The 139,026-nt window shown below is 29.8% G+C and overlaps 2 protein-coding genes across 6 annotated transcripts; both read left to right on the top strand.

The window, feature by feature from the left end:
- The first annotated feature begins 17,710 nt into the window (after positions 1 to 17,710).
- On the top strand, positions 17,711 to 51,844 carry LOC142330514 (uncharacterized). 3 transcript variants are annotated; one of them, XR_012757792.1, is made up of 7 exons: positions 17,711 to 18,182; positions 22,435 to 22,569; positions 23,805 to 24,033; positions 27,800 to 28,436; positions 31,064 to 31,156; positions 43,399 to 44,075; positions 49,514 to 51,844. XR_012757792.1 is itself a non-coding variant. In XM_075375836.1 (6 exons), the coding sequence occupies exons 1-6, from the start codon at positions 18,060 to 18,062 to the stop codon at positions 43,982 to 43,984; spliced, it is 1,803 nt and encodes a 600-aa protein (XP_075231951.1). In that variant the 5' UTR covers positions 17,711 to 18,059; the 3' UTR covers positions 43,985 to 44,225. The 3 variants fall into 3 exon arrangements, 1 of the variants encoding a protein (XP_075231951.1); XR_012757793.1 differs by lacking the exon at positions 49,514 to 51,844 and adding an exon at positions 46,703 to 46,917; XM_075375836.1 differs by lacking the exon at positions 49,514 to 51,844 and having other exon boundaries at positions 43,399 to 44,225.
- A 4,876-nt stretch (positions 51,845 to 56,720) lies between these two features.
- Positions 56,721 to 92,948, top strand: LOC142330513 (uncharacterized). 3 transcript variants are annotated; one of them, XM_075375835.1, is made up of 7 exons: positions 56,721 to 57,165; positions 61,464 to 61,598; positions 69,454 to 69,685; positions 76,507 to 77,101; positions 84,137 to 84,232; positions 88,159 to 88,836; positions 91,966 to 92,948. In XM_075375835.1, the coding sequence occupies exons 1-7, from the start codon at positions 57,043 to 57,045 to the stop codon at positions 92,900 to 92,902; spliced, it is 2,796 nt and encodes a 931-aa protein (XP_075231950.1). In that variant the 5' UTR covers positions 56,721 to 57,042; the 3' UTR covers positions 92,903 to 92,948. The 3 variants fall into 3 exon arrangements, with proteins under 3 accessions (XP_075231950.1, XP_075231949.1, XP_075231948.1); XM_075375834.1 differs by having other exon boundaries at positions 69,454 to 69,691; positions 91,969 to 92,948; XM_075375833.1 differs by having other exon boundaries at positions 69,454 to 69,691.
- The last annotated feature ends 46,078 nt before the right edge of the window (positions 92,949 to 139,026 follow it).

The raw sequence follows: 139,026 nt of genomic DNA, 5'->3' as shown, positions 1-139,026 counted from the left end.
CAATTTGTTTTTATTGTACTTGACTCTATCATTCAATTTAATGTAATTTGTTAATCACAGAGATTAATTATTTTCTACTTATGAACTGAATTCATATTACTTCTCTTAAATTAATCTAAAGAAAATAACTCCTGATGTGAAGTTACGTTTTTGGACTTCTTTATAATTTTATATTTTCAAGAAAGCTTGTTTACTAAAATGAACTCTATTTATATGTTTACTTATTTCAATTTGATTATTGTAATTAACTCTTTTCTTATACTGGAAGATTATCGTGGCTTCTTTTTCTACAATAAACTAGAATTGCTAGTTTTAACTATTTAATGATAAGTATGATGATGTTCATAATTCAGAAATGGCCAGTGCCAATAATAAGAATTGTTTTAGTTCATTTTTCTAAGTTAATGAAATTTGTTCATTGCTAATTTTCATTATTACAGAATATGTCAGTAATTGAAACAGTTTTTCCAGTTACACTATTTTTATTGATGTTATGTTTATAAGTATCTAATTGTAAATAAGGTGTTTTATGTTCTCTTGTTTTCAGGTTTTGTTAAATTGTAGATTTTCAAAATGTGTATTTGAAAAATGTATATTCATGTATTTTCTCATTTAATATCATTATTCATATGTTGATTCAGCTGATATTTCTTATATAGAATTAAGTTATATTTATTTCATAATTTCTTTTAATTTTTTAAGGTTATGATTTAGCATAAGTTCAGTTGTTTTCTTTCTAATTAAAGTCCAATTTCTTTTGGCAAATACGAGCTGTGTGTTCTTTTATTTTTGTTAACTTTACCCAACAAGAGGATTAAGCTGGGGAAATATTTGTTGAAATTGTTGGCCAAGTACATCTTCTAATTTTAAAATTTCTAACTTTAGGTTATGATCACATGCTTTTTATCATTTTTATTCTGTTTTACAAGTTAATTCATACTTTCCACCCATATCATTACCATCTGGTGTTCTGCCTGAGAACACCACTATTCTCCCATATATCTCTCTTCCAAACCTTCTCCTTCATCACATCCGTTGATTACAAAATTCTGTAACTTATATCGTTCGGACTGTATATACACAGTTTCCTTACATCATTATCTTCTTTCCAGTCTCTTGTGTATCTTTTATCTTACTACTGTTCCCAAAAAACATAGTCAGCCGCTTGCAATCTAGATCTATGAAGTTGTCAGCATGCATGTCCCGCTGGCAAAAAGACAATTAGAATTTTGGATAACTTAATTAAATTTCAAGAGTATCCTTTCAAACTTTATTTTAAGGATCTTTTGAAAGTTCTGTTTAGTCTATTAAATCTCTGTATCTTCTTATGAACAGATATTTGTGAACCGTAAATCATATTTTGAAGAAACATATGTTTCTTTTAAATTGATTTATTAGAACCGAGAAACTGTAAACAATTTACTCATTTCACAACCTTATTTTCCATATCTATTTTATATTTCACTGGCCAAGATCCCTTAAAAACCTTAACTTTGTCTTCTCAGGAGATGTAGTAAGATTAAACATTTTGGTAACCCTTGCAAGTTCAAGAAGTGAACCCGTCATTTATATCTAATACGATAACTTGAACATCTTGAAACAAGTATTGTTAATTTGTCTGGTTTCTGCATATATATGCAGATGAAGTTGTAAGATAACAAAGGTTCTTCTGTTTTGTTTGATATCAAACAAAACGATAGAAATATTACATCTCGTAATAATTTATGGTCCACATCTTGATTTTTTTTCTGTTTTCAGCTCTACAAATCTTTGTTTCCTTATATAGGTTTTTACTCGCGTTGTAAGCACCTAATCTTCTGTAGAACCTATTTGAAATAGCTAAACATCTTACGTTTGATGCGACAGAAGAAATCTAGTAAAATTATTGTTTTATGCAATTCATCCTTTCAAACTGATTTTCCTATACTTTCTTCTTTTTTAGCTTTACAATTATTTTCCCCAATAATGTCTTGTAATGTCATAACTTACTGGCCCATAGGTGTCAGACCTACCTGTAGGCCAGCTGCCCTTTCAGGGATTTTTTTTTTTTGCTAAAATTCATCTGAGAAAACTAAAAAAATTCTATTTCTTATTTAGGTTGTAGTTTCAAATTGTGACGTACAGATGGTATATGAACTGAGAAAATTTCATAAAGGCGACTTTTTTCATATACTGTTATTCGGTTCATTCTTTTAATATAAAATATAATGAATACTACATAAAACAAGTTATATAGTAGCTCTTTTAATGTAATTTTTGTTTTTTTAAATGATTTAACATTAAAAAAAAATTAAGCTTCATTCAAGAGAAAAAGATACACCGAGTTATCAATATGATGTAACTAACATAATAGATTAGATTAATTATTCCACGATTTATATAATACCATTATTTTATATATGTATTTTATTTAACATGTACAAACTACAACCTACCTCCTGTGTATGAATAATTTTAAAAAAAGGCAAAAATGATTTTCTTGTGTGACATTAATTTTAGGTGAAATATTATTTCCTTTTTCATTCGTTATTATATTATTGATTGTGGAACGTATAAATAATTTGATTATTGCAAATTGTAGTATTATTTTTATATTGTTTTGTTAATCTGTTCGTGAATTATTTATTATTTTTAGAATTTAATTTTATTAATAAGTTTTTTGTGATCGGTGAAGTAAATAAAGCTAACCGAAATAATTTTAATATTATTTTAGTAACGTAAATACATTGTATTATTTTTAATGGAAATTATGAATAAATATTATAATATATACATACATTTATAAGCGCTCAAGTTAGTAACTTAAATATGCTTAAAATTATTTAATTTTTATTATTAAGTGTTTGTGATTTGTAAAACAGAAGATTCTTTATACGTATTTAAGGTATGGCTAATTTTAAGATGAAAAAAGTTATTTTATTATCAGAGAAGTATCAAAAAAACTTTAATAAAACAGGATAAAAATGAAATGCATTTCTCAAATGATAATGCAGGTACAAAGAATACAAAATGTCTGTTAGATTTACTTGCCCGTATAATTCTAATCTTTTTTCTATTTTTGAAACTATCATCTCTTATTAATTTAAAAGAAAAGAAAAATTTTTTTAATTCGAGGCTGATTTAAATCGTATAAAACAAGCACGATACATATTACTGACTTCTTAAAAATGGGTGTCACTAGCGCCTATGAGAAAGAGGTGATACCTGATAAGCATGATGCTACGAAAAAATTTATTAACCTCATGCAAACCCTCTCTTCCAGTTTTCCTTACTTTTGTGTTATAATTCACTAATAATAAATTCTGATACAATCATATTCTTTTTTTAAAAAAAAAAAAAAAAAAAGCTTTCTCTGGTCCTCTTCAAGTCATTTGACTCTTGAGGCTTAACAAGCCTCACTTATATTTTAACTCGGCTCCATAATTCTGTTACCCGGTTAAAATTTTATTGTTATTCTAATTAACGGCAATTAATGACCTTAAAATTAAGAAAATACAGCAAACTACATTTACTGCACAGATAAGGGACACAGATGTCTGAACTGCAATTCAACAAGGCTACAAAAGATGTCAGGAAATTTTTGCTATATCATATCAAGACTATTTTGTTAATCTTCCTTCCTTCTTATCAAACTTAATTAACTTTTTGAAATAGTATTACTTTCCGATAGCGATTTCAGAATTCAGTTGTAAGTTATTTTTAAGTTAAAAACTCAGTAGCTGTAAACGCCAACATTAAAAGGTTTTCTTACTTTTGTAATAATTTTTTATTTATTTCCTTATTGCTTTATACTGTACATGTTATAAAGAAGTGGGATTTACAGTTAATCAGATCTGCAATTTACAATACTGTGAATTTTTATTAATAGTTGTAAATAACCCTTCTATCACGATTACCGTGTTATCTTATAAAAGCAGAATAGAATTAAATGAAAAATCTGCATTTGTCAGTGTCAAATTTGAAAAACAATGTGATAATTTATTTATCACAGGATGACTGTTTTCTATTAAAACAATATTTAATTATTTTTTACATAAAAAATCTTTCGCTTTGTTTTTTTTTTGTGTGTTCCATGCTAGAAAAGCATATCTTTATTGTACATTAGCAGGTATATATATGATCACCACACAGTTTTCATCTGATTGCTGATCATGTATCACCTGTTCATAGGAATAGTAAATATTATTCCCTCACAAAAACTTATTAGCTAGTAGTTTTATTATTCACTGGAGTTTTGATTTGGTCAAAATTAAGAAAAAATGTTTTCTAATGTTACGTTCTTTATTTTCCCCATTGAAATTTTCTAAATTCTGAGCCAGAAATCAGTAAAACAATTGTTTTAATAAATCGAAGGATGTAAATTATATTTTTGTGTTGTTATTGTGGTTTTATTTTTTTATCTTTTGTTTCGATAATTCTAAAAAAAAATTTAATTAAAAAAAAATTGTTATGAGAGAATTGCTTACTGTATAACCTTCAAAAGTAAAATTCATTAAAATCAGTATTGATGATGTTATACGATGAGGAATTTTCCTTATCATTACTGAAATAATTCATATAAACTACTTACAAGGGCCTATTTAAATAGACTTTTTTTTAACGTTAAGCCATGAATAATCGTATTGTAAGAACATGTAAACTTGTATTTATTTTATATGTAAATTTTTATAATCGATCGGGAAGCCAAGGAGAGCTCAAGTTGAAATGTTTTGAGTTTTTTCATATCCATAAAAAATAATGTTTCTTCAAAATCTGTACGCTAATTTGTCATGAAATTTGAATATTTCAGAATTTAAATTTTTTAAAGAGGCTAAGGGACTTAGGTACCTTATTCCCTAAAAAACTTTGATTGCTACATAATTTATCGCATTTGAATTTTTTACCTGCCCATGAAGGTAAATCAAAACATTTAAATTTAGTAATTTATTTATTGCTATTTGAGCTTACTAAGGGCCTTGAAACTTTTGACACTGTTATGCGTCTTGTTTATACTTCTAAATGATACTTGTTTTGAAAAACCATACATTCAAATCATTAATCGCAATATTTATTTTAAGTGAAAAGTGAGGTAGCAAGTACTGTTATCTAGGAGGCAATTTTGATTTTTGTTAATTCAGGAGATAGTAGATCTGAGGAATGATTTTAAAATACCTTATCGGAATATTTTTTACTTTTCATTAAAAGTAGAACGCTATTTGAAAAGCCAAATAATTTCAGTTTTTTTAGTTCGCAATAGGTAGATTGCGTTTTGAAAAAGTAAGGTTTGGATATTTTTGTTATAAACAAGGAGTGTTAGTAATAACTTTTTATGCTAGATGTCGCTACATAAGCTTGAAACTTATGTATGGGATATGGAAAATGGAATTTTGTAGCATATGAAAAATGCCATGCCTGACCGGGATTCGAACCCGAAACCTCCAGATGAAAAGCTAAGATGCTACCGCTCCATCACAGAGACCAGAGTTGTTTTCAAAATTTTATAACACTATATGTTCTACTCTGCTTACTGAAAATAAAATGTTTTAAAAAATTTCATTTGAAATTTTTGTTAATCGGGGGCTAGCTCCCAAAAAATATTGCAATATTTCATTCAGTATTTGTCGAGGGGCTACAGCAATTTACTAAAGAAGGATAGGTCTTTAAACTTTCTGATAGTATTTTTTAATTTTTTCCTTAAAAGAAACAGCAGGATTTGAAATAGAATAGTCTGAATATCAAAATATTTAATTTTCAATCGTTAATGGGAGTCAGTAGGGCTAAAGCACAGATGAGGGAGACGTAAACTGTGAAGTGCTTACTTACCTGCCCGTGAAGAGTAATTAGTATTCGTTACTCTTGAATAAATAGTTTGAATATTTCATTTTTATATATTAAGGGGACTGTGGACTACACAGACCAGGAAAACTAAATTTTTTAACATTAAACTTCCATTTTTTTACTTCAGGGCAGAGTGCAATATGCGCAAGAACAGTTTAAATAATTATATTTTATTTTCAATTTTAGGGTTCTAAGAGAGTTCGCTAAACTTGGGCGGTATTAAGTTTCTTGCATGATCCAGAAAATAGATGCGTATCATAAAAGAGAGAACAGCATGAACCGAATGTAATTTTAAATTTTGGTCAGTTAGAGCAACCAAGGAGCGCTATTAATTAGAACATTCCAGATATTATTAATTTTCACGCTTTCCTCTGAAAGTAGAATGCATTTAAAAAATAAATTACTCGAATATATAAATTATTTAATAATTAAACGCCACCACATGGGTTAGGATATCTGGAAGTAAAGGAGTTCTAAATCTATTCGTTGTACTTAAGTTTTTTGGCTCCTTGAACCATAACATTTTTTTCCTCGTAATAATCTAAATTTTACCGGTATTACATTTTTAATCGAGGGGAACAGCGTGCCTAACATTTTTTGAAAGTTTCTTCTTTGGAAATCATTTAAAAAAAAGAGCGCTTCAAATACTACAATATGTCATTTTTTCCCAATATTTATTGTGCAGAGTGGTTTTGGGAGAGAGGGTTCAAGGGCTTTCAGACACCATATCGGTCGATGATCTGCTTCTGGAGAACTCAACATTTTTGTGATAAACAGGTTTAGTAGATTTTGAGATTATCTTAGACAAACATACTAACTCTGCCTTTGTATAACAGGGGGCATATATTAAATACCTTTATCAAAGTTCATGTTTTTTATTACACTAATATTGTACGGAGATATTTAACACTCTTAGCGCCATGTGTATCAATCTGATACATTTTTATCAATGTCAAAACGGCCACATGTATAATTTTGATGCACACGTCTTGTGGTCTTGTTTGATAAATAAAAAATGTCTGGCCTGGGGTGAAGTTTTACTGATTTAGGCGTGACCCACTAACCCACCGGGTTGGTCTAGTGGTTAACGCGTCTTCCCAAATCAGCTGATTTGGAAGTCGAAAGTTACAGCGTTCAAGTCCTAGTAAAGCCAGATATTTTTACATGGATTTGAATACTAGATCGTGGATACCGGTGTTCTTTGGTGGTTGGGTTTCAATTAACCACACATCTCAGGAATGGTCGAACTGAGAATGTACAAGACTAACACTTCATTTACACTCATACATATCATCCTCATTCATCCTCTGAAGAATTATCTAAACGGTAGTTACCGGAGGCTAAACAGGAAAAAGAAGAAGAAGAAGAAGGCATGACCCACTAAGTTGGTCTAATGGTTAACGCGTTTTCCCAAATCAGCTGATTTGGAAGTCGAGAGTTACAGCATTCAAGTCCTAGTAAAGCCAGTTATTTTTACACGGATTTGAATACTAGATCGTGGATACCGGTGTTCTTTGGTGGTTGGGTTTCAATTAACCACACATCTCAGGAATGGTCGAACTGAGAATTTACAAGACTACACTTCATTTACACTCATACATATCATCCTCATTCATCTTCTGAAGAATTATCTAAATGATAGTTACCAGAGGCTAAACAAGAAAGAAAGAAAGGCGTGGCGCTAAGAGTGTTAACATAATTGTAAACTGTGTATACAAACACGAATAAGCGGCCGACTTTATTTTTGTTTTATATACTTATACACCCCTGTGGGGTGTTTTATCTGTACAGTTGATAGTGAAAATTGTATAAAACTATCAATTTTTAACAGCAAATTGATCAAAATTATTTCAGAATAGTCTATTCAAAAGCAGCAATCAAATATTCTTTTAAACTTTACTTCTGTTTAAAAGTCGTGAAGAAAAATAGATATTGTATTTAGTTAGTTAGAAATACGATGCTAACGGTTACTGTTACCAAAAGGCTTCAAAATTTTTTTTAAGTAGAAAAATTATTAAAATAAACACAAAATTACTTTAAATATCATTGAAACTAATGAAAATGTAAAGTAAAGTATTATTATGTCTTTATAAAATTTTTTTCTGATCTGTGAACAAGTCATCCCGTTTTAACATCCAGATTTATCACTGCTTTTAACTTTTTCATCATAAATCCACTGTATTTTTATTGAGAATATCAACTCTCATTTCTTACCTGAAAAAAATTGATTGTTCATTTAAACAACAATTTTACAAAATGATCCTTTATAATACGCTAACACCTATAGATAAAACAAAAAGTAACAAATTGTTAGAAAACCTTGCACAATGGAATTTAAATAATGTTTTTCCCATTTTCAGTACCAAAAATCTATTGAAATCGTTAGATAGATTCCAGACAATTTTATCATCAGCAGACCTGCGTATCGGATCATAATTTTTCTTCTTGTATATTCATTTTAGATATAATATAAATAGTAGTTGGCGACGGAATTTCAAGAGGAAATGCTGGGAAGCAGGAAAATTTTCATTTCCCTCTAGGAAAAATAAAACTCCTTGATGACAATTTTTAAAAATATTATATTAAATATGGTATGTAGTATTTGTTAAAATAATTTTTAATATTATTTTTAATATCGTTCATTTATTCTACTTTATGCCATCTTTTGCAGTTTTTACAATACTTTTTTCTTCTTATTTATCCATTACACGTGTAATATAATAGTAAAAGTGCCCTCAAGAATGAGGTGGGTAGGTCGGGATGGTGGGCAATAGTGAAGCAGCCAATATACATCTCCCGTGAAAGAATCTTGTGTAACATTTTACCATAAACGAAAGTATATTTTATATTAATCGTATATTTAAGTCTTTCATTTATTCTACCCTTGTGAATCTTCTAGTATTTTGATCGCATTATTTTTTCTTTCTTCAACTCGGCTATACGATGTAACAAGGTCAGGTCACAAGAAGACAATTAAGTGTCATCTTCAATAATAGTGGCATTTAGTATTGTATTATGAGATGACCCCATAAGTTATTATATGAGTGCACATTAACATAACACACGCACATTAAATTCTACATCTGATTACAGAGTAAATAAAAATTACTTTCCTTAACCTCAAAATCAGAATATTATTTAACAAAAATATACTTTCAAAATATGGAAAACAAACAACTACAATATTCATTTACGCCACCTAAATTTTCAGCTGTTTGAAGCATAATAATTAAAACTATTCAACACACCGTTGATACTTGAAGATCATGTATAACAGAACATAATAAATACCTAGATTCCCAAACGCTATTCGTTCTGATTGACTCGCTTCTGTCCCAAATAAATTAAATAACCGTATCGTAACTAAAAAGTACTTCACGCTAATAAACATTTAAAAACCGAGAAAAAAGTGGCTCATAAATTTAGAAAATATAGCTGCAATGAAATCTTGAGAACAAAACTTAAAGCGGTCATTCATAATACTATAATAGAATAAATCCAATAACTCTTTAAGTATACGAAATTAAACTGTAATGACTACTCCGTTTTCTAAGATTGTAACTTAACCTAGTTAATATAAAACGATTTCAATCTAATAGATTTTATTAATGTAATCTAAATATAAGTCGTCTTAATTTCATTAAACCAGGCCATCAACAGCGACTGAAAGTATTAATAAATTTTGTTCGTTTGTTAGTAAATGTAATAAAATATTACATATTTAAAAATTATATTTGCGTAATGTAATTTGCACATTTTTATAGCCGATAAGGTGTATTTAAAACTTTGGATCTAAAATTACTAAAAATATACATATATGTATGCATATATATAAATAAAATTTTGTATGATATTAAATATAGCAATTTTATTAATAGGTTGTAAGTACTGTTATTCATTATTATGAAACACGCTATTAAAATGATAATGTAATGCTCTGAACAAATTTGAATTTGTGAATTCATCACAAATTAAACTAATTTTTGATAAAAGTGTGTAAAGTTGTACTGAATGTAAAATGTAATAATTCTATTTATTGTGCTTAAAATTAAAAAAAATATTTACTGTTTACGTATACGTTAACTCAGATTACTAAGCGAAAAACATTAACCTTTTTTGATACTTTCTCTGAATTATACGTAATTTAATTTTAGCCGATGAAAATATTTTTTCAATGCCTGTTAATTACTTTTATAAACCAGTATTAAGTGCAGTAATTGATAATATAAAATTGATATTACAATTATTATTTAAAATTATTGTTACAAGTAGTCATAAAAGTTATTAATAATGTGATTTGTGTTCTTAATATTATGTAATAATTTTATCCATTCTTGTATCAAAAGTAATTAAAAGTGTGTCAACTTAAAAAATGCAGTTACTTTAAATGCAATAATGCTAATTGTCGTTATTGCTTTTTCTTACTTCCATAAATGTTAAATTAGGCAATTTTTTTATTTGTTTAAGAAATGTATTGTTTAATTTGTGTAAATATATTTTCATAATTGTCAAACTTAACGATAATATTCAAGCTCTCATTCACAGTTTCATAATCTGATCCATTATTACAGTCACATCAGTCGTTCCATGAAGTTTGCACATTGATAAAATTAATTTTAATAACCTTTTCTTTTTCCTGTTTAGCCTCCGGTTATTACCGTTAAGTATTATTTCAGAGGATTAGACTATATGTAAATAATAAAATCATTTTGTGAGAAAAAAATCATTATTATAAAATTTATACCTAGATTTATAAGTACACATGTAAAGAGACAGTTACATTTGTTTTTCATTTAAAAGTTTCTCCATACATGTGTTAGAAACACACAAAAAAGCAAATTATTCTTAAGTAATGAGAGGATGGCAAAAGGGATTAATATTTTTAATGCCTCTGCGACTAAATTTCCATATTCACTTCAGCGAGCAAGCCAAAGATGTATCTAAAGATCTTCAGATATCAATTGTTATCATAACATTTTATCCGGCACACATTTTGATGAGCTGATTGTGAATCTCAACCGGTAACTTAGCCGCAGCAACAATGTTTTCACTAAATGGATTCAGTACCCGTCTCTTCAAGAAAACATTTTCATCTTTCACAAAATTATTTCCTGAATTTCAGAAAATATTTCCTGAAAACTCCCACAAATGCATGTTCATGCTATCCAAACTGCGGTGGATAGTCTTTCTTATTCATCCAGACATTGAAATGAAATCAGAAGTGATTGGAAACATATCAGAATTTTTACTTTGAAGGTAAATAATCCGATATCAAACTTCTTAATGAAAGCGTGAACTTTGTCATTAATAAAATGTTTTTATCATCATATCCTTGTAAATTCACATTCAAGTTGTTTAAATGTGAAAATACATCATCTAAGTACGCCAACTCATTATTCTTTAAAAGCAATGAGAATGGCATTTGTTATCTTGAAAAAATATCGTCTTGCTTGTAATTCCAATAACCGGTTAATAATTTTACCCGCGATAACAATCTGATTTCTGTACGGAAGAAAACTTTTCTTTTCACCCGTTTCATCACGTAGTTTAGCAAACAGCATATTCCGCGCTTGTTGATTTTTAATAAAATTAACCGTTTATGTAGTTTTACAAAGAATTTGAGATTTTCCGGCATAATTTTTGCGGTAAGAGCATGTCTGTGAAGGAAGCAGTGCAACCATTCTGCCCTTGGTGTAAGATGATCTTTAATTTTTTCTGAAATCCACTGATCTCTCTTGTTATCGATTTCGCACCGTCTCTACAAACCGCAATACATTTGGTTTAGTCTATGTTACGGTTTTTAGCAGCTTCATAAATAACGACAAAAAACATTGTACTGTTGCACGACCAGATATTGATTTGCAAAACAACATATTTTCTTTAAAATATGAAATGTCTCTTGTCCCCTATATGTGTTGTAATTTATAAACAATATGTATAGGTATTTTAGGTCGTACGTAATATACTACCTACAACATATAGGTTGTTATAAATGAAATATATCTTGTCCCTATGTCGATGACATAGTGACAAGATTGATTAGTCCCTATCGCTTTCATATCTCACAAAACATACGAACCGGGAAATTTTTGCCGCATTTGTAAATTCATCAAACCGGATACTAAAAAATTCACTTTGTGAAGAATTATCTAATCGCAAACATCGGCAGGAATGGCATCGATTCACCTTGATTCGGAGTCATTAGAAGCAGATTTTTTTGCTTTTTGTACGCCTATCTTCAAGCCTTACATCACCTTATAAGGGAAAAATCACACGTGCATGTAATTCAGAAAAGTCAAAACAAGAAGAAACTGAAAAGAACTGTTATAGATCATATCATAACAGTGTCGGCCTTAAATGAGGAAAATAAGTTTATAAAAGTAAATGAAAAAAAATTTTTTTACATAAAGAATTTTCATAAACATAAAAATGGTATTTTGTTGAATGTTTTTATTAGAAAATTTCAAAAGGTATATACAGAGACGGTCGATTTTTTTTTCTTGAATCACCCGTCATTTCAAAATCCATCGCCGCTCAGTAATCTAGCCTTTTTGATATTCCAGCACTGTTAGTTCCACGAAGCAAATATTATTACACTATTTTATGTGAAAAATTTCAACAAGATTTTATTTTTCTGTTTCCTAGAACATTCGGTAAAAAATTACAGTACTCAAAAAGGCACGAACAAAATTATGTAAAAAAAAAATTTACATAGGCTATAAAATTCACAATACAAATCTATAAAATACTACTTTCTCGATTATTTAAATTTTGATTTTTTGAAGATGTGAAAAAATATTATTTTCTTATCGTTTAACAAATTTTAAAATATTTACAGGTGAAAAACTTGTCTTGATATAAAGGTAATTTATTGTGCGTTAAAAGATGTATATATAAACATGTCTATCACTAAGTATGAGCTAAAGCATAATTTAATGAAGAAATATTGTATTTCTGCATTCCACGCGGTCAAAGCTTTCCAAATTTTCTCATTAAAAGATAAATCCAATATCTATATAATTATTATTTTTATTTAAAAAATCTATCGCTTAAGTTACACGGCAAGACTTATGACAGCGAATAAACTGTATTATTTTGAATAATGTATTTATAAGGCCATCAAAAAAAAGGTCGTAGAGTTTGAAAGTGAAACCGATATGTTCTATTAAAGTAACTACATGTATAAAATAAAAATTGAATCGATGAAATCTGTCCGTATATTAGGGTGAATCTGATTTAAATGGTAGTTTTACTATTCTACGCAGCAAACAGTTCTGAGCTGGATGACAATTAAGCACCGGCAAAAGTGTAGAAAACTAAAGTCGTGGTTGACACCCAAGGACAAGTCTCACAACCAATGCATCCTTGCTGTTTGAGTTATCAAACGTGATCGCTGGTTCACTGTTGAAGAAATCGCATCAGAAGTGAAGTTGAACACGCAAAGTTTGTTTACGTCTCACGGGCAACAATAGATTATAAATATTAATACTTAATATAAATCGACTGTTCATATAACCTTATGTTTAACTTTACACTGTTGCCACTTTGGCTGCCAAAAAAACTAGTCTCGTTACTTTATTTACAGACCTTGTATATACCTACATATACAAATCGTATCACAAAGTTCACTGGGGACTTTGATAACCTATTCTACTCGTGAAAATAACAGAAAAAAATAATATAAATGTATTTCCTAAATTCCTTTGTGATTTAAAGCTAGTGAAAGATTTCAGCTACCCTGGTACGGTCGAATTGAAATCTTTATGACGTTAATTAAGGAATAGAATATGCGATTTCTTATGGTTCCTGACTAAAAAAATCAAATAAAATGGGTCCCAGAACCGCATTTGTAGTATTTTCTGAGAAATTTGGGGTGAAAATCAATAAATTGTGGTAAAAAATCTATTTTCTTTACGTACAATAACTTTGTTAAACAGATAATTTACAGATAAAACTTGTAGAGAATTTAATTTTGAACTGAGTGTATAAGTTCAAAAAAATAACAAAAAATTTGAATTTTATTTAGAAACTGTACATTACTACATCTTGTCAGAAAAATATTTATTTAATGTAAACAAAAACCAAATTCTTTTTTGGTAACGTTAAAAATTTGTAAAAACAAAATTTACTGTTAAAAATTTTTTAAAACTGGAAATTACACGATCGTAAAATAAAAATTACTTTGATAATAATTTTTTTTATTAATAACAGAAATACATTAACTATTTGAAAAATTATTATTTCAATGTTAGCAATAGAATAATAACAGCCGATCAACAACGCACAATATTGTTAGTGTTTAAATAATTCTGTAAGATACATTAAGTATATCTGCTACTGTGCTGTCGTTAGCAAAGTATTTTGTAAATTTTAGTTTGAATGCGATCGGTTTGCCGTTGAAGTAATGTACTTCAACTGTCAATAAGTACTAACCGTACTTATTATCAACAGGGGAATATGATGTTCCTTTTGGGCGTGTGTAACAGTAATGCTACAGCTTCTGCAACAGAATAATGAAATACCCTTTCCGAATCTCAGGATTCCAGATTCCAAAACAATTAGCGCGACTTTTCTCACTCTTCAGGATTTACTACATTTTTTTTTTTTGTTTTCAGTCATTTGACTGGTTTGATGCAGCTCTAGTCTGCAAGACTAGATTCCCTATCTAATGCTAGTCGTTTCATTTCAGTATACACCCTACATCCTACATCCCTAACAATTTGTTTTACATATTCCAAACTTGGCCTGCCTACACAATTTTTTCCATCTACCTGTCCCTCCAATATTAAAGCGACTATTCCAGGGTGCCTTAATATGTGACATATAAGTCTGTCTCTTCTTTTAACTATATTTTTCCTAACACTTCTTTCTTCATCTATTTGCCACAATACCTGTTCATTTGTCACTTCATCCTCCCATCTGATTTTTAACATTCTCGTATTGCACCGCATTTCAAAAGCTTCTAATCTTTTCTTCTCCGATTGTCCAAACATATACTTTCAAAAATTTTTTCCTGACATTTAAATTAATTTTTGATGTAAACAAATTATATTTCTGACTGAAGGCTCGTTTCGCTTGTGCTATTCGACATTTTATATCGCTCCTGCTTCATCCAACTTTAGTAATTCTACTTCCCAAATAACAAAATTCTTCTACCTCCATAATCTTTTCTCTACCTATTTCACATTCAGTGGTCCATCTTTGTTATTTCTACTACATTTCATTACTTTCGTTTTTTTCTTGTTTATTTTCATGCGATAGTTCGTGCGTAGGACTTAATCTATGCCATTCATTGTTTCTTCTAAATCCTCTTTACTCTCGGCTAGAATTACTATATCATCAGCAAATCGTAGCATTTTTATCTTTTCACCTTGTACTGTTACTCCGAATCTAAATTGTTCTTCCTAGTTATTGTTCTTGAATTCTAGTTAAGATTTTTGATGCATGACTAGTTAAACTAATTGTTCTGTATTCTTTAGATTCATTAGATTATAATGTAAAATTATTTATCTAGGATAACAAATATCATTTTAGAAACACCTTAAATAAATAATTATATAATACAATTTAATGGAAAATTGTTTACATATCGGTCTTACGTAAAAGATATAAAAATTCCTCAAATAAAAATTTTTTAAATATTAGGCATAGAGAATTTCGATTGTCAAAATATCTCTGCTACAAAACGGTCTAATTCTTACTTCCTTGTACGAAGTAAAAGAAGTATTGTAATCGCGAAAAGTGTCGGTTTTCAGATTTCAACGGAAATATCCATTTTCATCATCCCTGATTTCATTTTGACTAGTTTCGGTGTGACGTCTGTACATACGTACGTATGAATGTATCTCGCGTAACTCAAAAACGATTAGGCGTAGGATGTTGAAATTTTGGGTTTAGAACAGTTGTAACATCTAATTGTGCACCTCTCGTTTTGATTGCAATCAAGCGGACCAAAAATGTACAAAACAGCCCAAAATCCAATTTTTGTTTGGATTTTTTAGGTTTCTTAACTGCAGTAATAAGTCCTCATCGAGAGATTTTCAACGATATATCATAAGCGGTATTTATTTTCATCGGTTCCACAGTTATAGCGAAATCAAATTTTAATTAATGAAATATTTGGATCTTACAAAGGTAAGGCACATCGGTTCAAATCTGATTTCATATACATATTTATTTATTTATTTATTCAAATATATTGATTTATTAATAATTATTAACCTTTGATTGTAATAATAGTTTTACAATAAATAATAATTCAATAATAACAAAAAAAAATATATATATATATATATATATATATATATATATATGAAAAAAATCGAAATCGGAAGTTATTAATGAAGTAAGATTTTATGTAATTTCATTTTTAAAAAATATGTATATGTTAGGCGTACAAAGAAGTTATGTGGTGTCCACATCAGATATTTCCTGTATGACACAAGTACATCAGGGAGGTTTCATGGACAAAATCTGAAATTTTTAATCGAAAGAGTACCATAACTTAGAAGAATACAAAAAAACTACTTTCAAGTTTAAAAAAAAAATAATTAAACCTCTGAACGGGTGGGGTGTGGGTTTCGAAGTAAGTAATACGGGATTTTTTCTTTACCTTATCTTCACTTCTTCACTAAGGATCACGTTTCCAAAATTTTGATTTCTTTTGCTTTCCCAATTGTTAAATTTCTTCTGTCCATCTGTTGGGGGTTTATACCTTCTTTTTTCTTTTTCACTGGAAACTTAGTTTTACATATTCCAAATGTTGTCTGCACAATTTTTCCCTTCTACCTGTCCTTCCAATATCAAAGTGATTATTCCAGGATGCCTTAATATATGACCTATTAGTCTCTCTTTTCTTTTAACCATATTTTTCAAAATGCTTCTTTCTTCATCAGTTTGCCACAACACCTCTTCATTTGTCTCTTAATCCACCCATCTGATTTTTAACATTCTCCTATAGCACCACATTTTCTAATCTTTTCTTCTCAGGTACTCCGATCGTCCAAGTTTCACTTGCATATATACGCTCCAAATATATATTTTCAAAAATTTTAACCTGACGTTTAAATTAATTTTTGATGTAAGCATTCTGACTGAAAGCTAATTTTGCCTGTGCTATTCGGCATTACATATAGCTCTTGCTTCGTCCAATACCACGTTCTCAGGAAGAAGCTAAATTTTTGCAAATATATTTTTTCGGTAAAGTTGAAAAAGAATTTAAACTTATTTGTTCTAACTATCCAGAAGTCAGATGAGGATTGGTGAAACGGTTGCAAGATCTGCTCCATAAAGAAAATAAGAGACTTGAAAACTACCACGGAGAAAGTACATAAATTATCACTGGGTGTGCCAAAGGAGAATCGGCGCTCATTCTTCGCATACCAATGATACTATCGTTTGAATTTAAGAAAATGCAGTTTCCTGTTAAAGTAAGTTTTGCAATGACAATAAATAGACTGTTCTTCACACGGGCAATTTTATGTGGCATGCTCTATAATCAGCAACCCTTCAGGTTTATTTATTTTGGCGTCGGAAGGGAAAACATCCAGTGTAGTTTACAAAGAAGTTCTAGAATAATTTTAATAAAGATAGGTTTATCATATTCACAGTTTAATTCAATAGTAAATTCATTAGGTTTGTATTCTTTAAATAAGACTTATTATATTACGTTGAATGTTATCTAAAAATGTAATTAAATCGTATTTGTTAAGAGATAAATTTTTATAGTAGAATAATATACTGTGGAGGCCATATAGGTTAGAATTGTTTGATAATTTTGTACATCGAAAATTCATCATTCTTTTGCTCTCTGATTTTTTTCATATTAAAAATTAATATGATTTTGCGATTAAGCGTTATGGTACTGTATTGTTGGCAATGCTGTCATTTGATTAATCTTAACGTTTTTTCTGTTGTAGTGTAAGTTTAAAGGTTATGATTACGACTAATCTTACACTTTTTCTCGTTAAAAAAAAAAAACAAGCTTAGAGCTCAGATGTAATTTCATTCCGATTAAAAATAATTAATATGTAAAATTAAAAGCTTAAGAAACCAGTAATGATTCGATGAAAATGAATTGTCATAGTCAACTGTTTGGTTTAAACGGTCTGTAAATGCGGGGATTTAGCTGTCGTAAAAAAGCAAATAATACTCAGTTTTTGTGGTATAAATTTTTCCTGTGGTTTAATTTGTTGTTTGCTGTTTCTGTTAAATTTGTTCAGGATTAATACCGAAGTGTCATAATGCGACGAAGTGATTATTGCAGGTTATGTACTAAATTGAGTTCTTCTAACGTTCACATTTTTGAAGAACGAGGACATAAACTAATGTTGCATTTAAAAATACTCAAACATTCCGGTATTGTTGTAAGTATATTCATTATGTACATAATAGAAATGTTTACTAATTTCACTAAATGTTTTTGCGAAAGGCATAAATATGTAGCCATGTTTTAACTTTTAATTATAATTTCTAGCCCTTTAATTTAGTAGAACAGTTTTTCCTGTTTTAAAAAGTGAGCAGTTGCAGAATTAAAATGGATTTCAGATCTGTGTGTAAATATATTTTTACATATCATCTTCATTTTATGTTTTGTGAATTCATATTTTAGAATAAAAATTACATTTTTTTGTTGTGTGTTAGGAAGTGGGTGAATGAAGAAATCCAAATTTGGAGTTAAGAAATAACTCATCCATCCATTTTGCCCTTCATGGAAACATTTATTTATTCCCTGAAATAACTACTGATCAATCTTTAGTTATGGTTGCTATATTTTATTTGTGGTGATATTTTTAATGATGACAGATATCAAGCTTGCCTACAATTTAAACATAAAATCTTCAAGTTAAGGCAAAGGCCTCTCCGGCTGACCACTCCATCACAGGTTGGCAAGATAAATTACTTTTTCATTTAACCATAATATATTGTTTTACCTTTTTTTTAATTCAACCTTTTTTTAATTTCTCAAACATGGTACGCTGATGTGATAAATAAACAAGTTAACAATTAATATAATCCACCTTACCAGCATGTTGATATGCTCTCTAGATCTTTCGGCTTAATTGGAAACCGTCATCAGAAGTTAAAATTAATGCCTTTAAGTCAAAGTTTAAACAGTCATAGTTAAAATTTAAAAACAGGCATGACTGTCCCATTCCTATTGGTATACTGAAGGAATATATGTATACACTCTGGTGGATTAAAATAAATTCAAATGGAACCATTTTATCAAAGAGATAATTATTAAATTATTACTTATTTATATTTAGTATGTTTTTAAATTATATATAGTCTTTAAAAAATTGTTCATTAATTAAATTTTTATTATTACAGTATATATAATAATTTTCCAAATTAGAAGTATTCTAATACTTGTAAGAAATATATAAAATTTTCAGAAATTATTATGATTGTCTGTATGACCGACCATATTCTATTATATGTTTGGCAAAGTTAGAGTTTTTTGGTTTATTATTTTTAATGCTATTTATATGCTTTTTAGCATGTGTGGAAAATTTGCAATAGGTCATACCTATGTATATAAAGTCGCAATCATCACAAACAATACTGTATACTCCCTGTTTACCAAATTTGGAATCATCATATAATTTTTTTATTAAAATTATTATTTATATATTTAATTAATTTGTTGTTAGTAATAATTTTTTGACCAAAAGATGAAAAAAGATTTTATCTTTTTTATCAGGTAATAATTTTGTATAGTTATTTATATTAATTTTGTTATATAATTTATTTATAGTACTGTCATAACCGTTAGCAACAGCATTGTTTTTAATTATTTCTATTTCTTTATGTAAGGAAATTTTATCATGTTGAGGTATTTTATGGCACTAAGTAACAATGAATTAAAACACCCATCTTTTGGGACCGTGATTGAAATGAATGGTAATTAATTATTGTGTTATTTAATGTGTCTTTACAATATAATTCTAATTTTATTTTGTTATGTATTTTTATATCCAAAAAGAGTTCAAGCAATTATTATTTTCTATTCCCATGGTAAACTTTTTGTGTTTATCAATATTATTTGATTCATTTTGAACATTTTCATTACATATAATTATAGTGTCACCTACATAATGTTTATATATGGTAGATTATGTTTAGTCAGAATTTTATTGATAGAAGAATCTTCAAAAAATTGCAACCATATCTTTGCCAAAGTTGCCGACAACAGTTCACCCATAGCCAAGCCAAATGGTTGTATATAATATTGATTGTTGAAAGTAAATATGATTCACATCATATTAAGTAATTTATTTATATAATGTTTATTTATTTCATTATTGTTGTTCAAATTATTTTTTGATGACAGTTAAAATCTTATTTAAGTCTATATTAGAGTACATATTACAAATATCTAAAGATACGCATTTTGTGTTTTTTTTTTTATTTTAATATTATGTAAAATATCTATATTATAAAAATTTTTTAAATTGTTAGTGTTATTTAATTAAATCCTTTAATATATTAGCTAAAAGTTTGCTTAAAAAATATGTTTGTGGATTTGTAAAAAATATTATTGGTCTTATCGTGTGTTATTTTTATGTATTTTTGGTAAAGCCTTCATGTACGGCGTGTAATTATTAGTATTTTTTAAAATGTATTTTTTGTTTTATCAGCCGAGATTTAGACTTAGTTTTGATTTATTTATGTGTTTGTAGGTTTTTTGTGTAGAAAAATTATTATTATCTATAAATTCATTAGTTTTATCTATATAATTTTCTATATACATGATAACCTGTTTTATCAGCTTTTACTATATGTGCTTTATTATTAATTAATTTTGTTTTAATATTTTTTGTGTGTTCTTTAGAATTTATTTTATTTATATCAACCTTTATGAATTTATCCTTTATTTTGTTATGATTATTATTTATTAAAATAATTATATTGTTTCTAATATTATCTCTTATTTCTTTGTTGTGAATCTTATAAATGTTATTCTCAGTATCAGTTATTGTTTGTTTTTTCATATTTTATATTATGTTGTTTAATATTATATTTATATGCATAGGTTATCATATTAAGTTCCTCTTCAGTTAAATCAATCTGTGTCACATTGACAACACTATCTCCAAATTTATGATAAGAATTTAACTACTTGTTTTATTATTTATAATATTATTAAAATTGATATTTTTACTTTTAATATGTATATCTATTAATTTATTTATTCTAAAATAAATAAATTAATTTATTTATTCTAATAAATTTAATTTATTTTTAATTCATTGTTATATAGAGCCATAAAATACCTGAAACATGATAAAACTTACTTAAATAAAGAAATAGAAATAAATTAAAACATTGCTGTTGCTAATGGTTATAATGTTGATACTATAAACAAATTATGTAATAAAATAAATACAAAATTAATGTAAATAACAATACAAAATTATTACATGATAAAATACATAAAAAATGAATATACACCTTTTAGAAAAAAAATTGAAAAAAAAAGTATATATAAAAAAAGTGGCTTAACAACCTTCATGTGCTACTAATAACAACAATTAATTAAATATATTAATAATAATTTTAATAAAAATGATATAATAATGATTCCAGATTTGATAAACAGGGATATGCAGTCTTGTTTGTGATGATTGCGACTTGATATACGTGGGTATGACCAATTGCAGATTTTCCACATGTGCTAAAGAGCATATAAATAGCATTAAAAATCATAAACCAGAAAACTCTCAATTTTTGCCAAACATTTAATAGAATACGATCATATATACAATCATAATAATTTTATGAAATCTTAGGTATCTGCTACAAATATTGTAATACTTCTAATTTTGAAAAATATCATATATACTGTAATAATAAAAGTTTAATTAATTAACAACAATTTTTTAAAGACGATATATAATTTAAAAACATACTAAATATAAATAAGTAATAACATGGTTATTACATGGTTAATGTGATAAAATGGATCCGTTTGATTTCATTTTAATCCACCAGAGTATTACTTCAGCATACTAGTAGGATCAGGAGAGTCATGACTGTTTTTAAATTTTAACTATGATTTTAAAAATTTTGACTTTAGTTCATTAATTTTAACTCCTAATTATGGCTTCCAAGTAAGCCGAACGATCTAGAGAACATATCCATGTACTGGTAAGGTGGATTATATTAATTGTTAATTTATTCATCCATTATTATTCTTTAAACTTAAAATAATTTATTATAAATATTATAATAATTTATTTATCTTGTAAAAACAACTTTAATATAATTAGTGTTTGATTTCCGAAACAGTTCTGTTTTGATTTTAAAGATTTGGTAAAAGTAATTTAATTTGGTAATAAACAGAAGAGTAGTACCGGATTGTTTTATTGATCCTTATACAAACTGTAAATGAACATCAGTTCAGATTGGAACAACGTTCATTTATAAGTGAACATAGAACAAATTAGATGAATTACAGAAGTTATAATGTCTGAAATTCTTTTCATTGTGCAATCATAAAATTAGTTCACCCAGTTGGTTTTTCTCTTAAGTTAATTTTAAGCTGTATAAAAATATTTTAGCCAAATGAACTACTGTCATGAATTTAATATTATTTACGTTATTTAACTACAGGTTACTGAACATGATCCATTACCAAAATATGTATGTGTAGTTTGTGTTGGAAAGTTGGATTTTGTTGAAAAATTCTTCACAGACTGCCAAAATGCTCAGGTGTTCTTCAGAAGAGACCAGTCTTGGAAATTAAATTAAGTGAATTTGTTATAAGGTAATTTTCATGTGTTTGTTATATTTCTGTATTCTCTGAAAATCATGTTATAGAATTTTTTCATAAGTTCTTAAAATTTCTTTATTTTTTGTTAGTCTTTGCAGTTCTATTGGGAGGTACCAATCTAGTATTTTTTGGTATTCACTACCAAAAAGTACTATAAATGTTCTCCTGTGGAAATTTTACAGTTGTAATTATTAGCAATCTTTGAACATTTGGGATTAATTTATGTTAAGGATTACTTTCTTATGTGTAAACAAAAGCTACCAAAGCATTGCATGATTTTACTGCAAAGTTTTTTTTTTAATAAGAAAAACAAAGTTAGAGCCAAAAAAAAATATGTCGTTTTTAGAGGTGGGGAATAAATCTTAAGAAAGATGTTTCAAAAATATTCATATATAGGTTAAGTTTAACAAATTTGATTCAGTAAAGTTTTCTTTAAATCATGTAACATCTCATTGATAAAGGCTAAAATAAGAAAAAGAAAATCTTCAAAAAACTTTTCTGCATTTTCGGTCTGGGGTCTAATTAAAAAATATTCTGGACATATCTTTATATCTATAGCTTCAAAATAATTTTGAAATATTTAAACTGAGTGGAGATAGAGCAAAAGAACAAAAAACATATTTCAATTTTAAGAGGTGGGTTATTAAACTCCATCTTCACCTTATTGTGCCAAATTTTCTTTTATCATTCTATTGATTTCACAAAAACTTCCTCCTTCACAATTAAAAGCTGTCATCACCAGATGAAGTGAGACTTCCTCAAAATCTACCAGAACATTTATCATTTATTCGTGATAAAATAAAATTGATTCCAATACAGAAACTTGTTTATAACACATTTAATTCGTAAGTGATGCAGCATTGATTTGCCTTGAGAAAAGCCTATTACCTATTTATATGCAAAATATTTTATTATTAAATTCTACCAAATTTATAATTAAAAATTGCTGATAATGTTATGTGAAAGAGAAATATGTACAACTATTATAATCTCTTACTGTGTGTCAAAAAGTGTTCAAAAAGAGACTTTAAATACTTGTTATATATTTGAGTTTTTATAATATAATATAAATGTATGTGTGTATTCAGGTTATGTAATTGTTATTAATAAAAAAATTAAGTTACTCTATTTCTAATCTGCTTTTTATTCTTCTACTGATTTGTCTTATGTTAATTTTTAATACTTTATATTGGGTTTTACTATTTTTTAGGTGCCAAGTGGTTCAATTGGTGCAGATTGTTTTCTGCAAAATACTGATCATAAAAATGATTCGGTTTCAGCTGTAGATGATGATGATAAAGCTGATATAAATGTGAGAGATCCTTTTGATATAAGTGTTGTAAAAATATTACCTCATGAATTTGATGAGGACTGTAAAATAACTGAAGTTAGTGTTGAAAATATAATTTCAAATAATTTTGAATTACAGAAAAGTGATGGTAATATTTTTAATATGTTATATTTTATTTTTTGTTTTGTTTTTCTCCTTCAGCATTACTGGATTACTGTATGAATTTTGACACAAGATAAATTGTTTTCAATACCTATATGTCAGACAGTGCTTGTTAAATATTTTATTTGCTTTATTTTAATTATAGAAGAAAAATCGATTACAGTCATCTATTCATCAGAAAACTGTATTTTCTTGGTATTATGATTTGTTGGCTCTCATGCCAACAAAATCATAATTTTTTTGCTCTGTGAAATTACTCATGATTCTCTAGAAACCTTGGGTTCCCAAGAGACTCCCAGGGCTCCTACAAACCTTAATATACATATAGTGATTAATAATCGAGATTAATTGGAATTAATGATGGCCAGATGGTCAAAATGAATATAGTTTAGTGAAATTGAAATTGGTAAAACTTGTTTTTTTTTTTTTTTGTCTTCAGTCATTTGACCGGTTTGATGCCAAACATGTTGCCAATTTTTTCTTTTGTCAGAAGAATTTATAAAATGTTTATATGGATATTTTGGAATTGAAATTTTGAATCTGCATTTTTTTTGTCATTTTATAAATCTTAAATGACATTTATATACATATTAAAACTTCTTCGTAATGATCTTGATTAATATAAAATTTTTTGGGTGAAGCTAGATACATTTTCTCAGATAATGCAATTTAGAAATATTTGCAGTTCATGGTTCTGTAAGTAATGACTATTCAGTATAACTAAATGATGATATGTAGGGAAATTCTGAATTGCACTATAACCATATTTGGATGCTGATTTGGAATGTTAGCAAAACGTTTTGTTTATACATATATTCAGAAATGCTTTTTTTTTTGTGGTACAGCTGTTGAAATATTCCCCCCCCCAGATTAAAGTTGAAAGTTTAAAACGAGGCCTATATTAAAATTCTTTGGACCAATTGAAGGGGAAAATTAATCAGCTTTATATGTATTTTACCTGTATAACGATTAATAATTGGTAGTAGTTGGAATTAATGACGGCAAGAATGAGTAAAGTTTATTAAGTCTCATTAACTAATAATAAAATGTAAACTAATATTAAATTGTAGTTGTGAAAATGAAATTGGTAAAATGTGCTATGATTCCAATTTTTTAATGTCAGAAGAATTTATAAAACATTTATATTATATTTCAAAATTGAAATTCTGAATTAGCTTTTTTTGTGTAATTTTATAAATTTTAAATAGCATTTATATACTTATTAAAACTTGATCTTAATTAATATAACATTTTTTGGGTCAAGATTTACGTCTCGGATAAAACAATTCATTTCTTGTGTATAATGAATAAAAATTTACCAATAAATTAATAAAAGACAATATAGAAATATTTACAGTTCATGGTTCTGTAAGTAATGACTAGTATAACTGAATGATTATTATATAGGGAAATTCAGAATTGCACTATAATATTTGGGTGCTGATTTGGAATATTAGCAAAACTTTTTGTATATATATATATATATATTCAGAAATACTTTGTTTCTTTGTGTTACAGCTACTCAAATATTTTGCTCTGCCCCAATTAAAATTGAAAGTTCAAAACGAGACCTATATTAAAATGCTTTGGACCAAATGGAAGAGGAAACTTTATCGGGTTTATATGTTTTTTACCTGAAAAATTGAATATATCAGGTACTAGAACTGTGTGTACTGAGTTTCTGATAGAAATTAGTTCAAAATCCAGAAAATGGGATTTGAAAAAAATGTTTTAGGTATCCCCTATGTTGGTTGTATTAAGTAAACTGTAAATGAAGTGTTGGTTGGTTTGAATTAATATTTATTATTTGATACACTTAATGATACTATAAAAGTAAGATTAAATGTACAAGATTGGTGACTCAGCCGTATTGTATGGATACATGTCGTGCACTAACTATAAAACTACTGATGTCTAATATCACATTACAGAGCAGCAGTGCTGCCTCAACACCATAAATTAACTTTGTTAAAATGCCAGTAAAGAAATAAATAATTCTAGCAAAATTTGTAGAAACTTTAATTCTGAGAAAATTGATTGAAATATAGTCAATAAAAAATAAATTCGTTTCAGAAAATTGACCAAAATTTATTTCAAACCAAAATTCAGGGGAAGAATGTTTGTTCTGTTTAAAATTGTAATGCTTTCCTGCTACATTTTGGTCAGTTCTTTTTTTTCTAAATGCGCAGTTTCTTAAAATGTACTTGACCTAGATATGTTTTTTTCTGAAAATCCAGTACTACCTTTATTGTGGTAATAGTAGTTTATAATATAATCCTTTAATAATTTTGTTGTGAAATTGAATTTTATAAATTACATGCATTCTACATTAGTTCATGGGTTACTGAAGCTCTAAGGGTCAGAATTTTTGCTATCAAGCTATAATGTAGAACTTTCCCACTCCGATTCATTGTTCAGACATTTTTAACCGAAATTACAAAAAGTATAACAAAATATGTCTGTTTCAAAGGACATTCTTTTGTTTCAAATTTTAAAGAAAATGATAACTTTCATACCATTCAATAATTATATGTGACATGCTAAACAGATGAAAAATTATCTACTTTTTCCATTCTCATTCTTACTATACATCTGAAAATTGATAGAGAAATCATATCTTTTGAAAAATGCGAAATAAACAAGCTAAAATTATACAGGGTGATTCAAAGAAACGGGAAATTTTGAAAGTTGTGTTGGCAACCGTGGGCGATTGGTACCACTTGATAAGTGGCGCCAGCCTCTCTAACCTAACCTGCCATTTAGTTGTCATGGATCCTTGGAGTGGTGCGCAACGTGCATTTGCTATCAAAGTGTTTTACAAAAACAATGACAGTGTGGAGGGAGCACGTAGAGAATTTTGCCGTCATTTTAATCTGGGACGGCACGACAGTGTTCCATCAGCACATGCAATTAAAACATGGATATCTAATTTTGAGCAAACTGGTTCGGCAATGAAAGAGAAACCTCCAGGCCGTGAGCGAACCGTCCGTATGCTATAAAATGTTCAAGCTTCACAAGATGCTGTCACACGAAGTCCACATCGGTCAATCCGTTGTCTCTCAGCATCTTTACAATTGCATAGTTCAAGTGTTCGAAGAATGTTAGTGAAGGACTTGCAATACCATCCATACAAGTTGCAGATCGTCCAGGAACTGCAACCGAACAATGCAGTTGTGCGAGCAATATTCTGTAATGTAATGCTTCAGAAGATAACTACTTCAGATACTGGGCACAAGAAAATCCTACGCAGCTACACTACAAAAGGACTACAAAGGAACTTTGTGCAGTCTGTGGAGTAAGGCTGTTTACTGCCTTGTAAAATAATTTCCATGAAAATCCTATGCTGTGTTAGTTTGACCTCGATTCATTGAGTAAAATGTTCGTTAGTTATGAGTAAAGTTTTTTAAATTCATTTAAAAAGTTCTAAATTCTGAGAATGTTTATCATGAACTTTTTGAATAGATTTATCTGTCATGATTACACACTTGTTTCATCGATATTAGTTTTGCTGGCACTGAATAGATGGGAATGCAGATTATAGATCAATTGTGACCATTGTATTTCTAGTAGTGCTATGTTGCTAATGAAACAAGTATTCTGATTTATTGCATTATATTCAGGTATTCGATTTTGGAATAGCCTTGTTATTTTGTGAGAAAAAATTCTTTATTTAAATTGTATATTTAAGTTACAATCTTTAGAGTTATAGAATTGTGATTTTTCTGGAGTATATAATTAAAATTTCCTTTTAGGTAAAGTCTCTTTCATATCAAATTGTGATGAATTTAACAACGGAACTTTGAATGCCAAAAATGCAGAAACAAATTTGGAAAACTGTCTGATTGATGATAATGTGATTGTTATAGATGATGATTTAAGTAATAAAACTCATTGCGCTACTGAAAGTGATGAACATAATAATTTTAGTGTTTTTAAAAGTAATGCTGTTTTAGAAAAAGTTGTCACTGTTGATGTACCAAGTCAGTCAAATTCGGTTATCGATGAATGCACTCCTGATAGAGGTACTAGTGTTTTAAAAATATCAGAAAATTTATTTAATGAGAAGAAGAAGTTTTTAGGCAGCACTGTACTTCATGATAACAGATTAGATTCTAGTAGTACTGTTGACAGAAGTAGTGTTTGTTGTATCAAAGATCAAGAAAAATTTGATAATCAGGAATGTAGTCATAGTCCAGATGTAAATGAAAAGGCCGATAGTGATGACGAAGTTTCTTGTATACAAGAAGAGTTTGAAGATGATCCAGAAAATTCTAATGAGAATAGTTGTTCCAGTAATAATGGTGATAGTCTGCTAAATGTAGTTAACAAATTAGAGGCTGTTTATGTTGATAATGCAGCTGTAACTTCCAATATTGATCTGTATATGAAGTAAGTTTTTTACGTATACATTTTGTTTTATTTGATAGTTTTTCTTTTTTATTAATTCTCTTTCCTAAAATAAAATTTTGAACAAATTATCACTAAAATTCAAAACTGGTAAAATTTCTGCATAAGTTAATGTTTTTTTTTATCTATATATGGGAATCTAAAGTAAAGACCGCTGAGAAATTTCTTTCCTTGAGGTCGCCAACCTTAAGGAAAGAAATGTGCAATGAACGACACAGATTCTTAAATCTGTGTCGTTCATGGCCATGTTAGTAATGTACACATTGTATTTTTGTCTGTAAGTTGTTGCGTTATATCTTTGATTACGTGTGAGTTATTGCATTATAAAAGGAATAGGAAAAAGTGTTGGTGTAATTTCTCCATAGCAAACATTTTGTTAGTACAGGACCTGAAACTTTGCTTGATCTGAAGAATATGTGGGTTTCAAAATAGTTAGCCTCCATCTTAAAAATAGTTGATATAGCTGGTTGCTTACCTGTCCTTTGTATGGGTAAAAATATATTTATCCCAGTTCTTAGTGTTATCTGATAAACACCACTAGGAGGTGACCGTACTTCGTTTCTTATTATTTTTTTTATTTTATATTTTTTAGTCAAGTAACTGGATGCAGGTGTAGCCAGTTGTGCTGCGCTTAGTAACAGTGGCAGTGGCTGTGTTGGTTGAGACGCTGCTCCATACACGGTTGAACTCCTTAAAAAATAAAAATTCAAAGACCCAAAATTGGTTTCTATTTAATTATCTGAAGAGAATGCAAGCTAACATAAAGTGAATATATCATTTATTATAGTCAAATGGGAAAAATTGCAATCAGTGTTCGAAATGTTTTTAACTTTTTTCACCCCATTCAAGAATGAATTTTGATAAATGTAGAAATTTGTTTTTAGATATTCACATGAAGATTACACACACCAAAAATCAAGTTGATATCGCATTTGTTACTGAGAAATTAAAAAAATAGCCAGGATTAAAAAAAAATTTTAAAATCCATTTTAATTCTATAAACTAAATTTAAAAAATCTAGAAATTGGTTTTTAGATATTCACATCTAGATTATATTCTCCAAAAATAAGTTGTCATATTCATTTATTACAAAGAAATTAAAAAATCAGTAAACTTCATTGTTACTCCATTTTAATGCAGTTTTTACTTCCATTTAACTCTCTAAGATTATGTATTTGGATTTAGGTACATTAAATTTATCTAAATCCAAATACATTATCTTCCAGTTAAAGGGTGAGAAAACTAGCAACTCGAATGTTAGATATCATAATCTCACTTGCTCTAGAATAGTGGCGTGTAGTTGCAGTAGTATTGATCAAGTCGATAGTATGTGAAATATCTAGGAGAAACTATTGATTGTAATCTTTCATGGGGAAAAACATATTCCTAGTCTAAAGAATGAAATATGTTACGTGAGAAAGTTTTATTATCTTCGGGATTTCTGCCCGATCGGTGTTCTAAAAAATGCTTTACTTGGCTTTGGTTGAATCTCATTTAAGATATGGAATTTAGTGTTGGGGTGGTGCATATTTTAATAAAATTCTACCTATAGTGGTAGGCTAGAAACATGTTGTATGTATAATATGTAGAATACTTGCTAGGACACATTCATTCTGGTTTTTTTTGTTACTTGAACTTGCTCCCTTTGAGGCATTTACACTTACATAAGGTAGTAAATTTTTCTTTCTTAGAGTGGAGATAAGGCTCTTAAATATAGACTAATTGACCGAGATATGCGACATAAGGGTAATTTTGTACTTCCTAGACCCCTGAATGAGTGTTTTCGTAGATTTTTCACTTATGTGGCACCAAAGGTTTATAATTTTTTGCAAAATTGTGTGATAGGTAGTCTAGGTTTAAATTTGTTCAGAATTTCTCTTGAGCGCTGGCTCATTCAGTATGAAAATGTTGAGTTCTTTTTTGATTCAATTATGACTAAAATTGACAAGTCCTAGGGAAGCATTAAAGCTTATGGCTTTCTTGAATCACCTTTTGACTTCTAATGACAAACTGAATGTTTTTCCCCTCTCTTTAATATTTCTATAATTTTTAGTAATTCTTAAATATCTATTCAGCTACTTTTCTCTTCATTTACGTATCTTTAATATTGTTCAATGTTTTAATCATTAATCGATGGTAATTCCTAAAGCAGAACTCGTGTCCTCAAGGAGTACCTAATTTTCCAAACTATTATTAAATCACAAAAAATAATATTTTATCATAAATTATTGCATCGGTTTTAAATTAGAAAACTATAGTTACTCTTGTGAGCCTGTTGTAGTCCAATTAGAACCTAAGGGAACAAGCTGTTTTTAGGTCAACAGAAGTATTTATATAATTCAAACGCTATGCCTAATTTGTATCTATTGTATATTGTAAATGATATTGTATTGTTTGTCTTAAAAAGTGTATTCTTAGTTAGGAAAATAAATTATTATTATTTTAAACTGAATCTGAAAAAATCTTTTCTTAGTGTGCACTTATATCGTAAGAACTTTACACAAATTTTTATCAGTATATCTTCATAACATGTCATTTTATATACACATAAAAAAAATTATAGAATGAAAACAATTATATTGTTTTTATGATTTATTTTATTGTTCCAGCGATAATGATGAGAATCCACTAAATGTAATTAACAAGTTAGAGGTTGTTGATAATAATAAAGATGTAACTTCCAATATTGATCTGTATATGTGGTAAGTTTTCTTATACATTCATTTTTTTTTTGTTTAGATTTTTATACTTTTAGTCTGTTTCTAATTTTATTCCCTAAAATAAAAGCTCACAAAAATTTCAAACTGGTAAATTTTTTCTTAAGGTAATATTTCTCTTTTATAAATTAATTAGCATACCCGTTGTGACTTCACCCGTGCTGTATGGTTACTTGATTTTCCTGTCATGGTCAGCTTTTTATTAATCTGTTTTTTAGTCAAGTAATTGGAGATAGGTGCAGCCAGTTGCATTGCACATACAGTAAAGTGGTAGTGGCTGTGTTGACTGAGCCCCACTACGCCATACACAGTCACACTCCTTAAAAGATAAAATTTCAAAAAAACTCAAAAATGGATTTTAGATATTTATTTGAAGAGTATTTAACTTGCACACAAGGATTCATTTTAACACACTTAAAAAGTCAAGTTTATATCTTCATTTGTTACTGAGAAATTAAAAAAAAAAATACTAAATTTCATAGTTAAACCATTTTAACCCTTTAAACACTGACTTTAAAGAGATCCTTTCTTAGTGTGCACTTGCGTGTAAGAAAAACATGTTCACAAATTTTCATCAATTCATCTTCAATATTTTTTGCTGGGCGTTGATGAATGAGTCAGTCAGTCAGTCAGTACAAATTGCTTTTTTGGTACAGAAAATTTATATATATAAAAGAATAATTGCAACAATTAGGAGGAGAACAGTTTTAAAAAATCTACTCTCAGAATTGATGCTGGAATACATGTACAGGTTCCCATGAAGAAACAAAGAAATTTTCAGAACCTGTTCTACTGGTAAAAATAATGAAAAATATAAACATACGTCTGGAAACGCTTTGTTTTCAAGTTACTGATAGTGAAAATTTTGCTCGTATTTCAGCTTTTCTAATAAAAAGAAGCCCTACTATTATTTTTGGTACCCAAATTAAGAAATAAAGTTGGTAGTTTCTTATGTAATTTGAGCTGGGAAATAGGATAAAATAGGTCCCAGAACTATAGCTGCAATAGTTTTTAAGATATCAGACGTAAAACACAAAATTCTGTGTTTTGTTTTTTCACTAAATGAACACACACAATAGTGGACTGTATAACATTTTTATTGTAATGAATACTAAGACATTGTAATACTATGTAACATTTGAATATTTAAGATATTAACATTTAACACTATGAATGCTTAAGACAACACACACATCCGTCTTTCACAAAAATCTCACCACGCACTGAAACTACGCACCAAAGAATCCCCACTACCTAACACTCACACATCAACATACATCAGCACGCAACAAACACGCGAACGATACCAAACATACCCCCCACCTTGAAGGGCCACCTTCAAAATGAACAAAAAAATGTAACGAACATACATGCAAGTTACATATTCCTACTTAAATGATAACAAAATACATATTAACCAAACTAAACCAAGAATACAAGAGAATTATACTAAAAAATGCATACAAAAGTTGTAAATTCATCAATAACAAGTCAATTAACATATGGTACAATTCAAAAAATCTGTACTCTAAACATGATGTTAAATTATTGTCTGTAGTAAACACAATAAAACCAGTCTGATTCTAAATCTGTAAAAATAATAAACCATAATACACATGAAAAACAAATTACACAATTATTCACTTAATTAAACTGTTACACAATAGTCATTCAATTATATTAAATGCCCATACACAATAAATGACATAAAAAAACAGAGAAAACTGAATAAATCACACAAGTAAAGGCATACGAACACAGAAAAAAAAAGAAGAAAAATATTTATGTAAATTTGTATGGTAGTCTATTCTTGAAGTGGTAATTGACAGTCTAGTAATAGCTCTTTTAAGAACACCATTTGCAGTTCTAACCGTTGCAACCCTGACACATCCATCCTTCCCTGGATGAAGTTGGAGTATGCGTCCCATGTTCCATCTAAGTGGCGGTAAGTTATTCTCCTTAATTATGACCAGATCACCAACTAACAATTTTTTAGATGGAGATTGCCACTTTACTCTCTGCTGAAGGCCAGTGATATATTCTTTTGACCATCTGGACCAAAAGTGTTGAAGATTCTGCTGCACCACCTGCCATTTGGTAAGTCGATTCATTGATGTTGATTATTGATCTGGCTTTACGGGAGAAGTTATTACATCACCAATTAAGAAGTGTTCAGGAGTTAATGGAAGTAAATCATTTGGATCACTGGATAAAGGAGAAATAGGATGGGAGTTTAAACATGCTTCTATCATTGTTAGTATAATGTACATTTCTTTATTTTTGGAAAGCCAAGTTGCTACCACCACCACATTACTACACCACCTTACTACACATTACCACGTTACTACATTACTACACCACATTACTACATCAGCAATTTTGCCTGGGCTTAGCCCTCTTGAAACATAATCTGCTGGATTATCTTCACTTCTCACATGTCTCCATTCACAATGACCGGTTAATTCACTGATTTGAGCCACTCTAACTGCTACGAAGGTTTTCCACTGCTTAGATGAAGATTTTATCCATGTTAAAGCCACTGTCGAGTCTGACCAGAGAAAACACTTAGGTGTTTGAGTGAAACACTTAGGTGTTTAAGTCAATTTGAGTGCTGAGCAGTTGAGATAACCCTTGTGACCAGTTGAGATAACAGGACTGCTCCACACAATTCCAGTCGTGGTAAGGACAATTGTCTTATAGGTGCCACAGGTGATTTTGCACAAATTAATTCAGTGGAGATAGTGCCATCAGCTAACTCACATCGCAAATAAATGTATGCACCGTAAGCCACAGTAGAGGCGTCACAAAACCCACGAATCTGTATGTTTGTCGCATTTCCTACACAAACCTTACGAGGTATACGCAACAATTCGAGTAATGATAATTCGGATACAAAATTGTTCCAAGATAATTGCAGTTGATCTGATAGTGGATCATCCCATCCAACCTTCAGCTCCCAAAGTCGCTGCATGAAAACCTTTGCTTTCACTATTACTGGTGCTAACAGCCCCAATGGATCAAACAACGAAGCTATTCTTCCAAGCACATTTCTTTTGGTAATTAATGGCTGCACATTTACCTTAGTCATAAACATGAAATTGTCACCTTTTGCATCCCACATGACACCTAACATCTTAATAGGCTGAGATTCATCTGCCCACAGACCAATGCAATGCTGTTGTTTATGCTTCTCGGGTATATTATCTAACAGTTGTGGATGATTTCCACACCGTTTCCTTAAATGAAATCCTGCACCTTGTAGCATTGTGATAAGTTCATCTTGAATCCTTCTTGCCTCTTCTATTGAATCCGCACCTGAGAGCAGATCATCCACATAAAAATCAGATTAAAGCACTTGTGATGCCCTTGGATATTTTCTCTTTTCAATTGTTGCCAATTGTTGTGAGCACCTGGTTGCCAAATATGGAGCTGCTGCTCCCTTGGATATTTTCTCTTTTCAATTGTTGTAAGCACCTGGTTGCCAAATATGGAGCTGCTGCTGTTCCATATGTGACGGTCATTAGTTGATATGTTTGTATCGGTTCATTTGAATCTACTCGCCACACAATTCTTTGAAAATCAACATCATTTTCACTCACTCTTATCTGCGGATACATTTTCTCTATGTCAGATGTGAATTGATGCTTCCTGAATCTCAGTAATGTCAAATAATTCATCCTGCACTATTGGTCCTACCAACAGGATGTTGTTTAATGAGACTCCACTTGAAGTCTAGCAGCTTCCATCGAAAGCAACGCGGAGTTTGGTGGTTGAACTCGATTCATTTATTACAGCATGATGGGGTAAATAAAATGACGAAACCAGCTGTTGATTTTCTGCACCTTCAGACAGCAATCTCATATGACCTAACTTCACATATTCCTTCATGAATTCACTATATTTTTTCTTTAGTTCGACATTATGATTGAATCGTCGTTCTAAAGCCTTCAATCGACCTACTGCTGTTTCTTGAGAGTTGCTTAACTTTTCTGGAGTTTCAATTGGCAAGCTTACAACAAATCTGCCATCTGCATCACGACTGACTGTTCTTACAAAATGGTTTTCACATTCAATTTCAGCATTTGATCGGGAACAATTGACAGTGTGATCAATCTCTTCTACCTTCCAAAATTGTTGCAATTGTTTATCAACTCTTTCTTCAACAGACAGATTACAACATACTGCTGCACCAGCCACCTGATTTGCCATGATCGTCCCTGAGAGGATCCACCCGAACATGGTATTTTGAAATACTAATGCTGTTCCAGTCGGTTTGATTCTTTCATCACATAATAGATTGAAGAAATTTTCTGCTCCAATAAGGAGGTCAATGTCAGATGACTTATGAAATTCTGGGTCGGCTAATTGCAAATTTGATGAAATTTTAATCTCATTTTTAACAATTGTAAATGTTGGAATTGGTTGGGTTACTGATTTTAAAACTATGCAATCAATAGTTGTTGAAAAAGAAGTTACCCGCGATTTAATTTTACATTGAGTACACTGTGTCGTTTGTGTGGTAGAACAAGCCACGCCACTTACTGCAATATTACTCCTACTCTGTGACAACCCTAATATTTTTACCAATTTTTCACTTATAAAATTGCTTTGGCTCCCTGAATCTAAAAGAACTCTACATAAATGAGGAGCACCTCATTTGTCAACAACTCCCACTACCGTTGTGGATAATAGTACAGCAATATTTACTTGATTTGAATTCCAATGAGCCACAATTGTAGGCTGAACCTTGTCATTGGTTGCCTCACCCCCTTGTATATTGCCACTTGAGTGGTTACCTGTCATTTTCACCTTACCAAGTATCTGTGATTGCGGAAAGTGCAATAAAGTGTTATGCTTTTTCCCACAAGTTTTACAGCAACTGGAAGTGCATTCAGTACTCCTATGCTTGCTTGATAAACAATTGAAATACAGTTTCAATCTTTTCACCTCTTTTTCCCTAGCTGACACTGATAAAGATAAGAACTTCTCACACGAATAAATAGGATGGAATTTTTCACACAATGCACATTTGTTTAAAGACGATATATAATTTACTGACAAATTTTTATTCTTATTTGATGACTTAAATCTACCATGATCGAAACTAGGCATAATCTGAGAACATTTCACTATGTTTCTATTTTCCATTGCTTCTAACACCTGACATTTTTGTTCCAAAAACTTTATTAACTCAGCTAGTGTGGGAATCTCATTGCTTCTATTTCATGCCTCCCACTCACAAAAAGTTGTATTGTCTAGCTGTTTAGTCATTAAATGAATCATTACAGTATCCCAGTGCTTAATGGATTGGCCTAAACCTTGAAGTGCCCTAATATGTTTTTGGGTATTATCTATTAGGTGTCGAATGCTACTTGCAGTCGCTTTCTCAATTTTTTCTTGGTTAAACAGCTTTCATGTGTTTATTGACTAAGTATCGTTCGTTTTCATATCTGGATTTTAAAAGCTCCCACGCTATTTTATAATTGTCCCATGTCCCTTCTAAAGCTAAAATTATTGAAGATGCTTCACCTTTTAATGCAGATTTAAGATACTGAAATTTTTGCACCTCCGAGAGTAAAACATTTTCATCAATAACTGATGAAAACGTACTTGGAAAAGAGGCCCACTCATCGTATTGACCATGGAAAATTGGAAGGTTAATTGGAGGCAGTTTTACCGGGCATGATGCTTGCACACATTCACTAAACGATTATGCACTCGATTTAACTAAATTTTGATCTATTCTTCAACTAATCTGAAATATCTGTTTTCGAAATCCTCCCGTTCCTGTTCAGCCCCTTCTGAATCAAGGGATTCAATTTTTGTTTGAATAATCCCGAAATCTTGCAACACGTTTTTAAATACATCAAATCTTAATTTTAATTGCCCTAATTCCTTTTTGTTGGCCTTGTTAACAAAAAACGTGTTAAATCTAGTGGCCTTGGCCTTGAGTGTTCCACGATCCCTTTTTAATTGCACCAGATTTGACATTTATTATTTTTTACGCACACTATACTAACCAGGAAAGAAAACAATCAGGAATGTGAATTAAATAGAATGCGAAAATTAATATAAAGTAAGAATTAAAATGATAACATGGAATAATAAGTAAATTGGTGATGAAAACAACTTATAATTAGCTACTTATCTCTCGGACTGCTAACTGATAAGCCTGCACGCCGTCTCCAAGTCTGCATACCAATCACATTACTACAGCCGATTACGCATCGACAGACGAACGCGAACCCACGTCTTGTTGTTATGACTTGAATAAAAAACCACGTAATGATTTGCTCCTTGACCGTGCCCACTCTGGATAATTGTGATTTCACTATATTCACTGTTTCAGATATCCGGCTCACGGATGACCAAAAAATGTTATGTTTTTTCACTAAATGAACACACACAATAGTGGACTGTATAACATTTTTAATGTAATGAATACTAAGACATTGTAATACTATGTAACTTTTTTTTTTTGTCTTCAGTCATTTGACTGGTTTGATGCAGCTCTCCAAGATTCCCTATTTAGTGCTAGTCGTTTCATTTCAGTATACCCTCTACATCCTACATCCCTAACAATTTGTTTTACATATTCCAAACGTGGCCTGCCTACACAATTTTTCCCTTCTACCTGTCCTTCCAATATTAAAGCGACTATTCCAGGATGCCTTAGTATGTGGCCTATAAGTCTGTCTCTTCTTTTAACTATATTTTTCCAAATGCTTCTTTCTTCATCTATTTGCCGCAATACCTCTTCATTTGTCACTTTATCCACCCATCTGATTTTTAATATTCTCCTATAGCACCACATTTCAAAAGCTTCTAATCTTTTCTTCTCAGATACTCCGATCGTCCAAGTTTCACTTCCATATAAAGCGACACTCTAAACATATACTTTCAAAAATCCTTTCCTGACATTTAAATTAATTTTTGATGTAAACAAATTATATTTCTTACTGAAGGCTCGTTTCGCTTGTGCTATTCGGCATTTTATATCGCTCCTGCTTCGTCCATCTTTAGTAATTCTACTTCCCAAATAACAAAATTCTTCTACCTCCATAATCTTTTCTCCTCCTATTTTCACATTCAGTAGTCCATCTTTGTTATCTCTACAACATTTCATTACTTTTGTTTTGTTCTTGTTTATTTTCATGCGATAGTTCTTGCATAGGACTTCATCTATGCCGTTCATTGTTTCTTCTAAATCCTTTTTACTCTCGGCTAGAATTACTATATCATCAGCAAATCGTAGCATCTTTATATTTTCACCTTGTACTGTTACTCCGAATCTAAATTGTTCTTTAACATCATTAACTGCTAGTTCCATGAAAAGATTAAAAAGTAACGGAGATAGGGAACATCCTTGTCTGACTCCCTTTCTTATTACGGCTTCTTTCTTATGTTCTTCAATTATTACTATTGCTGTTTGGGTTCCGGTACATGTTAGCAATTGTTCTTCTATCTCTGTATTTGAACCCTAATTTTTTTTAAAATGCTGAACATTTTATTCCAGTCTACGTTATCGAATGCCTTTTCTAGGTCTATAAACGCCAAGTATGTTGGTTTGTTTTTTTTTAATCTTCCTTCTACTATTAATCTGAGGCCTAAAATTGCTTCACATGTCCCAATACTTTTCCTGAAACCAAATTGGTCTTCTCCTAACACTTCTTCAACTCTCCTCTCAATTCTTCTGTATAGAATTCTAGTTAAGATTTGTGATGCATGACTAGTTAAACTAATTGTTCTGTATTCTTCACATTTATCTGCCTCTGCTTTCTTTGGTATCATGACTATAACACTTTTTTTGAAGTCTGACGGAAATTCCCCTTTTTCATAAATATTACACACCAGTTTGTATAATCTATCAATCGCTTCCTCACCTGCACTGCGCAGTAATTCTACAGGTATTCCGTCTATTCCAGGAGCCTTTCTGCCATTTAAATCTTTTAATGTTCTCTTAAATTCAGATCTCAGTATTGTTTCTCCCATTTCATCCTCCTCAACTTCCTCTTCTTCCTCTATAACACCATTTTCAAATTCATTTCCTCCGTATAACTCTTCAATATATTCCACCCATCTATCGACTTTACCTTTCGTATTATATATTAGTATACCATCTTTGTTTAACACTTTATTAGATTTTAATATATGTACCCCAAAATTTTCCTTTACTTTCCTGTATGCTCCGTCTATTTTACCAATGTTCATTTCTCTTTAACACTATGTAACATTTGAATGTTACATAGTTTGTAACATTTGAATGTTACATGGTTTTAAGATATTGTAACATTTAACACTATGAATGCTTAAGACGCCATACACATCCGTCTTTCACAAAATGTCACCACGCACTGAAACTACGCACCAAAGAATCCCCACTACCTTACACTCACACATCAACATACATCAGCACGCAACAAACATGCGAACGATACCAAACATTCTGTGTCAAAAAAACAAATTTTGGTGTCAAAAAACAATTTTTTTTCAGATTTATAGTACAATAGTTTTGTTAAGTGATTAATTAATGCAGAAGATTTGTAACAAAACTTATACAGAATTTAACTGTGAGAAAATTAATATAAGTACAGCCAATAAAAAATAAATCAAAATTAAAAAAAATGGTATTTTTTAAGCAAAACAGATGAAAAATGGACAGAAAATCATATTATTCTGTACGTAATAAAGATTATTCTTAAAATAACAAAATAAAAAAAGGAAAATATTATATGATAAATATTTATCAGAATAACAAACCTCAGTTACAGCAGTTGTTTGAAATCTCCACCTTCACAATGTACATAGTACTTTCCCTGACTTAAAATATTTTTGGTGGCTTTCCATATCATCTCGGTATTGTTTCATATAAATTTAATAGCATTTTACATTTTAATGAGTAACTTACTTAGTATTAATAACCTTATCAGCATTAGAAGCTAATGACAGAAGTTTAACTGTTGGGTGTAGTCTGTTGGCTGCAAATTTTGAATCTTCTGCAGGTGGAAAGGATGAAGATTTTCTTTCTATAGAATGTGCCACAAACCAGTGCATTTTGTTTTGTCACAAATCAGTGCAACATGCAATTAGTCTTGTACAAGTGCGTGGGCTATGCTGAATCACACTATGCTCATTATTAATACGATGATTTACTTAGCGTTCAACAAAAAATGAACACGTTGGAAATGACACTTTTGTTTATTAATGCTGATATAGTGAAGAAAAGGTTTTCAAATATTTGGAATCTGCCTTCCAGGAAATCTTTCCTAATATTCATGTCTAGCAGTTTCAGAATTTTCATTACTAAATCCATAAACAAAAATTATATTGGCATATTTCTTGTTAGAAAATAGAAACAGCATTTTTACACTATGATATAACACTACACTTTCTTTATCTATATGATAATTTATGACAACAGATTCAAATGAAGTACACAATTTTCATTGTTAACCAGCTGTTAGTATCTCCAGGACCATCATTAGGTACTGCTTCAGAGGATGAGATGAATGGTTTGTAGTGTGTATGTAAATGCCATGCCTGATGCCAGGTTGAAAGGCTGAGACGCCGCTACCTGCTGTTAGTATTGCCAAACTATACAATAACATTTTTAAAAATATTTCTGAAATATAATACATTTTAATTTAGTCTTTTATGTAATTATTTTTATTTATTTATTTACCTTTGTAAATTACTGAATATACAAACTAAAATATTGTTTTATAAATTTTGTATTTCAAGTTTTTCTTCACTAATTAGTTTTTGTTTTTAAAAAGAATGTTTATTAGGTGTAGAAAGAATGATATGTTTTCTGTTTACTTTTTGTCTGTTTTGATGCAATAAAAAACTGATTTTTGAAAGTTTTTTATTGGCTGTATGTACATTAATTTTCTCATAATTAAATTCTCACATTTATTAATTATTCAACAAAGTTATTGTACTACAGGCCTAAAAAAACTTGTTTTTTTACATCAAATTTTGTGTTTTACGTTGGTCGAATATCTTACAAACTACTGGGGTTATAGTTCTTCAACCTGTTTTATCTTATTTTTCCTACCTTTTTAAAATTATTTTTTCTTTCTGTAAACCAGTTTTTAAAGGTTTATATTTGCTTTCCTACTTTGCTCATTGTTTATAAAATGTTTTTCCTTTAGTTGGATTTTACTCAAAAACTATTTAAATTACAAAACTAAGAGAAAATATAGTTTTAAAAATTTATTTTCTTTCAAATTACGATGACAGTTTGTGGTAGAAAACAAAAACACAACTCTGTTATAATTTTATTTTTTAAATGCACTATTGGAAATCATATGTTTTTACTTTTTATCTTAATTTTTACATAAATTGTGTTTTTGTGTAAAAATTTGACTATTGGAATTTTTGTATGGTTTTTGGGGACTGGACTTCGAGTAAAGAAGAGTATAATCTATGAGTATATAGTCTTCGGAGTGAGAAAACATAAAAGTTTATTTGTAATTTTTATAAATATCACACTTTGAGAATGCAACAGTATATTTTGCTCATTGTATAAGTCATGGATGGGATGCTTGTTATTCATAGGATTGGAATGCCATCTTATTAGTGATTTTTTTTTTGTCATGTGGCTGTAGGACACCCAACTTAATTCTAACCTCTTTTAATCAAGAGTTAGAAAGATTACGACAAGCGACCGAGATTAAGTGACCAGAATTGATCAATAGAAAAGGCATCATCTTCCATCAGGACAACAGCAGACTCTGCACATCTTTTGTGACCCATTGAAGATTAAGAGAGATTAACAAAGAGGTTTCCATTATCAGATTACTATTTTTTTAAGTCTTCAGAATTCTTAATCGTATAAAGTTGGCTTGACAGAGGCCTGAGATAATCACTTATCATAAGTTTTCATCCAGAAAATTCAGAAGTTTTACAGTGATACGGTATGGGATTTTAATTTTACCTGAAGATTACAGAAGGTGGTAGATCAAGATGGCTCATATTTGGTTTAATAAATCTCATTTGAAATATAGTAAATCCTATTTTACTTTTGCAATAAAATACAAACAAAAGTTATTTCCTCAACAGAATAATAAAAAACTATTGTATGTATGATAAAAATTAAATCTTTTTCTGTATTAAAACTTATTCTTTTCTAAATTATTTTTGAGAGTTTTGAGTTATTTGAAGAAAACAATTATGTTTAATGTAATGAGAATTATGAAAAATAATATCCATAATGTTGGGAATTATGGGGAAGTGTGTATCCCATTTTTAACATTTAAATGTATTCATTACATTAAATGCTTACTTTTAGGTGTAATAAATAAAAAAAACAACTTTTCTTGCAGTTTTTATATATTTATCAATGAAATTTACATATATTTATCAGAGTTTATATTTGTTGTAATTCTAAAAATATTTGAATAATTACAAAAAAAATATATATACTGGGATATGATGAAAGTTATTCTGGTTAGAGAACTATTCTCCAAAAAAAAAAAAGAAAATTATTTTCTGTAGGAATGCCAGTGCTGCTCTCTCCTGTTAGTACGTTTACTAGAGACCCTCCCTGCTCAGTTGGCCAGGTAGCATTCATAAAAAAAACCATTGCAGCAGACAGAGTGATTGTTTTCTTAAGCCCCCAATGCTTTTTGCAATTTTGTAATGGCAAACTTTAAGGAGCAATGTACCAACATCAAATTCTCTTTCAATTTAAAGAAAACAGTGGTATAAACAGTTTCAATGCTTTGTGAAGTTTATGGAAAGGAAGCTCTAAACCAGGCAAAAATTTATGAGTGGTTTGCCACATTCAGAAATAGCCAAATGTTACTTGAAGATGGTGGTTGGGGGACTGACGGCTTCATTATGACAACATGTCTGCCTGGACAGTGTTGAAAATGAACCAGTTTTTTATTTTGACTAACAACGGCATGATAACAGTTTCTCACCCAAGTTACATGATAGGTAACTTTGAAATGGAATGTTGGGTAGGCACAAATTATCAATTTTTAGGTGATTAATTCTCCATATAAGAAAAAACTATGAGGGTGGTGGATTTACAGTTTGGAAATTTTGTAGTATATGAAAATTGCATAATTTGACCAGTATTTGATTCTAGGAAATTTCAGTTAAAAGGCTGAGAGATGCTACTACTAGTTTGTTAGACAGGTAACAAAGTTCAATAATCCTTTCAATTGAATTGCTTATTATGTTTTTATTAATTTGATTGATTTCTTCTTGTGTTACAGTAATGTTGAAAAACTAAATATGAATAATCTAATGAGTGAATCATTCTCAAGATATTTTGATTGTGCTGAAAATATATTAAAAGGAAAGTGTTCAATTATGCCTTATTTTATAAAGTGGCCACGTCCAGGTACTAGTGATCGTATTGGATTTAAGTGCTTCATATGCGCCATATATTGCTATTCTCGAAAAGCAGTAATGGATCATTTGTATAGTCATCTAAAGTTAATCTGTCAGTTTTGTAGAGTGGTTTTTAGACTTAAAACTAATTTTAAAAACCATTTACTCAAAAAGCATTATTTTGAATTGAATAACAAAAAATTGAAGTGTTCTGATTGTGATGAAAAATATTCTGATATAGATTTATACTTAAATCATGTACAAGTTCATTGTGATTATTGTTGTGGTCTCTGTCCGTATATAACAAAAAACCCAAACAGTTTTTTAATTCATGTAAAAGAAAAACACAGCAAAGGTAAAAATAACTGTAATGACTGTTCGTTGATGTATTTTCATGATGAACAATCATTTAAGAAACATATATTGAATATTAGAAAGGAAAAAATGTATGTTCATGCTGCGGAATGATTTTTCATTCAGAATTCTTTTTAAAAATACATTATGAAATTTATGGAATGACTCATGGTGTTTCATCTTCATTTACTGAGGAAAATTTAAGGTATGAGTTTATAATATTGTTTTTCATTTTTATTTTTCTCTAAATTATGTAATTGTTTCAGTCAAAACTGTTAATGTAAGGAATTAATATTTTGGAGGATTTACTTTTAATAAAAAATGAGTAGTTTGTGTGATGGTGTAGAAAAAAGAATCACAGTTTATACTCAGTGTCAAAAATGTTACCTATAATTTCAGCAAATATTTCTTTCCAATGATTGATTTTTTTTATCTAGCCTTATTTTAAGTTTGATTTATTCATAATGAACATAGTGACTGTCTATGATAACTGATGATTTAATTGAAAGAGTTGATAAAATTTGATAAAACTAGCGCTTCACTGTTACAGTTGATGTTTCACGATCATTGACTTATGAAGTTGTGATTGAAAAATTGACCGATAAAAAGTTGTTTGCCAGATGGGTGCTTAAGTTGTTTAATTGACACATACACTCAAGAAAAATGACTTTTTTGCAACATTACAAAAATGAAATATGATTATATTGTTATCAGAGATGAAACCTGATTTCTTATTTGAACATAGTCATAAAGCAGCAGTCGGTGCAATGTTGGCATTTGTCATCTTTTAGATCAAAGAAAAGTTCAAATAAGAATGTTTGTAAAGAAGCTTAAGACTATTGATTTTTAGAACAAACAGGTTGTCTTGCTTGTTGAATTTTGTGATCGCAGAACTATTGAGAATATAGATACATATTTTGAAATGTTACAAAATCTTAGCTGTAAAAGTAAACTATGTGGGATGCTATCTCATGGGATTTTGTTTTGGCATGATAATGCCTAGCCACACATAGCAAATCAGTATGACAGTTAGGCAATTGGAAAATATTCCGTCCAATAGCCTTAGCTCCCAGCAGTCATTTTATTTTTTTTATTTTGTACAGTGGTTTGTATCACAAAGGTCTGACAATGATATCAAATTGAAAAATGGTGTTTTTACTGTGTAGTTTAAGTCACTGGTGACAGAATTTCTTTAAGAGAGAAATGAAAAAGTTAATAAAAAGCTTTGAAAAATGAGTTGCAGTTTAGGCAGCTGTGTTGAAAAGTAATGAGTAAATGTAGTTTTTGCTTAAGCAATAAAATTTTTCCACATTTTTCAGTTATGTTTTTATTTCAAAGCAGACCTTACTTTAAAATCGTGGTATTTTCTGAAGCCATTACTAGGTATTTTTTGTTTTTAAACTACTGCTTTATACAGGGTGATTCAAAGAAAATCATCATTTTTTTTTTTAATTTTCCGGGAAAATTAAAAAACGTTAATGAAAAATTTTTTTTAGAAAATGAATTTTATTTCATGTAATCGTACAAATGTTGCCAGTTTATGATACATACATTTTAGTTTATTTTTCTATGTAAACACTCACAAAGTCTCTTCGTTAAATTGTTCATGGTTTGACGTAATATCTGAACTGGAATTTCTGCAATTGCTTCTTGGATCTTTGCCTTAAGTTCTTCCGTTGTAGCAGGTCTACTGTAGAACACTTTGCTTTTAAGGTGACCCCACAAAAAGTAATCGCAAGCTGAGAGATCAGGCGATCTGGGAGGCCATCTAATGTCACCATTTCGTGAAATGACACGTTGTCCAAACAATCAACGTACAGCTGCCATCGATATTCGTGCATTATGTGACGTTGCTCCGTCTTGTTGAAACCAGGCTGTGTTAAGAATCGGTGGAAATCTCTTTTGTTGTTCCACAACAAAGGTTTCAAGCATGGCTACGTAACGATTCAACGTCACTGTAATCACAAGACTGTTGTCATCCTCAAAAAAATAAGGGCCTATAACACCGTAAGATGACATAGCGCTCCACACAGTCACTTTCTGGCTGTGCAACGGACGCTGGTGTAGCTGCGTAGGATTTTCTTGTGCCCAGTATCTGAAATTTCGCTTGTTAACAAATTTCCACTGAGGTGGAAATGCGCTTCGTCTGACATCCACAGTTCGTGAACAAACTCTTTGTTATCATTTATCTTCTGAAGCATTACATTACAGAATTGTACTCGCACAACTGCATCGTTCGGTTGCAGTTCCTGGACGATCTGCAACTTGTATGGATGGTATTGCAAGTCCTTCACTAACATTCTTTGAACACTTGAACTATGCAATTGTAAAGATGCTGAGAGACAACGGATTGACCGATGTAGACTTCGTGTGACAGCATCTTGTGAAGCTTGAACATTTTGTAGCATATGGACGGTTCGCTCACGGCCTGGAGGTTTCTCTTTCATTGCCGAACCAGTTTGCTCAAAATTAGATATCCATGTTTTAATTGCATGTGCTGAACACTGTCGTGCCGTCCCAGATTAAAATGATGGTGAAATTCTCTACGTGCTCCCTCCACACTGTCATTGTTTTTGTAAAACGCTTTGATAGCAAATGTACGTTGCGCACAACTTCAAGGATCCATGACAACTAAATGGCAGGTTAGGTTAGAGAGGCTGGCGCCACTTATCAAGTAGTGGAAAAAATTTCCCGTTTCTTTGAATCACTCTGTATATCTTATTCTTGTGTAACGTTATCTCTAGGTTGGAATGTTTATTTGTACGGCAGACTCATTTTGTTAAATAAATTTTATTTTTGTGTTCAAATCAATAAACTGTTTCTTATCTACAGAGCAGGTAAACAATCAGAAGCTCATTCTACCATCTACCTTTTCAAGTAATGAGAAAGAAAGTTGTATTAAATAGCAGTGTATTAGATAGCCAAAAAGTGAATATAAAAAGTGAAAATTAAAATATATTATAGATTATAAAATACAATAATAGGTGGTTCCAGGTATACTGAATTATAATGAACACTTATAAGTTGAAGGGAAATTGTACAATACATGATAAATTGTAAAATTATTTTTCATTAAGGTTTACAGAAATTAGTAATTTAATCATAAAGCACTTTTTTGGTATTGGCTTAGTGGTTTGATGTCCTTACTCTTCTGTGGTAATTTAACATTGATAAACTTCCTATATCCTATACTTTATTTAAATAATATATATAAATTATGGCAGTGGTTAACAGTTGAGATAGAAGCTTTATGCGTAACCCTCCAACCAGATATTTTTTTTGGATTCAATTAAAGATGATAGCTTAGAAATTTAAGAATTAAGTGACCTTTAGACTGAAAAGTTTCATCTGTTTTGTTTTTTGTGTCGTTTTGTTTATTGTGATGTACAGTTCCAGTGTTGATATAAAGGTAGTGAATATATAATATGTATAAATGTTGTAATTTCTGTTTTGTTATCAGGTTTTATATTACTGCTTTTGTTGAATTGTAATTTCAACCGAGTTATGAAGTGAATTCTGATTCAATGTTGTCAAGAATGACTCTAGAATTAAAAAAGATTACATAGAAAACATGACCTATTATGCCTATTATCTTCAATTAAAGGGTTGTTTATTCCAGTCTGTTTTCCTTTGCAGTACTTGTATCCTATACTCTTCTGTTACCAAATTATCTAAATCTGAAAGCTTTAGTAAATGGTTTATCGATCTGGTTTGCCATATTACAAGATTTTACCATGAATTTCTCTTCTCTCCTGTTTGTCTTTAAGACTTTTTCTTTTTAAATTTCATCAAGTCGTCTAATTCTAGACCATTATTCATATCCATGTCTTGTTACATTAAAGTACTATACTGAAATATTATCAAGAATTTAGTTTGATGTGATACTAACAAATGTAAGATTCTATCAAATCGTTTTTTGCATACAAGCTGTTCTTGCTTGTAACTGTTTGCTTTCAGTGTTTGCATGAGTTCATCTATCCGTAATAATTTTACTAGTAAGTAATAAAATTATGTAATTTCTGGTTTATTATGTTTTTTGTCTTAGCTAATTCCTCATTATCCTCAAGGCAAACAAAAACTGTAAAAATTAATACGATTATACAGTTAAGAACCTTAAATAAAATAAAGTAAAAAGAAATGTGGAGGGTTTTATTTATGTAATGGGTAAATTATTTGTAGGCTTATGTTTCATAACAGCACCTATGAATTATTATTTAATAGTATCTTGAACGTTCAACTACACACCTATAAAAGTAATCACAAAAGTAAAGGTCACAAATATAGGGAATATACAAATGTTTAATAAGTCAATACACTGTTAGTAATTTTGATATATTAGCAAAATACATTCTTCAGAAGTTTTTATATATATTGCATGTATTAATATTACGTGTTCTTCAGACCCATGATCATTAAGGGTCTGCATAATCAAGGGTACATCCTGACAGTTGTTTAAATAATCATTTATTATGATGAAATAATAACTAATATATTTCCTAAAAAAAAACTTTTTTTATCATTTGCGAGTCTAAGGATCATTCAGAATTCAAAGAAGATAGAAGGTTTGTGTGTAGTTGTCATAGAGGTTAATTTTTTAACAATACTAATTGCCTGCTAACTTCTTTGCTGTATTAGCCCTGTCTGAGACAATCTATTTTTTTACCATTTTCATAATCGTTAAAACAAGTGAAAAAATAAAAAATTGCTAAATATAAAATACCAAGTAAGAAGTGAAGTTATTAAGAAATTTTCACCGTAGAAGATTGTGGACAAATAGGGAGGGAAACATGAATTGTGATAATCATCATGAATGAAATAAACAGAAAGTGGTACATCATGATCAGTAAAGAATAACAGAGATTATTCTAAATGACTTTCTGTTCTGATTGAAGAACTGAAAAAAAAACTAGTATTAAATTTTTAAAGGTAGACAAGTCACTACTGATTAATCAATTGCACGTCCCATTTCTTCAAATTTCAAAGTTTTGTACATGAAATGATTTGTGAATATTTTGGATGTAATGTAATTTGTAAAATGGTTACCCTTGACAAAGATAGTCTCCAAGAAACATAAAAAGTGAACTGGAGAAGCCTTGACATTTCTAATAAATGATTAATATCTGTTGGTGATGAAAAATGAATGAGTCATAAAATTGCAGGAAGCAGTTGTCAGTCGTTCACTTTGTATTCAAAACTGGGAAAAATCAGTCTAATACATGGAACGTGTTCTTGACCATTTTCTGGGATCAGATAAAGCTTGGATTTCATGACGAGTGGAAAAACAGTATATTAATGTGCTTATTATGAAATCCCCAGTGTGTCTAAATACGTAGTACAGAATACCAGTGCAGCCAGTTAGTCGACTTAATTTTGCATAATTGAGATTTTCTACAATAACTCTAGTACTGCTTTAAATATTTTCTTGGGAAACAAGAAAATATGAGCATCGTGCTCAATTGCTAACAAAATTAGCAGTGGATAATAAAAACAAAATAAATAAATAAATTTAAAAAAAATTATTTTTTAATTATTATATTTGTTTGAAATTATTGCAGATTACTTTATGAATGATCCTCAAACTGCTTTATTAAGTATGTGAACTTTGAATTATTTCTGATTAAGATTAATCCTTTTTTTTTACAGTAGCAAGGATAATTCTTGTAATGAAGTTAAATTGAGGACTAATAGAGACATCATAAAATATTTTCAAGATATATTAAGTAAGAAAATACCATTGGAAAAATTACAGCTATCAAAAAAAGAAGTTCTAGGCCAAAATTTGAGTCATGGATTCGAATGTCCATTGACTTCTTGTAGAAACGTGGTCGGACTAATAGAAGAAAAGGTTTTTAAGCACATTCAAACTCATCTCTTATTAATTTGTTACAAATGTTGTCAACCTTTTAAGGATACTAAACGTTATGTAAACCACATACAACACCATATCAGTTATTCATACTTTAGTTGTTGCATATGCAATAACATTAAATTTGATGGTTTAACACGGTATATATCTCATGTTAGAGATCATATCTTTAGGAGAGTGTGTTTATATTGTTTTGAGGTATTTTCTGATAGAAATGAAAGGGTTCGTCACACGACTAAGAATCATAAAGATAAAATAAGAGGAATCATGTGTGATCAGTGCGGTAAAAAGTTTAAAGACAATCAAGCTTTGCAAATCCATATAAATAGAATTCATGCTGTAGTAAAGATCAATATGATGAAAGTTTGTCCTACTTGCGGAAAATGTAATAGAACTGTTTGTTGTCCCTTAGGAAGCAATAGTAAAGAAAAGGAAGAATTTATTTGTGCATATTGTTCAAAGATATTTCCTATAAAAATGTCATTAGAAACTCATATTTTAGCACACATGAATGAAAAACGTTTTGCATGTAAATATTGTATCGATAAACGATTTAATAGAAAGACTTCATTACATAAGCACATGAAGGATTTTCATACAGAAAGGAAGTGGAAGTGTATGTTTAATGACTGTTTAAAGTCTTTTACATTTAAATCAGCCTTAGAAACTCATATGAAGGCAGCTCATAAAATAGGTCTGTTAAAATAGGTGTGTGCTTAATAAAATTTTGGTTTGCTCGTACCAAATTCATGATATTTATATTACAAAATGTTATTTATATTACAAACTCAGACCTACAGTTGATTATGACAACTATTAGTTTTGACTTATGATGATGAAGGTAATCCATTACCCGAGAAAGTATTTCAATAACTAATGATTCTGAATCCATAGTCTTGAAAAGGCCTAACATGTTAAATGGTAAATTTGCATCTATTGGGGTTGGCAAGAAGGTAATTATCAGTTTTCACAAATAGATAGTTTTATGTTTGTTTTGGAGGATTTCTTGAAGAATTGGATCATCATATAACTGTGCGAGAAATTGCAGAGAGGTAAAATATATCACATACAACAATTGAAAATCAAATCGAAGAAATTTTGACTTGTTAAGAAGTTTGATATGCGAGTTACACATGAATTGAAAGAGATACAATCAGTATTTGCAATATGCATCTCAAATGCGATGAAGTTAACCCATTTTTGAAACAAATTATCATTGTTGATGAAAAATGAATTGTCTACAATAACATCAATCGAAAATGATCATGGTCTAAGTGTGATGATTGGCACAAGCCAGACCGAAAGCTTAATTGCATCAAAAAAAGATTATGCTGTCAACTTGGTTGGATTATAAAGGTGTTTTGTATTTTGAGCTGTTTCCAAGGAACCAGTGATCAATTCACATGTTTAATGTCAACAACTAATGAAACTGCAGGAAGTAATTAAAGAAAAATGGCTAGAATTGGCAAATTACAGAGAAATTATATTCCAGGAACACAGTGCAAGGCTTCACACATTTTTGGTAACTTGTGGAAAATTACTAGAACTTGTTTGGGAAGTGATGTCTCATCCCCCATATAGCCTTGATCTCAGACCATCAAATTTTCATTAATGATGATGTCCTGAAATCACACTTGGTAATTTTTTTGCTGACAAGGACCAGAAGTTCTATGAGCTTGGAATCATGAAGTTGCCAGAAAGGTGACAAAAGGTTATCGAACAAAATGGAACGTGTATAATTGATTAAAGTTCATTGTTTGTATAAAATATTGGAGTTTTATTTCACACTGCAAAATTGAAATTACTTTCTTGCCGACCCAATAACCTGTTAATTAATTTGTCTGTGTATATAGTTGATTTATGTTATTAGTTTATTTTACCAGTTACTTAAAACCAAACCACTACATACTTAACACAGTTTCAACATGTCATTCCCTCTCATGATGCATCCATTAAAATCCAGAGACGTAACCAGCTACTAGTTCACTTGTAATGTATATAAGCAGCTAGCCAGTGTGAGTTTAAAGTTAAGTATTAGATAAAGCAACTCTTTTTCATTGGAAAATATTGTGTTCCACTGTTGAAATAAACGTATTACAATAAAAATATTTATATTCTTCTTTATTACAAATAACATCCTCCTCTCTTCAACTGGGTTATGAATTAATGCATCATATACATGTATTATATATATATGTTTATATACACATACACACACACACACACCCAGTGTGTTATATACACTGGGTGTTATTTAAGTGTGGAATCAGCTTTATACTGCATATCTGAGAGGTATTTGGAGGCACAAAGAAATGGGGTTCTATATATTTTTAAAAAATCTGCATTTTGGGTGGGTTTTGTCCGCCATATTGAATCAAACTAAATTTTGTTTAAATAGGAAAATGGCCATATGACACATAATTTAGATTTAAAGCAATCTTCATTATCGATTCATAAGCATTTAAAATTGCAGTGATGGAAAAATCATGTTAACAATAAAACAAGGTAAAACGCACTCAATTAATTGCATTTTACATTCATAATGCATGCAACAACAAACGTATAATTAACAACACAGAACGGCTTTATTAACTGATATTATTTTCTAAATAAAAATTAACTTCCAGTACTAATGTCAGCCGATTTTTGTTATTTAGCTGTTCATTTACAACAATGCAGTTTGTAATATGTTGAAACAATGCAACTTATTAGCTCCTCATTTAAGGTTTTTACTTCAGCATACTTGTAATGATAAAATTTGCAAATGAACATTTCCTTTCCAATCCAATGTACAGACACAGAGCATCAGTTTTGTTAGTATCAATCCTGGCTTTTCCACTGCTAGTGGAGCTTCTCCCTGCTTTGACAAAAATATTTCTGTAATATTGTTGTTGTACGTGATCCATTTTTCAACGCCCACTTAATAAGCTGTTTCAAAAATGGTTTGATTTAATTTCACTTTAGCACAGAACATGATTTTTAAACTTCAAAACAAATATGTATAAGTATTTTTAAAATTTCAATGGATGACATTATTCTCTGCTTCAGGGAGCAAAATCCATTCTACATATTTATTCAGTGGTATAAATAAAAAATGTTACCTAATTATTAAAGTTATTAAGAACTTTTTATATTTAAAAACATTTATGTCATTTAATCATATAAAAAGATAATCCTTCTGCCCTAAAAAAATTAACTTGTAAGAAATAAATTTGTTTTATGTAAATAATATTTTAGTTGAAATTTTGAAAATGAATTTCTTTTCTCAATTAAAAAGTAAGATGTATTATTTTACATTTTATATTCAAGGAAAGAAATCTTTTAATTCAGAATTTACAAAATTACTAGACAAGGATAAAAAACAAAATATAAATGATTGTGTTACAGGTAAAAGGTAATATATATATATATATATATATATAAAATGTTAGGTTTTTCACAACAACTTTTTTCTTTTTAAAAAAAGGATCATTATTTATTTCAATTAATAAGTTAGAAATAATATGATATACTTGATTAATATTAATTGTACAATTATTCATTGTACATGCTAATAATGTAAAATAAGACATTAATTATACATATCAATGAACGAGTATCTAAGAGTACTGTTTATCGTACATGCTAATAGTTTGAATCTTGGATAATACTGTATGTGTGTGTGTTTGTGTACATATTAAAAAGGTTTAGATGTATTAAAACTAATTGCATAAAAATCTACAAGGTATTATCACAGCCGATGTCAGGTATACAAGATAAATGAGATTAACACAGGTAAATTGCAGCAATTTAAACTCAATCTTTAGAAAAGAGCTACATTAAAATTATATCAGTCCTAATAATAAAAATAGATATGATGGATCTGTGATTAAATTCTTTTAAAAAAATTAATTTTTAAAAAGAAAAGTTAATATATATTCATTTTTAATGCAAGTGAATCATGACATTAAATATTTCAAAATATTAAAGTAGGCTAATTACTTAATAAAGCAAATAGGATATTTGCTTGTAAATTGTAGTAATGGTGACAAATATAAAAGGGAGGAATTATATGAGATTAAATATGTTAAAAGCAGAAAAAATCACATGAGAGAAAATTTAACAACCAGATACATGTAATTATATTTAATTATTTTACATAAAATCGGAATTAAAAAAATAAAGTATAAAATTATTAATTTAATCATTAAAAATAAATAGATATTATGTATTAGAAAAATGATTTTGATAAATATATATTTTTTTATTCATTTTAAAGTTAAAAAGTTTACACTTATTAAGAGGTATTCTTGTTAGGAGGTGCACAACTAGATGTTACAACAGCCCTAAATCCAAAATTTCAACATCCTACGGCTAATCGTTTTTAAGTTATGCGAGATACATACGTATGTACAGACGTCACACCGAAACCAGTCAAAATGGATTCAGGGATGATCAGAATGGATATTTTCGTTGAAATCTGAAAACCGAAATTTTTCATGATCACAATACTTCCTTTAATCATTTCGTTTTGAATCTGCTGCGGAGTAAAGGAAGTATTGTGATCGCAAAAAGTTTCAGTTTACAGATTTCAGCAGAAATATCCATTTTGACTAGTTTTGGCTTGACATATCTACGTATAATTCAAAAATGATTAGCCGTAGGATGTTGAAATTTTGGATGTAGGACTGTTGTAACATCTAGTTGTGCACCTCCCCTTTTGATTGCAATCGACTGAACCAGAAGTGTCCAAAAAAGCTCATAATCTAAAACAATTGGATTTTTTTATTGATTTTATTGATTTTTTTTATTGATTTAATAATTATTAACCTGTGATTGTAAAACATTTTTATAAATAATAATAATATTAGTGAAATAAAATTTTATGTGCTTTTAAAAATGTGTATATGTAATTTAATATTCGTTATTACATGTGTGCATATGTAATTGATTTGGTGAAACGGCCGATTATTTAATATTAATTGAAGATTATAATTTGCAATCGTATTATTTTTGGATTTTCTAGTTTAATTTTATCTAATTATTCTGGAATTTCTGTTGAATTTATCTACTTTAAAGTTAACTACAGAGTACCTGAGAAATAACCCTCCCAAGAATAACATATACACTGAGGCATACATGTCCGATCTTTAATAAATTGCAATAAATTCTTATTTTTACTTCATTATTCCTCTGATATTGTCCGACACTATTCTCCCCAAGTCGGAATTTATCATCATTTCGTTTATTATTTTTTTGTTGCCAATCATTTAATCGCTCTTTGGTTTGATATAATTCTTCTGATCTTAATTTGTGTGCATGTTTTCTAGTTTTCACATGTTTAGCATTCGACAAGCCTCATCTTACAATTCCAGCAATATTTTGGTCATCCCCTGATGTAAGGGTTGGTCATATAAAAAATTGTTTCAGACAAAAGTTTTAGATAATGTGTAGAGGACTAACGATTACTTTAAACTGATTCAATAATGTGCCTATTAAGGGAGATATGATTTTTTTGACTCCAAAACCCCATTTTTCCACCCCCTGGGCCAATGGTTCGTGATATCAAAAAAAAAGTACTTTAATAAATTTTAGACCCTTATCCAAAAAATATTAGGAGTTTAAACGAATTCGGCATTTTATTTAATAAGTAAGTTATAGGGATATTTTGTTTTTTATAAAAAGCCCCCCATTTGCACTCCCATGGTCCAATTTTGGCCGTTAACGAACTTGACCGAGATTTTGAGACGAGTTATTTTTAAGGAACATTTTGATAATGATTGGCGCAAAATTACAACAGTTATCGTGTCCACAAGAAAGTGAAATATATATATATATATGTTTGAGCTGACTGAGGTTTTGGGGTCTGAGGGGATGTGAAACGTGAAGATATGTCAAAATTTACTGGAAGTCGAATCATGTTACCCATTACAATAGGTAGCTTTCTTATGAAATCTACCTAATATACGAATTATTAAAAGTATTTATCATATCACAAGTTATTAAACTCTTTCTTATAAACTAGTTCATAATACTAAATATATATATAATATAATAGCATAATACTGCTATGAAAACACGCAACAGAGAAATTACATTTATCACCCACACATTTCTGAATTTTGACAACACAAATATAATATTTAATATCGTCATTTAAATTTTTTTAGCTTGAAATGTTATAATATCGAATACCCATTAAAAGTTCATAAATATCTGTAAGATTTTTATCAACAACATTGAAATAAATTTATCCACTTTCATTTAAATACAAAACCATCTAATGCTTGCATTTTATTTTCATGTCACGATATACAACAAGAAACCAGAAGCAGTTATATTTTTTTTAGATGTTTTTCAATTCAAAATACTGTTAAATTACATTTTCAAAAGCGCTATTAGTAGAGGATTTATTTTTAATATTTAAGTTTTATTTTTTCCACTTTAACATTTGTAAAATTTTTTTTACCAGTAGAAACAAATATAATCCACCAGGTTGGTCTAGTGGTGAACGCGTCTTCCCAAATCAGCTGATATAGAGGTCGAAAGTTCTAGCGTTCAAGAATACTAGATCCTGGTTACCGGTGTTCTTTGGTGGTTGGGTTTCAATTAACCACACATTTAATTACCGGAGGCTATACAGGAGAAAGAAAAGGAAATTAGAAACAAAGATAGGTTTATCATATTCACAGTTTAATACAAAAGTAAATTCATTAGGTTTGTATTCTTTAAATAGACTGATTATATTACGTTGAATGTTATCTAAAAATGTAATTAAGTCGTATTTGTGAAGAGATAAATTTTTATAGTAGACTAATATACTGTGGAGGTCATAGGTTAGAATTGTTTGATATTTTTGTACGTTGAAAATTCATCATTTTTTATCTCTCTGAGTAATAATGATTTTTTTCACATTAAAAATTAATATTATTTTGCGATTAAGCGTTATGGTACTGTACTGTTGGCAATGCTGTCATTTGATTAATCTTAACGTTGTTTCTGTTGTAGTGTAAGTTTAAAGGTTATGATTACGACTAATCTTACTTTTTTTTCTTGTTAAAAAAAAAACAATCTTAAAGCTCAGATGTAATTTCATTCCGATTAAAAATAATTATTAGTAAAATTGAAAGCTTAAGAAACCAGTAATGATTCGATGAAAATGAATTGACATAGTCAACTGTTTGGTTTAAACGTTCTGTAAATGCGGGGATTTAGCTGTCGGGAAGCAAATAATACTCAGTTTTTGTTTTGCAAAGTGTTACTGTGCTTTAATTTGTTGTTTGCTGTTTGTGTTCAATTTGTTCAGGGTTAATATCGAAGTGTCATAATGCGACGAAGTGATTATTGCAGGTTATGTACTAAATTGAGTTCTTCTAACGTTCACATTTTTGAAGAACGAGGACATAAACTAATGTTGCATTTAAAAATACTCAAACATTCCGGTATTGTTGTAAGTATATTCATTATGTAAATAATTGAAATGTTTACTAATTTCACTAAATGTTTTTGCGAAAGGGATAAATCTGTATCCATGTTTTAACTTTTAATTATAATTTCTAGCACTTTAATTTAGTAGAACAGTTTTTTCCTGTTTTAAAAAATGAGCAGTTGCAGAATTAAAATGGATTTCAGATCTGTATGTAAATATATTTTTACATATCATCTTCATTTTATGTTTTGTGAGTTCATATTTTAGAATAAAAATTACATTTTTTTTGTTGTGTGTTAGGAAGTGGGTGAATGAAGAAATCCAAATTTGGAGTTAATAAATAACTCGTCCATCCATGTTGCCCTTCATGGAAACATTTATTTATTCCCTGAAATAACTACTGATCAATCTTTAGTTATGGTTGCTATATTTTATTTGTGGTGATAGTTTTAATGATGAGAGGACATTTAATGATGAAAGATGCCAAGCTTGCCTACAATCTAAACATCAAATCTTCAAGTTAAGGCAAAGACCTCTCCGGCTAACCACTCCATCACAGGTTGGCAAGATAAATTACCTTTTCATTTAACCATAATATATTGTTTTACCTGTTTTTTAATTCATCCATTATTAATTTCTAGATATGATAAATAAATAATGATATGATAAATAAACAAGTTAACAATTAATATAATTCACCTTACCAGCATGTTGATATGCTCTCTAGATCTTTCGGCTTACTTGGAAACCATCATCAGAAGTTAAAATTAATGCATTTAAGTCAAAGTTTAAACAATCATAGTTAAAATTTAAAAACAGGCATGACTGTCCCATTCCTATTGGTTACATATATTGAAGGAATATATGTATACACTATGGTGGATTAAAGTAAATTGAAATGGAACCATGTTATCAGAGAGATAACTATTAAATTAATACTTATTTATATTTAGTATGTTTTTAAATTATATATAGTCATTAAAAAATTGTTCATTAATTAAATTTTTATTATTACAGTATATATGATAATTTTCCAAATTAGAAGTATTCTAATACTTGTAAAAAATATCTAAAATTTTCTTATGAAATTATTATGATTGTCTGTATGACCATATTCTATTATAAGTTTGGCAAAGTTAGAGTTTTTTTGTTTATTATTTTTAATGCTATTTATATGCTTTTTAGCATATGTGGAAAATTTGCAATAGGTCATACCCATGTATATAAAGTCGCAATCATCACAAACAATACTGTATACTCCCTGTTTACCAAATTTGGAATCATCATATAATTTTTTTATTCTAATTATTATTTATATATTTAATTAATTTGTTGTTAGTAATAATTTTTTGACCAAAAGATGAAAAGAGATTTTATCTTTTTTATCAGGTAATAATTTTGTATAGTTATTTATATTAATTTTGTTATATAATTTGTTTATAGTACTGTCATAACCGTTAGCAACAGCATTGTTTTTAATTATTTCTATTTCTTTATTTAAGGAAATTTTATCATGTTGAGGTATTTTATGGCACTAAGTAACAATGAATTAAAAACAGCCATCTTTTGGGACCGTGATTTAAATGAATGGTAATTAATTATTGTGTTATTTAATGTGTCTTTACAATATAATTCTAATTTTATTTTGTTGTGTATTTTTATATACAAAAAGTGTTCAAGCAATTATTATTTTCTATTTCCATGGTAAATTGTTTGTGTTTATCAATTTTATTAGATTCATTTAATAGTATATTTGATTCATTTTGAACATTTTCATTACATATAATTATAGTGTCACCTACATAATGTTTATATATGGTACATTATGTTGAGTCAGAATTTTATTGATAGAAGAATCTTCAAAAAATTGCAACCATATCTCTGCCAAAGTTGCCGACAACAGTTCACCCATAGCCAAGTCAAATGGTTGTTTATAATATTGATTGTTGAAAGTAAAGTAACTGCATTCACAACATATTTTGATCATTTTAAGTAATTCATTTATATAATGTTTATTTATTTCATTATTGTTGTTCAAATTATTTTTTGATGACAGTTAAAATCTTATTTAAGTCTGTATTAGAGTACATATTACAAATATCTAAAGATAGGCATTTTGTGTTTTTTTTTTTTTTATTTTAATATTATGTAAAATATCTATATTATAAAAATTTTTTAAATTGTTAGTGTTATTTAATTAAATCCTTTAATATATTAGCTAAAAGTTTGCTTAAAAAATATGTTTGTGGATTTGTAAAAAATATTATTGGTCTTATCGTGTGTTATTTTTATGTATTTTTGGTAAAGCCTTCATGTACGGCGTGTAATTATTAATATTTTTTTAAATGTATTTTTTGATTTATCAGCCGAGATTTAGACTTAGTATTGATTTATTTATGTGTTTGTAGGTTTTTTGTGTAGAAAAATTATTATTATCTATAAATTCATTAGTTTTATCTATATAATTTTCTATGTACATGATAACTTCTTTTATAAGCTTTTACTATATGTGCTTTATTATTAATTAATTTTGTTTTAATATTTTTTGTGTGCTCTTTAGAATTTATTTTATTTATATCAACCTTTATGAATTTATCCTTTATTTTGTTATGATTATTATTTATTAAATTAAATATATTGTTTCTAATATTATCTCTTATTTCTTTGTTGTGAATCTTATAAATGTTATTCTCAGTATCAGTTATTGTTTGTTTTTTCATATTTTATATTATCTTGTTTAATATTATATTTATATGCATAGGTTATCATATTAAGTTCCTCTTCAGTTAAATCAATCTGTGTCACATTGACAACACTATCTCCAAATTTATGATAGAATTTAACTACTTGTTTTATTATGTATAATATTGTTAAAATTGATATTTTTACTTTTAATATGTATATCTATTAATTTATTTATTTTAAAATTTTAATTCTGATAAATTTAATTTATTTTTAATTCATTGTTATATAGAGCCATAAAATACCTGAAACATGATAAAACTTACTTAAATAAAGAAATAGAAATAAATTAAAACATTGCTGTTGCTAATGGTTATAATGTTGATACTATAAACAAATTATGTAATACAAAATTATTACCTGATAAAATATACATAAAAACTGAATGTACAACTTTTAGAAAAAAAATAGGGAAAAAAATATATATAAAAAAGTGGCTTAACAACCTTCATGTGCTACTAATAACAATAATTAATTAAATATATTAATAATAATTTTAATAAAAATGATGTAATAATGATTCCAGATTTGATAAACAGGGATTATGCAGTCTTGTTTGTGATGATTGCGACTTGATATACGTGGGTATGACCAATTGCAGATTTTCCACATGTGCTAAAGAGCATAAAAATAGCATTAAAAATCATAAACCAGAAAACTCTCAATTTTTGCCAAACATTTAATAGAATATACAATATTCTATATATATATAAATATATATATATACAATCATAATAATTTTATGAAATCTTAGGTATCTGCTACAAATATTGTAATACTTCTAATTTTGAAAAATATCATATATACTGTAATAATAAAAGTTTAATTAATTAACAACAATTTTTTAAAGACGATATATAATTTAAAAACATACTAAATATAAATAAGTAATAACATGGTTATTACATGGTTAATGTGATAAAATGGATCCGTTTGATTTCATTTTAATCCACCAGAGTATTACTTCAGCATACTAGTAGGATCAGGAGAGTCATGACTGTTTTTAAATTTTAACTATGATTTTAAAAATTTTGACTTTAGTTCATTAATTTTAACTCCTAATTATGGCTTCCAAGTAAGCCGAAAGATCTAGAGAACATATCCATGTACTGGTAAGGTGGATTATATTAATTGTTAATTTATTCATCCATTATTATTCTTTAAACTTAAAATAATTTATTATAAATATTATAATAATTTATTTATCTTGTAAAAACAACTTTAATATAATTAGTGTTTGATTTCCGAAACAGTTCTGTTTTGATTTTAAAGATTTGGTAAAAGTAATTTAATTTGGTAATAAACAGAAGAGTAGTACCGGATTGTTTTATTGATCCTTATACAAACTGTAAATGAACATCAGTTCAGATTGGAACAACGTTCATTTATAAGTGAACATAGAACAAATTAGATGAATTACAGAAGTTATAATGTCTGAAATTCTTTTCATTGTGCAATCATAAAATTAGTTCACCCAGTTGGTTTTTCTCTTAAGTTAATTTTAAGCTGTATAAAAATATTTTAGCCAAATGAACTACTGTCATGAATTTAATATTATTTACGTTATTTAACTACAGGTTACTGAACATGATCCATTACCAAAATATGTATGTGTAGTTTGTGTTGGAAAGTTGGATTTTGTTGAAAAATTCTTCACAGACTGCCAAAATGCTCAGGTGTTCTTCAGAAGAGACCAGTCTTGGAAATTAAATGTAAGTGAATTTGTTGTTAAAGGTAATTTTCTTGTGTTTGTTATATTTCTGTATTCTTTGAAAATCATGTTATAGAATGTTATCACAAGTTCTTAAAATTTTGTTAGTATTTGCAATTCTATTGGAAGGCACCGATCTTCTGTTTGCTGTATGAGAATAGGTTCATATCATTCACTACCAAAAAATACTATGAATGTTCTTCGGTGGACATTTTACAGTTGCAATTATTGGCAATCTTTGAACATTTGGGATTAATTTGTATTTAGGATTACTTTCTTACATGTAAAAAAAAGCTGGCAAATCAATGCATTATTTCCAGCAAAGGTTTTTTTTTAATAATAAAAAATAAAAAAGTTAAAGCCAGGAAAAATATATAATTTAAGAAGTGGGGAATAAATTTTTAAGAAAGATGTTTCAAAAAATATTCATATACAGTTTAAGCTTGACAAATTTGAGTAAGTAAAATTTTCTCTAAAGTGATTGCAAGGGTTTACGAAAAACATCATAACTAAAGAACTGTTCGTCCTGGAAGGATGAAACTAAAAGCAATTTAATCTTTTTTTTTCAAGGTAAAATATTGGACCAGTGGTTTATTTTTCTAACTCTCTTCTTTCTATAAGAAAATTACCAAAAACGTTGAACATGAAAAACTGTGAAATTTCATTTTTGGTAATTTTTCTTGAAGAGGCAGGGATGGCATACACAGTTTGACTTATTTTTTATATGTAGGTATATGTTAGTAGTTTTACAATAAATAATATTAATGGTGATATACCTACTCCTAAATTTTTAGGAATTTTTTGAAAACTAATTTTTCTTTTAAATTCAAATTTTTGCTTCAATTAACTCTGATGGAGCTGGTGATAAAAATCTCAAATTTGCACAACTCGTATTGTTTTTGTAGATGTTTATGGCAAATAAAAAAGTTTCTTGTATATTGTTCTAATAAAAAAGTTATAACCTCTCAAAAATCATGAAAAACCTCATAAAAGCGATACAGTTTTGTCTCGCTAAGTAAGTGATACAAGGAGGTTTCTTATCTTCTTGGCACTTTAATAATTTTATACTTCTTAATATAGTTGAAATAGATTTCTTTGAACCATTCAACTACACTGTTCATATTATAACAGGCGCTTGAAGTTATTTCCGGTTATCAGAAAAAATCATGTTGCAACATGCTTATTTATGCTTGGTTGCATCATTTAGTTTTGCAGACTGGTCAGTCTGACATTAGTCAGACTAAATTTCTATATTCATATAAAGACTATATTTTAATATAAAATATATATAGTTTAATATATATTTTATATAATATAAAATATATAAAGACTATATTTTTATATAAAGACTATATTCAGACTATATTTCTATATTCAGATAAAAAAAAATAAAGAGAATCTAAATGATCTATATTCAACACTAAATCCAGAAACCAACTCCGACTCACCCTCAGAAAAATCAAATGGAGAACGATTAGTTTCAGCCAAAATACAAGAAAGAAAAATTATAAATAAAGGAAAAGAAAAAAAAACAAATCAAACATCCAACTGAAAATAACAAAAATAATTCAAATTAAAAGACTCACAATATAAAATAAAACAAAAAATAACTAAAAAAAAACAACTTCACAAGAAATTCTTTGAGAAATTCTTCGTATACAACCCAATAAAGAATAAACAGAATTAGACGACCAGCCAGCAATTATAATAAAATAAACCCCCAAACCAGAACAACAAAAAAAAAAAGACAATAAGAAAATCCAACAAAATTAAAACTAAAAGGAAATATTAACCAAAAGATTAAAGAAACAGAAAGACCCAGAATAGGTACAAAAAAATAAATTAAATAATTTCCAAAAACAAGAAAATAAAATTCCCTTCTAAATAACTTTAAAGCATCTCTAAAAGGCTGTAATAAACCAAATAAACCAACCTTATTAGGACCCTTACGAAATTGAATGTAACCTAAAATCCTGCGTTCAAATAAAGTAAAAAAAGCAACACCCAAAAGAATAAAAATAAATAAAAAAAAAGAACTAAGAGTAAACATTTACTAACTGTAAAAATACATTATTAAACTCTAAATTTAAAGCACTTAAATCTGCCAAATTAGTAAATAAATTATTATATTACCAAAAATCCTTTCGTACCAATTAGAATAAATTCAAAGAAGATAGAAACCAACCTGGCTCACGCTGGCTTGAACTCAGATCATGTAAAATTTTAAAAGTCGAACAGACCTAAAACTGTAAAACCTGCCCCACAGAAACTTTTAATCCAACATCGAGGTCGCAAACAAATCTATCAATAAGAACTCTCCAGATTTATAATGCTGTTATCCCTAAGGTATCTTAATCTTTTAATCAAAATAAAGGATCAAATATACATAAAAAAATGTAAAAAAAATAAAGATTAAAATTTTATTTGTCACCCCAACAAAATTTAATTAATAAAAATTAAAAAAATAAACTAAAAAAAAAAATTTAAAAACAAAATAAAGATCTATAGGGTCTTATCGTCCCTCTCCTAAATTTAAGCTTTTTAACTTAAAAATAAAATTCAAATTAAATTTTAAAAATAAAGTATAATTTTCGTCAAACTCTTCATTCCAGACTTCAATTAAAAGACTAATTATTATGCTACCTTAGCACAGTCAAAATACTGCGGCTATTTAAATCATTGAGCAGGCCAAACCTTAAATAAATCACAAAAGGACATGTTTTTGATAAACAGGCGAAATTATTTTTTGCCTAATTCATAAATAAAATTTTTAAATCTACTAATTTAATCATAATTAAAAAAAAAAAAATAATTAAAATCCAGTAAAAAAATAAATATAAAAAAAACTTAATTTAATCTACAATGAACTTTAAATGATGAAAGATTCTAATCCAACAAGAAAAAGAAAAAAAATAAATTATAAAAAAAAAGAGCTTATCCACCTTAATATAAAATTTCAAAATGAAAAAAAAAATAAAATTAACAAAAAGAAATTCTCGATTAAATCAATTTACCAGATAACCAGATATAAAAAAAATGAATTTCATATCGAAACAATCCCAAACTTATAAATAATTATTCCACAATAAAATACAGATTAAGATAGATCTTCACTATTCGGGAAAAAAAAATAAATTAAAAAAATTAATTAACCCTGATACAAAAGGTACTAAAAAAAATTATTATTCTAAAATAAAATTTATTTATCCAATACTGTACAATTAACTAAATTAAAAAAAAATCAAATAAAAAAAAAGAAAGACAAAAAATTTGAAGAGAAGACACAAAAAAAAGACTCAACTGAATTGAACAGTAAAAAATCTTATTGTAAATAAGAATAAACCGAAGTCCGATTCTAGATACACTTTCCAGTACATCTACTTTGTTACGACTTATCTCAATTTATGAGAGTGACGGGCGATATGTACATAATTAAGAGCAAAATTCAAAAAATTAATTAAAAAAAATTACTATTAAATCCAAATTCAAATTTATTCAAATTAAAAAAATCAAAAAACAAAAATCAATGTAACCCATAATAACCTTCTTATAACTGCATCTTGACCTAACATAAATCTTTAAAAAGAAAAAGAAAATAAATTTTCATTACACTCAACGACAGAGATATACAAGAAAAAAAAGGTACAAAAAATCGTGGAATATCATTTAAATTACAGGTTCCTCTAAAAAGATTTAAAAACCGCCAGATCTATTAAATTTCAATTATAAAAAATATACTACCTTAGAAAAAAATTACAAATTAAGAATAAGAGGGTATCTAATCCTGGTTTAAATTCAAATTTACATAGAAAAAAAAATTATTATATAAATTTCACCTAAATACAAAATAAGACTAAATTCTAAAAAAATTAACTTGAACCTGAGGAATAACCGCAAATGCTGGCACAACATTTTTTGGTTCTAAAAAATATAACTTAAATTAAAAAATTAAATTAAAAAACCCTAACACTGAAAATAAAGATTAACCATTAAGGATATTTAACCTAACAAAAATTTTTTACATGCGTTATAAATTTAAAGCCAAATTTTAAAACAAAAATCAAATTTTTTTTAAAACCATATTTAAAGGGGACCTTAGCCCCAAATTTTTAAACAACAAATAAAACAAATTACATTCAAAAAAGGATCTCCTCCCTTGAACAAACATAACTTCAAGTTACCCCTAACTGAAGTTAAATAAAATTATAGCTTAATCCAGTAAATAAAATCAAAATCTAATAATTTTAAGATAAAGAAATATTAAATAAAGCTACCCCTAACATTATTTAATTTAAATAAAAAACAGTAGTTAAAATAAATAAAAGTAAACTTAAAAGTTGATAACTAAAAGCCACACAAATATAAGATAAAGCTACCCCTAACATTATCATAATTTTATATAAAAAAAAAGGCAGTGGTTCAAAATATATAAAAATAAAAATGACTGACTAATGTTAGTCATGTCAGACTGACCAGTCTGACATTAGTCAGTGACCTGTTCCCATCTTTACTGAGTGTCTCAAATTTCATCCTGTGTTGGAAGTGTTTATTAAGTAAATAAGATTTACTTAATAATATTATATTTGAAAATTTTTAAATCAGTAAAATTTTCACATTATTTTCAAGTAATTTCACATAAAACAATGGAAGGAAAATGTTGTATAGGAATTTATGTGAACGAAGAGTGTCCTAAAACAGTGTATGGTACAGTAACAAAAGAACTCATTAAAATTTGTGAATTTAGTGATGAAAACCAACAACTACATTTTTACGAGTTAATTCAGATGTCACTAATGTTTGTAATTATCATGAAAAAAAGGTTTCTGTCAATATTCAGTCGCCTTCTGGGCAGTTATGTTGTGGCCCTTTGAGAACTCATAAAAAACAGTTAGAAAAACTGAAAACAAATAATATTATAGCAAGCTCTTAAAGAACACATTTTTCCCAATTTTAATTTTGTTCCTAGAAAGTCTCTTTCTGTTAACTGTTTAAAAAGTATTTTTTCTCAGCAGAATTCATATAGTTCAAAAAATAACTATATGAATCTGAAGAACAAGAGTAATACATTACCCCACATTACAATATTAAACAATTGGATGGTGCTTGTAATATTTTGGGTGTATCACCTTCATTAAAGTTGAAAAAATTAAGCACTGATCAAAGGCCATCAACATTAAACAGGCTGTTTTGTTGAAGAATAATTAAAATTTTGCTACAGTTTATTTTTTCTTTGTAATGTTTACAAAAAAATCAATATAAAAATAAAAATGGATTCTTGAAAAAAGATGTAGGCTATTCATTGAAATCTCAGTTTGGATAAGTTTTTTGAATCAAAATTGTATTAGGTTACTGGTATTGGTTGTTATCATTAAATTATGACCAATCATTAATAATTAAAAAAAAAAACTATTTTCAAAATATTGAAAATGTCAACTTCAATAACATATGGGCTAAATATAAAAAATGTCAAGTGCATCAAAGACAAGAAACCCCCTTGGAGCACTTATTTAGAAAGTCAAAATGGTGTCTCTTTTAACAGGTTTTCATGATTTTTAAGAGGTTATAATTTTTAGTAGTACAATACACAAGAAACTATTTTAGTTGCCATAAACATCTACAAAAACACTGCAAGTTGTGCAAATTTGAAATTTTTATCACCAACCCATCAGTTATTTGAAGCCAAAATTTAAATTAAAAAGAAAAATAGTTTTCAAAAATTCATAAAAATTTAGGGAGTAAGTATATCACCATTAATATTTATGGTAAAACTACTAACATATACCTACATATAAAAAAATTGAAACTATGTATGCCATCCCTGCCTCTTGAAAAAATTACCAAAAGTGAAATTTCACTGTTTTTCATGTTCAAATTTATTGGCAATTTTCTCATAGAAAGAAGAGAGATAGGAAAATAAACCACTGGACCAATATTTTACATTGAGAAAATATGATTAAACTGCTTTTTATTTTATCCTTCCAGGAGCAATAGATTTTTAATTATGATTTTTTCCATAAACCTTTACAATCACAAAAATATGTGTGCGTGCCGTAACAAAAATGGCCACCACAGGTAAAATGGATAAAAGTAACAAATAAAAAAAAAAATAGTTTTAAGGTCCTGAAACATATAGGAAACAAGTGGATAAGTTTCAGTTTTTTTTTTAATTGGTCAGGCAACCAGCTTATGGTTTTTTGGGACCCTTTAAATTAATTGACCCTAAATCTAACATCCCCTTTGATAAAGATGAAAATAAGAAAACTAAAATCTTCAAAAAACATTTCTGCATTTTAGGTCTGGGGTCTAATAAAAAAAAGCTGACATGTCTTTATATCTATATTTTCAAAAAAAATTTGAAATATTTAAATTGACTGGAGATAGAGCAAAAGAACAAAAAACATATATTTTAATTTTAAGAGGTGGGTTGTTAAACTACCGAATTCAGAAAACTTTGAATTGCTCGGGTCCAGTTAGTTCCAGTCAAATTTTTTGGCATCGCCATAGTCATACAGATCAGCTGATTATAACACAGTTTTTGTTGCAAAATTTGTTCCACGCCCGATGACGGACGACCAAAAACCCTATCGCGTCCAGGCGTACCAAGAATTGCTTGAACGTTCAGAAGAAGATGAAAAGTTCTTGTCAAGGATCATAACCGGTCATGAATCTTGGTTTTACGGTTATGACATCGAAACAAAGTTTCAATCATCCCAGTGGGTGGGTGAAACATCTCTCAGACCAAAAAAAGCTCGCCAAGTTTGTTTTAATGTGAAGGTGTGATGTTGACAGTTTTTTTTATGCTCAGTTTGTAGTCCATTGCGAGTACCTCTCCCAAGGCTCCACAGTGAACCAGACTTACTACATTGAAGTTCCCAAACATCTGCTATCCGGCGGAAAAGGCCAGAAATGTGGAAGAGTGGTGACTGGCTTTTTCATCACAACAACACTCCAGTCCATTCAGCCCTCAGAACTAGTGAGTTTTTGGCTGAACATTCGATCACTGTTCTTCCCCACCCACCCTACTCAGCTGACCTCGCTCCTTGTGACTTCTTGTTCCCCAAACTCAAAAGACCTTTGAAAGGAAGAAGATTTGAGACGATTCCTGAGATCGAGGAAAATGCGACGAAGGAACTGAAGAACATCACAGAAGAAGCATTCCAGGACTGTTTCCAAAAGTTGGAATCCAATTGAATTTAAATCCATACAGTATAATAACATTGGCTAGCCAAGACATCTAGTATATTTTGCCCTATTTATTTGCTTATTTTAATTTTATCAATTCTGACATCGTATTTTATATATATAGGTTTTAATTTCCATAATTTAATTTTTATAAATTCTTAACAAAGTTTTAAACTGTGATTTTTAAAAACCTTTTATATTCTAATTCTTAATTTTCAATTTTAATTTGATAAAAAAAGAAATTTCATATATTATCAAAAGGTTTTTGAGGACAATATTTGTATATGATATTTTAATTTTAACGGAAATTACAACTGAAGATGTGGGTTGCCACAAAAGCGCTATTGTAAAAGTTATGAAAAATAAGGTAAGTATCATCTTATTTACTTTTTATTTTCTGTACTTAGGTGGATCAAGTTTGATTATATATGCAATATATGTTAGTATAGAGGGATGTCGGTCTAGAAAAGATTGATATTAGAAAAATTGTGTGTGTGTGTGTGTGTGTGTGTGTGTATATATATATATATATATATATATATATATATATATATGTATAATAATTATTAATAAAAAAAATAAGTTACTCCATTTCTAATCGGCTTATCCTTCTTTTGCTGATTTGTGTTATGTTGATTTTTAGTATTTCATATTAGGTTTTACTATTGTTGTAGGTGCCAAGTGGTTCAAATGGTGCAGATTGTTTTCTGGAAAATACTGATCGTATAAATAATACGGTTTTAATTGTAGATGATGAGGATGATAATGATAAAGCTGATGTAAATGTGAGAGATCCTTTTGATATAAGTATTACAGAAATATTACCTCATGAAGTTGATGATGACTGTAAAATAACTGAAGTTAGTGTTGAAAATATCATTGAAAATAATGCTGAACTGCAGAAAGGTGATGGTAATTTTTCAAAATATATTATATTTCATTTTTTGTTGTGTTTTCCTCCTTCAGAATTGCTCGATTATAGGGTAGATTTTGACATAAGATAAATTGTTTTCGATACCTATATGTCAGACAGTGCTTGTAAAACGTTTTGTTTGCTTTATCTTAATTAAAAAATAAAAATGGAGAAGAAAAGTGGATTACAGTCATCTGTTCATCATAAAACTGAATTTACATGCTTTGGTTAATCCGTTCGAATTGTCCCAAAAAACAAGCTGGTTGGTTGGTTGAACAATTCAAAGAAAAATTGAAGCACCTTCTTGTTTCTCTATTTTTCAGGACCTTAGAACTATTTCTTTTAAAATTTTTTATTTAAGCAGTTTACCTGTAGCAGCCATTTTTGTTACGGTGTGCACACCTATTTTTGTGATTGTAAGGATTTATGGAAAAGATCATAACTAAAAAACTACTTGTCCTAGAAGGATAAAACAAAATGCAATTTATTTATATTTTCTCAAGGTAAAAGGTTGGTCCAATGGTTCACATACCTAACTCTTCATTTTATTAGAAAATTATTAATAAAGTTGAACATGAAAAATGGTGAAATTTCACTTTCGGTAATTTTTTTAAGAGACAGTGATGGCTACACAGTTTGAATTATTTTTTTATGAGTAGGTATATGTTATTAGTTTTACCATAAATAATATTAATGATGATATGCTTACCCCTAAATTTTTATGAATTTTTGAAAACTAATTTTAAAAAAAATCTGAATATGGCTTCAAATAACTGATGGGGCTGGTGATGAAAATCTCAAATTTCCACAACTTGTAGTGTTTTTGTAGATGTTTATGGCAAATAAAAAAGTTTCTTGGGTATTGTACTAATAAAAAAGTTACAACTTCTCAAAAATCATGAAAAACCTGTTAAAAGTGATAACCACTTTGACTGGTTATCAAGTCAAGTGCTCCAAGGGGGTTTCTTGTCTTTGCACTTTATATTTTTATATTTAACTCCTATGTTGTTGAAGTTAACATTTTCAATATTTTTAAAATTATTTTTTTTTAAATTATTAATGATGGTCGTAATTTAATGATAATTTAACTAATACCAGTAACATAATACAATTTTGATTCAAAAATGCTTGTAAAACTTACCCAAACTGAGATTTCAATGAGTAGCCTACATCTTTTTTCAAGAATTCATTTTTATTTTTATATTGGTTTATTTTTGTAAATATTATCAAAGAAAAAATAAATTGTAGCAAAATTTTAATTTTTCTTCAATGAAATAGCCTGTTTTTATAGCAATAAAAGTTTATTATTATTTAGTGTGGTTAACCAACAGCTGTGATATCTCTTCTGACAATTCTCCTGAAATTGTGTGAGAATGACTCGTCACTGTAGTTGGTTCAAGTGACGTCAATTTTATCAGCACTTTGTATATTGGTACCAATGTCTCTTTGTCTTGTTGAGACCTTTGGAATGATGTACATCATCCAGCTGGGTGGAAAAAATGAACCTGCCCATCGTCATTTTCAAGGTTAATATCTACCACTTCTCCTACCCACCGCTGATCGTGATACACAGGCAATAGAGTCTTTTTTCCTTAAGTGAAAGTGGTACAATACTTGACACAGGATGGCCTTCATAGTTCTTGGAGTCTGAAGTAAAGTAACATCTTACTATGCCTTCTGACAGAGGAACATATTTGTGTTAGCTTCTAGTACCAACAACTCTAGCAGCAGTCAAAAAGGTTTTTAGAGTTCCTCAAATCTTAGCTATCTCATCTGATTTAATCAAAAAATACTTGAAGTTTTTCAACTTGTGATTACAAAATGAATACATTTCATCAACGTTTAGTATCTGATTTTTTAATGGCCTTTGCAGGCTTGTCTTTGCACCTCTTGTTTTGTTGTCCCTCCCACATCATCACAGGTGTTTTTCTCATGGGATGATCCAAAGAAGTGCCATTCAGCTTCAAGGTCAAATTTTTTTTGTAACTTCAAAAAATAAGCGAAATTCTTTTTATTTTTATACTGACTTGAAACGCCATCAGTAAAATAGATGAGTTTTTTTAATGATCTGATGTATTTTCCTGATATGGTATGTTAAACGTTTTGAAAGCTATACAATGTTGCTGTATCGTGCTTCAAGTAATCACTTAAAATACAGACACTTTTGTATTGTAATACATTATTTCCCTTAAAATAAAACACAAAAGGGTGAACTATGGCTTGGCTGTTGACCCAATGGAAGCTTTGTATCTCATTTTGAACAAAAAATGAAAAATTTTCTGCAAAGTTTCCCAACATCAAACATTCTTCTTCACCTAATTCTGATTGCTTCTTTATGAAAAACTTAGCTTTAGATTTTGATACAAAATGGTGAGTTTTCAGCTTTTCCACCAATGATTCAAAACTCATCTTTGGTGTGAACAGTAATCATCAGCCCTATCAGCTGTTACTACTCTTCAGAAAAGTTGACCATGTCAAACACTGTCTGCTTACCTGGACATTTGGTGCACACATTCATCATACAGCTGTAGTTATCCTTGTCACAAACAAAGATGTCTACTAAATCCTTATATTCAACATTAAGTTTGGGACCATCAATCATGAGTTTGATGTTCTGTTGGTGGTGGCAGACACAAACTGTATGAGTCCTGGATGCACCAGCCAAGATACACCATTCTAGACGGAGTTTTCAGAACTTTGATCTTACAGTTTTTTCCACAGGGTTTTCACTTTTAAAGGAGACATACAATTGATTTAAGTTTATCAGAACAAGGCGCTTTGCTTTTGGTAACATAATCCGTTTTACCAGGTCACTGCCTGCTAATATTGTCATCTTCATAAAATAACACAACTTTTTTAATTGTGTCATTATTAATTCCTGATTTATATTTCTTTCTAACTTCCGTAGAATGTCTTGCTCATTAAATAATTCTGTAGTAAGTCTAACCAAATCCTCAGACACACTGAACTAAAGCTATAGTGATATTATTTTAGATCTGGTCCAAGATTGGGGAAGTAAACTGATGATTTTACCTTCTTTAGAAGCAAGAACACTTTTTTCATTTAGTTTTAAAATAAGATCATCATATTCATGCGAAGAAGATTGAGCTGGATATTCATTTTCAGAAACTTTTGAGTCAAAGCACAATTCAAGATTCTTTTTTAATTTTATAGATACCTTATTTATTTTTAATTTTAATGCGGATGGCCTTTGTGCCTTGCTTAATTATTTCAATTTTGATGGAGTTGATACAACCAAAATGCTACAAGCAGCATCCAATTGTTTAATATTGTGGTGTGGGATAATGTATTATTCTTGCTCTTCGCATTCATATAGTTCTTCATTCTGCTGAGAAAAAAATACTTTTGAAATGGTTAACAGAAAGAAACTTTCAGGAACAAAATTAAAATTGGGAAAAATGTGTTCTTTAAGAGCTTGCTATAATGTTATTTGTCCTAAGTTTTTCTTAACTGTTTTTTGTGAGTTCTCAAAGGGCCACAACCTAACTGCCCATAAGGTGACTGAATTTTGACAAAACTTTTTTCCATGATAATTACAAACATTAGTGACATACAAATTAACTCGTAAAAATGTAAGTTGTTGGTTTTCATCACTAAATTCACAAATTTTAATGAGTTCTTTTGTTACTGTACCATACACTGTTTTAGGACACTCTTCATTCACATAAATTCCTACACAACATTTTCCTTCCATTGTTTTATGTGAAATTACTTGAATATAATGTAAAAATTTTTCTGATTTTAAAATTTTCAAATATAATATTATTAAGTAAAACTTATTTATTTAATAAACACTTCCAAACATAGGATGAAATTTGAGACACTCAGTAAAGATGTGAACAGGTCACTGTTTACTAATGTCAGACTGACCAGTCTGCAAAACTAAATGATGCAACCAAGCATAAATGAGCATGTTGCAACATGAATTTTTCTGATTACCGGAAATGGATTTACCCGCTTGGTATAATGGTTTGTTGGTTCTCATGCAGTCATTTTTTTGCTCTGTGAAATTACTCATGATTCTCCAGAAACGCTGGAGACCCAAGAGACTCTCCGAGCTCCTACACACTGTAATTGGCGTATAACAATTAATAATTGGGAGTAGTTGGAATTAATGACGGCTAGAATGAGTAAAGTTTATTAATTCTCATTAACTAATAATCAAATGTAAATTAATATTAAATTGTTGTTGTGAAAATGAAATTGGTAAAATGTGCTGTTTCCAGTTTTTTAATGTCAGAAGAATTTATAAAACATTTATATTATATTTCGAAATTGAAATTCTGAATTGGCTTTTTTTGTGTAATTTTATAAATCTTAAATGGCATTTATATACCTATTAAAACTTGTTCATAATGATCTTAATTAATATAACATTTTTTGGGTCAAGATTTACGTCTCGGATAAAACAATTCATTTCTTGTGTATAATGAATAAAAATTTACCAATAAATTAATAAAAGGCAATATAGAAATATATACAGTTAATGGTACTGTTAGTAATGACTAGTATAACTGAATGATTATTATATAGGGATGGATTATTAATATTTGGGTGCTGATTTGGAATATTAGCAAAACTTTTTGTATATATATATATATATATATATATATATATATATATTCAGAAATACTTTATTTCTGAATATATATATATATATTCAGAAATACTTTATTTCTTTGTGTTACAGCTACTCAAATATTTTGCTCTGCCCCGATTAAAATTGAAAGTTCAAAACGAGGCCTATATTAAAATGCTTTGGACCAAATGGATGAGGAAACTTTATCGGGTTTATATATTTTTTACCTGAAAAATTGAATAAATCAGGTACCAGAACAGTGTGCATACTTAGTTTCTGAAGAAAATAGTTTAAAATCTAGAAAATGGAATTTGAAAAATGTAGTTTTACGTATCCCTATGTAGGTTGTATTAAGTAAACTGTAAATGAAGTGTTGGTTGGTTTGAATTAATATTTATTATTTGATACACTTAATGATACTATAAAAGTAAGATTAAATGTACAAGATTGATGACTCGGCCGCATTGTATGGATGCGTGTTGTGTACTAACTGTTAAACTACTAATGTCAATATCACACCAGAGAGCAGCAGTACTGCCTCAACACCATAAATTAACTTTGTTAAATTGCCAATAAAGATATAAACAGTTCTAGCAAAATTTGTAGAAACTTCAATTCTGAGAAAATTGATTGAAATATAGTCAATAGAAAATAAATTCATTTCAGAAGAATGACCAAAATTCATTTCAAACCAAAATTTAGCAGAAAAATGTTTGATGTGTTTAAAATAGTAATGCTCTCCCGCCAAATTTTTTTTTCTCTTCTAAATGTGTAGTTTCTAAAAATTTAGTTGACCTAGATATGTATTTTTCTGAATATCCAGCACTGCTTTTGTTGTAGTAATAGTATTTTATAATGTAATCCTTTAATAAATTAATTGTGAAATAGAATTTTATAAAATTACATGCATTCTACATTAGTTCACGGGTTACTCAAGCTCTAAGGGTCAGTATTACTATTAACGCAGAGTTTAATATTACTTCTAGAACTTTTTCTCTCCGATTCATTGTTCGGATATTTTTAACCTAAATTTACAAAAAGTATGACAAAATATGAATGTTTCAAAGCATATTTTTGTTTCAGATTATAAAGAAAGTGATGAACTTTCAGTTATAGGTCATGTAGATATTCAGAATATAAAAACATCTACTCAGAGTTTTCTTTTTATGCACTTAATAGTTATGTGTGATGTACAAAAGATATAAAAAATTATCTACCTTTTCTATTTTCATTCTTACTACACATCTGAAAATTGTTAGAAAAATCAAAAAATCTACTTTTTTGAAGATGCAGAATAAACATTAAAATTATATACTCATTAAAATATTTTTATTACATTTTTTCAGATGTATTTTTCAGTATAGAACTTCAAACTTTGGTCAGTGTATTTTCTGAACAGAATACTAGTCTAAAAAAGAGGGCAATTTTGAAATGAACTTCTGTTGTTTGGTTTGTAAAACAATAAAGTAATAATATTTTGTTATATTAATTATTTACTTATCTATATTTCTTCATTGAGACGCCATCCATATTCATGCACTTATTGTCCTGCAGTATCAACTTTCGTAGACCTTTGTCAAACAGTTCAAATTGTTTTAAAAAACTGGTTAGGTAGCATAGCACAATTTTTTTTGTGAAGAAATTTTGGCCATTTGCTTCAAGATTGGGCTGAGTAGGTGTTTGTAAAAAACATTCCATTTGAACTGCTTCAAGTAAGGCCTTTGTGTAGTCTGTGGAGTAAGGCTGTTTATTGCCTTGTGAAATAATTTTCATGAAATCATATGCTGTTTTAGTTTGACCTCGATTGATTGAATAAAGAGTTGTCAGTTGTGCGTTTATTTTTTTAAATTCATTTAAAAATTTAGAAATTCTGTGAATGTTTATCATGAACTTTTTGAATAGATTTATCCATCATGCAAACACACTTGTTTCATTGGTATTGTTTATTGGCACTGAATAGAAAAAAATAGGAGATGGGAATGTAATCAAATTATAAATCATTTGTGACCATTGAATTTTTAGTGGTGCTATGTTGCTATTGGAACAAGTATTTCGATTTGTTGTTTAGAATTCAGATATTCAATTTTTGAATAGCCATGTTATTTTATGAGCAAAAATTCTTTATTTAAAATAAATATTTAAGTTACGATCTTTAGAGTTACAGAACTTTGACTTTAGTGGAGTATGTGTGTTTAAATTAGAATTTCCTTTTAGGTAAAGGCACATTCATATCAAATTGTGATGAATTTAACAAGGGAACTTTGGATGTTAAAGATGTGGAAACAAATTTGGAAGATTGTTTGATTGATGATAATGTGATTGTTACAAGTGATGATTTAAGTAATAAATCTCAATGCGATACTGAAAGTGATGAACGTAATAGTTTTAGTGTTTCTAAAATTAGTGCTGTATTAGAAAAAGTAGTCACTGGTGATGTACCAAGTCAATCAAATTCGGTTATCGATGAATGCAGTCCTGATAGAGGTACTAGTGTTTTAAAAATATCAGAAAATGTAATTAATGAGAAGGAGAAATTTTTAGGCAGCAGTGTACTTCTTGATAACAGATTAGATGCTAGTAGTACTATCGACAGAAGTAGTGTTTGTTATATCGAAGATCAAAATGAAAAGGCTGATAGTGATGATGAAGTGTCTTGTACACAAGAAGAGTTTGAAGATGATCCAGAAAATTCTAATGAGAATAGTTGTTTCAGTGATAATGGTGATAGTTTGCTAAATGTAGTTAACAAATCAGACGTTGCTTATGTTGATAATACAGCTGTAACTTCCAATATTGATCTGAATATGAAGTAAGTTTTTTATGTATACATTTTTTTAATATTTAATAGTTTTTCTTTGTTTTTAATTCTATTTCCTAAAATAAAATTTTGAACAAAATTCGCTAAAATTGGAAACTGGCAAAATTTCTGCATGTTAATTTTTTTTTTTTTATATTTAGGATATCTCTAATGTAGACTGCTGGAAAATTCCTCTCGTTAAGGTTAGTGAACGTGTGATATTTTTGGCCATGCTAGTAGTGTACACACTGCATTGTTGTTTGTAAGTTGTTGTGTTATAGTATCTTACATGTTAGTTATTACATTATAAAAGGAATCAATGTTGCCACTAACTGTGGAATATGTGGAGTCAAATGTTTTTTAAACCATCAAAAAGTTAAGCTGGCTGAAATTCATAGGCAGTTGGTTGCTGTGTACGGTAATAATGTAATGAATGAAAGAAACATCTGAAAATGGTGTGAAAAGTTTAGAAATAACAGAATTAATGTTCATAATGAAGAATGTTCGGGGAGGCCCTTGATATCACAGAGGACTTGTTGAAATGCGTCGACGATGAAATCAGAAAAGATTGTTGCTTTTCAATTTCCTAACTGGCACTTCTTTTTCCTGAATTTTAAGACCTGTTATAGGTTGCATTGTTCATGACCATTTAGGATTCAGAAAGGTTTGTGCATGTTGGGTGCCACACATCTTATTGGAACATCACAAAAAATTCAAATGGGATCTGCTTTGGAATTTTTGATGTGCTACACTGAAAAAGGTGATGAGTTCCTTAATTCAGTTGTTATCGGTGATGAAACATGGATTTCATATTACATGCCAGAGAGAAAATGACAGTCAAATGAATGGCGTCATCCTCAATCAGAGCAACTAGACCAATAAAGGTCACGCCACAGACACCCATTTGGATGAAAGTTGATGGCCACAGTTTTTGGGATTGGTTTTGCCACATGGAATGATTATAAATGCAGAAGTTACGGTGCAGCATTCAAAATTGGCGACATGAGCGGGCTGACTGACGTCATCCTGCTTCACAATAATGCACATCCACATGTTGTGGATTCGACATGTGATTTATTGAAAACATTTGGATAGGAAATTTATGATCACCCACCATATAGTCTGAACTTAGTTCCTTCTGATTACTATTTGTTTGGTAAATTGATAGAAATTTTGAGTGGTAAGCAATTCACGGTTGATGATGAACTTAAAAAAATTCTGTTAATCAGTGGTTAAATTGACTGGTGGCAGAAGAATACGATAAGGGTATATGGAAGCTGATGTATCACTATGATAAATGTGGTAATTCACGTGATGATTATGTAGAGAAATAGTATAAGGTATGTAGTTTAAGAGGGATAAAAATATTTATAAAGTTTTTAAAATAAATTTTTTTATAATGAAATGGTCTTTAGAGATAACCTCTCTTAAATTAATATAAAATAGTAATTACACCGATTAGGTGGAAAACAGTTTTCAAAACATCTACTTTTAGGGCTAATAATGAGTTAAAAATAAGATGTATAGATGTATTCGCATATTCTGTATATATATATATATATATATATATATATATATATATATATATATATTACTAGTATATATATATATATATATATATATACTAGTAATACTGTCAGATGTTCATGGTTACTTGCTTTTCTCATTGCAGTTAGGGGATGCTTGGCTAGAAGCTTTGTTCCCTGAACCCCTTTTTTTTGTCTTCAGTCATTGATAGGTTTGATGCAGCACTCCAAGATTCCCTATCTAGTGCTAGTCATTTCATTTTGGTATACCCTCTACATCCTATATTCCTAACAATTTATTTTACGTATTCCAAACGTTTCCTGCCTGTACAATTTTTTCCTTTTACCTGTCCCTCCAATATTAAAGCGACTATTTCAGGATGCCTTAATATGTGACCTATAAGTCTGTCTCTTCTTTTAACTATATTTTTCCAACTGCTTCTTTCTTCATCAAATCAAATTGAAAAGATGTGCAGCACCTCTTCATTTGTCACTTTATCTGATTTTTAACATTCTCCTATAGCACCACATTTCAAAAGCTTCTAGTCTTTTCTTCTAGGTACTCCGATTGTCCAAGTTTCACTTCCATATAAAGCTATGCTCCAAACATGTACTTTCAAAAATGTTTTCCTGAAGATTAAATTAATTTTTGATGTAAATAAATTATATTTCTGACTGAAGGCTTGTTTCGCCTGACCTATTTGGCATTCTATGTCACTCCTGCTTCATCCGTTTTTAGTAATTCTACTTTCCAAATAACAAACTTCTATCTCCATAATCTTTTCTCTTCCTATTTTTACATTCAGTGGTCCATCTTCATTATTTCTACTACATTTCATTACTTTTGTTGTTCTTGTTTATTTTTATGCGGTAGTTCTTACATAGCACTTCATCCACGCTGTTCATTATTTCTTCTAAATCTTTTTTACTCTTACCTAGAATTACTATATCATCAGCAAATCGTAGCATCTTTATCTTTTCACCTTGTACTGTTACTCCTGATCTAAATTGTTCTTTAACTTCATTAATTGCTAGTTCTATGTAAAGATTAAAACGGGGATAGGGAACATCCTTGTCGTACTCCTTTTTTATTATGGCTTCTTTCTTACGATCTACAATTCTTGCTGTTGCTCTTTGGTTCTTGTAAATGTTAGCAATTGTTCTTCTATATCTGTATTTGAACCCTAATTTTTGTAAAATGCTGAAAATTTTATTCCTGTCTTATCTAATGCCTTTTGTAGGTCTATAAATGCAATTATATTGGTTTGTTTTTCTTTAATCTTCCTTATACTATTAATCTGAGCGCTAAAATTGCTTCCTTTGTCCCTTTACATTTCCTGAAACCAAATTGGTCTTTTCCTAACACTTTTGTATAGAATTCTAGTTAAGATTTTTGATTCATGAATAGTTATACTAATTGTTCTGTATTCTTCACATTTATCTGCTCCTGCTTTCTGAGTCGACAGAACTCCTTTTTTGTAAATATTATACACCAGTTTGTATAATCTTTTTATCGCTTCCTCAACTGCACTGCGCAGTAATTCTGCAGGTATTAGTTTATTCCAGCGGTCTTTCTACCATTCAAATCTTTTAAAGCTGTCTTAAATTCTGATCTCAGTATTGTTTCTTCCCTTTCATCCTCTTTGACTTCCTCTATAACACCATTTTTTAATTCATTTCCTCCGTATAACTCTTCATTGTATTCCACCCACCTATCGACCTTTTCTTTCATATTACAAATCATTGTACCAGCTTTTTAAATCATTGTACCAGATTTTAAACACATTATTATTTTTTAACACATTATTGTGGTACATAAATTGTACCACAAAATTTTCCTTAACTTTTCTGTATGCTCTGTCTATTTTACCAATGTTCATTTCTCTTTCCACTTCTGAACACTTTTCTTTAATTCAGACTCTTTCGATAGTTTGCACTTCCTGTTTATAGTATTTCTTAATTATCGATAGTTTCATTTACTTTCTTCATCATTAGTATTCTTATATTTTTTACATTCTTCCATCGGCTGCAATATATCCTCTGACATCCAAGGTTTTCTACCAGTTCCCTTTGTTCTGCCTAAGTTCGTTTCTGTTGATTTAAGAATTTTGTTTTTAACATTCTTCCATTCTTTTTTTACATTTTCTACCTTATCTTTTTTATTCAGACCTCTTACGATGTCCTCCTCAAAAATCTTCTTTACTTCCTCTTGCTCAAGCTTCTCTAAATTCCACCGATTCATCTAACACCTTTTCTTCAGGCTTTTAAACCCCAATCTACATTTCATTATCACTAAATTATAGTCGCTTCAATGTCTGAACCAGGGTAAGCTTTGCAGTCAACAAGTTGATTTCTAAATTTTTGCTTAACCATGATATAATCTATCTGATATCTTGCAGTATCACCTGGCTTTTTTCATGTATATATTCTTCTGTATTGATTCTTAAACTGGGTGTTGGCAATTACTAAATCATACTTCGTGCAAAACTCTATAAATCGGTCCCCTCTTTCATTCCTTTTGCCCAACCCGTATTTACCCAGAATATTTTCTTCCTTGCATTTATTTCCAATGCTTGCATTCCAGTCTCCAACTATTATTAAATTTTCATCCCGTTTTATGTGTTAATTGCTTTGTCAATTTTTTTGTATGCACACTCTACCTTATCATCATCATGGGCACTTCTAGACATATAGATGTTAACAATCGTTGTTGGCTTAGGTTTTGATTTAATCCTTATTACAATGATTCTGTCGCTATGCATTTGCATTTTGAAATACTCTACTTTCTTCCCTATCTTCTTGTTCATTACGAAACCTACTCATGCCTCCCCTGTATTTGAGGCTGTGTTAATTTTTCTAAAATCATCTGACCAAAAGTTGTTTTTCTCTTCTCACCGAACCTCGCCAATTCTTACTACACCTACATTTCATCTATCCATTTCCCTCTTTAAATTTTCTAACCTACCAAGTTTTTTTAGAGTTCTAACATTCCATGCTTTGACTCATAGAATGTTATTTTTTAATTTTCTGTTGACTCCTTCCTTAGTAGTCCTCAACTGGAGATTTGAATGGGGGACCAGTTTACCTCCGGAATATTTAACAAGGAAGGCATCTCCATCTTTGTATTATGAAAATGCAGAGAGTTACATTTTCTTGGAAAAAAAGCAGCTGTAGTTTTCCATTGCTTTCAGCTGCACAGTACTCAGAAGATTGAGTGATGTTGAAATGGCTGTTTAAGCCCTGACCTACGCCCTTAACAACTATTGAAAGAGCTGTTCCCCTCTTTCAGGAATCATTCCTTAGTGTGGCTGTCAACAGATACCTCTCCGATATGGTTGCACCTTTGGTCCAGTTACTCTGTATCACTGAGCATTCAAGCCCCCTCACCATCGGCACAGTCTCATGATTCATAGAGGGAGCGAACCCCTTGTGTTCATTAAACTCCTGTATGTGGGAGTAATAATGATAAATAAATATTAAACCTGTTCTATTTTTAAAATCTATTGGTGTATTGTAATTTCTCCAGAGCAACAATTTTGTCAGTACAGGACCTGAAACTTTTCCTGATCTGAGAATTATGCTGGTTCAAAATAGCCCCTCCACCTTAAAAGTAGTTGATGTAACCGGTTACTTTCCTGTTTTCTATATGGGTGAAAATATATTGGTTATTGTGAGCCTGAACGTCCTCGACCTTAATCTTTTTCAAATTGAAGTATGTTGAAAAATATGTTATATAATTAATAAAAATTCAAGTTTCAAAAGTCGGAAGAATGAAATTACCTCATTATTCTTCCTCAGAATCTGTAATGGCAGTAGCGTTGTTCTCAGCTGTTTTTGGCAAATCCATCATATAGTCAGGATACAGTGAAGCAAGACTGTACCATAAATGATGTACTCGAGTTTTGTAGTCCCTGTACTTTCTTTTAAAGAAGAACTCTGCGAGATGCCTGTGCAAGTGGTGCTTACAATTTCCTACTGAGGAACGTTTGAATGCACTTCTCGCCACATACACTCGATTGTCTGTGTATGAACTCCCATGTCCAGGTGTATGAAATTATATTTGTGGTTCATCGCTAAATGTTGGTAGCCCTCGTGTTGCAAACAATTATACGTGTTCCAGCAATCGCTAAAAATTATTGTACTGGGAAGAATATACTTTTGTATGATAGGCAATGGTAGCATGTGTGATACCTGGTGTAGCTAATTCTACAAGGTATTATATTGTTAAAAGTAAAAATTGTTAAAATTGATTTGGGAAAAAAGATCTGATACAGTAATTTGGATTTACAAGATGTACAAAAAAAGAATGTTGGTTATATGGGACCACTACTGAAATCCAATTGTTTGCGTATATAAAAATAAAATAACCTATACGTGTAACTTGTATGTAATTTTTATTGTTAACATTAATCAGATGAGGTTAGCAAGCAAAGTGAGAGTAGGTTATGCTTGATTAGATTATGTTATGTTGATTCCGTGTTAATGACATATCACACACCATATCAATATAACCTAACTCAACATAACCTATGCTCGCTTCGCTCACTAACTTCATGTAATTAACGTTAAATGCACAAATTATATATATATTTTACCAATTTAGGTGGCCAGCAGATAGTGTTTTAATGATTTTTAATAATGAGCGCTTTATCAGCTATAAAGCCTACCCAGATAAAGACTACTTTCTGATGACTACTATATGTTTTTTTTTGTACTAGTTAGATTGTCCATCATATTCCAATATAAGATTTAAGTTTACGTTCAGGCTCAAAATTACCAATATATTTATCCCAGTTCTTAGTGTTATCTGATAAACATCACTAGGAGGTGACTTCATTTCTTATTATTTTTTTTTATTTTATACTTTTTAGTCAAGTAACTGGATGCAGGTATAGCTAGTTGTGCTGCGCATACAGTTACAGTGGCAGTGGCTGTGTTGTTTGAGACACCATCCCATATACTGTTTTGACCCCTTAAAAAATTGAAATTCAAACAAACTCAAAAATGCTTTCTAGGTATTTATATGAAGAGAATTTGCAAACTCACATCAAGTGAATACCTCATTTATTATAGTCAGAAATAGGAAAAATTGCAATCATAGTTCAAAATTTTTTTTAACTTTTTTCACCTCTTTCAAGAATGAATTTTGAAAAATGTAGAAATTGGTTTTTAGATATTCACATCTAGATTTCATACACCAAAAATAAGTTGATGTCTTCATTTGTTATAAATAAATTAAAAAATAAGTAAATTTCATTGTTATTTAACTTTAACCCAGTTTTTACTTCCATTTTAAAGTGAATCTCAAAAATCCTTTCTTAGTGTGCACTTACATTATAAGAACTTGTACACAAATTTTCATCAGTATATCTTCAGTAGTTTTTGCTAGTGATTAAGAATCACTCATAACATGTTGTTTTATATATATATATATATATATATATATATATATATATATATATATATATATAAAAATTATAGAATGAAAACAATTGTATTATTATATATTTTATTGTTCCAGCGATAATGATGAGAATCCACTAAATGTAATTAACAAGTTAGAGGTTGTTGATAGTAATAATAAAGATGTAACTTCCAATATCGATCTGTATTTGAGGTAAGTTTTCTTACACATTCATTTGTTTTTTGTTTAGATTTTGATATTTTAGTCTGTTCCTAATTCTGTTCCCTAAAATAAAAGCTCACTATCTTTGCTTAAGATAGTATTTCTTTTTTATAAATTAACTAGCACACCCATCGTGGCTTCACCCGCGCTGTATGGTTACTTGCTTTTCCTGTTGTGGTCAACTTTTTATTAATCTGTTTTTTAGTCAAGTAACTGGTGCAGCATTACACATACAGTAAGTGGTAGTGGCTGTGTTGACTGAGCTGCTATGCCATAAACAGCGCACCCCTTAAAAGATCAAAATTCCAAAAACCCAAAAATGTTTTTTAGATATTTATTTGAAGAGTATTTAACTCGCACACACAGATTGAGATTAACATACTTAAAAAATCTTAAGTTTATCTCTTCATTTATTACTGGGAAATTAAAAAAAAAATTAAATTTCATTGTTAAACCATTTTAACCCCTTAAACTTTAAATTTCAAGAAATCCTTTCTTAGTATGCACTTACACTGTAAGAAAGACTTATACAAATTTTCATCAGTTTTATCTTCAATGTTTTTGCTGGGTTTTGATGAAACAGGCCCCAGAACTATAACTCAAGTAGGTTTTAAGGTATCAAATAGAAAATAAAAACTTCTGTTAAAAAACAAATTTTGGAATCGAAAAACAAATTTTTTTCAGATTTGTAATAGTTTTATTAAATGATAAATTAATGCGGAAGATTTAGTAACAAAACTTGTAGAGAATTTAATTCTGAGAAAATTAATGTTAATACAGCCAATAAAAAGTAAATAAAACTTTTAAAAATGTTTTTTTTTTTATTGAAGTAAAACGGATGAAAAATGGAAAAATCATATTATTCAAATACTTAAAATCATATTAAATCATATTATTTTATACTTAATAAAGATTATTTTTAATGTAGTAACAAAATAAAAAAATAAAATATATGATATGATAAATGGTAACAGAATAACAAACCTCAGTTATAGCAATTGTTTGAAATTTCCTCCTTCACATTGTATATAGTACTCTGCCCGATGTAAAATATACGAATGAAATTTAACAGCATTTCATATTTTAATGAGTAAGAGTAATTCTTCTTTAGTATTAAGCTTATCAGCATTGCCTAGAAACCAATGACAGAAGTTTAACTGCTGGGGTAATCTCTTGGCTGCAAATTTGTAACCTTCTGTAGGTGAAAAGTATGAAGATTTGTTTTCCATAGGATGCGCTACAGACCAGTGCATTTTGTTTTGTTGCAAACCAGTGCTACATGCAATTAGCCTTGCACTAGTGCATGGGCTATGCTGAATCACACGATTTTCATCATTAACAAGATGAGTTACTTAGCGTTCAACAGAAAATGAACATGTTGGAAATAAAGAAGAACATGAGTGAAAATAAAGAAGAGATTTCGTACATTTTGAAATTTTATTACAAGAAAAAGGAAGAATGTTACTTGGGCTATTAAAAAAAGGTGCTGTTTAGGAACATATTGTGGCATCGGTACATGTGACGTAAGATTCATGACTGTTCAAGTTGAAAATTTTGATATCAATGATGCACCTTGCTCTGGTCGGCCTATGACTGAAAAAGTCAATGAAATCATGGGTAAACTTGAACAAGATTGGCACATTAACAATCATAATATCAGTAACAAAGAATTAACCACAAAACAGTTTTAAACATGAAGAAGGCTGAGTACCCCAAAAAGTGATGTTTGAATGTCACATGATTTAACAATGAAAGATTTAACGGATTGAATTTCCAACTGCGAATTGTTGGTGAAATGGAATGAAACTGAAACGTTTTTAAATGACCTGCAAATTGTTGGTAAAATTGAATCGCTTTTGAAGTGGCTCATATGAGAGATGAGAAATTTATTACATACAAAAGTGTACAGAAAAGACTGAAGCAAGGTGAAGCTCCTGGAAACAGTGGTAAAGTTAGGATTTATGCCAAGAAAAGTGATGTGTGTGTGGTAGGACTGGGAACGGGAAAAGAATTGTAAACTATGAGCTGCTGCTACTGGAAAAGAATTGTTCCCTATGAGCTGCTGCTACTGCCCAGTCAAATGATTGGTACAAACATCTCTTAATCAACAATTAGAAAGATTACAACAAGCAATCGAGATAAAGTGACCAGAATTGATCAATAGAAAAGATATCATCTTCAGTCAGGATAACACCAGACACTACACATCTTTGGTGACCTATTGAAGATTGAGAGAGGTTAACAGAGAGGTTTTGATCTATCCACTACACAGTTCTGACTTTGCATCATCAGATTACCATTTGTTTGAGTCTTCAGAATTCTTAATGGTATAAAGTTGGCTTCAAAAGAGGCCTGTAATAATCACTGATCACAGTTTTTCATTCAGAAAATGCAGAAGTTTTACAGTACACAGGTATAGGATTTTAACTTCAGGGTTAATCCATTTGAAGTGACCCAAGGGTGGTTGCTTGACCAGTGTCAAGCAATGTCATGTGAAAAAAAAAAATTAAACTTATCCACTTGTTTCCTACATGTCTCAGAACCTTAAAACTATTTTTTTTTAATTTTCTATTCAAGCAGTGATATATTCTATTTTTGTGATTCTAAGGGTTTACGAAAAAAATCATAACTAAAGAAATATTGGTCCTGAAAGGATGAAACAAAAGGCAATTTCACAGTTTTTCATGTTCAACTTTATTGTTAATTTTCTGATAAAATGAAGACAGTTAGGCATATAAACCACTGGATCAATATTTTACCTTTGGAAAATGTGATTAAATTGCCTTTTATTTCATCCTTCCAGGACCAATAGTTTTTAGTTATGATTTTTTTCTGTAAACCCTTACTATCACAAAATAGGTGTGCGTATCGCAACAAAATGGCCGGCTGAGGTTAAATAAAAAATTTAAAAAAAAATAGTTTTAAGGTCCTGAAACATGTAGGAAACAAATGGGTAAGTTTCAATCTTTTTTGAATTCGTCAAGCAACCAGCTTATGTTTTTTTTTTTTTGGGATACATCAAATGGATTGACCCTTTACCTCAAAATTACAAAAGGTGGTAGATCTATATGGCTCATATTTGGTTTAATAAACCCAATTTAAATATAGAAAAATCTGTTTTACTTTTGCATTAAAATACAAAGAAAAATTATTTCCTCCGCATAATAATGATAAAAAGCTTGTTTCTTTAATAAAAAAACTGTTTTCTTATAAGTTATGATAAAAATTAAATCTTCTATATTAAAACTTTTTCTTTTCTTCGTTATTTTTGAGAGTTTTGACTTTGAAGAAGATAATTATGTTAGAATTACGTTTAACATAATTGGAATTATGGGAAATAATTCCCGTAATGTTGGGAATTATGGGAAGTGTGGTATCCCATTTTTAATATTAAATGTATTCACTGCATTAAATGTTTACATATAGGTGTTATAAATAAAATAAAAAACAACTTTTCCTGCAATTTTTATATAGTTATCAATAAAAATTATATACATTTATCGGAGTTTATATTTCTTGTAGTTCTAAAAATAATTGAAAGATTAAAAAATATACTGGGGTATAATGAAAGTTATCCTCTATAGAGAATTATTCTCCAAAAAAAAAGATGATGATTTGTTTCTGTAGGATTGCCAGTGCTGCTCTCTCCTCCTAGGTACATTTACTAGAGACCCTCCCTGCTCAGTTGGTCAGGTAGCATTCATAAGAAACCATTGCAGCAGACAGAGTGATTGTTTTCTTTAACCCCCAATGCACTTTGTAATGACAAACTTTAAGGAGCAATGTACCAACATTAAATTTTCTTTCCATTTAAAGAAAACTGGTAGAAACAGTTTCAATGCTTCATTTATACTCCATTTCATTGAACTATTTATTGTATTTTTATTAATTTGATTGATTTATTCTTATTTTTACAGAAATGTTGAAAAACTAAATATGAATAATCTAATGAGTGAATCATTCTCAAGATATTTTGATTGCGCTGAAAATATATTAAAAGGAAAGTGTTCAATTATGCCTTATTTTATAAAGTGGCCACGTCCAGGTATTAGTTATCGTATTGGATTTAAATGCTTCATATGCACCAGATATTACTATTCTCGAAAAGCAGTAATAGATCATTTGTATAGTCATCTAAAGTTAATCTGTCAGTTTTGTGGTGTGGTTTTTAGACTTAAAACTAATTTTAAAAACCATTTACTCACAAAGCATTATTCTGAATTGAATAACAAAAAATTGAGGTGTTCTGATTGTGATGAAAAATTTTCTGATATCAATTTATACTTATATCATGCACAAGCTCATTGTGATTATTATTGTGGTCTCTGTCCGTATATAACAAAAAACCCAAACAGTTTTTTAATTCATATAAAAGAAAATCACACTGAAGATAAAAATAACTGTAATGACTGCTCGCTGATCTATTTTGATGGTGAACAATCATTTAAGAAACATATATTGAACATTAAAAAGGAAAAACATGTATGTTCATCCTGCGGAATGATATTTCATTCAGAAATGTTTTTAAAAATACATTATGAGATTTATGGAATGATTCATGGTTCTTCATCTTTATTTACTGAGGAAAATTCAAGGTATGAATTTATTATATTATTTTTTATTTTTATTTTTTTCTAAATTTTGTAATTTTTTCAGTCAAAACAGTTAATATAAGGAATTATTTTTTTGGAGGATTTGCTTTTAATAAAAAATGAGTAGTCTGTTGTGATACTGTAGAAATCACAGCTTATACACAGTGCCAAAAGTGTTACCTATATATAATTTCAGCAAATAGTTCTTTACAATGATTGATTTTTTTACGTAGTCTTGTTTTAAGTTAAATTTATAATAATTAATTTGTATAAAAAGGATTAGAATTTGTTATAAATTCAATAAAATTGTCAAGATTATTTTCTAATGAAAACTGGCCAAAAAGAACTTGACTCCCAGTGTTCAATTACATTCTTGATATAAAGGTAGTATAAATATTGTAATTTCTGTTTTATAAAATTTTGCAATACTACTTTTGTTGAATTGTAATTTAAATTGCGTTATGAAGTGAATTATGATGCAGTGTTGTCAAGAATGACTAGAGTTAAAAAAGATTATGCATAAAACATGACCTAATTGTCTTCAATTATTTGGTTGTGTATTCCAGTCTGTTTTCCTTTGGAATACTTGTATTCTATACTCCTCTGTTACCAAATTATCTAAATTCAGAAGCTCCAGTATGTGGTCTATTGATCTGGTATGCCTTATTAGAAGATTTTACCATGGATTTCTCACCTCTCCTGTTTGTCTTTAAGACTTTTTCTTTTTAAATTTTATTGACTTGTATGATTCTAGACTACTATTCATATCCTTGTCTCATTACATAAAGTACTGCACTGAAATATTATCAAGAATTTTGTTTGATGTAATAGTAAGAAATGTAAAATTCTAACAGATTTTTTTTTTGCATGCATGCTGTCTTTGCTTGTAACTGTTTGCTTTCAGTGTTTGCATTACTTCATCTATCATTCATAATTTTACTGCTTGAGTAATGAAATTCTGTTTACTTCTGGTTTAGTATGTTTTCTGTTGTCTGTCTGTAGATTTAATGCGGTTTTTAACAACATCTATCAACTATTATTTAATATTATCTTAAATGTTGCACTACACAACTGTAAACTTAATTTCAAAAGTTAAGATCATAAATATAGGGAATCTACAAATTTTAAGTCAATATGCTGTTAGCAATTTTGGTATATTAACATAATACATTCTTAAGAAGTTTTTTATATATGTATATTGCATGTAGTAATATTGTGTGTTGTTCAAGCCCATGATCATCAAAGGTCTGATGTATTGTATTGGGTACATAACAGTCATGTACACTTGTTTAAATAATCATTTAATATGATGAAATAATAACTGACATAATATTCCCTAAAAAAATTTACTGTGCCTTTTTCTTATCATTTGTGACTGTAAGCATCATTCAGAATGTAAAAAATCTGATTTGGACATCACATGACTTCGTTGAATGCCTATTAAATTACATATATACATATTTTTAAAATGAAAATTACATACTTAAACTAGAAAAAAAGTTAAAAAGAGGAGATGAAGCCGGATTTGAACCGATGTACAGATCCAAATATTTCATTAATTAAAACTTTATTTGGGATAACTCTGGAACCAATGAAAATAAGTAACACTTATGATATATTATTGAAAAGCTCTCAATGAGGGCTAATTACTGCAGTTAAAAGAAAGTCCAAAATCCAAATTTTTTTTGGATTTTTGGCTTTTTTTGAACACTTTGTACAGTCGATTGCAATCAAAAGGGGAGGTGCACAATTAGATGTTACAACAGTACTAAATCCAAAGTTTCAACATCCTATGGCTAATCGCTTATGAATTATGCGATATACATATGTATGTACATATGTACAGATGTCACACTGAAACTAGTCAGAATGGATATTTTAACTGGAAATCTGTAAATCAAAATTTTTCCCGATCACAATACTTCCTTTACTTTGTACAAGGAAGTAAAAAGAAAGAAGGTTTGTGTATAGTTGTCATACAAGTGAATGTTTTAGTAATACTAATTCCCTGCTGACTTCCTTGTATTAGCTCTGTCTCTGTCTGAGACAATCTGTTTTTTTTTACCGTTTTCATAATCGTTTAAAAAAAGTGAAAAAATAAAAATGTTGCTAAACATAAAATACCAGGTAAGAAGTGAAATAATTAATAAATTATAAGAAAATTTTGCCATAGAAGATTGTGGGTAAATAGGAGGACATGAATTGTGATAATCATCATGAATGAAATAAACAGAAAATGGTACATCATGATCAGTAAAGAATAACAAAAATTATTGTTGATGATTTTCTGTTCTGAATGAAGAACTGAGGAAAAAACTACTATGAAATATTTAAAGATAGACAAGTCACTACTGATTAATCAATTGCACGTCCCATTTCTTCAAATTTCAAAGTTTTGTACATGAAATGATTTGTGAATATTTTGGATGTTATGCAATTTGTATCAAACGATTACCCTTGACAAAGATAATCTCTGAGCATAAAAATGAACAGGTGAAGCCTTGATGTTTTTAGTAAATGATGAATGTCTATTGGTGATGAAAAACAGATGTGTCATAAAACTGCGGGAAGCAATTGTCAGCCGTTCATTCTGTATTCAAAACTGAAAAAATCAGGCAGATATATGGAAAGTGATCTTGAATATTTTCTGGGATCAGATAAAGCTCAGATTTCATGGCAAGTGGAAAAACAGTATATTATGAATATACTTCCATAACTTATTATGGAATTCCCAATGTATCTTATCGCATTGTACAAAATACCAGTGCAGCCAGTTAGCCGACTTAATTCTGCATAATGCAAATTTGCTGCAATAACTCTTGTAATGCTTTAAATATTTTCTTGGGAAACACTTGAGCATCCTGATCTGATTTTACTTTTTCTAAATAAAAATGCTATGCAACAGCTATTCTGGAAGCAACGGTAGGTAAAAAAATGTATTTCTTAATTGCTAATACAATGAGCAAGGATAATAATATTAAAATAAATAAATAAAAAACATTATTTTTTAATTATATTTGTTTGAATTTATTGGTATAGATGTTTACTTAATGAATGATCTTCAAACTGTGCTATTAAGTATGTGAACTTTTGAATTATTTCCGATTAAGATTAATTTTTTTTTTTTTACAGTAGCAAGGATAATCCTTGTAATGAAGTTAAATTGATGAACAATAAAGAAGTCATAAAATATTTTCAAGATATATTAAGTAAGAAAATACCATTAGAAAAGTTACAGCTATCAAAAAAAGAAGTTCTAGGCAAAAATTTGAGTCATGGATTCGAATGTCCATTCAGTTCTTGCAAAAAAGTGGTTGGACGAATAGAAGAAAGAATTTTTAGGCACATTCAAAGTCATCTCTTATTAATTTGTTACAAATGTTATCAACTTTTTAAGGATACTAAACGTTATGTAAACCATGTACAAAAACATGTCAGTTATTCATACTTTAGTTGTCACATATGCAACAACATTAAATTTGATGGTGTAACACAGTATATATCTCATGTTAGAGATCATATTTGTAAGAGAGTGTGTTTGCATTGTTTTGAGATATTTTCTGATAGAAATGAAAGGGAACGACACATGTCTAAGTATCATAAAGATAAAATAAGAGTATCAGATAAAATATGTGATCAGTGTGGTAAAAAGTTAAGAGACAATCGAGCTTTGCAAACCCATATAAATAGCAGCCATGCTATTGTAAAGATCAATTTGAAGAAAGTTTGTCCTATTTGCGGAAAACGTAAGAGTTCTCAATGTTGTTCCTTAGAAAGTGATGTTAAAGAAAAGGAAGAATTTATTTGTGCATATTGTTCTAAGATTTTTCATAACAAACTGTCATTAGAAACTCATATTTTAGCACATATGAATGAAAAACGTTTTGTATGTAAATATTGTATCGATAAAAAATTTAATAGAATAACTTCATTACATAAGCATGTGAAGGATTTTCATACAGAAAGAAAGTGGAAGTGTATGGTTAATGACTGTTCAAAGTCTTTTACATTTAAATCAGCATTAGAAACTCATATGAAGGCAGCTCATAAAATAGGTGTGTTAAGATAAGTCTGTAAAATAGGTGTGTGCTCAATAAAATTTTGTTTTGTTCGTACGTAATTTGTATTATTTATATTACAAAATGTTTATTATTTCCTGTTTAATTGAGTTGTAAAATTTTATGGAACTATTGTAAAATAGAAAATTGTAAAATTTTTTTTTTTGTATTCAGTCATTTGACTGGTTAGACTCTCCAAGATTCCTTATCTAGTGCTAGTCATTGCATTTCAGTATAACCTCTACATCCTACATCCCTAACAATTTGTTTTACATATTCTAAGCGTGGCCTGCCTACACAATTTTTTCCTTCTACCTGTCCTTCCAATATTAAAGCGACTATTCCAGGATGCCTTAGTATGTGGCCTATAAGTCTGTCTCTTCTTTTAATTATATTTTTCCAAATGCTTCTTCATCTATTTGCCGCAATACCTCTTCATTTGTCACTTTATCCACCCATCTGATTTTTAACATTCTCCTATAGCACCACATTTCAAAAGCTTCTAATCTTTTCTTCTCAGATACTCCGATTGTCCAAGTTTCACTTCCATATAAAGCGACACTCCAAACATACACTTTCAAAAATCTTTTCCAGACATTTAAATTAATCTTTGATGTAAACAAATTATATTTCTTACTGAAGGATCGTTTAGCTTGTGCTATTCGGCATTTTATATCGCTCCTGCTTCGTCCATCTTTAGTAATTCTACTTCCCAAATAACAAAATTCTTCTACTTCCATAATCTTTTCTCCTCCTATTTTCACATTCATTGGTCCATCTTTGTTATTTCTAATACATTTCATCACTTTTGTTTTGTATTTGTTTATTTTCATGCGATAGTTCTTGCGTAGGACTTCATCTATGCCGTTCATTGTTTCTTCTAAATCGTTTTTACTCTCGGCTAGAATTACTATATCATCGGCAAATTGTAGCATCTTTATCTTTTCATCTTGTACTGTTACTCCGAATCTAAATTGTTCTTTAACATCATTAACTGCTAGTTCCATGTAAAGATTAAAAAGTAACGGAGATAAGGAACATCCTTGTCGGACTCGCTTTCTTATTATGGCTTCTTTCTTATGTTCTTCAATTGTTACTGTTGCTGTTTGGTTCCTGTACATGTTAGCAATTGTTCTTCTATCTCTGTATTTGAACCCTAATTTTTTTAAAATGCTGAACATTTTATTCCAGTCTACGTTATCGAATGCCTTTTCTAGGTCTATAAACGCCAAGTATGTTGGTTTGTTTTTCTTTAATCTTCCTTCTACTATTAATCTGAGGCCTAAAATTTCTTCCCTTGTCCCTATACTTTTCCTGAAACCAAATTGGTCTTCTCCTAACCCTTCCTCCACTCTCCTCTCAATTCTTCTGTATAGAATTCTAGTTAAGATTTATGATGCATGACTAGTTAAACTAATTGTTCTGTATTCTTCACATTTATCTGCCCCTGGTTTCTTTGGTATCATTACTATAACACTTTTTTTGAAGTCTGACGGAAATTCCCCTTTTTCATAAATATTACACACCAGTTTGTATAATCTATCAATCGCTTCCTCACCAGCACTGCGCAGTAATTCTACAGGTATTCCCTCTATTCCAGGAGCCTTTCTGCCATTTAAATCTTTTAATGCTCTCTTAAATTCAGATCTCAGTATTGTTTCTCCCATTCCATCCTCCTCAACTTCCTCTTCTTCCTCTATAACACCAATTGTAAAACTATCAGACCTGTAGTTGATTATGACAACTGTTAATTTTGTCTTATGATGAAGGTAATGCATTGCCTGAGAAATTATTTTAATAACTAATGATTATGAACCCATAGTCATGAAAAAGCTTAGCAAGTTAAATGCCAAGTTTGCATTTATTGGGCTTGGCAAGAAGGTAATTTCATTTTTCACAAATAGATAGTTTTATGTTTGTTTGAAAAAATTCTGTCAATGTTATAATTTTTATTTTTGCATTTGATAGCTTCTTTAAAAACAAATTTGCGTAATCTTTTTGCAGCTGTTATTTTATGGTTAATTTTAACCATAAATAAAAACAAAAACATTTTTGATATTTTACTTTTTTATATTTGTAAAGACAAGAGTTGCTGAGGCCTACAAAGAAATTGTGAAATTTACTGACTCACATGTCAGCATTGGTTTAAAAAATCCCATTCTGGGGATGAAAAATCCCCACAATGGGGAAAAGACCAACGTAGGTCGACCTACTGAAGTCAGTGAAGACGAAAATCAAATCAAAGTTGTAATTGAATTGGATCATCATATAACTGTGAGAGAGATTGCAGAGAGGTTAAATGTATCGCACACAACAATTGAAAGTCACATCAAATGTCTTTGACTCATTAAGAAACTCGATATTTGGGTTCTGCATGAATTGAAAGATTCACGTAACACAATGAATCTGTATTTGCAATGTGCATCTCAAACGCAATGAAGCCAACTCTTTTTGAAACAAATCGTCATTGTTGATGAAAAATGGATCATCTACAATAACATCAATTGAAAACTATCACAGTCGAGCACAAGCCAGAACAAAAGCTGAATTGCCTCAAAAAAGGTGATGCTGTCAATTTGGTTGGATTACAAAGGTGTTGTATATTTTGAGCTGTTTCCAAGGATGATCAATTCACTTGTTTACTGTTAACAACTAATGAAACTGGAGGAAGTAATCAAAGAAGAATGGCTAGAATTGGAAAATTTCAAATGAATCGTATTCCACTAAGACAGTGCAAGGTTTCACACATTTTTGATAACTTATGGAAAATTACAGGAACTTGTTTGGGAAGTGACGTCTCATCTCCCATATAGCCCTGTTTTCGGACCATCAGATTACCATTTATTTTGAAGTTTGAAAAACTCTTTCAGTGGCAAAGTTTCATTAATGATGATGACCTGAAATTGCACTTGGTTCAGTTTTTTACCAATAAGGATCAGAAGTTCTATGAGGATGGAATCATGAAGTTGCCAGAAAGATGGCGAAAGATTATTGAACAAAATGGAAAGTATGTAATTGTATTAGTATTAAAAATTGGTAAATGGCACGGGTGCCAGAAGACAAAACAAAGGGCGCTATGGTGCTGTAAGCCCGGAGTCCCAGGTTAGACAGGGCTGACTTAAACTCAAATAATTTTTTATAAATATCAGCTGATAAAATTTGTATAATGACTGTTTTGTCAACAAACACTATATGCAAATTACTTAACTGCCAGGGTAAGTCTTTATAACAGGATTACAAAAAATTTATAACGTAGCTGACTTAGCAGGACTTGAGGGTCTTAGAAAACTGATTCATTAGAACAAAAACCTATGATCCTACAGATGCCTGGATTATAACTTCATATCTTGTTGAAACACTCAGAATTCCCTCTTTTTTTGATTATTGATTTTAAAATGTACATAAATCTAAATAAATTTTATATGATTATAATATATATATATATATATATATATATATATATATATATATATGTCGGAGAATAAAGTACAGTGGAGTATCTTCCGACAAAACGATGAGAATATTCTTTAGAATATCTGTATATTTAGTAGTTTTAAGAAATGTACTATTACTTGTAATGTTTTGTAAAATAAGGTTTAAATTGTTTTATTGCGGTAGGCTTAGGCCTAGGTAGGCACATGGTTGTCAACGTAGTCGGGATCCCAGGACGATAGGGGTATCATAAAATTAATAAGGAAAAGGAAATATGCAGTAGGTATATTATTTGAGAATATTGAGAAAAAGTAGTCTTGCTTTGGAACCCAGATCGAACAGACGTCCTGGTGATCGCGAATTCGTTATTTCCCTGAGCCTCGGTCTATCGCAAGTTGTTTTAATATTACTTGAATTCTAAATTGAATTAATCTTATATTGTAATTCGTGTGCTACTGAGTTATTGATAAGTGATAATTATCATTTGTAATTATTTCATTGTACAAGTTATCTACTCATTTTTATTAATTGAACTTTATTATAATCTTATATATTCTCCACTTGTAATGGTGGGAATGAGTGAAGCACAAGGCGTTGAATCCCTGACAAATCTCCTCGCCTCTCCGACATATATACATTATATATTATATTATATATATGTATATTATTATTAAATATGTCAAAAAAATTGGAATTAATAAGTAACAAAAGCAACTATAAACAACTAGAGCAAAGTTTAATATAATACTGAATCAAGTGATACTATTGTTACTGGTAAAAATTGTCAGTTTGATCAAGATCTGTTAACACATTTACTAAAAAAAGACCTTCTTCCATAATAAACTTGAAAATTACGATTTTAATCCTTTCAGTTGATTTCACAATTTTTCCCTTTACTGGTTTGGTACAATTTAGTCTATGGTTGTGTAAAAATCATTCAGCTGGGTAATACAATTAGTAATGATGAACAAAATATTAATTTATTTTTCATATAGGGAAGAAGTCTAAGATAGTATAGATGTAAGAGTCTCTTACATAAGATTGCTGATAGAAATTTGCTATGTTTTTTGTTAAAGATTGAATCAAAATACAATGACAGAGTTGTTTATGAGCTGAAAATCAAAATTTAATTTCTACCATGGATCTATTACCTCATACGTAAAACTATATTTACATGCAACTTTATAACACTTCATTTATTTCCTTTACTTCTACTATATTCAATAGAAAAATAAAAAGTAAATTTTTCTTAATAGAATTAGAAAAATTTATAATTTATTCGAACATGAAAATGTCTACATAATAGTAAATTATTTTTTAGTACAATATACAGTTGGATTTTTAGTAAAATTGTACTTGTTTTGCTAGAAAGAATTTTTCTTTAAAGAACTTTGTGTGCTTTTTCAATAAGTACAGAAACTATTCCGTTCCTGGCATCACATGAGCTGGGTTTATGTAAGTTTCTGCTTGTAATTGAAACATTTTGTGCTTTTGTAGTTAATATTTGTCAACCACTTTGTTTCTCTTACTTTCTGCAGATTGTTTTGGTTATCTGTTGAATTTGTATATGCCACATGATAAAAAAAGTGAAGTGAAAAAAGATCCCAAAACTGTATTAGTAGTTTTTGAGAAATCTGTGGTAAAAACCAACTACATGAGACATAGGGAGATGGAAAATCCATCTAAAACAATTATGGGTGGATAGAGTAGGAAAAATTTAATTTAATTTAAGAAAAGATGAAAAAGAGAAGGTTCTAAGAAAATGATTTGAGGAAAATATGGAGTTAATTTTTTTTTATTAGATATATTAATAATGTTTTTGGAGATAATACGTAAGTTTGCTGTAACAATTTGTTACAGTTGTATAGTTTGATATCACGGAAGTTTTTATTATGTGAATGTTCATGAATTATGAGCTATATTTTTCAGTACTGTACTGAATATCATGAAATTTACTTACTTAAAAAGGGAGGTGATAACTAAATGTACAACAATCCTAAATCCAAAACTTCAACATCCTACAGCTAATTGTGTTTGAGTTATGCGAGATACATATGTAAAGATGTCACACTGAAACTAGTCAAAATGGATTCAGGGATGATCTTTTAGTTCGTACAAGGAAGTAAAAATGAATGATCTTTAGTTTATATATTTTTTGGAATTATTACTACAATTACAACTACACATTTTAATGTAAAATCAAAACAAATGTAGTAAATACATTATTTTACAACTCTTATAATAATGATTTCTGTTGCTTTAAGGCATTCCAGTAGTGGAGTTTGCAACATAAGGTGGTGTTTAGCCCACAGAAAAGAATAATGATGTTGCTCAAGGGCAGAGTAGCTGTTACACAATGACCTTATGTATTGATGACAGATCATCGAATTAGGTTATGCCCCGCTGCAGAAGTATCTAGGTGATATTCTTGATGAGAATCTTGAATTCAAGGACTGCTTTCAAGCCTTTTTGTCAATATGCTGACAAAAAGGCTTGTAATGCTTTCTTTGGTGTTAGGAGAGGAGTGTTTTTAAGAGGTGGTCCTTGTTATTTCTGGCATTAAAAGGGTAGAATGTATCTCAATCATGTTTTATGATTAACTTTCCACGCAAACTTTATTAAAATAGGAATTACGAGGTACATTTCTGAGGTAAAAAAACAAACTTATATAGAAACAGTATATAATGGAATTCTAGAAAGCTTGATTGTTGTATAAGGTTAAACAATTATGACATGAAAAGTCCATACTGATGAGAATGTACACCAAACTTTAATTTTACACATGAAGATTCCAACAGTTATTACTTTTACGAAATATTAAATGTATGCTAATTGTAAGTCACATCAGATTTTCATATTGTAAGATACAGATAGGGGCCAATGGAGGCCCAGATATAACTGGTCTGAAAAAAGATTTGAAAAAGAATGGGTTTTTTAAAAAAAATTGAAAAAGAACAGTTAAATAATCAAAATTATTTTTTATATCGATACAACAGATTTTGCACCAGCGTCTAGGTTTTTCATTCATAAAATTCAGATTATAAAAGATTTAAAATCATGTACCTTGAAAACCTAGTAAACTTTGTTTACTAGGAATAAGCAAAAGTACTACTGGTACAGGACACACAAAAATTCTAGACAATTCTTTTTTTTTTTTTTTTTTTTGTCTTCAGTCATTTGACTGGTTTGATGCAGCTCTCCAAGATTCCCTATCTAGTGCTAGTCGTTTCATTTCAGTATACCCTCTACATCCTACATCCCCAACAATTTGTTTTACATACTCCAAACGTGGCCTGCCTACACAATTTTTCCCTTCTACCTGTCCTTCCAATATTAAAGCGACTATTCCAGGATGCCTTAGTATGTGGCCTATAAGTCTGTCTCTTCTTTTAACTATATTTTTCCAAATGCTACTTTCTTCATCTATTTGCCGCAATACCTCTTCATTTGTCACTTTATCCACCCATCTGATTTTTAACATTCTCCTATAGCACCACATTTCAAAAGCTTCTAATCTTTTCTTCTCAGATACTCCGATTGTCCAAGTTTCACTTCCATATAAAGCGACACTCCAAACATACACTTTTCCTGACATTTAAATTCATTTTTGATGTAAACAAATTATATTTCTTACTGAAGGCTCGTTTAGCTTGTGCTATTCGGCATTTTATATCGCTCCTGCTTCGTCCATCTTTAGTAATTTTACTTCCCAAATAACAAAATTCTTCTACCTCCATAATCTTTTCTCCTCCTATTTTCACATTCAGTGGTCCATCTTTGTTATTTCTACTACATTTCATTACTTTTGTTTTGTTCTTGTTTATTTTCATGCGATAGTTTTTGCGTAGGACTTCATCTATGCCGTTCATTGTTTCTTCTAAATCCTTTTTACTCTCGGCTAGAATTACTATATCATCGGCAAATTGTAGCATCTTTATCTTTTCATCTTGTACTGTTACTCCGAATCTAAATTGTTCTTTAACATCATTAACTGCTAGTTCCATGTAAAGATTAAAAAGTAACGGAGATAAGGAACATCCTTGTCGGACTCGCTTTCTTATTATGGCTTCTTTCTTATGTTCTTCAATTGTTACTGTTGCTGTTTGGTTCCTGTACATGTTAGCAATTGTTCTTCTATCTCTGTATTTGAACCCTAATTTTTTTAAAATGCTGAACATTTTATTCCAGTCTACGTTATCGAATGCCTTTTCTAGGTCTATAAACGCCAAGTATGTTGGTTTGTTTTTCTTTAATCTTCCTTCTACTATTAATCTGAGGCCTAAAATTTCTTCCCTTGTCCCTATACTTTTCCTGAAACCAAATTGGTCTTCTCCTAACCCTTCCTCCACTCTCCTCTCAATTCTTCTGTATAGAATTCTAGTTAAGATTTATGATGCATGACTAGTTAAACTAATTGTTCTGTATTCCTCACATTTATCTGCCCCTGGTTTCTTTGGTATCATTACTATAACACTTTTTTTGAAGTCTGACGGAAATTCCCCTTTTTCATAAATATTACACACCAGTTTGTATAATCTATCAATCGCTTCCTCACCAGCACTGCGCAGTAATTCTACAGGTATTCCCTCTATTCCAGGAGCCTTTCTGCCATTTAAATCTTTTAATGCTCTCTTAAATTCAGGTCTCAGTATTGTTTCTCCCATTCCATCCTCCTCAACTTCCTCTTCTTCCTCTATAACACCAATTGTAAAACTATCAGACCTATAGTTGATTATGACAACTGCTAATTTTGTCTTATGATGAAGGTAATGCATTGCCTGAGAAATTATTTTAATAACTAATGAATATGAACCCATAGTCATGAAAAAGCTTAGCAAGTTAAATGCCAAGTTTGCATTTATTGGGCTTGGCAAGAAGGTAATTTCATTTTTCACAAATAGATAGTTTTATGTTTGTTTGAAAAAATTCTGTCAATGTTATAATTTTTATTTTTGCATTTGATAGCTTCTTTAAAAACAAATTTGCGTAATCTTTTTGCAGCTGTTATTTTATGGTTAATTTTAACCATAAATAAAAACAAAAACATTTTTGATATTTGACTTTTTTATATTTGTAAAGACAAGAGTTGCTGAGGCCTACAAAGAAATTGTGAAATTTACTGACTCACATGTCAGCATTGGTTTAAAAAATCCCATTCTGGGGATGAAAAATTCCCAGAATGGGGAAAAGACCAACGTAGGTCGACCTACTGAAGTCAGTGAAGACGAAAATCAAATCAAAGTTAATGTATAACGTATCACAATAACATAATAAATTGTTCGAGCAGAATGTACTTCACTTCACTTCATAACTCCCAAGTTATACTGAAGTTAAAATACAAGAATGGAATGGCACTCAAGAGTCAGAACTGTTAAAATGTGTCAAATTCATCTCCTTATTGACTGAAGACGTAATTAATTATGTTGAAAGATTGGTTTTTGGCTCATTGGTTTTTCTATATAAAAGAAAATTCACTGACCACAGCACACCCTCATGCAAATTAATCCAAAAACTCTCTCACATGAGAAACATCAATTTTTAGGAACATCACGTTAAAATTTATTAAAATCTATGTTAGGAAATACAAATAATGAAAGGGACTTGGTTTTACTCAAAGAACAAAAAATTCACTGTCTTAAAACTGTCAGGTTTAAATTTATTAACAACTACTGACCAGAAATGATCCTCATTAGTTTAACTAAATGCCTGAAAAATCAGTGTCTCAGTGAATAATGCAAAAATTGCTCGAAAAAAACATCTGTTTTAAAAGTAAGTTTGAAATTTATTACAAAGTATGCTAGGAGCTTGAGTGGAGAGCAAACTATCAGATGAATGACAATTCTTTTTTTTTCCCGTTTAGCCTCCAGAAATTATTGTTCAGATAATACTTCAGTGAATGAATGAGTATGATATGTGTGAGTGTAAATGAAGTGTAGTCTTGTACAGTCTCAGTTCGACCAATCCTGAGATGTGTGGTTAATTGAAACCCAACCACCAACGTACACCCCGGTATCCACAATCTAGTATTCAAATCTGTGTAAAAATAACTGACTTTTCTAGGATTTGAACACTGGAACTCTCGACTTCCAAATCAGTATACCAACCTGGTGAGTTAGGAACGTATTATACCTACTTATATCATTACAAACATGGGTTGTAAGGAAATGGATTTGTCAACAACAATGACAAAGAAATGAACACCTGTTACAACAGCCAGCAGAATTATTTCTATTGAACTTTTGAAAAATGTGTAAAGGCTAAAATGTATTTTTTATATTCTTTTTAAGATGTAAAATATAATGTTATTTTGAAATGTGAATTAGTATTAAAAATTGGTAAATGGCACGGGTGCCAAAAGACAAAACAAAGGGCGCTATGGTGCTGTGAGCCCGGAGTCCCAGGTTAGACAGGGCTGACTTAAACTCAAATAATTTTTTATAAATATCAGCTGATAAAATTTGTATAATGACTGTTTTGTCAACAAACACTATATGCAAATTACTTAACTGCCAGGGTAAGTCTTTATAACAGGATTAAAAAAAATTTATAACGTAGCTGACTTAGCAGGACTTGAGGGTCTTAGAAAACTGATTCATTAGAACAAAAACTTTTGATCCTACAGATGCCTGGATTATAACTTCATATCTTGTTGAAACACTCAGAATTCCCTCTTTTTTTGATTATTGATTTTAAAATGTACATAAATCTAAATAAATTTTATATGATTATAATATATATATATATTATATTATATTATATATATGTATATTATTATTAAATATGTCAAAAAAATTGGAATTAATAAGTAACAAAAGCAACTATAAACAACTAGAGCAAAGTTTAATATAATACTGAATCAAGTGATACTATTGTTACTGGTAAAAATTGTCAGTTTGATCAAGATCTGTTAACACATTTACTAAAAAAAGACCTTCTTCCATAATAAACTTGAAAATTACGATTTTAATCCTTTCAGTTGATTTCACAATTTTTCCCTTTACTGGTTTGGTACAATTTAGTCTATGGTTGTGTAAAAATCATTCAGCTGGGTAATACAATTAGTAATGATGAACAAAATATTAATTTATTTTTCATATAGGGAAGAAGTCTAAGATAGTATAGATGTAAGAGTCTCTTACATAAGATTGCTGATAGAAATTTGCTATGTTTTTTGTTAAAGATTGAATCAAAATACAATGACAGAGTTGTTTATGAGCTGAAAATCAAAATTTAATTTCTACCATGGATCTATTACCTCATACGTAAAACTATATTTACATGCAACTTTATAACATTTCATTTATTTCCTTTACTTCTACTATATTCAATAGAAAAATAAAAAGTAAATTTTTCTTAATAGAATTAGAAAAATTTATAATTTATTCGAACATGAAAATGTCTACATAATAGTAAATTATTTTTTAGTACAATATACAGTTGGATTTTTAGTAAAATTGTACTTGTTTTGCTAGAAAGAATTTTTCTTTAAAGAACTTTGTGTGCTTTTTCAATAAGTACAGAAACTATTCCGTTCCTGGCATCACATGAGCTGGGTTTATGTAAGTTTCTGCTTGTAATTGAAACATTTTGTGCTTTTGTAGTTAATATTTGTCAACCACTTTGTTTCTCTTACTTTCTGCAGATTGTTTTGGTTATCTGTTGAATTTGTATATGCCACATGATAAAAAAAGTGAAGTGAAAAAAGATCCCAAAACTGTATTAGTAGTTTTTGAGAAATCTGTGGTAAAAACCAACTACATGAGACATAGGGAGATGGAAAATCCATCTAAAACAATTATGGGTGGATAGAGTAGGAAAAATTTAATTTAATTTAAGAAAAGATGAAAAAGAGAAGGTTCTAAGAAAATGATTTGAGGAAAATATGGAGTTAATTTTTTTTTATTAGATATATTAATAATGTTTTTGGAGATAATACGTAAGTTTGCTGTAACAATTTGTTACAGTTGTATAGTTTGATATCACGGAAGTTTTTATTATGTGAATGTTCATGAATTATGAGCTATATTTTTCAGTACTGTACTGAATATCATGAAATTTACTTACTTAAAAAGGGAGGTGATAACTAAATGTACAACAATCCTAAATCCAAAACTTCAACATCCTACAGCTAATTGTGTTTGAGTTATGCGAGATACATATGTAAAGATGTCACACTGAAACTAGTCAAAATGGATTCAGGGATGATCTTTTAGTTCGTACAAGGAAGTAAAAATGAATGATCTTTAGTTTATATATTTTTTGGAATTATTACTACAATTACAACTACACATTTTAATGTAAAATCAAAACAAATGTAGTAAATACATTATTTTACAACTCTTATAATAATGATTTCTGTTGCTTTAAGGCATTCCAGTAGTGGAGTTTGCAACATAAGGTGGTGTTTAGCCCACAGAAAAGAATAATGATGTTGCTCAAGGGCAGAGTAGCTGTTACACAATGACCTTATGTATTGATGACAGATCATCGAATTAGGTTATGCCCCGCTGCAGAAGTATCTAGGTGATATTCTTGATGAGAATCTTGAATTCAAGGACTGCTTTCAAGCCTTTTTGTCAATATGCTGACAAAAAGGCTTGTAATGCTTTCTTTGGTGTTAGGAGAAGAGTGTTTTTAAGAGGTGGTCCTTGTTATTTCTGGCATTAAAAGGGTAGAATGTATCTCAATCATGTTTTATGATTAACTTTCCACGCAAACTTTATTAAAATAGGAATTACGAGGTACATTTATGAGGTAAAAAAACAAACTTATATAGAAACAGTATATAATGGAATTCTAGAAAGCTTGATTGTTGTATAAGGTTAAACAATTATGACATGAAAAGTCCATACTGATGAGAATGTACACCAAACTTTAATTTTACACATGAAGATTCCAACAGTTATTACTTTTACGAAATATTAAATGTATGCTAATTGTAAGTCACATCAGATTTTCATATTGTAAGATACAGATAGGGGCCAATGGAGGCCCAGATATAACTGGTCTGAAAAAAGATTTGAAAAAGAATGGGTTTTTTAAAAAAAATTGAAAAAGAACAGTTAAATAATGAAAATTATTTTTTATATCGATACAACAGATTTTGCACCAGCGTCTAGGTTTTTCATTCATAAAATTCAGATTATAAAAGATTTAAAATCATGTACCTTGAAAACCTAGTAAACTTTGTTTACTAGGAATAAGCAAAAGTACTACTGGTACAGGACACACAAAAATTCTAGACAATTCTTTTTTTTTTTTTTTTTTTTGTCTTCAGTCATTTGACTGGTTTGATGCAGCTCTCCAAGATTCCCTATCTAGTGCTAGTCGTTTCATTTCAGTATACCCTCTACATCCTACATCCCCAACAATTTGTTTTACATACTCCAAACGTGGCCTGCCTACACAATTTTTCCCTTCTACCTGTCCTTCCAATATTAAAGCGACTATTCCAGGATGCCTTAGTATGTGGCCTATAAGTCTGTCTCTTCTTTTAACTATATTTTTCCAAATGCTACTTTCTTCATCTATTTGCCGCAATACCTCTTCATTTGTCACTTTATCCACCCATCTGATTTTTAACATTCTCCTATAGCACCACATTTCAAAAGCTTCTAATCTTTTCTTCTCAGATACTCCGATTGTCCAAGTTTCACTTCCATATAAAGCGACACTCCAAACATACACTTTTCCTGACATTTAAATTCATTTTTGATGTAAACAAATTATATTTCTTACTGAAGGCTCGTTTAGCTTGTGCTATTCGGCATTTTATATCGCTCCTGCTTCGTCCATCTTTAGTAATTTTACTTCCCAAATAACAAAATTCTTCTACCTCCATAATCTTTTCTCCTCCTATTTTCACATTCAGTGGTCCATCTTTGTTATTTCTACTACATTTCATTACTTTTGTTTTGTTCTTGTTTATTTTCATGCGATAGTTTTTGCGTAGGACTTCATCTATGCCGTTCATTGTTTCTTCTAAATCCTTTTTACTCTCGGCTAGAATTACTATATCATCGGCAAATTGTAGCATCTTTATCTTTTCATCTTGTACTGTTACTCCGAATCTAAATTGTTCTTTAACATCATTAACTGCTAGTTCCATGTAAAGATTAAAAAGTAACGGAGATAAGGAACATCCTTGTCGGACTCGCTTTCTTATTATGGCTTCTTTCTTATGTTCTTCAATTGTTACTGTTGCTGTTTGGTTCCTGTACATGTTAGCAATTGTTCTTCTATCTCTGTATTTGAACCCTAATTTTTTTAAAATGCTGAACATTTTATTCCAGTCTACGTTATCGAATGCCTTTTCTAGGTCTATAAACGCCAAGTATGTTGGTTTGTTTTTCTTTAATCTTCCTTCTACTATTAATCTGAGGCCTAAAATTTCTTCCCTTGTCCCTATACTTTTCCTGAAACCAAATTGGTCTTCTCCTAACCCTTCCTCCACTCTCCTCTCAATTCTTCTGTATAGAATTCTAGTTAAGATTTATGATGCATGACTAGTTAAACTAATTGTTCTGTATTCTTCACATTTATCTGCCCCTGGTTTCTTTGGTATCATTACTATAACACTTTTTTTGAAGTCTGACGGAAATTCCCCTTTTTCATAAATATTACACACCAGTTTGTATAATCTATCAATCGCTTCCTCACCAGCACTGCGCAGTAATTCTACAGGTATTCCCTCTATTCCAGGAGCCTTTCTGCCATTTAAATCTTTTAATGCTCTCTTAAATTCAGATCTCAGTATTGTTTCTCCCATTCCATCCTCCTCAACTTCCTCTTCTTCCTCTATAACACCAATTGTAAAACTATCAGACCTATAGTTGATTATGACAACTGTTAATTTTGTCTTATGATGAAGGTAATGCATTGCCTGAGAAATTATTTTAATAACTAATGAATATGAACCCATAGTCATGAAAAAGCTTAGCAAGTTAAATGCCAAGTTTGCATTTATTGGGCTTGGCAAGAAGGTAATTTCATTTTTCACAAATAGATAGTTTTATGTTTGTTTGAAAAAATTCTGTCAATGTTATAATTTTTATTTTTGCATTTGATAGCTTCTTTAAAAACAAATTTGCGTAATCTTTTTGCAGCTGTTATTTTATGGTTAATTTTAACCATAAATAAAAACAAAAACATTTTTGATATTTGACTTTTTTATATTTGTAAAGACAAGAGTTGCTGAGGCCTACAAAGAAATTGTGAAATTTACTGACTCACATGTCAGCATTGGTTTAAAAAATCCCATTCTGGGGATGAAAAATCCCCAGAATGGGGAAAAGACCAACATAGGTCGACCTACTGAAGTCAGTGAAGACGAAAATCAAATCAAAGTTAATGTATAACGTATCACAATAACATAATAAATTGTTCGAGCAGAATGTACTTCACTTCACTTCATAACTCCCAAGTTATACTGAAGTTAAAATACAAGAATGGAATGGCACTCAAGAGTCAGAACTGTTAAAATGTGTCAAATTCATCTCCTTATTGACTGAAGACGTAATTAATTATGTTGAAAGATTGGTTTTTGGCTCATTGGTTTTTCTATATAAAAGAAAATTCACTGACCACAGCACACCCTCATGCAAATTAATCCAAAAACTCTCTCACATGAGAAACATCAATTTTTAGGAACATCACGTTAAAATTTATTAAAATCTATGTTAGGAAATACAAATAATGAAAGGGACTTGGTTTTACTCAAAGAACAAAAAATTCACTGTCTTAAAACTGTCAGGTTTAAATTTATTAACAACTACTGACCAGAAATGATCCTCATTAGTTTAACTAAATGCCTGAAAAATCAGTGTCTCAGTGAATAATGCAAAAATTGCTCGAAAAAAACATCTGTTTTAAAAGTAAGTTTGAAATTTATTACAAAGTATGCTAGGAGCTTGAGTGGAGAGCAAACTATCAGATGAATGACAATTCTTTTTTTTTCCCGTTTAGCCTCCAGAAATTATTGTTCAGATAATACTTCAGTGAATGAATGAGTATGATATGTGTGAGTGTAAATGAAGTGTAGTCTTGTACAGTCTCAGTTCGACCAATCCTGAGATGTGTGGTTAATTGAAACCCAACCACCAACGTACACCCCGGTATCCACAATCTAGTATTCAAATCTGTGTAAAAATAACTGACTTTTCTAGGATTTGAACACTGGAACTCTCGACTTCCAAATCAGTATACCAACCTGGTGAGTTAGGAACGTATTATACCTACTTATATCATTACAAACATGGGTTGTAAGGAAATGGATTTGTCAACAACAATGACAAAGAAATGAACACCTGTTACAACAGCCAGCAGAATTATTTCTATTGAACTTTTGAAAAATGTGTAAAGGCTAAAATGTATTTTTTATATTCTTTTTAAGATGTAAAATATAATGTTATTTTGAAATGTGAATTAGTATTAAAAATTGGTAAATGGCACGGGTGCCAAAAGACAAAACAAAGGGCGCTATGGTGCTGTGAGCCCGGAGTCCCAGGTTAGACAGGGCTGACTTAAACTCAAATAATTTTTTATAAATATCAGCTGATAAAATTTGTATAATGACTGTTTTGTCAACAAACACTATATGCAAATTACTTAACTGCCAGGGTAAGTCTTTATAACAGGATTAAAAAAAATTTATAACGTAGCTGACTTAGCAGGACTTGAGGGTCTTAGAAAACTGATTCATTAGAACAAAAACTTTTGATCCTACAGATGCCTGGATTATAACTTCATATCTTGTTGAAACACTCAGAATTCCCTCTTTTTTTGATTATTGATTTTAAAATGTACATAAATCTAAATAAATTTTATATGATTATAATATATATATATTATATATTATATTATATATATGTATATTATTATTAAATATGTCAAAAAAATTGGAATTAATAAGTAACAAAAGCAACTATAAACAACTAGAGCAAAGTTTAATATAATACTGAATCAAGTGATACTATTGTTACTGGTAAAAATTGTCAGTTTGATCAAGATCTGTTAACACATTTACTAAAAAAAGACCTTCTTCCATAATAAACTTGAAAATTACGATTTTAATCCTTTCAGTTGATTTCACAATTTTTCCCTTTACTGGTTTGGTACAATTTAGTCTATGGTTGTGTAAAAATCATTCAGCTGGGTAATACAATTAGTAATGATGAACAAAATATTAATTTATTTTTCATATAGGGAAGAAGTCTAAGATAGTATAGATGTAAGAGTCTCTTACATAAGATTGCTGATAGAAATTTGCTATGTTTTTTGTTAAAGATTGAATCAAAATACAATGACAGAGTTGTTTATGAGCTGAAAATCAAAATTTAATTTCTACCATGGATCTATTACCTCATACGTAAAACTATATTTACATGCAACTTTATAACACTTCATTTATTTCCTTTACTTCTACTATATTCAATAGAAAAATAAAAAGTAAATTTTTCTTAATAGAATTAGAAAAATTTATAATTTATTCGAACATGAAAATGTCTACATAATAGTAAATTATTTTTTAGTACAATATACAGTTGGATTTTTAGTAAAATTGTACTTGTTTTGCTAGAAAGAATTTTTCTTTAAAGAACTTTGTGTGCTTTTTCAATAAGTACAGAAACTATTCCGTTCCTGGCATCACATGAGCTGGGTTTATGTAAGTTTCTGCTTGTAATTGAAACATTTTGTGCTTTTGTAGTTAATATTTGTCAACCACTTTGTTTCTCTTACTTTCTGCAGATTGTTTTGGTTATCTGTTGAATTTGTATATGCCACATGATAAAAAAAGTGAAGTGAAAAAAGATCCCAAAACTGTATTAGTAGTTTTTGAGAAATCTGTGGTAAAAACCAACTACATGAGACATAGGGAGATGGAAAATCCATCTAAAACAATTATGGGTGGATAGAGTAGGAAAAATTTAATTTAATTTAAGAAAAGATGAAAAAGAGAAGGTTCTAAGAAAATGATTTGAGGAAAATATGGAGTTAATTTTTTTTTATTAGATATATTAATAATGTTTTTGGAGATAATACGTAAGTTTGCTGTAACAATTTGTTACAGTTGTATAGTTTGATATCACGGAAGTTTTTATTATGTGAATGTTCATGAATTATGAGCTATATTTTTCAGTACTGTACTGAATATCATGAAATTTACTTACTTAAAAAGGGAGGTGATAACTAAATGTACAACAATCCTAAATCCAAAACTTCAACATCCTACAGCTAATTGTGTTTGAGTTATGCGAGATACATATGTAAAGATGTCACACTGAAACTAGTCAAAATGGATTCAGGGATGATCTTTTAGTTCGTACAAGGAAGTAAAAATGAATGATCTTTAGTTTATATATTTTTTGGAATTATTACTACAATTACAACTACACATTTTAATGTAAAATCAAAACAAATGTAGTAAATACATTATTTTACAACTCTTATAATAATGATTTCTGTTGCTTTAAGGCATTCCAGTAGTGGAGTTTGCAACATAAGGTGGTGTTTAGCCCACAGAAAAGAATAATGATGTTGCTCAAGTGCAGAGTAGCTGTTACACAATGACCTTATGTATTGATGACAGATCATCGAATTAGGTTATGCAACGCTGCAGAAGTATCTAGGTGATATTCTTGATGAGAATCTTGAATTCAAGGACTGCTTTCAAGCCTTTTTGTCAATATGCTGACAAAAAGGCTTGTAATGCTTTCTTTGGTGTTAGGAGAGGAGTGTTTTTAAGAGGTGGTCCTTGTTATTTCTGGCATTAAAAGGGTAGAATGTATCTCAATCATGTTTTATGATTAACTTTCCACGCAAACTTTATTAAAATAGGAATTACGAGGTACATTTATGAGGTAAAAAAACAAACTTATATAGAAACAGTATATAATGGAATTCTAGAAAGCTTGATTGTTGTATAAGGTTAAACAATTATGACATGAAAAGTCCATACTGATGAGAATGTACACCAAACTTTAATTTTACACATGAAGATTCCAACAGTTATTACTTTTACGAAATATTAAATGTATGCTAATTGTAAGTCACATCAGATTTTCATATTGTAAGATACAGATAGGGGCCAATGGAGGCCCAGATATAACTGGTCTGAAAAAAGATTTGAAAAAGAATGGGTTTTTTAAAAAAAATTGAAAAAGAACAGTTAAATAATCAAAATTACTTTTTATATCGATACAACAGATTTTGCACCAGCGTCTAGGTTTTTCACTCATAAAATTCAGATTATAAAAGATTTAAAATCATGTACCTTGAAAACCTAGTAAACTTTGTTTACTAGGAATAAGCAAAAGTACTACTGGTACAGGACACACAAAAATTCTAGACAATTCTTTTTTTTTTTTTTTTTTTTGTCTTCAGTCATTTGACTGGTTTGATGCAGCTCTCCAAGATTCCCTATCTAGTGCTAGTCGTTTCATTTCAGTATACCCTCTACATCCTACATCCCCAACAATTTGTTTTACATACTCCAAACGTGGCCTGCCTACACAATTTTTCCCTTCTACCTGTCCTTCCAATATTAAAGCGACTATTCCAGGATGCCTTAGTATGTGGCCTATAAGTCTGTCTCTTCTTTTAACTATATTTTTCCAAATGCTACTTTCTTCATCTATTTGCCGCAATACCTCTTCATTTGTCACTTTATCCACCCATCTGATTTTTAACATTCTCCTATAGCACCACATTTCAAAAGCTTCTAATCTTTTCTTCTCAGATACTCCGATTGTCCAAGTTTCACTTCCATATAAAGCGACACTCCAAACATACACTTTTCCTGACATTTAAATTCATTTTTGATGTAAACAAATTATATTTCTTACTGAAGGCTCGTTTAGCTTGTGCTATTCGGCATTTTATATCGCTCCTGCTTCGTCCATCTTTAGTAATTTTACTTCCCAAATAACAAAATTCTTCTACCTCCATAATCTTTTCTCCTCCTATTTTCACATTCAGTGGTCCATCTTTGTTATTTCTACTACATTTCATTACTTTTGTTTTGTTCTTGTTTATTTTCATGCGATAGTTTTTGCGTAGGACTTCATCTATGCCGTTCATTGTTTCTTCTAAATCCTTTTTACTCTCGGCTAGAATTACTATATCATCGGCAAATTGTAGCATCTTTATCTTTTCATCTTGTACTGTTACTCCGAATCTAAATTGTTCTTTAACATCATTAACTGCTAGTTCCATGTAAAGATTAAAAAGTAACGGAGATAAGGAACATCCTTGTCGGACTCGCTTTCTTATTATGGCTTCTTTCTTATGTTCTTCAATTGTTACTGTTGCTGTTTGGTTCCTGTACATGTTAGCAATTGTTCTTCTATCTCTGTATTTGAACCCTAATTTTTTTAAAATGCTGAACATTTTATTCCAGTCTACGTTATCGAATGCCTTTTCTAGGTCTATAAACGCCAAGTATGTTGGTTTGTTTTTCTTTAATCTTCCTTCTACTATTAATCTGAGGCCTAAAATTTCTTCCCTTGTCCCTATACTTTTCCTGAAACCAAATTGGTCTTCTCCTAACCCTTCCTCCACTCTCCTCTCAATTCTTCTGTATAGAATTCTAGTTAAGATTTATGATGCATGACTAGTTAAACTAATTGTTCTGTATTCTTCACATTTATCTGCCCCTGGTTTCTTTGGTATCATTACTATAACACTTTTTTTGAAGTCTGACGGAAATTCCCCTTTTTCATAAATATTACACACCAGTTTGTATAATCTATCAATCGCTTCCTCACCAGCACTGCGCAGTAATTCTACAGGTATTCCCTCTATTCCAGGAGCCTTTCTGCCATTTAAATCTTTTAATGCTCTCTTAAATTCAGATCTCAGTATTGTTTCTCCCATTCCATCCTCCTCAACTTCCTCTTCTTCCTCTATAACACCAATTGTAAAACTATCAGACCTATAGTTGATTATGACAACTGTTAATTTTGTCTTATGATGAAGGTAATGCATTGCCTGAGAAATTATTTTAATAACTAATGAATATGAACCCATAGTCATGAAAAAGCTTAGCAAGTTAAATGCCAAGTTTGCATTTATTGGGCTTGGCAAGAAGGTAATTTCATTTTTCACAAATAGATAGTTTTATGTTTGTTTGAAAAAATTCTGTCAATGTTATAATTTTTATTTTTGCATTTGATAGCTTCTTTAAAAACAAATTTGCGTAATCTTTTTGCAGCTGTTATTTTATGGTTAATTTTAACCATAAATAAAAACAAAAACATTTTTGATATTTGACTTTTTTATATTTGTAAAGACAAGAGTTGCTGAGGCCTACAAAGAAATTGTGAAATTTACTGACTCACATGTCAGCATTGGTTTAAAAAATCCCATTCTGGGGATGAAAAATCCCCAGAATGGGGAAAAGACCAACGTAGGTCGACCTACTGAAGTCAGTGAAGACGAAAATCAAATCAAAGTTAATGTATAACGTATCACAATAACATAATAAATTGTTCGAGCAGAATGTACTTCACTTCACTTCATAACTCCCAAGTTATACTGAAGTTAAAATACAAGAATGGAATGGCACTCAAGAGTCAGAACTGTTAAAATGTGTCAAATTCATCTCCTTATTGACTGAAGACGTAATTAATTATGTTGAAAGATTGGTTTTTGGCTCATTGGTTTTTCTATATAAAAGAAAATTCACTGACCACAGCACACCCTCATGCAAATTAATCCAAAAACTCTCTCACATGAGAAACATCAATTTTTAGGAACATCACGTTAAAATTTATTAAAATCTATGTTAGGAAATACAAATAATGAAAGGGACTTGGTTTTACTCAAAGAACAAAAAATTCACTGTCTTAAAACTGTCAGGTTTAAATTTATTAACAACTACTGACCAGAAATGATCCTCATTAGTTTAACTAAATGCCTGAAAAATCAGTGTCTCAGTGAATAATGCAAAAATTGCTCGAAAAAAACATCTGTTTTAAAAGTAAGTTTGAAATTTATTACAAAGTATGCTAGGAGCTTGAGTGGAGAGCAAACTATCAGATGAATGACAATTCTTTTTTTTTCCCGTTTAGCCTCCAGAAATTATTGTTCAGATAATACTTCAGTGAATGAATGAGTATGATATGTGTGAGTGTAAATGAAGTGTAGTCTTGTACAGTCTCAGTTCGACCAATCCTGAGATGTGTGGTTAATTGAAACCCAACCACCAACGTACACCCCGGTATCCACAATCTAGTATTCAAATCTGTGTAAAAATAACTGACTTTTCTAGGATTTGAACACTGGAACTCTCGACTTCCAAATCAGTATACCAACCTGGTGAGTTAGGAACGTATTATACCTACTTATATCATTACAAACATGGGTTGTAAGGAAATGGATTTGTCAACAACAATGACAAAGAAATGAACACCTGTTACAACAGCCAGCAGAATTATTTCTATTGAACTTTTGAAAAATGTGTAAAGGCTAAAATGTATTTTTTATATTCTTTTTAAGATGTAAATGTGAATTAGTATTAAAAATTGGTAAATGGCACGGGTGCCAAAAGACAAAACAAAGGGCGCTATGGTGCTGTGAGCCCGGAGTCCCAGGTTAGACAGGGCTGACTTAAACTCAAATAATTTTTTATAAATATCAGCTGATAAAATTTGTATAATGACTGTTTTGTCAACAAACACTATATGCAAATTACTTAACTGCCAGGGTAAGTCTTTATAACAGGATTAAAAAAAATTTATAACGTAGCTGACTTAGCAGGACTTGAGGGTCTTAGAAAACTGATTCATTAGAACAAAAACTTTTGATCCTACAGATGCCTGGATTATAACTTCATATCTTGTTGAAACACTCAGAATTCCCTCTTTTTTTGATTATTGATTTTAAAATGTACATAAATCTAAATAAATTTTATATGATTATAATATATATATATTATATATTATATTATATATATGTATATTATTATTAAATATGTCAAAAAAATTGGAATTAATAAGTAACAAAAGCAACTATAAACAACTAGAGCAAAGTTTAATATAATACTGAATCAAGTGATACTATTGTTACTGGTAAAAATTGTCAGTTTGATCAAGATCTGTTAACACATTTACTAAAAAAAGACCTTCTTCCATAATAAACTTGAAAATTACGATTTTAATCCTTTCAGTTGATTTCACAATTTTTCCCTTTACTGGTTTGGTACAATTTAGTCTATGGTTGTGTAAAAATCATTCAGCTGGGTAATACAATTAGTAATGATGAACAAAATATTAATTTATTTTTCATATAGGGAAGAAGTCTAAGATAGTATAGATGTAAGAGTCTCTTACATAAGATTGCTGATAGAAATTTGCTATGTTTTTTGTTAAAGATTGAATCAAAATACAATGACAGAGTTGTTTATGAGCTGAAAATCAAAATTTAATTTCTACCATGGATCTATTACCTCATACGTAAAACTATATTTACATGCAACTTTATAACACTTCATTTATTTCCTTTACTTCTACTATATTCAATAGAAAAATAAAAAGTAAATTTTTCTTAATAGAATTAGAAAAATTTATAATTTATTCGAACATGAAAATGTCTACATAATAGTAAATTATTTTTTAGTACAATATACAGTTGGATTTTTAGTAAAATTGTACTTGTTTTGCTAGAAAGAATTTTTCTTTAAAGAACTTTGTGTGCTTTTTCAATAAGTACAGAAACTATTCCGTTCCTGGCATCACATGAGCTGGGTTTATGTAAGTTTCTGCTTGTAATTGAAACATTTTGTGCTTTTGTAGTTAATATTTGTCAACCACTTTGTTTCTCTTACTTTCTGCAGATTGTTTTGGTTATCTGTTGAATTTGTATATGCCACATGATAAAAAAAGTGAAGTGAAAAAAGATCCCAAAACTGTATTAGTAGTTTTTGAGAAATCTGTGGTAAAAACCAACTACATGAGACATAGGGAGATGGAAAATCCATCTAAAACAATTATGGGTGGATAGAGTAGGAAAAATTTAATTTAATTTAAGAAAAGATGAAAAAGAGAAGGTTCTAAGAAAATGATTTGAGGAAAATATGGAGTTAATTTTTTTTTATTAGATATATTAATAATGTTTTTGGAGATAATACGTAAGTTTGCTGTAACAATTTGTTACAGTTGTATAGTTTGATATCACGGAAGTTTTTATTATGTGAATGTTCATGAATTATGAGCTATATTTTTCAGTACTGTACTGAATATCATGAAATTTACTTACTTAAAAAGGGAGGTGATAACTAAATGTACAACAATCCTAAATCCAAAACTTCAACATCCTACAGCTAATTGTGTTTGAGTTATGCGAGATACATATGTAAAGATGTCACACTGAAACTAGTCAAAATGGATTCAGGGATGATCTTTTAGTTCGTACAAGGAAGTAAAAATGAATGATCTTTAGTTTATATATTTTTTGGAATTATTACTACAATTACAACTACACATTTTAATGTAAAATCAAAACAAATGTAGTAAATACATTATTTTACAACTCTTATAATAATGATTTCTGTTGCTTTAAGGCATTCCAGTAGTGGAGTTTGCAACATAAGGTGGTGTTTAGCCCACAGAAAAGAATAATGATGTTGCTCAAGTGCAGAGTAGCTGTTACACAATGACCTTATGTATTGATGACAGATCATCGAATTAGGTTATGCAACGCTGCAGAAGTATCTAGGTGATATTCTTGATGAGAATCTTGAATTCAAGGACTGCTTTCAAGCCTTTTTGTCAATATGCTGACAACAAGGCTTGTAATGCTTTCTTTGGTGTTAGGAGAGGAGTGTTTTTAAGAGGTGGTCCTTGTTATTTCTGGCATTAAAAGGGTAGAATGTATCTCAATCATGTTTTATGATTAACTTTCCACGCAAACTTTATTTAAATAGGAATTACGAGGTACATTTATGAGGTAAAAAAACAAACTTATATAGAAACAGTATATAATGGAATTCTAGAAAGCTTGATTGTTGTATAAGGTTAAACAATTATGACATGAAAAGTCCATACTGATGAGAATGTACACCAAACTTTAATTTTACACATGAAGATTCCAACAGTTATTACTTTTACGAAATATTAAATGTATGCTAATTGTAAGTCACATCAGATTTTCATATTGTAAGATACAGATAGGGGCCAATGGAGGCCCAGATATAACTGGTCTGAAAAAAGATTTGAAAAAGAATGGGTTTTTTAAAAAAAATTGAAAAAGAACAGTTAAATAATCAAAATTATTTTTTATATCGATACAACAGATTTTGCACCAGCGTCTAGGTTTTTCACTCATAAAATTCAGATTATAAAAGATTTAAAATCATGTACCTTGAAAACCTAGTAAACTTTGTTTACTAGGAATAAGCAAAAGTACTACTGGTACAGGACACACAAAAATTCTAGACAATTCTTTTTTTTTTTTTTTTTTTTGTCTTCAGTCATTTGACTGGTTTGATGCAGCTCTCCAAGATTCCCTATCTAGTGCTAGTCGTTTCATTTCAGTATACCCTCTACATCCTACATCCCCAACAATTTGTTTTACATACTCCAAACGTGGCCTGCCTACACAATTTTTCCCTTCTACCTGTCCTTCCAATATTAAAGCGACTATTCCAGGATGCCTTAGTATGTGGCCTATAAGTCTGTCTCTTCTTTTAACTATATTTTTCCAAATGCTACTTTCTTCATCTATTTGCCGCAATACCTCTTCATTTGTCACTTTATCCACCCATCTGATTTTTAACATTCTCCTATAGCACCACATTTCAAAAGCTTCTAATCTTTTCTTCTCAGATACTCCGATTGTCCAAGTTTCACTTCCATATAAAGCGACACTCCAAACATACACTTTTCCTGACATTTAAATTCATTTTTGATGTAAACAAATTATATTTCTTACTGAAGGCTCGTTTAGCTTGTGCTATTCGGCATTTTATATCGCTCCTGCTTCGTCCATCTTTAGTAATTTTACTTCCCAAATAACAAAATTCTTCTACCTCCATAATCTTTTCTCCTCCTATTTTCACATTCAGTGGTCCATCTTTGTTATTTCTACTACATTTCATTACTTTTGTTTTGTTCTTGTTTATTTTCATGCGATAGTTTTTGCGTAGGACTTCATCTATGCCGTTCATTGTTTCTTCTAAATCCTTTTTACTCTCGGCTAGAATTACTATATCATCGGCAAATTGTAGCATCTTTATCTTTTCATCTTGTACTGTTACTCCGAATCTAAATTGTTCTTTAACATCATTAACTGCTAGTTCCATGTAAAGATTAAAAAGTAACGGAGATAAGGAACATCCTTGTCGGACTCGCTTTCTTATTATGGCTTCTTTCTTATGTTCTTCAATTGTTACTGTTGCTGTTTGGTTCCTGTACATGTTAGCAATTGTTCTTCTATCTCTGTATTTGAACCCTAATTTTTTTAAAATGCTGAACATTTTATTCCAGTCTACGTTATCGAATGCCTTTTCTAGGTCTATAAACGCCAAGTATGTTGGTTTGTTTTTCTTTAATCTTCCTTCTACTATTAATCTGAGGCCTAAAATTTCTTCCCTTGTCCCTATACTTTTCCTGAAACCAAATTGGTCTTCTCCTAACCCTTCCTCCACTCTCCTCTCAATTCTTCTGTATAGAATTCTAGTTAAGATTTATGATGCATGACTAGTTAAACTAATTGTTCTGTATTCTTCACATTTATCTGCCCCTGGTTTCTTTGGTATCATTACTATAACACTTTTTTTGAAGTCTGACGGAAATTCCCCTTTTTCATAAATATTACACACCAGTTTGTATAATCTATCAATCGCTTTCTCACCAGCACTGCGCAGTAATTCTACAGGTATTCCCTCTATTCCAGGAGCCTTTCTGCCATTTAAATCTTTTAATGCTCTCTTAAATTCAGATCTCAGTATTGTTTCTCCCATTCCATCCTCCTCAACTTCCTCTTCTTCCTCTATAACACCAATTGTAAAACTATCAGACCTATAGTTGATTATGACAACTGCTAATTTTGTCTTATGATGAAGGTAATGCATTGCCTGAGAAATTATTTTAATAACTAATGAATATGAACCCATAGTCATGAAAAAGCTTAGCAAGTTAAATGCCAAGTTTGCATTTATTGGGCTTGGCAAGAAGGTAATTTCATTTTTCACAAATAGATAGTTTTATGTTTGTTTGAAAAAATTCTGTCAATGTTATAATTTTTATTTTTGCATTTGATAGCTTCTTTAAAAACAAATTTGCGTAATCTTTTTGCAGCTGTTATTTTATGGTTAATTTTAACCATAAATAAAAACAAAAACATTTTTGATATTTGACTTTTTTATATTTGTAAAGACAAGAGTTGCTGAGGCCTACAAAGAAATTGTGAAATTTACTGACTCACATGTCAGCATTGGTTTAAAAAATCCCATTCTGGGGATGAAAAATCCCCAGAATGGGGAAAAGACCAACGTAGGTCGACCTACTGAAGTCAGTGAAGACGAAAATCAAATCAAAGTTAATGTATAACGTATCACAATAACATAATAAATTGTTCGAGCAGAATGTACTTCACTTCACTTCATAACTCCCAAGTTATACTGAAGTTAAAATACAAGAATGGAATGGCACTCAAGAGTCAGAACTGTTAAAATGTGTCAAATTCATCTCCTTATTGACTGAAGACGTAATTAATTATGTTGAAAGATTGGTTTTTGGCTCATTGGTTTTTCTATATAAAAGAAAATTCACTGACCACAGCACACCCTCATGCAAATTAATCCAAAAACTCTCTCACATGAGAAACATCAATTTTTAGGAACATCACGTTAAAATTTATTAAAATCTATGTTAGGAAATACAAATAATGAAAGGGACTTGGTTTTACTCAAAGAACAAAAAATTCACTGTCTTAAAACTGTCAGGTTTAAATTTATTAACAACTACTGACCAGAAATGATCCTCATTAGTTTAACTAAATGCCTGAAAAATCAGTGTCTCAGTGAATAATGCAAAAATTGCTCGAAAAAAACATCTGTTTTAAAAGTAAGTTTGAAATTTATTACAAAGTATGCTAGGAGCTTGAGTGGAGAGCAAACTATCAGATGAATGACAATTCTTTTTTTTTCCCGTTTAGCCTCCAGAAATTATTGTTCAGATAATACTTCAGTGAATGAATGAGTATGATATGTGTGAGTGTAAATGAAGTGTAGTCTTGTACAGTCTCAGTTCGACCAATCCTGAGATGTGTGGTTAATTGAAACCCAACCACCAACGTACACCCCGGTATCCACAATCTAGTATTCAAATCTGTGTAAAAATAACTGACTTTTCTAGGATTTGAACACTGGAACTCTCGACTTCCAAATCAGTATACCAACCTGGTGAGTTAGGAACGTATTATACCTACTTATATCATTACAAACATGGGTTGTAAGGAAATGGATTTGTCAACAACAATGACAAAGAAATGAACACCTGTTACAACAGCCAGCAGAATTATTTCTATTGAACTTTTGAAAAATGTGTAAAGGCTAAAATGTATTTTTTATATTCTTTTTAAGATGTAAATGTGAATTAGTATTAAAAATTGGTAAATGGCACGGGTGCCAAAAGACAAAACAAAGGGCGCTATGGTGCTGTGAGCCCGGAGTCCCAGGTTAGACAGGGCTGACTTAAACTCAAATAATTTTTTATAAATATCAGCTGATAAAATTTGTATAATGACTGTTTTGTCAACAAACACTATATGCAAATTACTTAACTGCCAGGGTAAGTCTTTATAACAGGATTAAAAAAAATTTATAACGTAGCTGACTTAGCAGGACTTGAGGGTCTTAGAAAACTGATTCATTAGAACAAAAACTTTTGATCCTACAGATGCCTGGATTATAACTTCATATCTTGTTGAAACACTCAGAATTCCCTCTTTTTTTGATTATTGATTTTAAAATGTACATAAATCTAAATAAATTTTATATGATTATAATATATATATATTATATATTATATTATATATATGTATATTATTATTAAATATGTCAAAAAAATTGGAATTAATAAGTAACAAAAGCAACTATAAACAACTAGAGCAAAGTTTAATATAATACTGAATCAAGTGATACTATTGTTACTGGTAAAAATTGTCAGTTTGATCAAGATCTGTTAACACATTTACTAAAAAAAGACCTTCTTCCATAATAAACTTGAAAATTACGATTTTAATCCTTTCAGTTGATTTCACAATTTTTCCCTTTACTGGTTTGGTACAATTTAGTCTATGGTTGTGTAAAAATCATTCAGCTGGGTAATACAATTAGTAATGATGAACAAAATATTAATTTATTTTTCATATAGGGAAGAAGTCTAAGATAGTATAGATGTAAGAGTCTCTTACATAAGATTGCTGATAGAAATTTGCTATGTTTTTTGTTAAAGATTGAATCAAAATACAATGACAGAGTTGTTTATGAGCTGAAAATCAAAATTTAATTTCTACCATGGATCTATTACCTCATACGTAAAACTATATTTACATGCAACTTTATAACACTTCATTTATTTCCTTTACTTCTACTATATTCAATAGAAAAATAAAAAGTAAATTTTTCTTAATAGAATTAGAAAAATTTATAATTTATTCGAACATGAAAATGTCTACATAATAGTAAATTATTTTTTAGTACAATATACAGTTGGATTTTTAGTAAAATTGTACTTGTTTTGCTAGAAAGAATTTTTCTTTAAAGAACTTTGTGTGCTTTTTCAATAAGTACAGAAACTATTCCGTTCCTGGCATCACATGAGCTGGGTTTATGTAAGTTTCTGCTTGTAATTGAAACATTTTGTGCTTTTGTAGTTAATATTTGTCAACCACTTTGTTTCTCTTACTTTCTGCAGATTGTTTTGGTTATCTGTTGAATTTGTATATGCCACATGATAAAAAAAGTGAAGTGAAAAAAGATCCCAAAACTGTATTAGTAGTTTTTGAGAAATCTGTGGTAAAAACCAACTACATGAGACATAGGGAGATGGAAAATCCATCTAAAACAATTATGGGTGGATAGAGTAGGAAAAATTTAATTTAATTTAAGAAAAGATGAAAAAGAGAAGGTTCTAAGAAAATGATTTGAGGAAAATATGGAGTTAATTTTTTTTTATTAGATATATTAATAATGTTTTTGGAGATAATACGTAAGTTTGCTGTAACAATTTGTTACAGTTGTATAGTTTGATATCACGGAAGTTTTTATTATGTGAATGTTCATGAATTATGAGCTATATTTTTCAGTACTGTACTGAATATCATGAAATTTACTTACTTAAAAAGGGAGGTGATAACTAAATGTACAACAATCCTAAATCCAAAACTTCAACATCCTACAGCTAATTGTGTTTGAGTTATGCGAGATACATATGTAAAGATGTCACACTGAAACTAGTCAAAATGGATTCAGGGATGATCTTTTAGTTCGTACAAGGAAGTAAAAATGAATGATCTTTAGTTTATATATTTTTTGGAATTATTACTACAATTACAACTACACATTTTAATGTAAAATCAAAACAAATGTAGTAAATACATTATTTTACAACTCTTATAATAATGATTTCTGTTGCTTTAAGGCATTCCAGTAGTGGAGTTTGCAACATAAGGTGGTGTTTAGCCCACAGAAAAGAATAATGATGTTGCTCAAGTGCAGAGTAGCTGTTACACAATGACCTTATGTATTGATGACAGATCATCGAATTAGGTTATGCAACGCTGCAGAAGTATCTAGGTGATATTCTTGATGAGAATCTTGAATTCAAGGACTGCTTTCAAGCCTTTTTGTCAATATGCTGACAACAAGGCTTGTAATGCTTTCTTTGGTGTTAGGAGAGGAGTGTTTTTAAGAGGTGGTCCTTGTTATTTCTGGCATTAAAAGGGTAGAATGTATCTCAATCATGTTTTATGATTAACTTTCCACGCAAACTTTATTTAAATAGGAATTACGAGGTACATTTATGAGGTAAAAAAACAAACTTATATAGAAACAGTATATAATGGAATTCTAGAAAGCTTGATTGTTGTATAAGGTTAAACAATTATGACATGAAAAGTCCATACTGATGAGAATGTACACCAAACTTTAATTTTACACATGAAGATTCCAACAGTTATTACTTTTACGAAATATTAAATGTATGCTAATTGTAAGTCACATCAGATTTTCATATTGTAAGATACAGATAGGGGCCAATGGAGGCCCAGATATAACTGGTCTGAAAAAAGATTTGAAAAAGAATGGGTTTTTTAAAAAAAATTGAAAAAGAACAGTTAAATAATCAAAATTATTTTTTATATCGATACAACAGATTTTGCACCAGCGTCTAGGTTTTTCACTCATAAAATTCAGATTATAAAAGATTTAAAATCATGTACCTTGAAAACCTAGTAAACTTTGTTTACTAGGAATAAGCAAAAGTACTACTGGTACAGGACACACAAAAATTCTAGACAATTCTTTTTTTTTTTTTTTTTTTTGTCTTCAGTCATTTGACTGGTTTGATGCAGCTCTCCAAGATTCCCTATCTAGTGCTAGTCGTTTCATTTCAGTATACCCTCTACATCCTACATCCCCAACAATTTGTTTTACATACTCCAAACGTGGCCTGCCTACACAATTTTTCCCTTCTACCTGTCCTTCCAATATTAAAGCGACTATTCCAGGATGCCTTAGTATGTGGCCTATAAGTCTGTCTCTTCTTTTAACTATATTTTTCCAAATGCTACTTTCTTCATCTATTTGCCGCAATACCTCTTCATTTGTCACTTTATCCACCCATCTGATTTTTAACATTCTCCTATAGCACCACATTTCAAAAGCTTCTAATCTTTTCTTCTCAGATACTCCGATTGTCCAAGTTTCACTTCCATATAAAGCGACACTCCAAACATACACTTTTCCTGACATTTAAATTCATTTTTGATGTAAACAAATTATATTTCTTACTGAAGGCTCGTTTAGCTTGTGCTATTCGGCATTTTATATCGCTCCTGCTTCGTCCATCTTTAGTAATTTTACTTCCCAAATAACAAAATTCTTCTACCTCCATAATCTTTTCTCCTCCTATTTTCACATTCAGTGGTCCATCTTTGTTATTTCTACTACATTTCATTACTTTTGTTTTGTTCTTGTTTATTTTCATGCGATAGTTTTTGCGTAGGACTTCATCTATGCCGTTCATTGTTTCTTCTAAATCCTTTTTACTCTCGGCTAGAATTACTATATCATCGGCAAATTGTAGCATCTTTATCTTTTCATCTTGTACTGTTACTCCGAATCTAAATTGTTCTTTAACATCATTAACTGCTAGTTCCATGTAAAGATTAAAAAGTAACGGAGATAAGGAACATCCTTGTCGGACTCGCTTTCTTATTATGGCTTCTTTCTTATGTTCTTCAATTGTTACTGTTGCTGTTTGGTTCCTGTACATGTTAGCAATTGTTCTTCTATCTCTGTATTTGAACCCTAATTTTTTTAAAATGCTGAACATTTTATTCCAGTCTACGTTATCGAATGCCTTTTCTAGGTCTATAAACGCCAAGTATGTTGGTTTGTTTTTCTTTAATCTTCCTTCTACTATTAATCTGAGGCCTAAAATTTCTTCCCTTGTCCCTATACTTTTCCTGAAACCAAATTGGTCTTCTCCTAACCCTTCCTCCACTCTCCTCTCAATTCTTCTGTATAGAATTCTAGTTAAGATTTATGATGCATGACTAGTTAAACTAATTGTTCTGTATTCTTCACATTTATCTGCCCCTGGTTTCTTTGGTATCATTACTATAACACTTTTTTTGAAGTCTGACGGAAATTCCCCTTTTTCATAAATATTACACACCAGTTTGTATAATCTATCAATCGCTTTCTCACCAGCACTGCGCAGTAATTCTACAGGTATTCCCTCTATTCCAGGAGCCTTTCTGCCATTTAAATCTTTTAATGCTCTCTTAAATTCAGATCTCAGTATTGTTTCTCCCATTCCATCCTCCTCAACTTCCTCTTCTTCCTCTATAACACCAATTGTAAAACTATCAGACCTATAGTTGATTATGACAACTGCTAATTTTGTCTTATGATGAAGGTAATGCATTGCCTGAGAAATTATTTTAATAACTAATGAATATGAACCCATAGTCATGAAAAAGCTTAGCAAGTTAAATGCCAAGTTTGCATTTATTGGGCTTGGCAAGAAGGTAATTTCATTTTTCACAAATAGATAGTTTTATGTTTGTTTGAAAAAATTCTGTCAATGTTATAATTTTTATTTTTGCATTTGATAGCTTCTTTAAAAACAAATTTGCGTAATCTTTTTGCAGCTGTTATTTTATGGTTAATTTTAACCATAAATAAAAACAAAAACATTTTTGATATTTGACTTTTTTATATTTGTAAAGACAAGAGTTGCTGAGGCCTACAAAGAAATTGTGAAATTTACTGACTCACATGTCAGCATTGGTTTAAAAAATCCCATTCTGGGGATGAAAAATCCCCAGAATGGGGAAAAGACCAACGTAGGTCGACCTACTGAAGTCAGTGAAGACGAAAATCAAATCAAAGTTAATGTATAACGTATCACAATAACATAATAAATTGTTCGAGCAGAATGTACTTCACTTCACTTCATAACTCCCAAGTTATACTGAAGTTAAAATACAAGAATGGAATGGCACTCAAGAGTCAGAACTGTTAAAATGTGTCAAATTCATCTCCTTATTGACTGAAGACGTAATTAATTATGTTGAAAGATTGGTTTTTGGCTCATTGGTTTTTCTATATAAAAGAAAATTCACTGACCACAGCACACCCTCATGCAAATTAATCCAAAAACTCTCTCACATGAGAAACATCAATTTTTAGGAACATCACGTTAAAATTTATTAAAATCTATGTTAGGAAATACAAATAATGAAAGGGACTTGGTTTTACTCAAAGAACAAAAAATTCACTGTCTTAAAACTGTCAGGTTTAAATTTATTAACAACTACTGACCAGAAATGATCCTCATTAGTTTAACTAAATGCCTGAAAAATCAGTGTCTCAGTGAATAATGCAAAAATTGCTCGAAAAAAACATCTGTTTTAAAAGTAAGTTTGAAATTTATTACAAAGTATGCTAGGAGCTTGAGTGGAGAGCAAACTATCAGATGAATGACAATTCTTTTTTTTTCCCGTTTAGCCTCCAGAAATTATTGTTCAGATAATACTTCAGTGAATGAATGAGTATGATATGTGTGAGTGTAAATGAAGTGTAGTCTTGTACAGTCTCAGTTCGACCAATCCTGAGATGTGTGGTTAATTGAAACCCAACCACCAACGTACACCCCGGTATCCACAATCTAGTATTCAAATCTGTGTAAAAATAACTGACTTTTCTAGGATTTGAACACTGGAACTCTCGACTTCCAAATCAGTATACCAACCTGGTGAGTTAGGAACGTATTATACCTACTTATATCATTACAAACATGGGTTGTAAGGAAATGGATTTGTCAACAACAATGACAAAGAAATGAACACCTGTTACAACAGCCAGCAGAATTATTTCTATTGAACTTTTGAAAAATGTGTAAAGGCTAAAATGTATTTTTTATATTCTTTTTAAGATGTAAATGTGAATTAGTATTAAAAATTGGTAAATGGCACGGGTGCCAAAAGACAAAACAAAGGGCGCTATGGTGCTGTGAGCCCGGAGTCCCAGGTTAGACAGGGCTGACTTAAACTCAAATAATTTTTTATAAATATCAGCTGATAAAATTTGTATAATGACTGTTTTGTCAACAAACACTATATGCAAATTACTTAACTGCCAGGGTAAGTCTTTATAACAGGATTAAAAAAAATTTATAACGTAGCTGACTTAGCAGGACTTGAGGGTCTTAGAAAACTGATTCATTAGAACAAAAACTTTTGATCCTACAGATGCCTGGATTATAACTTCATATCTTGTTGAAACACTCAGAATTCCCTCTTTTTTTGATTATTGATTTTAAAATGTACATAAATCTAAATAAATTTTATATGATTATAATATATATATATTATATATTATATTATATATATGTATATTATTATTAAATATGTCAAAAAAATTGGAATTAATAAGTAACAAAAGCAACTATAAACAACTAGAGCAAAGTTTAATATAATACTGAATCAAGTGATACTATTGTTACTGGTAAAAATTGTCAGTTTGATCAAGATCTGTTAACACATTTACTAAAAAAAGACCTTCTTCCATAATAAACTTGAAAATTACGATTTTAATCCTTTCAGTTGATTTCACAATTTTTCCCTTTACTGGTTTGGTACAATTTAGTCTATGGTTGTGTAAAAATCATTCAGCTGGGTAATACAATTAGTAATGATGAACAAAATATTAATTTATTTTTCATATAGGGAAGAAGTCTAAGATAGTATAGATGTAAGAGTCTCTTACATAAGATTGCTGATAGAAATTTGCTATGTTTTTTGTTAAAGATTGAATCAAAATACAATGACAGAGTTGTTTATGAGCTGAAAATCAAAATTTAATTTCTACCATGGATCTATTACCTCATACGTAAAACTATATTTACATGCAACTTTATAACACTTCATTTATTTCCTTTACTTCTACTATATTCAATAGAAAAATAAAAAGTAAATTTTTCTTAATAGAATTAGAAAAATTTATAATTTATTCGAACATGAAAATGTCTACATAATAGTAAATTATTTTTTAGTACAATATACAGTTGGATTTTTAGTAAAATTGTACTTGTTTTGCTAGAAAGAATTTTTCTTTAAAGAACTTTGTGTGCTTTTTCAATAAGTACAGAAACTATTCCGTTCCTGGCATCACATGAGCTGGGTTTATGTAAGTTTCTGCTTGTAATTGAAACATTTTGTGCTTTTGTAGTTAATATTTGTCAACCACTTTGTTTCTCTTACTTTCTGCAGATTGTTTTGGTTATCTGTTGAATTTGTATATGCCACATGATAAAAAAAGTGAAGTGAAAAAAGATCCCAAAACTGTATTAGTAGTTTTTGAGAAATCTGTGGTAAAAACCAACTACATGAGACATAGGGAGATGGAAAATCCATCTAAAACAATTATGGGTGGATAGAGTAGGAAAAATTTAATTTAATTTAAGAAAAGATGAAAAAGAGAAGGTTCTAAGAAAATGATTTGAGGAAAATATGGAGTTAATTTTTTTTTATTAGATATATTAATAATGTTTTTGGAGATAATACGTAAGTTTGCTGTAACAATTTGTTACAGTTGTATAGTTTGATATCACGGAAGTTTTTATTATGTGAATGTTCATGAATTATGAGCTATATTTTTCAGTACTGTACTGAATATCATGAAATTTACTTACTTAAAAAGGGAGGTGATAACTAAATGTACAACAATCCTAAATCCAAAACTTCAACATCCTACAGCTAATTGTGTTTGAGTTATGCGAGATACATATGTAAAGATGTCACACTGAAACTAGTCAAAATGGATTCAGGGATGATCTTTTAGTTCGTACAAGGAAGTAAAAATGAATGATCTTTAGTTTATATATTTTTTGGAATTATTACTACAATTACAACTACACATTTTAATGTAAAATCAAAACAAATGTAGTAAATACATTATTTTACAACTCTTATAATAATGATTTCTGTTGCTTTAAGGCATTCCAGTAGTGGAGTTTGCAACATAAGGTGGTGTTTAGCCCACAGAAAAGAATAATGATGTTGCTCAAGTGCAGAGTAGCTGTTACACAATGACCTTATGTATTGATGACAGATCATCGAATTAGGTTATGCAACGCTGCAGAAGTATCTAGGTGATATTCTTGATGAGAATCTTGAATTCAAGGACTGCTTTCAAGCCTTTTTGTCAATATGCTGACAACAAGGCTTGTAATGCTTTCTTTGGTGTTAGGAGAGGAGTGTTTTTAAGAGGTGGTCCTTGTTATTTCTGGCATTAAAAGGGTAGAATGTATCTCAATCATGTTTTATGATTAACTTTCCACGCAAACTTTATTAAAATAGGAATTACGAGGTACATTTATGAGGTAAAAAAACAAACTTATATAGAAACAGTATATAATGGAATTCTAGAAAGCTTGATTGTTGTATAAGGTTAAACAATTATGACATGAAAAGTCCATACTGATGAGAATGTACACCAAACTTTAATTTTACACATGAAGATTCCAACAGTTATTACTTTTACGAAATATTAAATGTATGCTAATTGTAAGTCACATCAGATTTTCATATTGTAAGATACAGATAGGGGCCAATGGAGGCCCAGATATAACTGGTCTGAAAAAAGATTTGAAAAAGAATGGGTTTTTTAAAAAAAATTGAAAAAGAACAGTTAAATAATCAAAATTATTTTTTATATCGATACAACAGATTTTGCACCAGCGTCTAGGTTTTTCACTCATAAAATTCAGATTATAAAAGATTTAAAATCATGTACCTTGAAAACCTAGTAAACTTTGTTTACTAGGAATAAGCAAAAGTACTACTGGTACAGGACACACAAAAATTCTAGACAATTCTTTTTTTTTTTTTTTTTTTTGTCTTCAGTCATTTGACTGGTTTGATGCAGCTCTCCAAGATTCCCTATCTAGTGCTAGTCGTTTCATTTCAGTATACCCTCTACATCCTACATCCCCAACAATTTGTTTTACATACTCCAAACGTGGCCTGCCTACACAATTTTTCCCTTCTACCTGTCCTTCCAATATTAAAGCGACTATTCCAGGATGCCTTAGTATGTGGCCTATAAGTCTGTCTCTTCTTTTAACTATATTTTTCCAAATGCTACTTTCTTCATCTATTTGCCGCAATACCTCTTCATTTGTCACTTTATCCACCCATCTGATTTTTAACATTCTCCTATAGCACCACATTTCAAAAGCTTCTAATCTTTTCTTCTCAGATACTCCGATTGTCCAAGTTTCACTTCCATATAAAGCGACACTCCAAACATACACTTTTCCTGACATTTAAATTCATTTTTGATGTAAACAAATTATATTTCTTACTGAAGGCTCGTTTAGCTTGTGCTATTCGGCATTTTATATCGCTCCTGCTTCGTCCATCTTTAGTAATTTTACTTCCCAAATAACAAAATTCTTCTACCTCCATAATCTTTTCTCCTCCTATTTTCACATTCAGTGGTCCATCTTTGTTATTTCTACTACATTTCATTACTTTTGTTTTGTTCTTGTTTATTTTCATGCGATAGTTTTTGCGTAGGACTTCATCTATGCCGTTCATTGTTTCTTCTAAATCCTTTTTACTCTCGGCTAGAATTACTATATCATCGGCAAATTGTAGCATCTTTATCTTTTCATCTTGTACTGTTACTCCGAATCTAAATTGTTCTTTAACATCATTAACTGCTAGTTCCATGTAAAGATTAAAAAGTAACGGAGATAAGGAACATCCTTGTCGGACTCGCTTTCTTATTATGGCTTCTTTCTTATGTTCTTCAATTGTTACTGTTGCTGTTTGGTTCCTGTACATGTTAGCAATTGTTCTTCTATCTCTGTATTTGAACCCTAATTTTTTTAAAATGCTGAACATTTTATTCCAGTCTACGTTATCGAATGCCTTTTCTAGGTCTATAAACGCCAAGTATGTTGGTTTGTTTTTCTTTAATCTTCCTTCTACTATTAATCTGAGGCCTAAAATTTCTTCCCTTGTCCCTATACTTTTCCTGAAACCAAATTGGTCTTCTCCTAACCCTTCCTCCACTCTCCTCTCAATTCTTCTGTATAGAATTCTAGTTAAGATTTATGATGCATGACTAGTTAAACTAATTGTTCTGTATTCTTCACATTTATCTGCCCCTGGTTTCTTTGGTATCATTACTATAACACTTTTTTTGAAGTCTGACGGAAATTCCCCTTTTTCATAAATATTACACACCAGTTTGTATAATCTATCAATCGCTTTCTCACCAGCACTGCGCAGTAATTCTACAGGTATTCCCTCTATTCCAGGAGCCTTTCTGCCATTTAAATCTTTTAATGCTCTCTTAAATTCAGATCTCAGTATTGTTTCTCCCATTCCATCCTCCTCAACTTCCTCTTCTTCCTCTATAACACCAATTGTAAAACTATCAGACCTATAGTTGATTATGACAACTGCTAATTTTGTCTTATGATGAAGGTAATGCATTGCCTGAGAAATTATTTTAATAACTAATGAATATGAACCCATAGTCATGAAAAAGCTTAGCAAGTTAAATGCCAAGTTTGCATTTATTGGGCTTGGCAAGAAGGTAATTTCATTTTTCACAAATAGATAGTTTTATGTTTGTTTGAAAAAATTCTGTCAATGTTATAATTTTTATTTTTGCATTTGATAGCTTCTTTAAAAACAAATTTGCGTAATCTTTTTGCAGCTGTTATTTTATGGTTAATTTTAACCATAAATAAAAACAAAAACATTTTTGATATTTGACTTTTTTATATTTGTAAAGACAAGAGTTGCTGAGGCCTACAAAGAAATTGTGAAATTTACTGACTCACATGTCAGCATTGGTTTAAAAAATCCCATTCTGGGGATGAAAAATCCCCAGAATGGGGAAAAGACCAACGTAGGTCGACCTACTGAAGTCAGTGAAGACGAAAATCAAATCAAAGTTAATGTATAACGTATCACAATAACATAATAAATTGTTCGAGCAGAATGTACTTCACTTCACTTCATAACTCCCAAGTTATACTGAAGTTAAAATACAAGAATGGAATGGCACTCAAGAGTCAGAACTGTTAAAATGTGTCAAATTCATCTCCTTATTGACTGAAGACGTAATTAATTATGTTGAAAGATTGGTTTTTGGCTCATTGGTTTTTCTATATAAAAGAAAATTCACTGACCACAGCACACCCTCATGCAAATTAATCCAAAAACTCTCTCACATGAGAAACATCAATTTTTAGGAACATCACGTTAAAATTTATTAAAATCTATGTTAGGAAATACAAATAATGAAAGGGACTTGGTTTTACTCAAAGAACAAAAAATTCACTGTCTTAAAACTGTCAGGTTTAAATTTATTAACAACTACTGACCAGAAATGATCCTCATTAGTTTAACTAAATGCCTGAAAAATCAGTGTCTCAGTGAATAATGCAAAAATTGCTCGAAAAAAACATCTGTTTTAAAAGTAAGTTTGAAATTTATTACAAAGTATGCTAGGAGCTTGAGTGGAGAGCAAACTATCAGATGAATGACAATTCTTTTTTTTTCCCGTTTAGCCTCCAGAAATTATTGTTCAGATAATACTTCAGTGAATGAATGAGTATGATATGTGTGAGTGTAAATGAAGTGTAGTCTTGTACAGTCTCAGTTCGACCAATCCTGAGATGTGTGGTTAATTGAAACCCAACCACCAACGTACACCCCGGTATCCACAATCTAGTATTCAAATCTGTGTAAAAATAACTGACTTTTCTAGGATTTGAACACTGGAACTCTCGACTTCCAAATCAGTATACCAACCTGGTGAGTTAGGAACGTATTATACCTACTTATATCATTACAAACATGGGTTGTAAGGAAATGGATTTGTCAACAACAATGACAAAGAAATGAACACCTGTTACAACAGCCAGCAGAATTATTTCTATTGAACTTTTGAAAAATGTGTAAAGGCTAAAATGTATTTTTTATATTCTTTTTAAGATGTAAATGTGAATTAGTATTAAAAATTGGTAAATGGCACGGGTGCCAAAAGACAAAACAAAGGGCGCTATGGTGCTGTGAGCCCGGAGTCCCAGGTTAGACAGGGCTGACTTAAACTCAAATAATTTTTTATAAATATCAGCTGATAAAATTTGTATAATGACTGTTTTGTCAACAAACACTATATGCAAATTACTTAACTGCCAGGGTAAGTCTTTATAACAGGATTAAAAAAAATTTATAACGTAGCTGACTTAGCAGGACTTGAGGGTCTTAGAAAACTGATTCATTAGAACAAAAACTTTTGATCCTACAGATGCCTGGATTATAACTTCATATCTTGTTGAAACACTCAGAATTCCCTCTTTTTTTGATTATTGATTTTAAAATGTACATAAATCTAAATAAATTTTATATGATTATAATATATATATATTATATATTATATTATATATATGTATATTATTATTAAATATGTCAAAAAAATTGGAATTAATAAGTAACAAAAGCAACTATAAACAACTAGAGCAAAGTTTAATATAATACTGAATCAAGTGATACTATTGTTACTGGTAAAAATTGTCAGTTTGATCAAGATCTGTTAACACATTTACTAAAAAAAGACCTTCTTCCATAATAAACTTGAAAATTACGATTTTAATCCTTTCAGTTGATTTCACAATTTTTCCCTTTACTGGTTTGGTACAATTTAGTCTATGGTTGTGTAAAAATCATTCAGCTGGGTAATACAATTAGTAATGATGAACAAAATATTAATTTATTTTTCATATAGGGAAGAAGTCTAAGATAGTATAGATGTAAGAGTCTCTTACATAAGATTGCTGATAGAAATTTGCTATGTTTTTTGTTAAAGATTGAATCAAAATACAATGACAGAGTTGTTTATGAGCTGAAAATCAAAATTTAATTTCTACCATGGATCTATTACCTCATACGTAAAACTATATTTACATGCAACTTTATAACACTTCATTTATTTCCTTTACTTCTACTATATTCAATAGAAAAATAAAAAGTAAATTTTTCTTAATAGAATTAGAAAAATTTATAATTTATTCGAACATGAAAATGTCTACATAATAGTAAATTATTTTTTAGTACAATATACAGTTGGATTTTTAGTAAAATTGTACTTGTTTTGCTAGAAAGAATTTTTCTTTAAAGAACTTTGTGTGCTTTTTCAATAAGTACAGAAACTATTCCGTTCCTGGCATCACATGAGCTGGGTTTATGTAAGTTTCTGCTTGTAATTGAAACATTTTGTGCTTTTGTAGTTAATATTTGTCAACCACTTTGTTTCTCTTACTTTCTGCAGATTGTTTTGGTTATCTGTTGAATTTGTATATGCCACATGATAAAAAAAGTGAAGTGAAAAAAGATCCCAAAACTGTATTAGTAGTTTTTGAGAAATCTGTGGTAAAAACCAACTACATGAGACATAGGGAGATGGAAAATCCATCTAAAACAATTATGGGTGGATAGAGTAGGAAAAATTTAATTTAATTTAAGAAAAGATGAAAAAGAGAAGGTTCTAAGAAAATGATTTGAGGAAAATATGGAGTTAATTTTTTTTTATTAGATATATTAATAATGTTTTTGGAGATAATACGTAAGTTTGCTGTAACAATTTGTTACAGTTGTATAGTTTGATATCACGGAAGTTTTTATTATGTGAATGTTCATGAATTATGAGCTATATTTTTCAGTACTGTACTGAATATCATGAAATTTACTTACTTAAAAAGGGAGGTGATAACTAAATGTACAACAATCCTAAATCCAAAACTTCAACATCCTACAGCTAATTGTGTTTGAGTTATGCGAGATACATATGTAAAGATGTCACACTGAAACTAGTCAAAATGGATTCAGGGATGATCTTTTAGTTCGTACAAGGAAGTAAAAATGAATGATCTTTAGTTTATATATTTTTTGGAATTATTACTACAATTACAACTACACATTTTAATGTAAAATCAAAACAAATGTAGTAAATACATTATTTTACAACTCTTATAATAATGATTTCTGTTGCTTTAAGGCATTCCAGTAGTGGAGTTTGCAACATAAGGTGGTGTTTAGCCCACAGAAAAGAATAATGATGTTGCTCAAGTGCAGAGTAGCTGTTACACAATGACCTTATGTATTGATGACAGATCATCGAATTAGGTTATGCAACGCTGCAGAAGTATCTAGGTGATATTCTTGATGAGAATCTTGAATTCAAGGACTGCTTTCAAGCCTTTTTGTCAATATGCTGACAACAAGGCTTGTAATGCTTTCTTTGGTGTTAGGAGAGGAGTGTTTTTAAGAGGTGGTCCTTGTTATTTCTGGCATTAAAAGGGTAGAATGTATCTCAATCATGTTTTATGATTAACTTTCCACGCAAACTTTATTAAAATAGGAATTACGAGGTACATTTATGAGGTAAAAAAACAAACTTATATAGAAACAGTATATAATGGAATTCTAGAAAGCTTGATTGTTGTATAAGGTTAAACAATTATGACATGAAAAGTCCATACTGATGAGAATGTACACCAAACTTTAATTTTACACATGAAGATTCCAACAGTTATTACTTTTACGAAATATTAAATGTATGCTAATTGTAAGTCACATCAGATTTTCATATTGTAAGATACAGATAGGGGCCAATGGAGGCCCAGATATAACTGGTCTGAAAAAAGATTTGAAAAAGAATGGGTTTTTTAAAAAAAATTGAAAAAGAACAGTTAAATAATCAAAATTATTTTTTATATCGATACAACAGATTTTGCACCAGCGTCTAGGTTTTTCACTCATAAAATTCAGATTATAAAAGATTTAAAATCATGTACCTTGAAAACCTAGTAAACTTTGTTTACTAGGAATAAGCAAAAGTACTACTGGTACAGGACACACAAAAATTCTAGACAATTCTTTTTTTTTTTTTTTTTTTTGTCTTCAGTCATTTGACTGGTTTGATGCAGCTCTCCAAGATTCCCTATCTAGTGCTAGTCGTTTCATTTCAGTATACCCTCTACATCCTACATCCCCAACAATTTGTTTTACATACTCCAAACGTGGCCTGCCTACACAATTTTTCCCTTCTACCTGTCCTTCCAATATTAAAGCGACTATTCCAGGATGCCTTAGTATGTGGCCTATAAGTCTGTCTCTTCTTTTAACTATATTTTTCCAAATGCTACTTTCTTCATCTATTTGCCGCAATACCTCTTCATTTGTCACTTTATCCACCCATCTGATTTTTAACATTCTCCTATAGCACCACATTTCAAAAGCTTCTAATCTTTTCTTCTCAGATACTCCGATTGTCCAAGTTTCACTTCCATATAAAGCGACACTCCAAACATACACTTTTCCTGACATTTAAATTCATTTTTGATGTAAACAAATTATATTTCTTACTGAAGGCTCGTTTAGCTTGTGCTATTCGGCATTTTATATCGCTCCTGCTTCGTCCATCTTTAGTAATTTTACTTCCCAAATAACAAAATTCTTCTACCTCCATAATCTTTTCTCCTCCTATTTTCACATTCAGTGGTCCATCTTTGTTATTTCTACTACATTTCATTACTTTTGTTTTGTTCTTGTTTATTTTCATGCGATAGTTTTTGCGTAGGACTTCATCTATGCCGTTCATTGTTTCTTCTAAATCCTTTTTACTCTCGGCTAGAATTACTATATCATCGGCAAATTGTAGCATCTTTATCTTTTCATCTTGTACTGTTACTCCGAATCTAAATTGTTCTTTAACATCATTAACTGCTAGTTCCATGTAAAGATTAAAAAGTAACGGAGATAAGGAACATCCTTGTCGGACTCGCTTTCTTATTATGGCTTCTTTCTTATGTTCTTCAATTGTTACTGTTGCTGTTTGGTTCCTGTACATGTTAGCAATTGTTCTTCTATCTCTGTATTTGAACCCTAATTTTTTTAAAATGCTGAACATTTTATTCCAGTCTACGTTATCGAATGCCTTTTCTAGGTCTATAAACGCCAAGTATGTTGGTTTGTTTTTCTTTAATCTTCCTTCTACTATTAATCTGAGGCCTAAAATTTCTTCCCTTGTCCCTATACTTTTCCTGAAACCAAATTGGTCTTCTCCTAACCCTTCCTCCACTCTCCTCTCAATTCTTCTGTATAGAATTCTAGTTAAGATTTATGATGCATGACTAGTTAAACTAATTGTTCTGTATTCTTCACATTTATCTGCCCCTGGTTTCTTTGGTATCATTACTATAACACTTTTTTTGAAGTCTGACGGAAATTCCCCTTTTTCATAAATATTACACACCAGTTTGTATAATCTATCAATCGCTTCCTCACCAGCACTGCGCAGTAATTCTACAGGTATTCCCTCTATTCCAGGAGCCTTTCTGCCATTTAAATCTTTTAATGCTCTCTTAAATTCAGATCTCAGTATTGTTTCTCCCATTCCATCCTCCTCAACTTCCTCTTCTTCCTCTATAACACCAATTGTAAAACTATCAGACCTATAGTTGATTATGACAACTGCTAATTTTGTCTTATGATGAAGGTAATGCATTGCCTGAGAAATTATTTTAATAACTAATGAATATGAACCCATAGTCATGAAAAAGCTTAGCAAGTTAAATGCCAAGTTTGCATTTATTGGGCTTGGCAAGAAGGTAATTTCATTTTTCACAAATAGATAGTTTTATGTTTGTTTGAAAAAATTCTGTCAATGTTATAATTTTTATTTTTGCATTTGATAGCTTCTTTAAAAACAAATTTGCGTAATCTTTTTGCAGCTGTTATTTTATGGTTAATTTTAACCATAAATAAAAACAAAAACATTTTTGATATTTGACTTTTTTATATTTGTAAAGACAAGAGTTGCTGAGGCCTACAAAGAAATTGTGAAATTTACTGACTCACATGTCAGCATTGGTTTAAAAAATCCCATTCTGGGGATGAAAAATCCCCAGAATGGGGAAAAGACCAACGTAGGTCGACCTACTGAAGTCAGTGAAGACGAAAATCAAATCAAAGTTAATGTATAACGTATCACAATAACATAATAAATTGTTCGAGCAGAATGTACTTCACTTCACTTCATAACTCCCAAGTTATACTGAAGTTAAAATACAAGAATGGAATGGCACTCAAGAGTCAGAACTGTTAAAATGTGTCAAATTCATCTCCTTATTGACTGAAGACGTAATTAATTATGTTGAAAGATTGGTTTTTGGCTCATTGGTTTTTCTATATAAAAGAAAATTCACTGACCACAGCACACCCTCATGCAAATTAATCCAAAAACTCTCTCACATGAGAAACATCAATTTTTAGGAACATCACGTTAAAATTTATTAAAATCTATGTTAGGAAATACAAATAATGAAAGGGACTTGGTTTTACTCAAAGAACAAAAAATTCACTGTCTTAAAACTGTCAGGTTTAAATTTATTAACAACTACTGACCAGAAATGATCCTCATTAGTTTAACTAAATGCCTGAAAAATCAGTGTCTCAGTGAATAATGCAAAAATTGCTCGAAAAAAACATCTGTTTTAAAAGTAAGTTTGAAATTTATTACAAAGTATGCTAGGAGCTTGAGTGGAGAGCAAACTATCAGATGAATGACAATTCTTTTTTTTTCCCGTTTAGCCTCCAGAAATTATTGTTCAGATAATACTTCAGTGAATGAATGAGTATGATATGTGTGAGTGTAAATGAAGTGTAGTCTTGTACAGTCTCAGTTCGACCAATCCTGAGATGTGTGGTTAATTGAAACCCAACCACCAACGTACACCCCGGTATCCACAATCTAGTATTCAAATCTGTGTAAAAATAACTGACTTTTCTAGGATTTGAACACTGGAACTCTCGACTTCCAAATCAGTATACCAACCTGGTGAGTTAGGAACGTATTATACCTACTTATATCATTACAAACATGGGT

Source organism: Lycorma delicatula, chromosome 9, assembly GCF_047948215.1.
Source record: "Lycorma delicatula isolate Av1 chromosome 9, ASM4794821v1, whole genome shotgun sequence".
Lineage (NCBI taxonomy): Eukaryota > Metazoa > Arthropoda > Insecta > Hemiptera > Fulgoridae > Lycorma > Lycorma delicatula.
This window is presented reverse-complemented; position numbering and strand designations above follow the sequence as displayed.

Bases quoted from the DNA above. Each gene is read 5' to 3' on its own strand.
- LOC142330514 (XM_075375836.1), top strand. From the start codon at position 18,060: ATGCGACGAAGTGATTATTGCAGGTTATGTACTAAATTGAGTTCTTCT. The intron at 18,183-22,434 runs GTAAGTATATTC...ATTTAACTACAG, and splicing joins TCAAACATTCCGGTATTGTT to GTTACTGAACATGATCCATT. The intron at 22,570-23,804 runs TAAGTGAATTTG...ACTATTTTTTAG, and splicing joins ACCAGTCTTGGAAATTAAAT to GTGCCAAGTGGTTCAATTGG.
- LOC142330513 (XM_075375833.1), top strand. From the start codon at position 57,043: ATGCGACGAAGTGATTATTGCAGGTTATGTACTAAATTGAGTTCTTCT. The intron at 84,233-88,158 runs GTAAGTTTTCTT...TTATTTTTACAG, and splicing joins AATATCGATCTGTATTTGAG to AAATGTTGAAAAACTAAATA. The intron at 88,837-91,965 runs GTATGAATTTAT...TTTTTTTTACAG, and splicing joins TTTACTGAGGAAAATTCAAG to TAGCAAGGATAATCCTTGTA.